We start from the raw sequence: 144,179 nt of genomic DNA, 5'->3' as shown, positions 1-144,179 counted from the left end.
GATGTTAGCTGTGGGCTTTTCATAAATGGCTTTTCTGATCTTTAAGTATGTTCCTTCTATCCCGACTTTCTCAAGGGTTTTTATTAAGAAAGGGTGCTGGATTTTGTCAAAGGCCTTTTCTGCATCAATTGACAGGATCATATGGTTCTTACCTTTTCTTTTATTAATGTGATGTTTCACATTGATATGATTTGTGAATGTTGAACCAGCCCTGCATCCCAGGAATGAATCCCACTTGATCATGGTGAATAATTCTTTTCATATGCTGTTGAATTCGATTTGCTAGTATCTTATTGAGAATTTTTGCATCCATATTCATCAGGGATATTGGCCTGTAGTTCTCTTTTTTTACTGGGTCTCTGTCTGGTTTAGGAATCAAAGTAATGCTGGCTTCATAGAATGAGTCTGGAAGTTTTCCTTCCCTTTCTATTTTTTGGAATAGCTTGAGAAGGATAGGTATTATCTCTACTTTAAACGTCTGGTAGAACTCCCCTGGGAAGCCATCTGGTCCTAGACTCTTATTTGTTGGGAGATTTTTGATGACTGATTCAATTTCTTCTCTCGTTATGGGTCTGTTCAAGCTTTCTATTTCCTCCTGATTGAGTTTTGGAAGAGTGTGGGTGTTTAGGAATTTGTCCATTTCTTCCAGGTTGTCCAATTTGTTGGCATATAATTTTTCATAGTATTCCCTGATAATTGCTTGTATCTCTGAGGGATTGGTTGTAATCATTCCACTTTCATTCATGATTTTATCTATTTGGGTCATCTCCCTTTTCTTTTTGAGAAGCCTGGCTAGAGATTTGTCATATTTGTTTATCTTTTCAAAAAACCAACTCTTGGTTTCATTGATCTATCTGCTCTACAGTTTTTTTAGATTCTATATTGTTTATTTCTGCTCTGATCTTTATTATTTCTCCTCTTCTGCTGGGTTTGGGGTGTCTTTGCTGTTCTGCTTCTAGTTCCTTTAAGTGTGCTGTTAGATTTTGTATTTGGGATTTTTCTTGTTTCTTGAGATAGGCCTGGCTTGCAATGTATTTTCCTCTCAGGACTGCCTTCGCTGCATCCCAAAGCATTTGGATTGTTGTATTTTCATTTTCGTTTGTTTCCATATATTTTTTAATTTCTTCTCTAATTGCCTGGTTGACCCACTCATTCTTTAGTAGGGTGTTCTTTAACCTCCATGCTTTTGGAGGTTTTCCAGACTTTTTCCTGTGGTTGATTTCAAGCTTCATAGCATTGTGGTCTGAAAGTATGCATGGTATGATCTCAATTCTTGTATACTTATGAAGGGCTGTTTTGTGACCCAGTATGTGATCTATCTTGGAGAAGGTTCCATGTGCACTCGAGAAGAAAGTATATTCTGTTGCTTTGGGATGCAGAGTTCTAAATATATCTGTCAAGTCCATCTGATCCAATGTCTCATTCAGGGCCCTTGTTTCTTTATTGATCCTGTGTCTAGATGATCTATCCATTTCTCTAAGTGGAGTGTTAAAGTCCCCTGCCATTACCACATTCTTATCAGTAAGGTTGCTTATGTTTGTGAGTAATTGTTTTATATATTTGGGGGCTCCCGTATTCGGCACATAGACATTTATAATTGTTAGCTCTTCTTGATGGATAGACCCTGTGACTCTTATATAATGCCCTTCTTCATCTCTTGTTACAGCCTTTAATTTAAAGTTTAGTTTGTCTGATATAAGTATGGCTACTCCAGCTTTCTTTTGACTTCCAGTAGTATGATAAATAGTTCTCCATCCCCTCACTCTCAATCTGAAGGTGTCCTCAGGCCTAAAATGAGTCTCTCGTAGACAGCAAATAGATGGGTCTTGTTTCTTTATCCATTCTGATACCCTATGTCTTTTGGTTGGCGCATTTAGTCCATTTACATTCAGTGTTATTATAGAAAGATACGGGTTTAGAGTCATTGTGATGTCCATAGGTTTCATGCTTGTAGCAATATCTCTGGTACCTTGTCTCACAGGATCCCCCTTAGGATCGCTAGTAGGGCTGGTTTAGTGGTTTTTGTTTGGGAAGACCTTTATTTCTCCTTCTATTCTAAATGACAGACTTGCTGGTTAAAGGATTCTCAGCTGCATATTTTTTCTGTTCATCACATTGAAGATCTCCTGCCTTTCCTTTCTGGCTTGCAAAGTTTCAGTGGAGAGATCCGTCACGAGTCTTATAGGTCTCCCTTTATATGTTAGAGTACGTTTATCTCTAGCTGCTTTCAGAATTTTCTCTTTATCCTTGTATTTTGCCAGTTTCACTCTGATATGTCGTGCAGAAGATCGATTCAAGTTACATCTGAAGGGAGTTCTCTGTGCCTCTTGGATTTCAATGCCTTTTTCCTTCCCAGATCCAGAAAGTTCTCAGCTATTATTTCTTCAAGTACACCTTCAGCACCTTTCCCTCTCTCTTCCTCCTCTGGAATACCAATTATGCGTATATTATTTCTCTTTAGTGCATCACTTAGTTCTCTAATTTTCTGCTCATACTCCTGGATTTTTTTATCTCTCTTTTTCTCAGCTTCTTCCTTTTCCATAATTTTATCTTCTAGTTCACCTGTTCTCTCCTCTGCCTCTTCAACCCGAGCCGTAGTTGTCTCCATTTTATTTTGCAGTTCACTGATAGCATTTTATAGCTCCTCCTGGCTGCTCCTCAGTCCCTTGATCTCTGTAGCAAGAGATTCTCTACTGTCCTTTATACTGTTTTCAAGCCCAGCGATTAATTTTATGACTATTATTCTAAATTCACTTTCTGTTATATTGTTTAAATCCTTTTTGATCAGTTTGTTAGCTGTTGTTATTTCCTGGATGTTTTTCTGAGAAGAATTCTTCCGTTTCGTCATTTTGGCTAGTCCCTGGCGTGGTGAGGACCTGCAGGGCACTTCCCCTGTGCTGTGGTGTATAACTGGAGCTGGTGGGCGGGGCCGCAGTCAGACCTGATGTCTGCCCCCAGCCCACCGCTGGGGCCACAGTCAGACTGGTGGGTGCCTTCTCTTCCCCTCTCCTAGGGGCGGGATTCACTGTGGGGTGACGTCACCCATCTGGGCTACTTGCACACCGCCAGGCTTGTGGTGCTGGGGATCTGGCGTATTAGCTGGGGTGGATCAGCAAGTTGCACAGGGGCGGGAGGGGCAGGCTCATCTTGCTTTTACTTCGGAGATCTGCACTGGGATTTTGTTAATTTGATTTTCAGACCCAGTCAAGGACCCTAAGAGGTTCAAAAGATTTTTTTGCCTCCCCTGTAGCTTCTTAGAGGACACATGATAGAATACAAAGAACACCTGAGATCTATTCTTACCTAGGCATTTATCTTTTTTGGTCTTCAAGTTTTTCATCTATAAAGGAGGCAAGATTAAAGAGCAATAGTGTTGGGGTGCCTGGGTGGCTCAGTCAGTTGAGCGTCTGACTTCAGCTCAGGTCATGATTTCCTGGTTTGTGAGTTCAAGCCCCACATGGGGCCCTGTGCTGACAGCTCAGAGCCTGGATCCTGCTTCAGATTCTGTGTCTATCTCTTTCTCAGCCTCTCCTCCGCTCACACTCTGTCTCTCTCCGTCTCTCAAAAATGAATAAATGTTAAGAAAAATTTAAAAAGAGCAATAGTGTCTTTCTAAATTTACAGAATTATTTTTCCATTTTAATAAGATAATATTTGTGAAAGCATTTTAACAAAATTCAAACACCATGGAAATGGGTGTAATTTTTAATGGTTAATTATGTAGAAATGGAAAGAAAACTAAGGGAAATTGTATTTCTACTGATCTCCAGGTGTGGGAATATAAAGAGATAAAGTAAGACAAGGGCAGTGCGTGCTGAACACAGCACATGCTGCACACAATAGCTGCTCAACCAAGGAGAAACCAAGACATACTGAAAACAGCAGAAATGTTTTTCCTTCAAAAATGAAATGCTTAGGTTACTAAGGAATATTGAACCCATGCTTACCCCTTACTTCGCCCCATGCATTCTTCCTGAGTTTCCTAATGTATACATGAGATGGTCATGTAGTTAGAGTCATGGTATGTCTCATATGATTGATTACCTTGTTGTTCTGCTTTCATTTCCACGTACCATTGTTCACTCCGCAAAAAATACAAGAGAGCTACCCAGGTCAGGGCTGCCCCCAGCCCTCTCTTGCTTAAGGGAGCTTTACTTGGTGTAGTCTCTCCCAGCCTCTCATTGTTCCAAACCATTTGGACGCTGAGTAATCCTTTCAGTCTTGCATCACACCCAGCAGCACGTGACACCCAGGTTATGAGTTCCTTGAGGAAAAATACTACATTTTAAAATCATTATACTCTTCACTACCTAGTAGAGTACCTAAACACAAATTATGTATTCTGAGTATTCACGGAAAAATGATCTCATCCATTTAGAATTACTCATTTCGTAAATGAGGTGACACATGAGACAAACCTTAAACACTGGACAGGACTTTGAAAGGCAGAGTTGTTAGTCAAGTCTCTCCAAAGTGAAGGAATAGCATCACAGTAGTAGGAGAAGAGAGACTATGTGGATATGGAACTTAATGAGAAATTCCCCAGGAGGCTCTGAGATATTTCCTAACCATTTATTTCTTCATTATTTCTAGAGTCAATATAAGCAGGTCTAAGGGTGTATGGAAATCTTCATGACAAATCTCCACAGAATATTTAGATTTTATCCCCACCGAGGTCCCCTTATCCAGGAGTCAGTTCTCCCTGAATTTTTAATCTTTCCTTAGAATGCAGAGCATACAAAAAGTCAAGACTGTTGAACAAGTTTCAACCTTTTAGTTAATGAAACGAATATAAATTAAATCAACAAGCATATCCTTTTTTGGGGGAGGCTATCAGATTGACAAAGATAAAAGGAATTATAATACATGAAGCCTAAAGTTGATGAGGGCATTGAGAAATAGATATTTTCAAAGTGTTGCTAGTGAGAGCAATATTGCAGTCTTTGAACAAATAGTGCAGTTTGGAGATGCCTGGGTGGCTCAGTGGGCTGAGCATCTGACTCTTGATTTTGGCTCAGGTCATGATGCCAGGGTTGTGGGCTGAATCACTACATGGGGCTCTGCTGAGCATGGAGCCTGCTTAGGATTCTCTCTCTCTCTCTCTCTCTCTCTCTCTCTCTCTGTCCCTCTACCATGCTCACCCTCTCTCTCTCTCTCTCTTTCTATGTCTCTCTAATAAAATATGTGTATGTATATATATATATATATATATATATATGTGTGTGTGTGTGGATATATACATATACATATACATATACATATACATATACATATATATACATATACAAATACATATACATATACATATACATATACATATACATATACATATCAGTTTAGCAGTGTTTATCCAGAGCTTTTAAATTTTGCATACATTTAAGAATTTATCATAAAAGACTATGTGTGTAAATTAAAAATAGTGATCACAGGGGCACCTGGGTGCTCAGTCAGTTGAGTCACTAACTCTTGATTTCATGATCTCACAGTCATGAGATGGAGCCCCACATTGGACTCCACACTCAGCATGGAGTCTGCGTGAGACTCTCTTTCTCCCTCTTCCTCTGCCTCTCCCCTGCTTGCACATGCGATCTCTCTCTCTCAAAACAAACAAACAAACAAAAAAAAAACTGATCACATAATTATGTATAACACTGGAAATTTGGAAGCAATGTTACTACCTCAAAAAAGGAGATTGATCAAATAAATTGCCACATTCATAAAATATAATACTACACAGGTATCAATGTGATTATGAAAACAATTATTCTATATAGTACAAAAAGAAAAAAAATATTACCAAGGTTTAAATGGTTTAAAAAATTCAAGTATTTTATTTGTCACATTTCTTTACGTGGTTGTGGAGAGAGTAACCAAAATCTTGAGTGGTATTCTCTGGGAAGTGAGAATATTTGCATTTCTAAAATTTCTTATAATAAAAAAGGTATTATTATATAATAAAATAAGGTTTTTTTAAGTATGTTGCATAACCATGTAGGTGACAAAGATTCTTTGTTTGGCCACACTTTTGTCAGTTTTCTGAGCTTTTGCCACTTCCATGTAAGGTCTAATTTTAGAAAGAACCCTACCAAGTCAGTTTAATCAGGACCCTTCGCCCTTGACATCACCCTCAATATGTGACCAGGTTCCTCATCCTCTACCATCATACCGGTGATGTGTCATCACCCTGGGCTGTTTTCAGCAAAAATTCTTTTAGGTAGGTTCAGATAGAATTCCCGTCACCCATGATGTTGCCTCTTAGTAATTTTCCACCTACTGACTCCCACCCTACAAGTTGGTTATAAATTCCCAGTCACCCCTGCTATATATTTGGAGTTGAGCCCAGTTTCTCTCTTCCACTGTAAAATGCCTTTGCAGTATTCCCTATATCTGTTGCAGCCATCCTGAATAAAGTATATCTTATCATCTTAACAAGTGTCATTGAATATTTTTTTCTTTAACGTAGTTACCCTTCTCTTTTCTTCCCAATTCTCAGTTTATACTGTCTCTAATAATAAGCAATGTCAAGAAGTTAAGAGATCACAGTTTTGATAAAGAATGAGATTCTTGAGGAAGATCAATAGTGATAAGGGTGGAAAAGTAGGTGAAGGAGTCTAAACAATAAGCTGGCAAGTTAGAGTAGACTGGCTCTATTGATTGGTGAGTGAGAAATTGTCTTCAAATAAAATGGGTACATTTTATTCTAAGAACAAGAGACAGAAGATTGAGAGCACTGAGTTTTGCCTTGTAATGGCTTTTCACATATTTCCTCTGTTTGGCTTTACAGAGAACAAGCAGTAGGATATTTCAAGGTCTCTCCAGATGGGATGCTGTTAACACTCAGCTATCAGTAGCCAGAGTTGGATAAGATAGTAAGGTCAGCCATACAATGACAAAGTATGCCAGTCTATGAAGAACATTAAAACAAGAGAGCAGTAACAACAGTGTATTTAGGGCTTCCTGGAGAATTCTAGTTGTAACATGGAAACATGTAATTCAATTCTTCACCTGCCAAAGTGGAAATGACTATAATGTTTCTTAATAGTATTATGGTTTTGATTTATAAAACTTCTTTTTAAATACTATCTCCTTATTAAATAAATATGAAAGAATTAATACAAATAGCATATTATATATACAAAATAATTTTTCAGCCTAAGGCAGTCTTGGTTATAGTCTATTCTTTCATCCAATTATAGATCATAAAAGGGGATTTGACATGATTCTAACTGGAAGAGAGTAGGGAAGTTCAATGACAACTCATGATTCCATTAGAAAATACCAGGTCTAAAAATGAGAAAACAACCAAAATGTTTGGACTTATAGCAGTTTTTATAGACCAAGATAAAGGGAATATCATACAACACTGAACCAATGCAGACTTCTTAAATGACCTATCAGAGAAACTAAAAGAAATTTTTAGATACTCTTTGGTAGATTTTTTTTAAAGCATGTTCTCTATAAAAGAGGGGTAGGAAGTAAAAAAAAAGAATATGAGATTCAAAGGGAATGTATTAGCTAGAGAAAAATTATAGCATGGTTAAATATGTAATTTTAATGACAGTAATTAAAATCCATATTGGATATAGAAAAGAGCGAAATTAATAATTCATAGAATAGAAGCAACAAATGTGATAAACCATTCCAGAATGCAGGAAAAAAGTTAAATAGTACAAAACATGAAAGCTATCAAAGAGAAGATGTTAGCTGTGAGAAAAAGAAAAGAGACATATCTCATGATTTACAGGTATTTCTGAAGAAGAATCAAGTCAGAAAACTTGAAACAGGAACAATAATCAAGTATATAATTTAAGAAAAATTCACTTTCAGGGAGCCTGGGTGGCCCAGTCAGTTAAGCGTCCAACTTTGACTTAGGTCATGATCTCATGGTCTGTGAGTTCAAGCCCCCCGTCGGTTTCTGTGCTGACATCTCAGAGCCTGGAGCCTGCTTTGGATTCTGTATCTCCCTCTCTCTTTGCCCCTCCCCTACTCACACTCAGTCTCTCGTGCGCTGTCTCAAATATAAATAAACATTTAAAAGAAAAAGAAAATATTTTTCTTGAAAAAAATTATCGATTGAAATAGCATTCATATGTTATTGAAAAGGAGACCTACTTCCTAATTAAATACTTAAATGATGAGGATTTAAAATAATCAAGTCCAATCCTTTAGACTCAAAGGAATAAATTCAGGCCAGTCTCAGTTTTATTTGAATGTTAAAAGCTAGAAGAATTTTTATGCATTTTTGAAAGCTACAATCTTCAGAAATCTGCCTGTTCTGTTTACTCCTGTAACCTTAAAAAACTGGAACAGAGTCTAGCACATAGTAGACACTCAGTAAATATTTTAACAAGTGACTGAATGAATAAATAAAAGTTAGTTGCCCATGATGCATGAAGGCAAAACATTGTTAAAAATTTAATTTTACAATCATGCATCCTTCTTGGACAACAAAAGAAACCTTTTAACATGGTACTTTAGCAGATGAAAATATGTACTGTGATTAATATTTTGAGCATTGAGAAGTCATAATATCAAGTCAACCATCAGTGCAGATAGTGGCATGAGGGTTGGGCAAAATCACCACTATAGACAGCCACACTAGTGAAACCAGAAGTTGGTGGACAGGTTGCTTTCTTCTAGTTGAAATATTGAAGGGAATAATCTGTGAGTTTCTTTCACTTTTTATAAACCTAAACTGTAATTGCCACACACACACACACACACACGCACACACACACACACACAAATTCTCTTGAACTGACTCAATTGATTTCTTAAAGGAGTCAATTCTGCTATTCCTGGAGAGATGCCACACCCTTTACCCCCTACACACAGAATGGGAACGTACCAAATTGTTCTTGCATATAAAATATTTGGGGTGAATTATTTGTATTTTTTGTCTATGTTTTCTGATTTTATTTTATCATGCATTTATATTGAATGATTTTTTTTGGAAAAATAAATTTATTTGGAAAAATAAATACAAAATTACCATCGTGGTATGTTGGCCCCTGGTGGTTAAACATCAATGGAATGTGTAAATGAAAATAAGAATTCAGTTTTTGTACTGTTGAAAAAGAATAGACTCTTCATTTGAGAGTCCAGTAAAATACTGAGAAGACAAACGTCTTCTCTTTTGTACATGTTATGTTTGATTTTCACAACTGTCTAGTCATAAAAGCTCTGAACAAATTTTCTCTAAGTTGACTATTAAACTCCTCATCATATCTTTCTGCCAAATCAGCAACTCAAATTAGATCTTGACCCTGCATATTAGCTCCTGGTTCCCTGTTTCTTCCTCATGCCTGAAAAAGCCATCACTGACTTTCATAATTCAGGCCACTTTCTAGAGTCTTAACTCGATTCAGCAGATTTGCCTGAGAGGGAATGAAGCGTGGAGATTTAGATGGAACTGTCTAACACAAGAACATGTTATTCTATCATTAATGAGAAAAACTAAGTCATTGGTTCTGCTGTTCCCTGGGTTTCAAAGTCAATTTGGTTTTTCTGAAGGTAACTGGCAAAAGTGAGGAGTCAAATTATTAATTCACAACAGGAGACAGCATGTTATTTGTTACACAATCAGCCTTCGGTGTTCTAAATGATGCACTCAATGAAGATGAACCAAAAGAGGTCACCTTCAGATATATTATTATAATGAAAATTATTGATCTGGGATCAGTGGAACAAGATTATACCAAAGACCCCTTTCTTTTGTGAAATACAATTTTTCAAATATGACAAGAACTACAAAATAAGATTAATGTTTTCTAGAGGAAAGCAGATTCTTCTGATCCACTATTTTGGATTGTTTACCTCTGCATCCATAGGCAGAGTTTTAGCTCTATGTAACAGCAGAAGGACTGAGAGGGCTCTAGGATGTTATTGTAACTAAGTAGTTACTATAGGGGACAGGAAGAAATTCTTTAGCTAGCAGAAAATAATTAGCCACCCAGAGTTTGCATCCAGGTAACAGAGTTATCTGCAAATTTGTTCCAGTACAGAAAAGCTAAAAGAATACAACCAACACCCATAAAGATGGCTACCTATTATGAGAATAATATTGCAAGTTAAAAATAGTTTGGATAGAAGAGAAAATGGTTTCAGAAGTGGTTCATCAACCTCAATGCAAAATTTGCACAAAGAGGAGTGCACTGTGAATCCATCCTACTCCACTATTGCCTTTCACTAGACTTTGTTTCACCTTGTCAAGGAAATAGTTAAAAAACATGAAAGACCTTGACTAGGATGCCAGGCTATTAAAGCCATTTTAAAATTATCAAGTTTCCATCGAGTGATTATCAGAGTGAGTGGAAATGGGCCCTTGAGGAACCACATTTCAGTGTCAAATAGTAAAATTCAGTGTTGTGTCCTAATAACCCATTTAAAACCTTTAATAACTTAATGTGATCATTAAGCAGATGAATACATGCTTTTATAGTGTAGAAATTAGAAAAAGTGGCCTCTGCTTTGTTGATAATATAGTTCATCTATTTGTTCAATATATATTTGAGTACGTATTAAATGCATTGTAAAGTTACCGAGGCACAATGTGACATTTACTTAAGGTCAGATATTAATTAATTAGTTATTAAAGTTTATTTATTTTTGAGAGAGAAAGCACGAGTGCAAGTGGGGTAGGGGCAGAGAGAGAGGGAGCGAAAGAAAATCCCAAGCAGGCCCTGCACTGTCAGTGTTGATCCCGACATGGGGCTCAAACTCACCAACCATGAGATCACGACCTAAGCCAAAGTCAGACACTTAACCGACTGAGCCACCCAGGTGCCCCTTAAGGTCAAATATTTTAATCAAATGTTGATTTTGTTACTCAGCAATTTTATTTAATGTTATTATCTCTAGTAATTTGTTGATAAATTATTTTGGGTTTTCTTTGCATAAAATCATAAAATGTGCAAATAATGACAATTTCATTTCTTTATTTCCAATCATTTATTTTACTACTATTCATTGTTTCATTTTACTATAATTTACTTATGAAAATTGACAGAGATTTCTTTGGCATCAATTTATTCCTTCACTTTTCTTTCTTTTCATTTTTGATATTTTTAATGAAGTATAATACACACATAGAAATGCATGGAACAATGTGTATAACTCAAATTACCACAAATAAAGTATCTGTGTAGCCGTCACCCTGATTAAGAAGTAGAACTTTACAAGAATACTGGAAGCTCCCAATAGGCCCTCTCAATTACAACCTCTTCTTTCTCCCAAAAGAGTAATTGATAATCTGACTTTGAACATCATAGTTTTGTTTTCTTGTTTTGAATATTTTGTAAGTGAAGTCAATAGTATGTTTGTCTTCTATTGCTCCATATTATATTCATTATTTATTCTTGTTTTCATTTCTAAGTAATTTTTTCATTTTAAATACTGTTGTATATAATATTAATATAACATAATATATATATATATTTCTGCTGATGGACATTTGGATTGTTTCCAATTTTTACTTATATAAGAAAGACAGCTATATACATGATCACATGTGTCTTTTAGTGCACATGTGCATATATATATATATATACATATATATGTGTGTGTGTATATATATATATATATATATCTTAGCATATATCTGTAAGTGGAATGAATGGCATTAACAAATACTGATACTCCATTTTCCAAAATGGTTGTATCAATTCATATTTCCATCAGCAGTGTAAAAGAATTCCTATTGCTTCATATTCATGCCAGAACTTGGTATCATCAGTTTTTAAAATTTGGCCATTTTAAAATTTGTATAGTTGTATCTAATTGTTTTAAAAAATTGTTTTCCTGAATATTAATGGGGTTGGTCATCTTTTTGTATCTTCATATGTCAATTAGATATCTTAAAGCTTTATTTTGCCTTTCACATTTAGATCTATAATCCACCTGTAATAGATTTTTATATATAACGTGAAGTAGGGGCAAGATTCTAATTGTTTCAGCACTACATACTTCAGTTCTATCTTTATGTAAATCAAGAATTAATACCATTAAAGTTATCTTACTATGTTCTGGACTTTTTACATTTCTATATAAGTTTCATAGTCATATGCCATGTAAAAAAATCTTGCTGAGAATCTTGAGATTGCATTGACTCTCTAGGTCAATCTGCAGTGAATTAACAACTTCAAATTTTGATTCTTCCAATCCGTGAATATAGTATATTTATCTACTTACTTTATTTTTCTCTTATTTCTCTGAACATTTTGCTTTCTATTTTTTTATTTTCTAAGTATTTTCTTGCACATATTTTTTTCCAATCCGTTAAGTCCCTGATAGTTTTCAAATATTGTTAATTTTTAAAATAATTTTCTGTATATGGAAATCATTTTCTGTATATGGAATTAAAAACTGATTTTTGTACATTCATTGACTAATTCATTTTCAGTGTTTCATTCTAATTTTTTTTTAATGTTTATTTATTTTTGAGAGAGAGAGACAGTGTAAGCAGGGGAGGGGCAAAGAGAAAGGGAGACAGAATCAGAAGTAATCTCCAGGCTCTGAGCTGTCAGCACAGAGCCTGACACAGGGCTCAGACTCACAGACTGAGAGATCATGACCTAAACTGAAGTTGGACACTTAACGACTGAGCCAACCAGGCGACCCTTTAGAGTTTCATTCTAATTTACATTAGAAATTCATAACTTTCTCTCCAGTTGTGTCTAATTGACTGTTAACCCATCCATTGAGTTCCTAATTTTAGTTATTGTATTTTTTAGTTCCTGAATTTGTCCCTAGTCATTTCTTTTATAATTCTAGTTCTTTGCCAAAATTCTCCACACACACACACATATATATATATATGCGTATGTGTACATATATATGTACGCATACATATATATGTGTATTTATATACACACATATATATATAATCTATGAACATATTAAGGATAATTATTTGAAAGTACATTTGCTAATTCAATTATCTGAATTCACTGAGTTTAATTCTTCTTTTTAAAAATTCTGTTAATGTTTATTTTTTTATTTTTTTATTTTTTTTTTATTTTTGGGACAGAGAGAGACAGAGCATGAACGGGCGAGGGGCAGAGAGAGAGGGAGACACAGAATCGGAAACAGGCTCCAGGCTCCCAGCCATCAGCCCAGAGCCTGATGCGGGGCTCGAACCCACGGACCGCGAGATCGTGACCTGGCTGAAGTTGGACGCTTAACCGACTGCGCCACCCAGGCGCCCCTAATTTATATTTTATATTTAATACCAAATATTTTAAGTAAAGAAAATTATAAAAATATTAGAAGACTTAGAATGAGAACTTAATGTTATCTTCCTCCAGATGTTAACTTCCTCCAGAAATTATCTGTAGTTGTTTTTTCCCCAGGAGGCTAGAACCAATCTCAGACTACCTCAGACCAATTCTGGAACTGAAATTATTATCCTTACCCCTGGAGCTGAACGCTTTTGGATGTATACCAAAACTTGTGAATTTCGTAGTACCATTCTCCCACTGGCAGGCTCTGAACATCAATTGTTTTTAGCCTCAGTCCATTGAAGATGTTGATTTCTTCAGTTTCTCATCCTCTCAGTTTTCTTTCCCAGGATCTGCATATATCCCTAAGGAAAAATTGGCTGCAATGCCACATTTACTTGGATGCATTTCCTTCTTTCTCCTTCCAGATCTTATTTCCACAATTTCTCATTGTTTCTTTTGTTGCTGTTGTTGTTTCAGTGTTTTCTTTTTATTTTTGGGTTTTTTTGTTTTTTTAGTTCTGCCAATGGCTTCAAATGTGTTTCTTGTGTTGGTCTACTTTATCCAGTTATTTTCAGTTTAAGTGTGGAGCTTAATTATTTAATGTTACTCTGCTGAAATTTAATATTCTTTCTTTCATTCCTTATTTCTATTCTAGCTCTGAAAGAAAATTATGAGAAATGTTCAACAAAAGGGAATATATAGGAACATCTACTGAGTGTCTGTTATGTGCCTCACTATCAGTTTATATTTTCATTAATCATCTCCAAATTCTGTGAAATCATTACTTTTTATCTATTTTTCAAGTTTAACAAAGCAAGAAAAACAAAATAACCCCAGGAAACAGTGGCTAGAAATTCAACCCCATGAGTGCTTGTCATATATTAACGGGGATAGGGTTAAATGCGGTGCTTAATTCAGGAGGTCTGGGATATGTCTTGAGACTGTATTTCTTATAAACTTCCGGGCAAGGTTGTTGTTGCAGTTCCATAGATAATTCACTAAGAAGCAAGGGGCACCATCATACCACCAGAATGGTTTTTCATCTTTGCCTATAGAGCCTTGTAATTCTTATTAGCCCTCCCCATCTTCCAGAAAGTGTATCATCTCTTTTCCTCTCCAATACTCTCCTCCTTTGTATCCTAAAATGACTGCTCCTTCCCTATACAGTTGACCCTTGAACAATTCAGGGGGTCGAGTCACAGCCCCTGCACAGTCAAAATCCATGTATAACTTCGACTCCCCAAAACTTAACTACCAAAAGCATACTGTTAACTAGAAGCCTTACTGATAACATAAACAGTCAACACATTTTTATGTTCTTTTTTTTTTTTTTTAATTTTTTTTTTTTCAACGTTTATTTATTTTTGGGACAGAGAGAGACAGAGCATGAACAGGGGAGGGGCAGAGAGAGAGGGAGACAAGATTGGAAACAGGCTCCAGGCTCTGAGCCATCAGCCCAGAGCCCGACGCGGGGCTCGAACTCACAGACCGCGAGATCGTGACCTGGCTGAAGTCGGACGCTTAACCGACTGCGCCACCCAGGCTCCCCTATGTTCTATGCATCATGTACTGTATTCCTACAATAATCCCTAACTTTCTCTTAAATTTTTTGGTATTTCTAGGCTATACACTTCATTTGCAAATTTCTTCAAATTGTCACAAATCTGAAAAAAATTTCCAGTGTATTTATTGAAAAATACCCACACAGGACGCCTGGGTAGTTCAGTCGGTTAAGCATCCAACTCTTAATTTTGGCTCAGATCATGATCTCACAGTTCATTAGTTTGAGCCTTGATTGGGGTTTGGCTCTGACAGTTTGGCTCTGACAGTGCGGAACCTGCTTGGGACTTCTCTCTCTCTCCATCTCTCTCTTTCTGCCTCCTCCACTCATGTGCGCGCTCTCTCTCTCTCTCTCTCTCTGTCTTCAAAATAAATAAACTTAAAAAGGTAAATAAAAAAAGAAAAGAAAATTACCCACGTAAAAGTGGACCCGCACAGTTCAAACTGTATTGTTCAAAGGTCAACTGTATTTACCTGCAGTCATATTCTAACTAGGTTCCCTCATTCCTCATTTTAAAAATCATCATTTGAACTTACCCATTCCTGAATCCCACTTCTCACTTCCTGCTGTTCAACCGTTAATCTGTTTCCTTCCCTGCCACACTCTCATTTTTATTCAAAATTTTCATCAGCTGGAATGATTGCAGCCTTACATATAACTTAGTCAACAGCTTTTTAGCTTCATGCTTTCCGGCCTTCAGTTTTTACTTGTGTCTTTCTCTTCATTATTTATTGCTGTCCAGTAAATGGAGATTGAGTATTAACATGCAAAACATAAAAGAGGAAGAGCAGTAGTCTTTCTAAGTACAGAAACCAAATAGAAGGAATTCTAAATAGTATTTTCCAAAGTGAGGCTCATAAACTTCTGTGCTCACCCAGATAGGCTCTTGGTAATAGGGGGAATATTGAAATAGTTGTGCCTATCATAGAAAAAGCCTAAGGAGACTGAACACAGAGAGTAGAAAAAAGGACTACTAGATATTTATTGTAGGGAAGAGTCACTAAATGGGGTTTGTGATAAGGGAAATTACTTATATTACCATCACCTTTAGATTAAGCATGATTTCTTAGTCTTCTTTCTGTCCTATGCTTCCCAACTAAACTCATTCTAAAATGTCTGTTTATTTGAGTCATACAGTAGTAATAAGTGAAAGGAAGAAAACTGTATCAGAGGAAAAATTAACTTTATATGATCTCATAGAAAATGCTTTCAACATGTAATATCTAACCTTCTCTTCATTAAGCATATAAATAATGGCAAGCTCACTCTCCTGGGGGAAAATAAGATCGTGCTATTATTATGTAATATTAAGAATACTCACCGTTTTATTTTACATAAATTTTAGTTTGAATATTGATTAAATATTTAAGTGATTGTTAAATTTGATGCTAACTTTGCAGGGCTTCAATCATTCCGAGACTTCTAAGACTTGTATGGTGGTTTCTGAAACAAAAGAAACAAATTACCACTGAGTTTACTTGAGAATCTTATCAAAGAACACAAAATCTTTATTAACAAAATTTCTAGCCCACTCAGTTAAAAATACCATATGTCACTCTTGAAGAGATATATGGGAAGACTGACAGGATAAATGTGTTAAGGATAGAAAGGATAAAAGATAAAGATTAAAAGATTAATTTTTTTTTAAGTTTATTTACTTATTGAGAGAGAGAGAGAGAGCGGAATAAGGGAAGAGAGAGAGGAGAGAGAAAATCCCAAGCAGGCTCCACAGTGTCAGGGCTCAAACTCAGGAACCATACAGAGATTAACAAACACTTAACTGACTGAGTGACCCAGGTGCCCCAAGGTTAAAAAGTTTTAACCTTTACTTCAGTCCATGTTTTTGTGTAATCCATTTCTACTAGAAAACTTAGATCTCAGTCAAATGCTACCTAACAAGTTATATATTAGCAACCAGGTCAATTTTACTTTAAAAGCAGTTAATTTTTACTTTATTTTGATTCTATTTTCTGAATTCATACTAATAATATCTGTACTATAAACAGTTGTGTGAGCTTAAATATTTTAGTTGCCTTTCCTTGATTAAAAAATAATGGTGTGGGAGAGGGATAATAAAGAATGCAATTTAGGAGACAATCAGCCAAACAAATTTAAATATACAGTCACTGACTTTTATTTCTGACTCTAATCTTTATTCAAATTAATTTTCATTGCTTCCAAATGGCACTGCAACTTTTCTAGTAGAGTAGATTTCTCAGTTTTTAAATGTTTCTCAAATATAGATTCTGATGGCTACTTCTGATTTAAAAAGCATTAAGAGTAGTCATTGGTTTCCTTTGGGCATATGTAGCCCATGATAACAAATGGTCTATTCATTTATTAGTTGGAAAATGTAGATGTACCTACATCTTAAAAAGGCAATACATACTAAATGTGTGTATAATACATATATATAATAGGATAGGCTGTATATATAGGATAAGAAATAAATTATAAAGTAATAAAATATAAAACCTGTCCACATAAACAAAATGAATAAGCATAGTGTTTTACAGCCATCTAAATATATATATATATATATATATATATATATATATATATATATATATACACACACATATATATATATTGCTACTGGCCTACCCAAACTGGAACTTTATGTATCTTCCAACCAGCAGTGTTTCAGTGCATTTAAAGGGGATCAAGTGAGAATGTGTTTGGTATAGCAAAGCCACTCCAATGAAAGGGAAAACTAGCCAAATAAGCATCTTTATGATGGCATGTGGTCAAAACCTAGTAATTTAGGAAACCCAGCTAGGCAGTGGGAGTAGTAGAAGCATCATAGGCAGTGCTGAGTGCTTAGAAGGAATAAGTTAGCAGGGAAATACCAGGAAATTCCATGTCGCTGACTCTAAAAAGAAGTGAGTTAGTAGAGATATAAGTCTATCTTCCTCTGTGCTTTTCTCTCCTTCCTTCTTTTGACAGAGTATGAATAAAAATTGGATGGCAGTTTGGACTAAATTCAGAAAAAGACCACGGTTAGCACCCAAACTAGCTGACTTCCAGAGCTCTCCAGAAAGCTCCCAGGCATTTTCAGAGTGCAAGAGCTGCTGATTTGGCAGGTTAGCTGAATTTCCTGGTTTTGTGACCGTCCCTCATCCTTTTCTGAGTCCCTCTCCAAATTGCCCCTTTGAGCCCTTTTACCTCCTCCTGTTTCTTTTCCAGACAGCCAAAGATCAAAAACCACAAAGCCTGCTTTTTCCCTGTTAAATCACCTTTTTTTCAGCAAACAAAATCACAATTAAATGTGAATATAAGGATTTTCAGTATGGTTAAAATTCGTCCATTCCTGCCATCCTCAAAGCATATAATCTCTACTCCGCTCCTGTTTCTTCCCACTTGCCTAGTTAACAAGAGATAAATCACCATCAAAGCCAAATAATTTCATTGCTTGTTTTTCTCACTCTTGATAGTTGCAGATCTAAGAATTAAAGCATCGTTAGTCAACTAATTTGGAATTTTTTTGGCAATTGTTGTTATATAATATGAAAAGTAAAAAAGAAGATTAGAGCACTCCTAAGAATCTGGGTAGATGAAAAATGCTGCCTGAATCTCTAGAGCATATTTATTTTAACCAAGGCAGTATTTGCATCATTGTGGCTGTTGGACAATGTCCTGAGTGTTATCAGATATTAGTGACTGCTAAGTCATTCTCTATATGAATGTTAAGACAGGTACTCCAACACTAAATCATACAATACTGTCAAGATAATGTAATTTAAATAATATACCAAACTTGAATGGCATCAGAATGACATTATTATTTGAATAAATTTGAGTCACTATAACCAAGAAGAGATTTTATCCAAGAGAGGTGAAGTCTAGCTGTAGAATGTTGGAAAACAGGTGGATGATCAATAATAATAATAATAATAATAATAATAATAATATCTGGTTTATTTATTCAGGTGTCACTTTACAAAATAAAAAAAATAGGGTGAAAATGTTGATGGGTCCAAGTAATAAACATTATTGACTCAATTGCAAAAAGCATTTCTTAGGTATCTTAGGTTGGAAAAGTTTGCTGGTCACATATTGTACCCTTTTGCCAGGCTCACACAACATTTTTATGACTATATGTATTAATCTAGGATGATTTTGGAGTAATTAAAAAAAATGAAGTTGGTTATAACGGTAGGAATAGGTATTGGTTAATAGAATTGAAAATCCAAAAAGAAGCAGGCTTTCAGCTTGGCTTTTCTGGCACTTTTAGAAGGTCATCAAGTCCCAGATTCTTTCTATGTCTCTGCTGGGACCTCCACTGTCATCTTTTTTCCTGAGATTGATCCCTTACAGGGTCTTAAAATGGCTAACAGTTATATATGAAGATACTTGAACATTTGTTCATGGCAAATGTAAGAGAGATAGTAGCCTCCAGAAGGTCTTCCAGAACAGTGAAGAAAAAATCTCCCATAAACTCCCTGTTAGCATCTCAATATTGTGAATGCTGCTGATACCCGTCTCTGAGCTAAAAACTAAAACTGGGCATGTGGCTAGCATTGGAACTACCAGGCCCACTCCTAGAGCTTCCTAGGAGGCACTTAAGCTACACAGCTGAGATGTAGTTAACTAAATAATATTGGAATTCACTTTGGAAGGAGATAGGAGATAATGGATTCTGAGTAGTGAACAGCATGTCCATGATAACATCCCAAAAGGGAAAATGTTCATATATTTTTAATGTCAGTGCACATAAGAAAGAAAAAAAGTATTAGCCAGGGGCTCCTGGGTGGCTTAGTCGATTAAGCATCCAACTTGGGCTCAGGCCATTATCTCATGGTTCACAAGTTCGAGCCCTGCGTCATGCTCTGTGCTGACAGCTCAGAGCCTGGAGCCTGCTTCGGATTCTGTGTCTCCCTCTCCCTCTGCCACCGCTCCCCCCCCACTTGTGCTTTGTCTCTCTCTCAAAAATAAATAAAAATATTTTAAAAAGTATTAGCAAAAGGATAATTTCCACTAACATAATTGATTTTCAGAAGTTGTTGCTGAGGAGTAGATAAGATTCAAGTTCAAAGATATGCTTGTAAATGGGAATTTCCTGCCTTGCACACCTCAGGGAGACAATCAGAACCTCATTAGCTGTCCTTCAAGTTAGGCCTTCTTTGCCCTCTTGTTCTACAAGAGCCCTGCCCCTTTTTTCAAAGCAGAGTTCTCTCTCTGATGGCATGGCCCAGACAGACTCAAACTTTTAAGTGATTGAATCTTTGAACCAGAAAGCATGTTGTCCCTTTAGCTGGACTCAAGCTCTATAGGTAATTCAATTTTAAAGGAGTTTCACTTTTAGAACATAGTTACAAAGTTCAGATATCATTGATCAAATCCAATTCAGTTATAGTGCTTATTATGTATATCACTCTAATATGTTTACACATTAAGCAGAAAGTCCTCAAGTTGTATACCTGTATTGTCTGTACATCTTGTTCATAGTGATAAAATGTCTTTTCCTAAAAGACATTGGATCTTGCTTATTTATAACCAACACTCATAAGTACATAAAGTATAAGCCTTCCCCAACTTAATCACTTAAATCATATCTATTTCTAGGAATAAAAAATATCCTACTCTAGGGGAAAAATGCCTCAAATGGATTTATATTAGGTTTCCATTTGTATTAGTTTATGGTGAAGACTACAGCAAAGAGGTCCAAAAATGCAATGGCTCACATGGAGATAGAAGGTTCTCTCTCACATATAAAACTCCAGAGAGGGTAGCTGGACATGACTGCGTGACATCACCCAGAGACCCTGGCAAGTAGGGCTGCTCTACCATCCTCTGGGGCATTGTCCTCATCTGCACATTGAAGTCTGGTCACCTCCATGTACAGTTTCTCCCAGCGGGAAGGAGGAGGAGTAGAATGGTGCACTCATGTAGTGTGATAACGCATGGCCTGAAGGTGGCATGAATCCTTTCTGCTTGCATATTCCATCAGTGAGAATTCAGTCACATGTTTACTCTGGCTACAAGAGTGGGAGAGAGAGTAGCTCTGGCTGAGTGATCAACTATGGTTTTAATTCTTTGTTCCTATGACAGAACTGATTCCAAAAGACAATAGTTTCTGACCCTATTCATACATATTGGTATTTTGCATTCATTGTGTCATATATTCGAATGTGAGTAATCAATCTAACTTGAACTTTATAAGTTTGAAAGGAAAAAATTGACATCGGATGATTGTTCATTAATTTATTGATCTTTTCCTTCTTAGCCCTGATAATATTCTTTCATGAACAAAAGTGATTTCTGAGGAAGGACAATAATAATATTTATTAAGAAATGATTCAAGGTTTCCTTTAAGCTGAAAAATGAAATCAGCCGAGTTATAAGCAGAGTGGAATGAGTAAGCTGTTTAACCGCTCAGATACGCACCGCTACTCCTACCATGAGTGTGGATCCAGTCAGGTGCAGTGATACCTTCAAGGCAAATACTTTGGATGCACAAACCATTTCAATGTTCCTGTTTCTCCCAACAGGAGAATTGCTTTATAATTCCCCGTTCCTCATATATAATTTGGTTTAGAAGTTTAAATTATTGCCCCTGTGAAAAACACATTCTTATTGAATTTATAATTCAAAAGTAAACCATAGCAGATGCTTTTGCTCCACTAAGAAGTGAAACAGAAAGGATGAAATAATAACAAAAGTATACTGAATGGAAAATTCTGAAGAAAAATTTCATTTGAATTCAATTTGATTGGAAGAAGGGACACGTGAGAGAGAGAGAGAGAGGAGGAGAGGGTTAGTAGAATCAAGGTGGGTGACAACCACACCCCCTCAAGGTGAATAAGAATATCTTTCTAAGCTATAGCAAATTGATATTCAGCCACTACAATAGCTAGCTGAAACCTTTTCAAACTTAGGGCAAAACTATGTGTGTTTAGAGGGAAGAGTGATAGGAACTCTCTCGCACAGAATTTCCAGAGTTATGTAAATCCAGAGATGATCTCAGGGTATATAGGACTTGTATCAGCAACACTATCTTTTTATATGTAGCTTAAAGCTGTGGAAAAACTAAACACACGTGCATACTATATACTTTTTTCATAATCCTTTACCTCACTAAACTTTGCTAGATGTGCCTGGGTGGCTCGGTCACTTGAGCGTCGGACTTTAATACGGGTCATGATCTGGACCACCTGGGTGGCTCAGTTGGTTAAGTGTCCACTTCAGCTCAGGTCTTGCAGTCCAGGAGTTCGAGCCCTGCTTGGGGCTGTGTGCTGACAGCTCAGAGCCTGGAGCCTGCTTTGGATTCTGTGTCGCCCTCTCTCTTTGCCCCTCCCTCACTCACACTCAGTCTCTCTCTCTCTCTCTTCCTCAAAAATAAATAAACATTAAAAAGTTTTTTTTTTTAAAGTACGGGTCATGATCTCACAGTTCGTAGGTTTTTGCATTGGCAGCGTGGAGCCTGCTACGATTCTCTGTCTCTGTCCGCCCCTCCCCGACTTGTGCGTGCTCTCTTTCCCTCTCTCTCAAAGATAAATAAACATTTTAAAAAATAAAAATAAAAGTTAGGGAACTACCCTTCGAGAGGAAGATGACTCCTTATCTTCCTTCTAAGTCATACATTGTTGAATCACAAGGGAAGGAAGCCTAGCCATTCTCTACCACTAGAGAAATGTTTACATTTCACACCATTCCTATACTGTGAATCCATCTCTTTGTGTTGTAACCACAGTGATGATAATGGTTAGCTGCTGTTTTTCACCTTTATGATACCATCTAAGTACCAAGTCACTGTTCTTAAGCTACCCAGCTTTCTTCAAGAGGAACAACCTCCTTTCATCATGTGATCTCTTACTGTCTAACTCATATGAGTGCATTTGTGGCCACATATATACTAAGCTGTGTGAAGGATATAAGAACCTACAGTATCTTAACTGGCCTTCAAAGAGTACATATTTATTTCAATGATCTATTTAGAAGAGAAATATGATATAGCGCCTTTGGACTGGATCCTCAGCAAAGGGAAAAGAGGGCAGTTGCTCCTGGTCTGGCATGGCTTCTGCAAATTCAAGATCTTCCCGGCTGGAAACCTACATCATATGTGCAAGACCAACTTTCAAGTTCCACACAAAACCATAAATCTTGATTGTGCTCCCAGCTGTTCCAGAAACCCTGGGAAACACAGATAGTCCTAAGCCAAGTTTCAAAGTACAAATTGGTATGGCATTTTTTTCTTTCCCCACGCATCTCATTGTCTCTTCCATCATATTTTATACCCCCAGAAACCCTATGTTCCCATCTTAGTTGTCATTTACTCCCCTCATACTATGTCACCTGTCAGAGGCTACTTTGAGTTATCGTATTGTAAAAGGAGTAACAAAGATAGCTAATTTCAAGGACTATCATTTGCTCTTACATATTCTAAGGCATATTCATGCTCTTACATATTCTAAATGAACACAGATCTATTGTTTACCTAAAAATGATCAAATTTAGAGGCTGGATTTTAAGTAGAAGTACAAGCAGGTAAAGAAACATCCCAGAGAAGGAGTCCTTTTTCTAATTTCTAAAATCCAGCCTCATAGAAGGATTCTGACTTCATCTAGGCATGTATTTGACCCTGTTGGGAAAGCTACCTGACTTATGGAAGGTGTGCTTCCTATCTCATGCCATCACATGTTATCTAATTTAAGCAAGCTGCAGGCACACAGGAATTCCATTAACCTCTGAAACATCTTCCTGAAACTCTGGTCAGAGAAAGGATCCTGTTCCTCAAGAGAAAGCTTTTGGTAAGCCTATGGGAATTTTGACTTAGGGTCATGTTGAAATAGGTAGTGGCCAAGGCGGCCAAATCAACTGCATATTTATGGCTTTATGATTAAGGCACATATTTAGGCGAGTGCTTGAATCATAGATGCATATTCAGGCACCACTCTGAGCATAGAAGGATGTGAATAGATGGCCTGCTTGTAAAGAAAATAAAAAGGTGTTTTACAGATCAAATTCAGAAACAAATAGCTGTAACAAAAACGTTCAGGAGACATGGCTTGTCCAAGAAAAAGTAATTTATTAAGTATTTAATAACACTGGACCCCAAATCACTAAGGGGAGGTTTATATTAAATAGTAGATATGGTCACTATCTGTAAGATAGAAATTTGTAAAATAAGATATATAATAATGTGATGCAAAGACACATGTAAAGCCAATCATAGCGAGATTTAAACTGAAAAGTTCCCAAGAATGACTTCTAAAAAGTTGCATGAAGTTCATTTCACTATAAGAAATGATGTGATGGATGACAGGTGACTGATAGAGAGAGGGTATCCTGTTTTTAAAAATACCACACTGACATCTGACAATTCAAGTAGCCTAACAGAGACGGTGTGATAACTCCTGTCACTATTTAACTTTCCATGTTGTCAAAATTCCAAGTGTGGCATAACGAAATGGACATGGAAATAGGAACGGGGACTTTTACACTGTAAAGTTATGGCAATTCGCAGTCTCTCTGAATCTCAAGCACAGGACTAGTGCGTGTAAGAACGTTTCAGCTCGTTAATTGTGTGATTTTGTGAATATGATATACAGGAAAGCATCCCAAAAATACACCAGCGTAAAATCATAGAATTTTTTTTTAAATTTTTTTTTTCAACGTTTATTTATTTTGGGGACAGAGAGAGACAGAGCATGAACGGGGGAGGGGCCGAGAGAGAGGGAGACACAGAATCGGAAACAGGCTCCAGGTTCTGAGCCATCAGCCCAGAACCTGACGCGGGGCTCGAACTCACGGACTGCGAGATCGTGACCTGGCTGAAGTCGGACGCTTAACCGACTGCGCCACCCAGGCGCCCCAAATCATAGAATTTTAAATGAGTGTTTTATGATAGTATGGTGAAAGTGTAAATTTAAAAACGTGTTTTATTTGTAAGTTTTATTTTCAACTGATAATAATTAGGTAATAATAATAATAATTAGGTATTTCTTATGATAATTAGGTATTTCTCCTGATATTTTCACTTTCTATCCTTTGTCAAAAGAAAACCAAATATATATTGCTACAAAACTAAGAGACGTTGTGAATAGATATTTGAGGCAATCTGAGTCTTCAGCCCATTCTGGGGGTTGAGTTGCCTACCAGGGACCTAAATCTCTGACATCAGACAGGATAACGTCTTTATCTGTATGAGCATAAATCCCATGTCAGGAGTCTTGGAATACACGGAAGAAACACAGACATAGTGTCCATTTTTCTACATAGAGATAGATGTCTGTCTTGTTGGGCCTCACCTGGTTCACTCTTCCTAGAATAGAAAGAGCTTTGAGGCTGGAGATCTCAAGCAGCTCAAGAGAACCACTGTAGCCCCTAAAGGATAGAAATGAGTGGAGGAGATGATAGCTGTCATGAGAGCAAACCTTGCCTATCCCCTTAGCATGTTATGACCATATTAGCAACAACAGGAAGGAACTGGCAGACAACTTGGGGATGAAGTGACTTGACACATGCTTAACATAATTCCAAGATCATCATTTTTACAAATACCATTGAGTTTTTAAAGAGCTCTTTTGGATCTTTTTAAAGATAATGTTTATCAACGTAGTATAGCTTTTTCGATGAGAGTTCAACTCTGATTTCGAGTCACATTGCCTACTGCCTGGCCTCAAAGTGCACTTTACCATTTACCTTGAGCAAATTATTTAACCTCTCTGTGTGCCGGTTTCCTTATTGGTAAAATGCTGATAAAAACAATATGTACCTCATTGGATGGTGGGATAAAAGGAGTACTTAGCGAGTGCCTATTCACAGAATAACTAACATTTATTAATCATTATTGTTATTATTATACTTTATGTAAAACCAACTCTTTGCTATAGATTTCTATAACTAAAACCTCAGGCATCTGGTAAATGTGTTCTTAAAATCTGAATTACACTAACATTTCTTCCTTTCTTTTTTTTTTTTTCCATTTCCTTCCTTGATAGTCAGAGTAGTTCGGACATACTATTCCCAAAGTCTTTCAAGATTATGATTTCTCTCAGGGCATTCATCTTGTGCTTGTCATTCAATTTCCTGTAATTTCCACTTTCTCTCTCCTACCAGCATTATGCAAAGTTGTGAAATGGGTGAAGTTAGTAGATACTAACACTAACCCTATGATCTCATATTCCAGTGTTAAGTGTTTGTCCTTGCTGTTTTTGTTGTCTGTGAAGTATCCCACCCATGAACTTTCTAGTGGGTTTGTGTGGACTTTTCATTTTATTCTCTCAATTATCATAAGCATTTAGCTAGTAAGTATCATAGAAACCTGGAACTATAATGTTCAAAATTTCAACCACTTTATTTTATAGATGACCAATTAAAGTTCCCAAAGAATCGAGACTGTCTTTCAAATTCTTACATATTTTCTAGCTAGTGCTATTATGATATAAACTTCAAATTCTGTGATTTTGTTCATTTCTCTTTTTAATGCACAACCTGTCTTTTGTTCTCTTTCTTGCAGAGTTCTTAGCGGCATTCTCAAGTGAGAAATGATGACATTCGAGTTATGTCTCTTAATAGATACAACATTAGCCTAAAATAATGCATGCTGACTTCAACATGTTGGTAGGCAGAGGAAATAACAGGTTTAGATGCTAGAAGTGTCTCAGGACCATACAAATTATTAAATGTAGGCACCACTTTTTCTATCAATGTCTCCAAGCATATTACCTCTGAGTATAAAATATGTTCCTTATTGAGGTCAATTTCGCCTGGCATGGTATTTTACACACACTTTACAATGACTCTGCTAAGATAAGCTAGTTTTAACCTGCCATATGTTTTCACTGTAACTAACTCTTATGAATGATGTTGCTAACAAATACTGTGTTGATAACAAATCATTTCTTTAAATCATTTTAGAATCACTTACACTTTTACATAAGCTTCTATAAAAACAGTACCTGGATTCTTATTTCTCTTTTGCTTAATATCCAGCTAACAGTAAGCAATTACCTGAAAGGAGCAAAAAATGGAATGAGAAATACAATCACTCCTCTGTTCTTCAGAAAGAAGACAAGTATTTTAATAAAACATTTCTCCAGGAACTGTGGTTGGAACTAATGATATACTTTTTGATAAATTATCCTCCTTGTTTTGAGGTAGTATTTTTTTAAGCGTTTATTTATTTATTTGTGTGTGTGGGGGGGGGAGGGCAGAGAGAGAGAGGGAGAGAGAGAATCCCAAGCAGGTTCCATGCCCAGCTGAGTGCCTGACACGGGACTCAATCTCACAATCGTGAGAGATCACAACTTGAGCCAAAATCAGGAGTTGGATGCTCAACTGACTGAGCCACCCAGGTGCCTCTGTGAAGTAGTTTATAAACTATTAGAAGAAAATGGAAAAATCAAAAAATACACATAACCATATGTTGAAAGTACATAAAATCATGTAAGAATAAAAGTGCATCCAAGGTACCAGAAGAGTTCAAATAAGGGGTATTGATTCCAGAGTATAGGAACCACAGAAGTTTTCCAGAGCAGGTGACTTTCATTTAATTTGTGTTAGAAATTAGGTAGGCACAAAAAGTGGGATCTTATTCCAGGAGCAGGAAAACAAAACATGAGCACTATCCATGAGGGAAAAAAAATGAGCCCAATGATTCCAGTATCCCGTTAGATGCTCTAAGATGGTTGGAAGATGAAGAGAGTAGAATGGGGACCAAAGATTCATCAAGCATTCATAGGTCCATGGACTGACCGTGTAATAATGAAAAATGAAAGGAGTTGAGCTATGGATCCTTTACACCATCATTGCTGTTCCCTGCCCCCCACTCTGCCTCACTTGCCTCCACCTCCATGAGCCTGATAATCTCTCCACAGCTCTTCACTTACTTAAATGTCATCTCTGGTAAAATGTCCTTTAACACTATTAATGGTAGGTACTTTGGAATTATCTCAAGCTATGAAAAGAACCATAATTGACTGATAGGTGATGTAAATTCCCAAGATTTTTACCATATTTTCATTCTCTGCACTGTGCAGAGAATGTTTCCCTAAATGTTTTTTTTTAAGTACATTTTATTTTAGTTTTATTTTAGAAAGAGAGAGAGAGAGCACTAGCAAGGTGGAGGGCCAGAGGGAGAGAGAAAGAGAGAGAGAGAGAGAGAGAGAGAGAGAGAGAGAGAGAGAATCTTAAGCAGGCCAGACATGGGCTTCAATACTACAACCCTGGGATCACGGCCTGAGCCGATCGAGAGTCAGATGCTGAACTGACTGAGCCACCATGGCACCCTGGCTCTCCCTAACGTTAAATATTAGTGAAAAGAGATGAAATAGTACAAGAACAAGACAGTAATTAAAACAGATCCAAACTGGGGTGCCAGGGTAGCTCAGTTGGTTGAGCGTGGGACTCTTGATCTCGGCTCAGGTAGTGATTTTGTGGTTTGTGGGTTCAAGCACCACGTCGGGCTTCTGCACTGACAGCACGGAACCTGCCTGGGATTCTGTCTCTCTTTCTCTGTCTCTCTCTCTCTCTGCCCCCTACCCCCCCCCCCCCCCCGCTTGTTTTCTCTCTCTCTGTCTCTCTCTCTCAAAATAAATAAATAAACTTTAAAAAATAAAACAAAATAGATCCCAACTGCTTCCACCTTCATTAGAAACATAAGGGCAAAAAGTGAACACTTCTTAAAATATAAAACAGAAAATATTTCTTGGAAAGCATGGGCTATTTAAAGTCATCAGACACTTTTGAACTGAAATTCCTTTATATACAACAAAAAAGTAGTTTCTGGATGTCCTTACATTCATAATAAGAATCTAAAATATGTTTACCATGTAATTTGGATTTTTAAACATTTTCTCCACAATTCCATTAAAGTACGAAGTTTCGCTCCTCATTGTTTTAGATAATCATTTAGTCAGGTAATGAATATCACATGGTACAGGAAAAACTATATACATATATACATTTTAATTTTAGCTTCTCTGAAACCCCATTGTTCCCTTCAGGCTGCCTTTCTGAGAGTCCTTGCACTAAACGCCTCTGGTTACATTCCATACAAGACAAAGGCATATTTTAGGGATGTACCTCTTACAAAGAGGTATTGATGGACCAGGAATCAGAGTTTGGACAAATGAACATTTCATTATAACACAGCCTAATTGTTAAAGCTCTTCTTTTTGAAAAGAATAAAAATTTCATTAGTCATCACAGTAGCTCAGCACAAACTCCTCCTCCTTTTCCGCACAATGCACAGAAAGAATGGCAGTTCTAAGCTTAAACATCTTGGAACCTTTGGTTCTTCCTTACTTTGGCTCCAAGTGTACTAAGAAGTATTTTACTAACAACGATGAAATAACTCAGTAATATTTTAAGCTAAATTTTAGAGATGGAATTGTTTAAAAAAGAAAGAAATCTCAATGATCCCATGCAAATGTAGTTCAAGTTAAGAGCTGCCTGGAGGGCCTGCTCTTCCATTTGTAGGGCCCCAGAGTGATTTTATGAGACTATTAAGGATTCATAGGGTCATCCTGAGGGTTAAATAAGATAAAGGTAGAAGTGCTTTATAAATTATAACGGTTTTGTAGCTATAAGGAAATAAAATTTGCGTTGGTAATCCTTATCTCCACATAGCTTTTAATTTTAGTATCTTTTCAGCCTCTCCAGGAAAGATATGTATTGATTATTGCCCTAAGCATAAAAACTGCCACAGGGAAGGGCCAAGATACAATGAAAATCACTAATTTAGAATCAAAAGCCCTGCCATTAATCAGACAATAATATTGAATAAGTCACATATATGTTGGAAGCTCTGTGTCCCAGTGGTGAAAATGTGAAGGTTAGACTAGATGAGGACCACAAAGCATATGGCACCAGTAGTCCCGCATCTGAGAATTGCCAGTTAATGACAGAAGGGTTTCTGGCTCAGAATCTTTGCCAACATAGCACCTCAGTTAAAGTTGGCTCTCTGAGTTTAAACCTACTTAACCAGTTGGGACTAGATAGTCTTTTTTTTTTTTTTTTTTTTTTTTTAAGTTTATTTTAAGAGAAGAGTAGGAGCACTTGGGTGGCTCGGTTGGTTAAGTGTCTGACTCTTGGTCTCAGCTCAGGTCTCTTTTTAAATTTTTTTAAACATAATTTATTGTCAAGTTAGCTAACATACAGTGTATACAGTGTGCTCTTGCCTTCAGGAGTAGATTCCCATGATTCATAGCTTACATACAACACCCAGTGCTTGTCCCAACAAGTGCCAACAATGCCCATCACCCATTTCCCCCCCATCAACCCTCAGTTTGTTCTCTGTATTTAAGAGTCTCTTATGGTTTGCCTCCCTCTCTGTTTGTAACTTATTTTTCCTTCCCTTCCCCCATGGTCTTCTGTTAAGTTTCTCAAATTCCACATATGAATGAAAACATGTGATATCTGTCTTTCTCTGACTGACTTACTTCACTTAGCATAATACCCTCCAGTTCCATCCACATTATTGCAAATGATCTCAGGGTTGTGAGTTCAAGCCTGCATTGAGCTCCACACTAAGTGTGTGAAGCCTACTTTAAAATAAAATAAAATAAAATAAAATAAAATAAAATAAAATTAAATTAAATGAAAAATAAACTGTAATGGAGAGAGAGAGAGCAGGGGAGGGATAGAGAGCAAGGAGAGAGAGAATCCACACTGTTAGCAAACCAGACTGGACTCAGGGCTTGATCTCATGAACTGTGAGATCATGACTTGAGTCAAAATCTAGAGTCAGAGGTTTAACCAACTGAGCCACCCACGGGCCCCAGGACTAGATAATCTTGTAAGTTTTCTTTCTTCTAGGTCTGAGAAGCTGTAATTGTCATCTATGATTGTGGATAAATCACATTCTCTGCTCAAAATTTTCCAGTAGCTCAAATTTGCATTGAGGGTAAAAGCCAAAGTACTTAAATGAGCTACTATTCAATCTGACCTTTATTGCCTCTTCCCCTTCATCTCCCACCTCTTTCTCTCTCTCTCTTACACAACCTGGTCCCATCACACTGGCCTACTGCTTGTTTCTAGAACATACCAGGCATTCTCTTACCTCAGAAACTTTGGAGTGACTGTTCCCTCTGCCTAGAATACTCCTGAATATCCATGTGCTCACTCCCTTATCTTCCCCAAGTCTTTACTAATTTCAGCCTTTCATCTGTCTACATAGGAGTTGGCAAACACATTGGCCAAATCTTGTCCCTGCCTGTTTTTGCAAAGTCCACAAGGTAAGAATTGAATTTACATTTTTGGTTGAAAATATATAAATCAAAATTGTACACTGTGACACGTGAAAATTATATGAAATTCAGATTTTGATTTATGAATATAAATAAAATTTTATTGAAATGCAGGCTGCTTTTGTAATAAAATGGCAGAGTTAAATAGTTACAGTAGGGACTTTATGGTCCACAAAGTCTAAAATATTTATTATTTGGCCCTTTAAAGAAAAAAGTTTGCTGAACCCTAAGAAAGATTTAGCAATTTGTTAAAAATTGCCAGAGGCACTGGTAATCATGATTCCTTCTCTTTCTTAATTTTTAAAAATGAAATTAATCAAATTATACCATATTACACAAGTTCCTTATATATTATGTATATTTATTGTCTATTCAGAAGAACACGAATTCCATGTAGTTAAAGAATTTTATTGTTTTGTTCCCTGATATATTCTCAATACCCTGAAAGGTGCTTGCACATAGTAGGTATTCAATAAATACATTTTCAGAATGAATAAATTCTATGGAAGATACCTACATAAAGTACAAATAGATTAGACAGGGAAATCAGGGGAAGATGATATTTGAGGGTTAACAGGTACTAAGGACTCATTTTTCCTAGAAACAGTACTAAACAAAGAAAATTTGTGTAGGGTAGTCTGAAGTAGAGTCCATGAGGTGGAGAAAAGTAGGTTGAACCCAGGTTGTAGATGGCCTGGAATGTCTGATGAAGATGCTTGAGTTCTAATCCTATAAAGTTGTATATTTTAGAAAGATTTGTATGATAATGATACAATATATAGTATGGGATGGAATGGGTAAAACCATCATATAGCTGAGCTGAATCTTCTTTTCAGGAAGAAAGTCCAAAAGAATAAGGGTCATCAACTACATTGTTCCACAATGGTCTGGGAGATTGCCAAGTCTATGGATCACCAGGCATCCCAGTGCCCACAAGCCCAGTAAACCAAGAAGTGATGTTAAGGAAATGGACACTGGCTGATTTGTATGAACTTGTTTAATCTGTTCTCAATAGGTAACATGATTACATCAGATAATCTATTTAAGATACACCTGGATTCAGAAATGAAGTCATTAGGTTATGAATTATCTATTCATCTATTTATTTGTCCAATCAACCTTACCCATTAGCCCATTTATGACATAGTCTTCCTAAACTTTACCACCTATCTCTGTTATTCTTCCTCAACAGTTTATAAATCCTGTTTCATAAAGTTAACCTGTGTTTCCTCTTTTATAGGTCAGATTTCTGGTGGATTCTTATTGCAACGTTTTAGTTTGGGTAATGTGAGATCAAACAGCTGATAAGGACTTAACCTGCTGATCCCTGAAGGACAGGGTGTGGTTGAGGATAGCTCAACCAGTAGATTGATAGCTGAAGATAAAATAAAAGTGCCAGTAGATAAGATAGCTGAAGACAGATCAAGATCATAACAGAGCACTTATAATAGTACACCAAGTAAGCACTCCTTCAGATGTTTCCATTTACACAACTTGCAGTCTTCTACCCTCTTGCACTTGTCAGGCACCATATATCAAATAATTAATACAAATGGGGTTGATATTTGGGTAAATTGGACCAGAGAAACATTAGAAGATTTAATCTTTTGGAGGCAGTAGTAAAGGGCAGGATGTTTCATGAACATTAAAATGTTCCCTATAATTGTCTTTGATTCGGTCAGTGACAGAAATATTCTGTCATTTACTGATCAAAGGAATGTTTGTTGACGACCTACTCTAATAGCCAATGTGTTGTTGTTATGGATCCAATGTGAAGAAAACAGAGTCCCTGTATCATTGAACTAGGAAAGTTGTACAAGTATAATACAAGTGATAGGAAAACTGTAAAGGACAGAGAAGTACCAAACCCAGGCTTTGGGTTTCAGAGCTGGTGTCATGGAAGAAATATCATCATATAGGCTGAGACACAGATCAAGAAGTAGTAGTGAGTTGATGCAGAAGGAAGAGTCCTCCCACAAAAAAACTTTTTTCAGGAAAGCTGTGGCAGGAGTGTCAGGATTGGGGTCCCTGGATCACTTTCTAATACTTTTTCAATGTGCCCTCTACTTTCCTTACATAGCACTTAACACAATGTGTAATTCTATATTTATGTGATTTAAAAAATGTCCTATCTTTCCATTGCCTGTTTTGTTCTCCCAGATTTTTGGTACATATTAGGCACTCAGTCGATATTTGTTGAATTAACAAATGTCTGGGAGGTGAAGGGAGGAATAGCAGAAAAGACACTAGATGGGTAGCCAGGAGTCAAACTAAGCAAGACTTTCTTGACCATATTAAGGAGTTCTTACTTCATTCTAAAGATAGTAAGAGAGAAAGTGCTGTGAGCTACATTTTGCATTTTAGAAAGTTAATTTTGACTATAATGTAAAGGAATAGATTGGAAAAGAGCAGAAGTCTGTTTGTGACTTACCTGAGCAAACTGGAATTATGCCATTGGGAGTGGACTTGTAGGATAGTTAGGAAGATAGATAAGGCTGGTTTGGTTAAATAAGGAGGGAAGAGTAAAGGAGTTCTCCAAGATGATTCATAGGTTTTGCATTGGGCAACTAAGTGAATCATGTAGAAAAACTATGTTTTGTCTTTGTTTTGGGTGATGAAGGGACACATGAGAGGTTCATTTTTGAGCATATTAAGTTTAAAATGCCTGTGTTGTCATCTAAGAGATGTCCAGGAGGAAGTTGGATAAATATCTCTGACACTAATCAGAGAAATCTTGGCTGCATATAGAGATTTGTAAGCCAGCAAAATACAGATAATTAAAGTTGTCTTTCGTTGATGTAGCTAAGGACTCGTGTAAAACCTCCTTCCATTGACAAGCTCTTGAAGGTGTCTCTTCAAAGCCGACTCCAACCAGTTCATAAACTGGTAAATAAATCACAGAAGAAGGTTTATAACTTTGGAGAATATCACGTGGTCTCTGTCAGTATTGTAAAGGCCAAAATGATGCGACAGCCAACAAAGTGACAGCTGGACTCTATAGGCCTCTACTCCCCAGTTCAGAATTTACTCCTTCAGCTCCCTACTGGGTAATAATTCTGGGTTGCTAGTTTATTTTGAAGCTTTTTGAGAAGGGACACACGTACCAGGGGATCGTCTGGGCATTATTACACTACAATATTGAGTTAATCATGTCATTACACTGTTTACACATACAATTGCCTTTCAACTGAAATTTAAATCGCTTTTCTTATTTGCTACTTCTCAACACTGACCTCTCATTTCAGTTATGCTGTGATCCATGTAGCAGGAGAGGATGGTATGTGCCTTGGATGTATTTTGTTTGATTCTTTTGTTATACTGACATTTTTAAAGACAGTTTAACTAGTAGGTGTTATACTTAGTTACAACACAAACACCTAAGCATGCATTGTCTTTCATCCTATTTATCTGGCATTTATATTAAATGTACACCATCTGCGGTATTTGGTTCATGCCCCTTACCGTACAGTTTTAACATCAACAACAAAAGCATGTGTATAGCATAAAAGTAGAAGAGTAGAGGAGAAGATGAACTAACATGTGTGTCAGGCATTGGTAGGAGGAATACTCTGCAAAAAAACTTCCTTAAGAAGTTTTACAAAAATGGATTTGCTGTTTTTCCAGGTAGACTTGGCAGAGGGAACCACATAATCAAAAGCAAAACATGAACAAATGTTTTCACGAATGTATAGGCAGTATGGTGTTGATGGTTTGTAATATTTGCAGGCAATAATGGGCCTCAAATGCCATTCAAAGGGTTTTGGAATTACCTTAGACAGTGGGGAGTTAGGAAGGTGTTTGACACAGAGAAGTATAATCCAGCTTTCACTTAAAAAAAGAGCACCTTGGCAGCATTACTGATCATGGACTTGAAGGAAGTAAAGAGCGGTTATGTCACTTTTCATGGCATTCATATCTACACAAATTCAGAATCCACTATACTACTGAAACCTTGATCTCTGAAATCTTCTTTTAAAAAATTTTTTTTTCAACGTTTATTTATTTTGGGGACAGAGAGAGACAGAGCATGAACGGGGGAGGGGCAGAGAGAGAGGGAGACACAGAATCGGAAACGGGCTCCAGGCTCTGAGCCATCAGCCCAGAGCCTGACGCGGGGCTCGAACTCCCGGACCGCGAGATCGTGACCTGGCTGAAGTCGGACGCTTAACCGACTGCGCCACCCAGGTGCCCCGATCTCTGAAATCTTCTAATATAACCTCCTGCTCTTTTAAGTCTCCCAGTAAACACAATCCTCATTATTTTTAAGGACCAATAGCTCCTTAATCTATCTTCCTTGCCCAAGCCTAGTGTTCCTTCTTGGCTTCACTTCTGTATCCCTATTCAGCCTGCAATGCATGGATCAGCATTTCAACTGCATACTCACAAACACCTCAGATTCCTTTGCCCTTGACCTGAGCCGGTTCAACCTTTTTGCGAATCCTTAGTTCAAGGTACACTCAACCAAATACACTTGTCCTTTGTCTATGAATAATGTTCATGAAAACATATGATTAGATTATCTTTATGCGGAATCCTCACTGTTATCTTCTAATCCTTTTACTCTTTGTTAACTCCTTATCTCTTGTGTTTTCCAGTTTCTGACACCTGGAAGTTATATAAATCTCTCAAGAGCCTTGTTCAAAATTTTGGAACCCCAACTCAGATTGAGAGAAACAGAATCTCCAAGGAAATCTGTATTTTAAATATTTTTAAAAATATTTTCTAATGCTTATTTATTTTGAGAAAGAGAGGGAGAGAGAGAGGCAGAGAGGGAATCCTGGGCAGGCTCTGTGTTGTCAGCTTAGAGCCTGATGTGAGGCTTGATCGCATAAACCATGAGATAATGACTTGAGTGGGAATCAAGGGTTGGATGCTCAACCAACTGAGCCACCCAGGTGCCCTGGAAATCGGCATTTTAAAATAATATTCTGGTTGATCCTTATAATATGATAAATTTAAGAAGCAATGCATAGATAATTTCATATTTACATAGCAACTCCTCTGAATATATTTCACAAGTGTAAAGCTGTAGCTCAACTCGTCTTACGATTTTGCCTAAGTTAAACACTGAAATAATGAAACAACTTCATTATTCTTAATTCTCTTACAACATTCCTTTACTCATTTTGTCTTCTAGTCCATCTTCCTTTCAAAGTCTGACCCATCTATGTGTGTTCTCTCCCCTACACTCGTATGTTGGAGCCTAAGCCCCAATTTGACGGTATTTGGAGACAGGACCTTTACAGAAGTAATTAATGTTAAGTGAGGTATTTATAAATAGAGACAACAGATCTCTCTCTCTCTCCAATTTTTCTGTGACCTGACATACTTTTCCACCTCCATCTCACATGGGAAAGAAACTCTTTCAAACCTACAAGACCAATCTGACAAATCACCCTTTTTGAGAAGCCTTATCTGGCACTCCCATAGCTTATATCCTCTTGAGTCTCCAAAACACTAGGAATAATTGTAATGATGTGTTTATATGTGTTTATATGTTACTAGACAAGTAGTACTCCTGTTTTTTATATTCCAATGCCAGGTACTTACTTAATATTCACTAAATATGTATTGAATAAATTAATGAAAACAAACTATCTTTTTAATTCAATCTTGTACCATATAATTCTGTGTCCCATTTGGATCAAACTAGCATGAACATTTCTTTCTTAATACTTCTCTTCATGCTCCTTTCCTCAACCTGAAACATACTGACCATCTCTAACATGCTTGCCTAACTCCAAAGACAGCACCTTCTTTACCCATTAAATTAAATACAGATATATATATATATTTTTAATGTGTATTTATTTTTGACAGAAAGAGAAAGCACGCAAGCAGGCGAGGGGCAGAGAGAGAGACACAGAATCCAAAGCAGGCTCCAGGCTCTGAGCTGTCAGCACAAAGCCTGACACAGGGCTTGAACTCACGAACCACAAGATCATGACCTAAGCCAAAGTGGGATGCTTAACCGACTGAGCTGCCCAGGCACCCTAAACACAGGTATTTTTGATGTGACAGATAATGCTGTTTTACTGAACCTAAATCACTTAGGTTCACTTAGTATAATCACTATTCTAAGTGTTCTTCATGTCACTAATTTAATTTTCACAACAACCCTATGAAGTAGAAATTAATTATTATCATCATCATTTTACAGATCAGGAAAATAAGAGACAAATGGCCAGTAACTTGTCTAGTAAAATGATCCAGACTCTCAAGAACTAAGATTTGGATCAAGGCATCCTAACTCTAGAACCTGGGCTTCTGACCAGAATGGTTTACTTCATCATTGTTTGCTAAGTCTGTGTAATCAAATCTCATACTCAGTCAAACTGACCTGAAGTAATACATCAATGATAGTTTAATGAGATATCACTTGATAACTTTATAAGCTCTTATTCATTTAAAGAGAAGTATCAAGATAATTATGAAATCTGTTGGAATGGAGTATCTTATCCAATGATTGCTGAAAGAGGGAACATAAAAATTATTTTTAGCCATATTTATTACTTCATTTATAGGTGTAGTAATTCTGCAAGATGGCTGCATAACACGATAGAGGAAAATTATAGGTAAGATTTCCTGGAATGAGCTATTGTGCTACCATTTAAACTATTTTAAGTTGTTTTGCACACAGAAGTGGATCCCAACCAACAAAATATCAAACTATTGTCAATATGTAGTCTGACTGCTGTGGAGTCTGTCCTACCATGTATTCTACAATGAATCAATTACCCTCCTATTTTCTGTTACTTGAACTACTGCCAAACTTTTCTTGCTGTCGCATCCTGGGCTGATATTTGGCCTTGAATTGATGGGAACACATTTGTGTTTGTGTTCATAGGTTGTCTTCCAAAAGATATAGAATGCACTAAAATTAATTTTAATTTCTCATAGAGTACTCTAGTATACCAAAGAACACATAGCAGCTGAAAAATTGTTGGCTAGATAAAAAAAAACAGGCCACTCTTAGAAACACATACTCTGTTCATGAGGTCCTAACATCACAGAGCCTATGGCAGAAGTGAGATATGCAGGAAAAGGAAACAGGGTCAAAAAGAAAGTAAAATGTCTTTATTTTTTTTATTTTAAATTTAGTGTAGTTAACATACAGTTTAATGTGAAATCTCCTTATTAAAGGTTACAGCACAGCTTAATAAGTTGCTCAAATCTTTTTCTTTCTGACTCAGGCCACACAAGACTTAAGGGAATGGAAAGATAGAAAAGCTATTCAAAGGACACAACAGGAAGACTTTTAACTCTTCCAAATCACAACAAAAGCTCCATCCACTTACACAGTATTAGGTTTGGTTTTTTACATCTTAGAAGTGAATGAGGAGGGCTTAGGCCCCCTTAAATTACTACAGTTTAGAGTATTCAATAACAAGTAGCCTAAAGACGGGTGGCTTGAAGAGAAGACAAACAGTATGGGTTTTTTGTTTGTTTGTTTTGTTTTTTTAAGAGTCCTGGGCTGAGAGTCAGGAAGCATGGAAATCAGGTATTAACCCACTGTGAGACTTGAGGCAAATCGGTGCCATTTATTTGTTCATCAGTTTCCTTTACTTTCAAACAAAACAGTTGGACCAGGACAGAAGTCTCTGTTGTCCAGTTCAGACTTTAGGCCTTATGATCTCTGAGGTGATTGCAGAACATGATGGAGGATATCATAGTTAAGATTTCCTGGAATCAAGCCACGGTGCTATGCTAGTATCTGTGTTGTGGGATATCATTAAGATATTTTAGCAAGTAACATTCTATCCTCTTGGATAGGGTTTAAGACATAACCTGTCTGTTCTGCTGTATTCAATGGAACGTACATTGTGTTCCAGTCTGTGCTTTTTGGAAGGTGGAGTGGAACTTTTTCTTCTTGGGAACAAGTTACTCCACTCTGACTTTTAAAGGACTTGATGAAGATGGATTATACATTTAAACCAGGGAAAGCAATTTTAACACTACACCTTAAAAATCATCTATCAGGGAAGTATTATTTCATTACATTAGTAAAGTAGCAGTAAGTCTTTTTAAGGTGGTAACTTGTCATCTGTGTGTTTAATCTGTATTTCATAAGAGTACAAATCTACAATGTACATGTATGCATAATCATGTGTATATTTAATGCAGTTGATGGTGACACAAGCATAAACAATGTAAGAATCATCAATCCCAACTAAAGAGAAACCTACTTTTTTGCACCATGTATTATGAAGTTAGTCAAATGTAGATAGTTCTTTCTTTAAATAACCCAAATAGCTCCTTGTATATCACATGTAATAACTTCCAAGCTTTGTGTTCAAAAGAATTACCTGGAGCTGTTGCTAAAAAATACTGATTCTTGGTCACCACCCCTGACTTCCAGAATCAGTCTCTAGCACAGTCACTCAAACTTTGGTTGCATGCTGAAATCACAGAGCTTTAAAAAAAGCACTCACATTCATGAAGTAAGTCAGACAGAGAAAGATAAATACTGTATGCTTTCATAAGTATGTGGAATCTAAAAAACAAACCAAAACAACACAACAACCACCCCAGAACAAAAAACATCTATAAAACAGATGGGTGCATGTCAGAGGTGTGCATGGGGATGGGAGAGATAGGTGGCAAGTGGTGGGCAAAATGAGTAAAGGTGGTCACAAGGTACAAGCTTCCACTTATAAAGTAAATATGGGCATGCAATGTGATGTACAGGGTGATGACTATAGTTTATAATACTATATTGTGTATTTGGAAGTTGCTAAGCCAATAAATCTTAAGTTTGTATCACAAGAAAAAAAATTGTAACCATGTGTGGTGACAGACGTTAACTAGATTTATTGTGGTGATCATTTTGCAATATATACAAATACTGAATCATGTTGTACACCTGAAACTAATATACTGTTATATATCAATTATATCTTGAGAAAAAATTAAAACAAAATGAGTTCATGCCCCAGTTGAGCCCTAGAAATTTTGATTCAGTCTGTGGTATGGCTTGGATATCTGGATTTTTCAATGTTCCCTAAGTGATTCTGTGGGGCAGATGAAATTGGGGACCACTGCTCTAGGGAATAAAATCAAGAATGAACTGCTTTACAAAGGTTCCCAGGTGATTCCAATCACCAGGAAAGTTCAGAGAACAATGATCTTCAGATGATCATCTTCAGGGACAATGATCATCTTTCCAAGATGTCTTCGGAACCCATATAGATTTAATTTACACTGTGTTTTAGATCCTAACTCCATATCACACCTGTATTCTGATTCACTCTCACTCTGGTGCACGTAGCTAATCTTCAAAGCAATGATTCTGTTGCATTAGAACTTCTCAACCAGTAGTTGCTTTTGAAAGCACAAATTTTTAAGCCACACCCCAGACCTGAAGGTGGAGTTCAGAGATGTGCAATTCTAACAAGCCTCCTGAGTGATTCCTGGCTGGAGCAAAGGTTGCAATCTATAGCATTAAAACTTACCTGGAATGGAGAGCAAGAGAAGACAATGAATGGTAGAAGCTCAAGAGGCAGATATTAATATCCTGCTCTCATTTCCTCCCAATTACAGCACCTTTCATAAAGTCAACTAAGCCATTGTGTATTAATACTGAAGAAACCTTTTGAAAGTATTCAATTTGTGGATTGAGAGAGCTGTACTTATGAAGGGTGGATATGACTTATGAGTCAGTGAATAATGCCCTGGTACTTCAAAAATACAGTTGGCTACCTACAGACATTAAAGTTTCGGGGCATGGGCTAAAATCAGGGAAAGTAAGGTTATCAGCAGATAGTCACTTTGTAGCTCTTTGATCTTGCTGAGTTTTCCATGTAACTCATGAATTTGAGATAATGAATTCATTTTCCAGAAAAGAAAATCTTAAAATTTTGATTACTATAATCCAGGTGTATATTAAGAGGTTTTTTCTTATTTTCATCAAGATCTCCCAACATCTCAGAAATAAATGGCCTAAAATTAAAGATTAAATACTTTTTTATAAAATACCCATTTGCTTAACATATATTTAACATGCTAGACTGTAGAGCAGTGCCGGAACTGGATATTCTGTCTTGTTAGCCACTGCATAACTAGTACTTGGTTCTGTACCTAGCATATAAGTGATTAAAAAAATATTTTATGATCAAATTAAGGCCATGTCTGTTGTTAAAAATTCTCCAAATATGGGGGGGCCCGGGGATGGCTCAGTCGGTTAAGCGTCTGACTTTAGTCATGATCTCACGGTTCGCGAGTTTGAACCCCACATCAGGCTGTCTGCTGTCAGCATGGAGCCCACTTCAGATCTTCTGTTCCCCTTTCTCTCTGCTCCTCTCCTGCTCAGGCTCTCTCTCTCTCTAATAAACAAACAAACAAACAAACAAGCAAACATTAAAAAATTCTCCAAATATGAAAAGTTGGAGAAAAAACTCACTTATAGTTAGAATCATGTGGAGAACAACAAGAACAGCAGGAGAAACAATCTAGTAACTTCAATCATGGAAATATACAATAAACTTACAGTTCCTATGGCATTTATTCTGTATAGGAAAAATACAGACATTCTAATCATCCATTTTAGATGTGAAAAGTCATGATTCTTGACCCCTTCGTCCAATACCTGAAAGCCCAAATTAGATGCTGGACTAGTTAGTGCTTTTTAGCCTTATGTAAGTTATGTAGTTAATATTAGCTACATAATATAACTCTATCTAGATGGGTTCGTAGATGGTAATCCAGCTAGCAAAATATATGTCTATCTATGGCTGTATTAGAAATGAAGATTATTTAAAGACCATGTGATTGCATGACCAACAGATTCCAATATGACAGTTTCTAAGCTTTAAACGTAATCTGATTTTTGTTAATTTATTTCTTTGCTCTTCTTTTATTATTATTATTTGGAAAATGATGACAAGTTAATGAAATTTCATATAGGTTAGCCTGATGATATGAGTATTTCACAGTAGATAAGAGCCGTGCCTGGTAGACTGGCCAACTCTGGTTCTTAATTATCACTTAATAGCTGTATGTATGACTTTATATGGGTCAAAATCCAGTCAGGAGAGAGAATACCAGTAGCTTGAATGTTACCTAAGTATAAAGTTGTTATTTAGGTAAATGAAGTAGAATTCTAGATTTCTCAGAAGTTGCAAGTGCAGGAAGCAACCCTCATCTCCAATACTGGGAGAACTGAGCTACAGAGTTACTGAAATTTAGAAACTTAGGGGAAAGACCCCGTGGGCAAGGGACCCTCATGCCCCCAGGAGAGGAGCTTAATGAGGCACACTTGATTCTCCTGCATCTAGAGAAAGGACTTCTGCTACTGGAGTAAGGAAACATGCAAGGCTAATTGCCCAGAGCACACAGAAGCAGACACGAAGCCTACTGGGAGCCTGCAGGAAGCAGCCAGGAAAGAGCACACCCCCATCTTCCTCCTCCAGCCTTGCAGTTGCCTTTTCATGTCCCCTCTTGGCAGAGCCTTACATAGGCCCAGCTCGAGAAGCAGAAATGGGGCTTCTCAGCCTCAGAATCAAAATCACAGCAAAGAAAGGTGGTTTGAAGCTTAGAGATAAGGTAAGGACTGGGGCAGGGAACACAGTGATAAGTGTAGCATGGCAGATAAGATCTGGGACTGGTAGGTTGTTGCCCTTATTTAGTTTCTGACCCCATCACTTAATAGCTATGTGACCTTTGGTTACTTATCCTTGATCAAATTAATTTGCCTTAGGTATAAAATGGCAACAGTGTTAACATCTTGAAGTTTTGGAAAGTAAATTTAATATAAAGTAAACTGCTTAGGATATAGCCTGAGATAAATGTATGACAAATGTTAGGTATTAAACGTTTTATTTGTATTATATAGCAAGATAGTACCCTGATTTCTTTTAAGTAAGACTTCTGACTATATTACTGAACAGTGGTTTTCAACTTACATGTCTCCAGTACCAAGGGACACTTAAACTTATAGTCACATACCTGTAAATTAATATGCACATTTCAACCAACAGAATTCTGAAAGTATATCTACTATTATTCTTTGATTCACATTTTTCCCATTATGTACCATGCCCCTGGAATTATAGAACTTATGGTTTAACGGAGGATAGAGGCAACTAAAGAATTCAATAAAATATTATAAAGACCAGAATAGGAATATAGCAGAGATGGGCAACTAAACTCAACAAGGTCTCAGAAGATGTCTTCCAAGGAGTAGAAACTTAAGACCTGAGTAGGCTAGCCAGGCAAAGTTTGCAGGGAAGACAGGCACTCCACATACTTCATAAACTTAAAATTAAAAAATTATAAGCAAAAGGTGTGACAACTTTTTAGTGACAATATGAAAGCTAACATTCAAGGAACATATTAAAGATCTTCAGATTGCACAGTGAGAACGTTTAGTCTTATTTCTTGAAAGAGGACAATGTCATCTGTGTTTTTTTGTTGTTGTTGTTTTCAATCCTAGAGAACTCAGTGGAGTTCTGAGTAGATCGTCAAAGCTCAATATAGACTTGTCGGAAAGTAGAGTTCTATAGTTTTATATTATAATAGCTCAGGGTATGCCTGGTTAAGATTAGTATCTATCACATATTATGGCCCTGAATAATCATGGAGATTATTTACAATTTTTATATCTTCTTGTTGAACTGTTCGCTTTATTATTATGTAGTCTTCTTCTTTATCTCTTGTTATGGTCTTTGTTTCAATGTCTATTTTGTCCAGTATAAGTATTGCTTAGGTGGCAACCTAGTCCATGCATAAGTATCATCCATAGATCTAACCATTTTTTCCTTCCATCTTGCAGGTTTCTTTTGACATCCATTTGCCTGATAAATATTTCTCCACCCCTCACTCTCAATCTACAGATGTCTTCAGGTCTGAAGTGAGTCTCTTGTGGGCTGAAGGTAGATGGGTCTTATTTTCTTATCCATTCTGTCATGCTGTGTCTTTTGATTGGAGCATTTAGTCCATTTACATTCAAAGTAATTATTGATAGATATGTATTTATTGCCATTTTGTAACTTGTTTTGTGGCATGGAGATTACAAAATGTGAAAGGAATTGAACTGCATTCTATTAATCCAGTTAATAACAAATTAGTTTATTTATTTGTATCTATCTCTACATACATATGATATACTTTCAGAATCCTGTATATGAATAGCTGAGCATTCCTGCACACAACAGTTATAGAGTGATGCTTCAAAGGCAGTTGTATCACATTTTTTTTCCCTCTTGGGCCTTTGTTTTGACTGCTGGAGAGATCAAAGAACTATTGCTGTGAATGTCTTGGCAGAGTTATCATCGTAGTGTGAAATGACTGTAGACATCCCTGATTTCTTCTTACAATTAAAATAACAATTATAAGGGATAAATTTAATTTTTGTATTTAGTTTTCATAAATGGTATTATTTGTTGTATAGAATACCATTGGCCAGGACACCTAGATCTCTTCATTCAATTCCAGACCTGCTTTTAATGATCTCTTATCCTCTGACCTAATAAATCATACTTTGTCCTAGACCCTGATTACTTTATAAAATACATATGGTGTTAACAACCACAAAACAAATAACAAAATGGCATTAAATACATATCTATCAATAATTACTTTGAATGTAAATGGACTAAATGCTCCAATCAAAAGACACAGCATGACAGAATGGATAAGAAATTAAGACCCATCTACCTTCAGCCCACAAGAGACTCATTTCAGACCTGAAGACATCTGTAGATTGAGAGTGAGGGGTGGAGAAATATTTATCAGACAAATGGATGTCAAAAGAAAACTGGAGAAGCAATACTTATACTGGACAAAATAGACATTAAAACAAAGACCATAACAAGAGATAAAGAAGAACACTACATAATAATAAAAGGAACAATTTAACAAGAAGATATAAAAATTGTAAATATTTATGCACCCAAAATGGAAGCACCCAATACATAAAACAGTTAGTAACAAGCATAAAAGAAATAATCAATAGTAATACAATAGAAGGGGACTTTAACACCTCATATTTTATATCAACAGACAGATCATTCAGTCAGAAAATCAACAAGGAAACAGTGACTTTGAGTGACACACAAGACCAGATGGATCTAACAGAACATTCCACCCTAAAACAGAATACACATTCTTTTAACATTCTTTTATTTTCTTTTTTTTTAAACTGTATTTATTTATTTTGAGAGAGAGAGAGAAAGAGAACACCTGTGAAAGAGGCAGAGAGAGAAGGGGGGGGGGGGGTAATACAGGGGTTAGAGAGAGAATCCTAAACAGGCTCCACATGGTAAACATAGAGCCCAATGGGGGTCTTGAACATGAATTGTGAGATCAAGACCTGAGCTGAAATCAAGAGTCAGAAGTTTAACTGACTGAGCCACACAGGTGCCCTACATTCTTTTCAAGTGAACATGGAACATTCTCCAGAATAGATCACATATTAGGCTACAAAACAAATCTCAACACATTCAGAAAGATCAAAGTCATACTATGCATCTTTTCTGACCACAACACTATGAAACTAGAAATAAACCACAAGAAAAATCTGGAAAGACCACAAATACACGGAGGTTAAATAACATATAACAAACAATGAATGGGTCAACCAAAAAATTAAAGAAGAAATCAAAAAGTACATGGAATCAAATGAAAATGAAAACACAGTGATTCAAAAACTTTGGGATGCAGCAAAAGTAGCTCTAAGAGGGAAGTTTATAGCAATACAGGCCTACCTTCAAAGCAAGAAAAAACTCAAATAAATAACAACCTTACACCTAAAGGAGATAGGAAAAAACCCTACAAATAAAATCCAAAACCAGCAGAAGGAAGAAAATAATAATTAGAGCAGAAAGAAACTAAAAAAAAACAAAAAACAAAAAACAAAAACAAAAACACCCAAAAATCAAAAACCAAAAAACAATAGAGCAGATCAATGAAACCAAAAGCTGGTTTTTAAAAAAGATTTAAAAAAATTGATAAATCTGTAGCCAACTCATCCAGAGAAAAAGAGAAAAGACTCAAACAAAATCACAAAAGAAAGAGGAAAAATAAAAACTAATAGTACAGAAATACAAACAATTGTAAGAGAATATTATGAAAATTACATGCCAACAAATTAGACTACCTAGAAGAAATGGATAAATTCCTAGAAAAATAGAATCTACCAAAACTGAAGAAGGAAGAAATAGAAAATTTGAACAAATTCCCTGCAAAGGGATTGAATCAATAATCAAAAAACTCCCAACACACAAAAGTCCAGGACCAGATGGCTTCACAGGAGAATTCTACCAAACATTTAAAGAAGAGTTAATACCTATTCTTCTCAAACTATTCCAAAAAAAACATAAGAGGAAGGAAACTTCCAAATTCATTCTAAGAGGCCACTATCACCTTGATACCAAAACCAGGTAAAAACACCACACACACACACACACACACACACACACACGAGCTTTATAGACCAATATCACTGATGAACATAAATGCAAAAATCCTTAACAAAATACTAGCAAACACAATGCAACATTACATTAAAAAAATCATTAACTGGGGCGCCTGAGTGGCTTAGTCAGTTAAGCGTCCGACTTCGGCTCAGGTCATGATCTCACAGTTTGTGAGTTCGAGCCCCACATTGGGCTCTGTGCTTACAGCTCAGAGCCTGGAGCCTGCTTCGGATTCTGTGTCTCATTCTCTCTCTACCCCTCCCCCACATCTGTTCTGTCTCTGTCTCTCAAGAATAAATAAAAATGTAAAAAAAATAAAAATAAAATCATTCACTGGAGTGCCTGGATGACTTAGTTGGTTAAGATCCAACTTGAGCTCAGGTCATGATCTCCTGGGTCACAAGTTCGAGCCCCACGTCAGGCTCTCTGCTGTCAGCGCACACTTGTTCAGGGGTCAGTTTTTGTGCTTCTGCTAAATGCATCAGGTTATAGTTTTCTTTTGGCACTCACCAAACATTTATGTTTATATGTGTGTGAGGGGAAGTTAGAAGATATGGGGTCAAATAAAAGAATGAAAGATATAGTTCATGTGCACAAGGAACACACATTCTAATAGAAATCTGACATGTATATAAATAATCACAGACCATATCGTCAAGGTAAAATTTGACCAAAGAGCTATGGTACATGAAAGAAGGAGAGCATTCAGGAATGCTCACAATGGAGTTTAAATTTCATGATAGGATTTTTTTTAAATGGAAATGCAGAAGACTATGTTCCATAACTCTCTGTATTTATAATATATTTTCTCCTGGAAAGCATACATCCCTAGCTTGGAGACTGACTGGTTTTACTCGAGTCATGATCTTACAATGGGATGTAGTCAGTTTGGGCTGTATCTTGAAGGACATAATTGAGCATCTGTAACCAGTTTTCATTTTTCTTCATTCTGTTTTTTTTTCAACTGACCCAATAAGTTGTTTTATGTGAGTTTTTGTCATATGATATATCTTTTGCTGAATTTAGGTCCAACCTAGCAGACCATGTAAATGTATGTGTTTGTGGGGGAATTTTAGTGGAAGAAGTGAGCCTACTTTTCTCTTTCTTATCATCAGGCTATTTTGGGGAAGTTATTTGTTCTTCGTATCAGACCTTTTCTATTTCCTAAAATTCTTCATGTTCCCCTCCCCTGGAAATTTCAAATCCAAGACTGGAGTCACGTACTTAATCAGCTTGACTCTAGCTGTATTTGAAATTATGTGAACACCAGTGGTGTCACGAGCTGTCACATATATTTAGCTATGGTTCAGCTGCCTAGGGAGTAAATATTTTCATTCAGGGGCTTCTGGTACTAAGCAGCCATTCACTTATTTATTGATTTAACACAAGCATACCTTTTAGCATACCTTGAAACAGGTAGTGTTCTAGGTCCTGAAGATGTAACAGTGAATTTAAAAACCAAAGTCCTTCTTCTCATGGAGATTAAATTCTAATGTAGCTCTGATTAGCTTGAAAACAAACTAGCTATCAAATTCTGCTCAAATGTCATTTTCTCAAGAGAGACTTCTCAGACATTTTTTAGATTCTGTTCCCATATTACTCTGTTAGCTCTACTGTTTTTTTCTCCCTCATAGCGATGATTTGCTCTTCCCTTTGTCTGTCTATCCTTATTTCTCTTCTCCCTGGTCCCCTCAATAAGCTGTGAACTAGAGGGCAAAGACCAATATCTCACCATCTTTGTATTAAAAGAAAATATATTCAGTAGATCTTTATAAGTGAATGAATGAATGCAGTTAATATTTGGTAATCACTGTTTGTGAAAACATTAGGGGCAACCTCACCAAAATGTCTCTCTCGATATGTCATGGAAATTCAGTGTGTATGGATTTCTAACCACATGAACCAAACTTGATATTCCATACACTCCATTCCATGGAGTTTGATGGTACATGTTTAATTAACAATCCAGCAGTTTAAAAAAATGTCATATCTTGAACTTCTGGGCTATAAAACATGTGTCTTTTAAAATACCATTGTAGAGAAATGTAGGGAATGGCTTCAAATGTTTTGGAAGATCAGATCACTAAGCTGAGAATTTCCAGAACTTGATGTTAATATGTATTAGCTAACTCTGGTCATGCAACATCATACTTTTCTTTTATTCTACTTTGATACCGTATTCTGCAGAAATGTATACAAGGAAGCTGCTTCCCAGAAATGACATTAAAATTGAGTTGTGGGGTGCCTGGGTGGCTTAGTCTGTTGAGCATCTGACTCTTGATTTTGGCTCAGATCATGATCCCAGGGTTGTGGGATCAAGCCCCCTGTCAGAAGCGTGGAGACTGCTTAAGATTTTCTCTTTCTCTCTGCCCCTCTTCCCCATTCACATATGCACACTCTCTCAAATACCTCAAATCTCTCAAATACCAAAAAAAAGTGAGTTGTAAAGAAAACTGGTAGTTGAACAATCTACTTCACTTTCACCATGTCTAATATATTGGGGGAAAATAACTATTAGAACTTTAGCAACAACCTACAAGACCAGTACTGGCCTCACTTAGAGTCAACTGTACCCAAGTTCACTGTGTCAAGGCTGTAGTCAGTCTAGGGAAAACTGATTTGACTGCTGAAGATACATGAAAAGTGAACACATTTTGCTTCCATGTTGTATATATATAGGGCTTCCTTAGAAAGTGGAAAGTATTACCAAAAATGTCATTTGGTGACTTATACAATACTGGAGACTTTAGAAAATTCTCTTACATCTTACCTCATTTAATCTCTACGACTCTCTAAAAGGTATTTTATTGACATTTTGCAAGTTGGAAAATGATGCATCAATAAGTTGTGTGATATACTTAAGTTCACATGCACCTAGTAAGTGGCAGTACCAGAGTGAAAGTCCAAAGTTCCAAGGTTGCCTCAGCGAGGTCATTTAATATAAAGGGAGGCATTTTTTAGAGGCCATAGTAAATACCAAATCAGTTCTGACAGTATACTATGCTGATAAACATGCTGGTTGAGACTGTAACTTTTTTGTGTGGAGGTGATTTTCTTCTATGAAACTACCAGCAAGTGGGTGTGAAGAAAGGTAGACTGCTTTAAGGAAATAGTTAAGGGGAGGGGATTAAAGAGAAAAGAGGAAGCAAGAAAGAATTTCCTATTCTTTGAGCAATGTAAGCTTCTCATTAACTTTAGATACACTGTATTAGTGCTGGCATGGTGCAGAAAAATATTTCAGCAACGAATCTTAATACTATTTAATATTCATGGGGTATTGCAATCCACTCCATTTCTCATTACCATTTCAAGGGTTTTAAAATAAACATTTGTTGTAATTAATATACAATTATTATATTGCTATTGTTCAGTTATAAGTCCAGAATCCAAATCAGGGTGAATTCTAAGATATTTCAAAGAAAATTTTTTAAAGTAGGCTTCATGCCCTACACTTGAATTCATAACCCTCAGATCAAGACCTGAAATGAGAGCAAGAGTTGCATGCTTAACACACTGAGCCACCCAGGTGCCTCTACTTCAAAGAAATTTGTATCCACAATTTACAATAATCATAATTTAATAACTTCCTTCTATTATCTCTAAAAATTATTAGAGCTAGACAAATGCTTACCATCAAAGTGCCTCAAGTTTTCTCATCTATAACATGAAGGAGTGAAAGAAATAATTCTGAAGTCTGGCTGACGATTAAAATAAAATTGGGAGCTTTTGGGGCGCCTGGGTGGCTCAGTCGGTTAAGTGTCCGACTTCAGCTCAGGTCATGATCTCATGATCCATGAGTTCGAGCCCCACATCGGGCTCTGTGCTGACAGCTCAGAGCCTGGAGCCCGTTTCAGATTCTGTGTCTCCCTCTCTCTCTGTCCCTTCCCTGCTCATGAAAAAAATAAATAAACATTAAAAAAGATCATTTACAAAGAATTCAGGCTTCGGGCCTATGGTTTTAGTTTGCTTTTCTTTTTTTTTTTTTTTTTTTTAATTTTTTTTTTCAACGTTTTTTATTTATTTTTGGGACAGAGAGACAGAGCATGAACGGGGGAGGGGCAGAGAGAGAGGGAGACACAGAATCGGAAACAGGCTCCAGGCTCCGAGCCATCAGCCCAGAGCCTGACTCGGGGCTCGAACTCACGGACCGCGAGATCGTGACCTGGCTGAAGTCGGACGCTTAACCGACTGTGTCACCCAGGCACCCCTAGTTTGCTTTTCTTAACATTAGAGTTTTTTGTGTGTCTTTGGATTTTAGGATACATTTTATTTTAACTGGAGAGGACTTTTTTTCTTGCCTAGTTGTTTTCAGTACCTTTAATTGCCTTCACCTGGCACTCCTAAGCCACCAATCCAGAACCAAGTTTAGTAACAGCATTTTAAGGCTCCTGCTGTAGGTAAATATTGGGGATATCAAAAGTCCAGCCACTAAAATCAGCTAGCAACTTGATTGGATTCCTAGTTTTGAGTTTTCAGACATCCATACAGCGACTGTTTTCTATGTAGCCAGGTTTCCAGCCTTTTTATTCAGACTTTGTTCACGTGTGTGGGAGTCCTGGCCCACTCCTGGTTTCAAGGAGTAAATCTGGCTGATTATCCTCTTCCTGTACAGAGCAATGAATTAGTTACCAATTGCCGTATAATACAGTACCCCAAACTTAGTAGGCTAAAACAACACACATTTACCATCTCACCATTTTGTGGATAACAAGCCTGAATATGGGTTGCCTGGGTCCTGTGACCAGGGGTTTCTCAAGGCTACATTCTAGGTGTTGGCCAGGCTGCCTTCTGACTGGACAAGTATATACTTTAAAGCTCATTCAGTTGTTGGCAGAATTCAATTTTCAGCAGCTATATGACTGAAGACCACAACTCCTTGAGGACTTTTGGTTCAAAGCCACTCTCAGGTCCTAGAAGCTGCCCATATTTCTTTGCCATGAGGACTTCCTCAACATGGCTGCTCATTTCATCACGCCTGTAAGGAGAGTCTCTCTTCGTAGGGAGGGCCCAGCTCCTCTTTTAAGGGCTTTCACCTGATATTCTTAAAGTCACACCTACCCAGGATAATCTCCCTTTTGATTAACTCAACATCCCTGAGATTTGGGGTCCTAACATATGAAAATTCTCTTTACCTTTGTCATATTCTAATGGCTAGAAGCAAGACAAAGTCCTACACACACACAAATGGGAGGATATTATAGGAAGCAGGATGCCAGGAGGTGAGAATGATGGGGTTACCCTGGGGTCTGTCTGTTACAAGCACTTTTAGTCCAAAGACCACTAACTGTGTCCAGTTCCAGAAGTCGCAACCCTTGGCCCCAGCTTGGATCTCTGCTTTGCATTTCTGTCATATTTCTAGTTCAAGAGGATGTTTACCTTGTTTCTTAATTCCTCTATGTCTAATTGGTATGTTTTTCCCTTCTGTATTGTATCAGTCATCAATTTTTGTATGAAACAGAGGTTATGTGAAAGTATAAATTTAGAAAGCTATTTTACTCTATCCATGTTTTGTAAAAATTTCTACTTGATCAGGGTTAGAACAGGTTTCTGAAGCTCTAGATGTGTTTTAATGGTAAGGAAGTATTTAACCAAATGTTTTTGGGAAGAAGGTCTGGTAGACAGGATTATTTATGGTATGAAAGGATAAGTAATTGGTAAATAAAACTAGGCTCATCTAGCCATCACATTAAAAAAAATTAAAGTAGTTTGTGTCTGTTTTACAGTAAGAACCTCAACTTCTAATGATACCCTGGAAAGACCCATGCAATCTTGATATCCTCACATTATAGAAATATGCTGTCACTGAAGTAGTTTTTTTTCTACCTGGACTGCCCTTTTTATGGGATGTTCCTTCAGACAGTTTATTTTACAGCATAGCTCTTTGCTACACAAAAGTAAGGGATACAGTGAATGAAAAGCAAGGCAAGAGTAGAGATACTCGAAACAGGATTCCAAATATAAAGTAAAATACACACAGGTAACATGGTAAGACTGAACACTAGGGCCAAAGTCCTTGGTTTTATTGTTTTTCATTGACATAGAAATCTACTTTCTCTGTAGACCTTGGGACGGTCAGGCTTAGCATTGACACTTATAGACAAGCATATGCCTAACAGTTTTATTTGGGAGCCAAAGTCTGAGAAAGTGACTATTGAAGCACTATAATCTCAAGAGAACCACATGAAATGAGTCACGAATAATTGCTTATACCAATCTGCCAAGGCAAGTCCCTTATATCTTTTCTGAAAACAATACAGCTAGTTTTTTATGTTAAGAGGCAGAGGATATAATCCTAAAAAAATAATAATGGATTCTGGGGGTATTTAAGCTTCCTAATAAATGCAAGTTGATTCTGCAGGTTAATTCATGTTTACTTTGGGAAGCACACAGACCATGACACCAGGATGATGGAATATAGGTTAGGAAATTTTGATATTTTAGAATTATGTACGATGGATCTGAGAGCTGCTATAGACAAGTGATAATAAAAAGATATGGATGAAGATTAGCATCTATAAAAGTATAAAGCGGATATGGTAAACATGACCACATTCACCCAGTTCTGGAATATTAGAACTGGTTGGTATTGCATGGAGCTTGCAATGTATTTAGGTCAAATAAATTACGTGCTATAATTGCAATATATTATAAAACTCTTTAGTTCCGGGAGGCATTACAGGCTAAATATAGAAAGGCTGTCATAAGTAACACCTGCAAAATGGGTGGGAAAGGAAGCTGTTGTGGACACAGCCTTACCTTTGATGTCATGCAGCACCACCTTCCTCTCCTTTAAAATCTTGGCTGGATCACTGAAACTCAATATAGGGCTATATAAGAATCCAGTATGGCAAAGTTCCCAGTTCTGAAAGGCCAAAGGCCAAAAAATTTGCTACATCCCTAAGTTTTCTACAACTGACTCTGAACAGGGTTCATCATGAAGTTCTGGAAATTAATTTATAAGATTTAACTTACAGGGTACTAGATTAGATAGCAAAGTTTCACTGATGCCATTTTCTAAGCATGCAAATAAATATTTCTTTAGAAGGACATATAGAATAAGCTAATGATGTCTACTATCATGTAATCAAAATTAAAAGTATAAGCTTTTTTGGCTTGCCTTTTATATGAGAGTCTTTTAGACAATTAAAAAAAATATTTTGATGAGAATCTGGAAGTTGTCAGGTGATCTAGACATCTCCGTGATTTCTACAGTTCCAGAAATCCCTCTTTGTTCCTCTGAGCCTTCTTCTGTTACAATTTGAGCCATAGGTTAAGATTTTCTAACATAGTCTATAATGCATAATAAAATCAAATTATGATGAAAATGAAAAAAATATTTTGCACACATTAAAATTATGGAAAATGGAAGAAATTAATTTGCACATATAAAAACATGAAGTATGGCACATAAGTATAGAGCGTTTAATTGAAACTGAAAGCCGGGTGTTTGGAAGGTAATCAGAGATGGACAAAAAGGAAAAAGTGAAGAAGTGATGGTGTGCCTGTTTTTATCTTACGGACTTTGTGCATGATCTTCATTCTCTGTGCTCTCAGGTTTAGTGTTCCTATAAATACAGCAAGTCAGAGTCCACAGGAAACAGGAATTAAAAAAATGGCAATAATTTTAAATTGGATATATGGAAAATTACATCCCTCTTATCACAAAGCATCTTTGTACTGTGCTTGCTTATTCCACACACAATCTAGTAATGCATTTTCTTTCCAAAAGTCTGGCAAAAATCTCACCTGATGTTCAGCTTATATGCTTTTATTAAGCAAAGGAATGTGACACAAATTTTAGAAAGTTTTTCATAAATAAAAGTTATAGTTGTTGCTTAATTTCTAAAGAGTTTTGTTTTTTTTTTTTACCAAGAGTTTACATGTGTAAGATCAAAACAAAGGCTTGCAATTGCTTGAACAATAGCTTGAAGCTTGACACTTGAGGGAACAGAGCTTTTAAAGTAATGCTTAAGTTCTCTCATGTCAGATTATTATCTGTTATGTCTAATGTTTATTATTTTTAGGTTCTTAAAATGCAAGTTAAATAAAAAGCAAATATAGAGGACGGTAATCTCCTTAGGCCAGGTACAAAGACTGAGAACATATTTCTAGTGTTTTTCACAAAATTTCAAATTTCTAGTCTGCAAAGAAAACAAGTGCATTTTTTTTTTTTTTTTTTTTTTTTTTTTTGGAAATCGGCATTTGAAAAGTCTACATCAGTGAACATTCTTTAGAATATGGACTTTAAATCCTGGACTTATTAAATAGGAACATTAATAAAACGAGAACAATTATGTTCATTAGCGTTTTTCCCCATTTATCATTAAGTAATAACATACAAAATAAAACAATTTCCGGTTTCTTATCTAAGTGCAGTGTTCCAACCTATTTCTGAAATTCGGTTCGGAGGAAGGAAAGAATGTCCTGACATGGCATTTTTTTTTATTTTCAGTGTTTAAACGTGTAACGTTTGTGCGCAGTGGCAGCGTTTTAGCTTCTGGAGTTTATGCCCAACATGATTTTTGCTATTCTGAAAGCTGTAACATAAACAACTCTGCTCACGTCGTATATGTATTTATTGAGTACAATGCCAATCAGGCTTAGAGAAAAATCGAACAACACTGTTAGATTTTCCTGATTCCCAGGAAGCTCACAATCTACCATCAGACTCTTAAAGGTGCTTGGCCTTTCGGGTCTGAGGCGCCGCAGGAAGGCTGCTCCAGTAGGCCTGGGTACGCAAAGTTGCTTCCTGGCCTGAACGCCAACTTGGCAAATATCTGCTCCTGGCAAACACAGATTAGTAAGGATAAAGTCTTCACAGACTCAACCAAGCAAAGCATAAATGGCCCTTTCAGCTCGAGCCTGCAAGGAGGGATGTTACTGAGCCCAGAACCCAAATTACTTTTTCCGGGCTCCCCAAACTCCAGTGTTTGTTTTAACGCTTTCGGATTCACGAGGCAGGTGCCTAACTCTCCTCCCTCGACTTCTTTCCCTTATCTCCTCTACCTCCTTGCCCAAGTTCAACTTTTTAATGGGTGCCGAAGCGCAGTGAGCTAGGAGGATGGGAAGATGAGAGAAGTGGCGCTATCACCACGTAGATTCGTGCTGAGCTAGCGTGATGGGGGGAAGAAAAAGGCGGGCACCGAGAGCAGAGGGGTGGTGGCAGAAAGGGCACAAGGCACGCCTTGCAGGGGGAACAGGAGGCGGGGCCACGTGCCAGTCCCAGGGTTCCCAGCTCGAGCTCGAGCGGAGGGTTCCCGAGCGTTCCAGCTTGCCAGCCGACCGCCACTCCGCAGGCGAGCATCCCTATCCCAGGACCTGCCCCTCGCCCAGCCCGCGAGCGCGTGGCAATAAGGCGCGTCCGCATCCATGCCCCAGCCCGGGGAGCACAAGGCGTTCGCAGACCCAGGCGTGTGACGAGAGGCTGAGCGCGTGGCACCCGCGTCGTGCCCCGCTGAGCCAGACGCGGGAGGAGAGGGGCGCGCTCCAGCTCTTCCAGCAGTGCGCTGGGCGGGGCGCGGCTGGGTGGGTTGGGGGGGGGGCGGCCACCCGCGGGGAGCAGCGGAGGAGCAGGCGCGCTGCGGCCCCGAGGGAGGGCACCGTTAAAGCTTTGCCATCAATTGTGAGCCCAGTGAGTCCGTCCTAAGCTAACACACTAACGCTACAGCCTCCCTCACGCCCCCAAACCACCGAAGGCGGCGACACCTGATCTAGCGCACAAACACGGGTCCCTTCTGTCCCCGGATACAATTACGCGGCAGACACACTCAAACTCACGCGCAGCAGCCAAGAGCCGAGGTAAGTAGAGTGAGCACGCTGTTCCAGCCGGCGGAAGGGGGGCGGGCTAGGAGGAGGAGATGGGCGTCGTTTGCTCCCAGAGGTGAGTGCTGAGCGAATGGCTACGATCCAGGGGAGGGGGGGAGGGGGGAGGGTAGGGATTGGAAAGTGCAGATGGGGTTGGGCTGCACAAGATAGGAAATGGGGGAGTGGGGTTGGGGGGTAGGGAGAAAGGTCAAGGTTGTGGGGCTGTGAAAGAGATTGTTCCCAGCTACCCTCGATCGCTCCCCTAGTCTTTTCCTCTCCCATATGGCACCGGTTTGAGGGTCTTTTCGAATTCGTGTGTGAACTCGGAGAGAGGAGGAAATAACTCGGCGCGGATCTGTTCGAGGACCTTGCACTTGACCCTGGAGGGATGGGCATCGGGGAGTCCCAAGGCCCGAGTCGCTGAGGGCAGCGATGGGGTCCAGGAGGTTTCGGACCTCTCCCAACAGTCTTCTACTTTGTCCTCTCCCTAAAGGGGAACTGGATGTGTTGGGGGTGGGGAGTGTCTCGGAGCTGCGCGCGCGCGCGCGGACACAAGCTCACACGCTCACTCACACTCTCTTTGGACCTTTGAGCTTCTGCGGGATCCCGCGCGACCCCCTAGGAAAGTACAGTGGTGGCAGGGTCGCGCGCGGTTTCCCGCGCAGTTGGGGAAACCGTGCGGCGTGCCCTCGCAGTAGAGAAGCCTGTGCTGGCTGCTAAGGTTAGAGAGGAGTTGAGAGGAGGACGCGCTGCAGGAAGTAGGGCGCCTTCCTCGGGCTGGAGGAGCGGTGAGGGGGCCTGGGATGCGTGATTTGGGTTTGTACGAGGCAAACCGCATCGGCAGGCGCAAATATGTGCAGTGCGACGAGGCAAAAGGACAGGCAGAGGTGGCGAAGGGCGTACCCAATCTGTATGTGTAAATTTACTGGTTTAATTTTAGGTGTATAAAGTTGTGTACGGTGAATGTACTACTCTGCAGCACTTCCTTGGGGAAAGAACCGCGTCTGTACATGTACCGCTGCTTCCCATCACCTTAAAGCATACCAGGGCACGGGGGAGGGAGATGGGGGAGAACTGGATGTCCTGAAGACTGACTCTTCCGAAGTCTAGGTCTTGTTAAGTAGCCTTTCTTAAGGAGAGAGAGACTCAGAAGAGGACGGTGGTGGGCGGCGTTCTCAGCCAGGAGTGACCCCGTGTCACCTCTGTACGAGTCAGTGTTAGTAATAGGGACAGCCTTTTATTTCAGGTGGGTTCCACCTAGAAAAGATCAAACAACAAACAAACAACAAACAACACTACACCAAAAAGCCTCAGCCCCCTCAGGCTGTCACCTTGTATGATGAATTTTTGCGTGAAGGTGTGGCTGTTTGGCTATATGCCAAACTTTACTTTTTCTGCTAATTTCATGTTCCAAAAAAGGTCTCCACTCAGAATTGCTGTGCTTTATATCTTTGGTGGAGGGGAGGGGGGGAAATGACTGCCGTTAGTAGGAAGGATAGAAAGTCCTGGTTTTCTAATTATATTAGGATTAATCACACTTTGTTCTCTGGAGATTTTTAAATTAATTGAAGAGTCATGCACCTCAATGTTATATGATAAAGGAATCCAGAACTTTGTTCACTGAGTAAAATCATAAGTCAGCATTTTTTTTTTTCCAGTCCCAAAGTGGATTTAGTTTTCTCCTATCTCCTGATGGATAGTTTAAGGTTTTGCTTTAGGAATGGAATTCTGTTCAGCAACTATTCTAGATAATTCCAGTGATAAATACTCTAGTATTGTTTGATTTGCCTGCCACCCGCAAAATAAAATTGACATCTAGCGTTGTGTGATTTATTGCTATAGGATTGTTTAACAACTACAGTGAAGTGTATTGCCTTGACATTTGGTAAAAGCTTAATAGTGTATAAGTACCTGGGCATAACTTAGTAGAAACAATACTTCTGACTTGATCTGGCTAATACTACTGAAGACATTTAAACTCTTCTTAAATCTACACTTCCCAGAGCTTTATGCTTGTTATGTTAATACTTGGTGCATTTATTAGGATAAGTAAACCAGTGGAGTAAAGAAAGATATTTACAACAAAATTTATTTTTTGTAAAATCTATTGTTTGTGTAAAGAGTTTGACAGTTAACATTTAATTTGAATTACTTAAAACATTTCAAGGTACCTTATCAGCTTAATTACCACTTAAATATTGATAACAAAGGAAGAAAACAACCATATTCCCAATTCTCAAACTCCTTTTCAAAGTTATTTATTTATCAAATAATATTGATTTGATGTTGCTTAATTCACACTAGATTTTCAGAATATACCAGGAGAATAAGAACTTTTTATTGCTCTTGTAATATATAATAATACTTAATTTATTGATATTGTTACCATCTGGGATATTGCTTATTTAGATAAGCGCATTTTCTCCGTAGCTGACCTCTCACGTGATTAATTACTGAAACTTAAAAATTAAACTATTAAAACAAAAAAATAATTTCTAAATCTTACACTCTTAGTTGCTTCCTTGGATTTAAGTTAATTTTTCTGTTGGGTTGTCTTTATGAGCATGAATTCATAAAGAATTGAATAGTGCTATTCGTTGAGGTGTATAGAGCTGTTTTTGTTTATAGTAAATGGTCTTAGTCTGCCCAGTTGAAAAACTAGATTGAAGACAGAAGTACTATTCTTCCTTTTATGGTTTTTCTGGGTCCTCTTTCTGTTATCAGCTATCAACTTTCTACTGTCAGGCTGTGAGCAAGTCTTGCTGCTATATTATCTGTTGTCTCTTTTTCTGTGAAATGATGTGGGCTATTGCCTGAGTATAAAGCCTGTGGACTTTGTGACAGATACTTGCTGTTCTCATGCTTTATTTCTGGGCTCAATCACAAGCTATATGGTGCTGTTCCTAAAAGGATGACTTCTACATAAATGGTTTTAATGTTGTTTTATAGAATATTTTGTGTGTGAGATCTTAAGAAGAAGAGTGACTTAGTTTCAGACAGTTCAGTCTTGTGAAAAATCTTCGCTTTTCTGAGAAATTGAAGTAGCCCTTAAAAAAGTCGGTTGAATGTCTGACTCTTGGATTTGGCTCAGGTCATGATATCACGGTTTGTGGGATTGAGCCCCGCCTCAGGTTGTACACTGGCAATGCAGAGCCTACTTGGGATTCTCTCTCTCTGCCCTTCCCTCTTTCTCTGTCAAAATAAATAAATAAACTTTAAAAAAAAGTTTACTTTACACTAGGCCCAGAGTGTCTTTCTTTGAGAATATGAACACAGTGATATTTTCCATACCACTTCCTGCCACTGAAACCAGCTAGCCATATATAATATCGTGAATATTTTCCTATTCTGGAAGCCACGAGTAAGAAGTGTGGTTTGATAATCTTGTTAACCATACTGGAAGGTAGGTCAATCATTTCAATATTATTTTGCATACCTACCTATGGAGGAACTAATCAAATGAGTTTGAATAAATTAGTTTAATTTAGTCTTGAAAACAGTAGCAATCAATATCTTCCCAATATAAAGCATTTCACAAACATTCATTCTTCTGTTCAACAAATATTTATTAAAACCACACTGTGCTCTTGTGCTCTGGGGATATACAAACACATAAGAGCCTGGAAGGGCTCTGGGTGTAAGAGGGTTAGTTAGATAGAAAACAAACTAGTTTCAGTATGTGCAAAATAGTGCCATAAGGTCTATGAGTGCTGTGATGAGGATATGCAGAGTGCCCTGAACAGGTATTGGAAGTGATCAAAAGACTAGAGAGGCTTCATAGAGAAGGTGACATAAAAGGCAGGGGCAAGGTCATGAGGGGCTGTTTGCCATCATAAGGAATATGGACCATTTTCTGTTCAAGTCTGTTTCAAACAAAGGAGTGATTTGATGAAAAGACAGCTCTCACAGCCATCTAGAAGGGTGGATCTGAGGAATATGAGATAAGAACAGCAGTTTAGAAGGTACTGGAGTGATCTTGTTGAGGACCTTATACCATAGTGGTAGCAGTGAGATGAAGAAAAGTGTTTGGTCACATAGATGTTAAGGTAGGAGAATCTAGGATTAGGTGAGCGATTAGGTGAGCAATTACATGATGGGTGACATAGGAGGATGGAATAGGTACTTTAAAAGGTTGGAGGGGCAAAGATGATAGAGTTCAGTTTTGGACATGAAGAATATGAACTACCTATAGAAAATCTAGTTCTGGGCAGAGAGGTCTTGGCTGGATAGATCAGGTAGATAAATGGATGGATGGAAGGATGGGTGGATAGGTAGGTAGATAAATGCACGGATAGATGGATGGATGAATGCACTGATTTAACAGTTTTCAGTATATGGGTGGTTGTACGAAAAAAAAAAAAAAAGGAGTCGATAGGTCTTCCAGGGCAGGTACAAAGACTAAGATGGAGATAGAGACCTAGGGAGATCTTAAAGTTTAACAGTTGGGTGAGAATCAGGGAGCCAGAAAAAATGAAAGGTACAGAGTGGAAGGCAGGAGGACAATTAGGAGAGAACAGCTTTTTAGGAGCTGAAGAAAGAAATAAGTTCAAGAAGTAAGATCAGGTACTTAAATGGGGGTATCAGACAGTCCTGGTTCTGCCCCTGACTAACTCTGTGACCTTAAACTTAGAATTTAGTTCTCACCTACAAAAAGAGAACCAAAGTGCCTACACCATATGGCTACTGTGAGGATCAAATGAGATGAAGTCTAGCAAGCTCCGTGCCTAGAAGCTTACTGGTTTGTGTTCAATAAATGGCTAGCTGTTTTTATGAAAAGCTGAACCTGGATTTGGTGATGGTTTGTAGGGACTATTGCTTTCAGCAGTACTTGCTCTCAGGGTTTCAGGAGGGTGATTGAAGGTATATTTCAGATGAAAACTTGATCAGATTTACAGCCTTTGGGGAGGAAGCCGGTAGAATAGGGGTAATTGGAAATTTTGAAGGGAGCAGAAAGAGCAGTTTGAAAGCATTGCCTAAGGAGAGGGTGGGAATTGCATCAAGAGCTCTGGGAAAGCCCCTGGGATCCTCTGGACAAGCCACGCTCTACCAGCCTGAGGGTCTTGTGCCACACAGGTTTGTTTGTTTTTTGTTGTTGTTGTTGTTGTTGTTGTTGTTGTTGTTTTAAGTTTATTTATTTTGAGAGACAGAGCAGAGGAGGGGCAGAGAAAGAGAGGGAGAGAGAGAATCCCAGGCAGGCTCCATGCTGTCAGAGCAGAGCCCGATGTGGGGCTTGAACTCACAAACTGTGAGATCATGACCTGAGCCGAAACCAAGAGTCAGACGCTTAACCATCTGAGCCACCCAGGCACCCCGCACACAGGTTGTTTTTTAAAAGCCTCTAGTAATCAAATCATAGACATTTTAAATGTTTTGTTAAACTATTTTTGGTACCATAAGTGAGTTCTAGTTTCTTAGATAATCTAATAAGGATATGGATTATACATTTTGAAAGAGTCTGAACAAAAACAACAAAAAAGACCAGTGATATTAAAATTCAACAAAATATTTAATATTTGATGATTCAGAAAGCACTTCTATATCTTATGGAGTCTGAAAAGTCAACACTATGGGAAGCAATTATTAAACTTGTATAATGGACTGATTCATTATTTTTTTAAAAAATTAGATCTACTGTAATCATATTTAAAAATACCTACTTTTTTTCTTTAGGATTTTCTCTATTTGGATGAAGTAATGCTTTGTATTAGTGATAAATATCTAAAATTAGATTTCTACTTTAATATGTGTGTACAATTTCTACCCTGTAATTAGTGGACATTTTGAGGAAATGTTTGCATGTATAAACTGGTTTGGGAACGATTCAACAATTGAACATAATGCATATTATTTACTAATTGGTTGTAAGGTATATTGGTAATAATTGGTTGTAAGTAATACTGATTTTTCTTTTTTAGTTCAAATTAGTATATATGTTTCAATACTTACTGTTTCTCATTTGTCATTTGTTTATATACCATTTAGAGTACACATAGTTTTCCAAATTTCTAATAAGTGTTTTTGAGTGAAATTAAATTAGATGATCAGCATGTTTTAATTTTTTATCCTTATCCTTATCCTTATCCTTATCCTTATCCTTATTCTTATTCTTATTCTTACTCTTATTCTTATTCTTATTTTTTTGAGAGGGGAAGAGGGCAGAGATAGAGAGAGAATCCTAAGCAGGCTCCACACGTGGAGCCCCATGCAGGACTCCATCTCATCACTGTGAGATCATGACCTGAGCTGAAATCAAAAGTCTGACGCTCAATCCACTAAGCTCCCAAGGCGCCCATAAAGTCAATATTTTTAAGGTGACTCATTATGTGTGTAGTTTTCATGTGTTTTATGTGTGCAGTTTTTAATCTCTGATGATGTTCTTTACTTGAAATTCTCTAGTCACACTTTTTTTTTTTTACCAGGATCTCTGTATTTTGGAGTTGAATTTTGGTGCTTTTTGTTCACTGCACTAACTTCCTCACAGTGTATGATCTCGTTCTCGCAAAGCATAGTAGTCTGTGTAGTCCCATGTTGTGTATTCACCAACTCAGTTTTAGACTATGTACTGCCCTGCTCAACACTGCCTTAAGATATGACAGATGCCAAGTTGAAATTGATTTGGACATGCGTGCCATGCTTAGGTCAGCATTTCCGAGTGCAGAGCCAGAGAAAAATGGAACCTTTGGATTCATGAATGGCGGGTATCTAGGACAGCATAGGTCAGTTCGTACTCTTTGGCTAGAAATTTGTACAAGTATTAAAACATTTGGAAAGCATGTGTAATTAGGAACATTTCAGAGATACTGTGTGTTTTGCTCTTAGCCTTGTGCTATTTATTTGTATTGTTAATAATCAAAATAATCACTATATTTATTATATTTGCCTTGACTTGAGTTAGATAATAGAAATACATCTGTAGGTGATTCCAATTTACTGACAATTTTACATTATAACTGATTTGGTAAATATTTGCTTGATTTTGGAATATTATTCATACAAAATATGTGTAAAATTATTGTGCACTTTTCAGTCTGTTTTTAAAAGAATTAATTGAAATATTTTCAAGATGCTGAGTCATAATTTTTTAGCTATCTCATTGGCTATAACTAATTTTAATAAATAATAACTGTAATAACCGTAGGGCTGATTTTCCCCAAAGTGAGGTGTTTTAGTTTAATAATATGTCCTCATGAATTTTTAAAAACTTTTTTAATGTTTATTTATTTTTGAGAGAGAGGCAGCGTGCAAGTGAGGGAGGGGCAGAGGGAGAGAGGGAGACACAGAACCTGAAGGCTCCAGGCTCTGAGCTGTCAGCACAGAGCCCTATGAGGGGCTCAATCTCATGAGCTGTGAGATCGTGACCTGAGCTGAAGTGGGACGCTTAACCGATTGAGCCACCCAGGTGCCCCCTCATGAATTTTTTTTAATGTTTTCCTGTTTGTTTGTTTGTTTGTTTGTTTGTTTGTTTTTCTTAAGTTTATTTATTTTGAGAGAGACAGAGAGCGAGTGTGAGCGGGGACAGAGAGAGAAGGTAGAGAATCCCAGGCAGGCTCTGGGCTGTCAGCAATGTGGGGGCTCAGTCCCATGAACCATGAGATCATGATCTGAGCCAAAACCAACAGTCGGCACTCGACTGATTAAGTCACCCAGGTACCCCTGTCCTTGTGTATTTTTAAATTATTTTTTAAAAATGAAGTAGAATCCAGTGTATTTTTTGTATGTTCCTGAAAAGTTGTGTAAAAATCCAATTTTTATAAACTGACTCATATTTATAGAATTTAAAATAAAGGTGATGGGTATACAGATGTTTGTTAGTCTTTATACTTTTCTGTATGTTTGAAATATTTTACAGTAAAAAATGTGGACAAACGTGGACACTAAGCACATCAGTGTACCCAGAGACTTTGTTATTTAAAGCAAAATTTTATTTTCCATAAAAAGAATCCTATTTTGATTAATCTGTTTTGCAAATTCAAATTCTCCTAATCTACTTAAGGAAACACACACCACCACCACTCTGCCACTAACGTAGGCATTCTTCTGTACCACATTTTTGAATGTAGTCATAGCCACCAGAATTTCTTAAATTTCTAAATTAAGATAAAGGCTTAATGTAATCCTCATCATAAAATCCCTTATTCTTTTTTTTTTTTTTTTCGAAGTTTATTTATTTATTTTGAGAGAGACCAAGACCGCAAAAGTCGGGGAGGGGCAGAGAGAGACCGAGAGTGTGAGAGAACCCCAAGTAGGCTCTGTGCTGCCAGCTCAGAGCCCGACATGGACTTGAACTCAGGAGACCTTGAGATCATGACTTGAGCTGAAACCAACAGTCCGATGCTTAGCTGACTGAGCCACCCAGGTGCCCCATTATATCTCTTATTCTAAAGGGGAGGCATCAACAGAAGGATGTTTCCTTTTTTTTACACTAGCAGTGGAATGAATGATTCAGCAGTGTTGCCTTCCTGCTTTGAGAGAGTTGTTCTAAGACTGGGCAGTTAGTGCAGGACCTGCAGGCCCTTCCCTGTGGGTTCTCATACAGAAAGGCCCTTGTGCTTTACATAGCTTTTGCATTTGTGCTGTTGTGCCTGTTGTTCATTTGTACTCAACCAGCCAATCAGGAGAGCAGGGCTTAGAGGAAAACTAGTCAAACAGGTTTTCCCCGTCTATTTAAATGGGGGGAAAAGCAGTGAAATTTGTGGATAAGGTCAAGGGTGAAACTATTTTTTAAGGAGTATTAATGCTAATCACTGACTCTTATTTTCTCCTGGGTTTTGAAAATACTTTGGGGGCGTATGTGAGAATATATCTTAATGGAGCTAGAGTGAGCGTAAGGGAAACAGAAAGAAGTAAATAAGAAATAGGGAATTAGAACAAGGTAGAGAGAGGGAAAGGGAAAACAATAGTGGAGGGGAAAAAAAAAAACCCAAGAGGAAGAGGACAAGTGTTTCCACGTCCTATCTAGCCTTTGTGTAAGCTTTGATCTGAGAATGAGTTTAATTAAAACAAGCAAACACCTGCAGTCTTCAATATCCAAAATAGGGAACATTCTACTGGGTCAGGGCTGAGGCTTGGTAGGAATATTCGTGGGAAAATGTTGTAGTTACTATCTCTTAACACTGACTTTATCTTGCAAGTACACAGTTCCTTGAACAATAGTAAAATGTTATATTCGTACAGCATTTTTGTAGTTTGCAAATCCCTTACTCATACACTCTATTGTTTTATCCTCATTCCTCTCCTGAGCATCCAGTAGATAGTCATGTTTTATTTTTTTTTATTTTTATTTTTTTTATTTTTAAAAAAACATTTTTTTTTCAACGTTTATTTATTTTTGGGACAGAGAGAGACAGAGCATGAACGGGGGAGGGGCAGAGAGAGAGGGAGACACAGAATCGGAAACAGGCTCCAGGCTCTGAGCCATCAGCCCAGAGCCTGACGCGGGGCTCAAACTCACAGACCGCGAGATCGTGACCTGGCTGAAGTCGGACGCTTAACCGACTGCGCCACCCAGGCACCCCATATAGTCATGTTTTACAAACCATGATCTGGGCTTGCAGAACTCTTAAGTAACTGCTGGTGGTCACTAGGAGAGGCTGTGAGGATTTGGTGTTGGAACACAGGCTTCTTTCCTAGAGCTGTGCCCTGGAACCACAGCTGACCACCTGCTGAAACCTGGACCCTATTGAAATGACCTCTAAGTAAGTCTTTCTTTAGACCTCACCAGAGTCTTTTTACCCACCTACTGAGATTTTCTTCCCCTTTACCCTCTGGAATGGTGAGCTAGTCATGCTCATGGATTGGGGTTTTATTACGAATAAATGATTCACAGATTTGCAAGTCTAGTTCGGACTCCTTAGGTACTCTCTCTTTGTAGAGTCTCCGGGTCTGACACCCTCACTTGCCTGTCTTCAGGCATAGATTTTGGTGTTATTTTGGAGTCCAACCTCTCCTTTTCCCCTTATATCTAGCCTGGTCCCTAATTCCATCACTGTCTTCACAAAGATCTTTCACACATTGATACTTTCCATTCACTTTCTGCTGTCCCTGTCGCTTCCTGACCACATCAGTGCCTCCTTCTCACCATACCCTGGACCTTGTTTTCTCCACTCTCCATTCCTCACTGGGTTGCATTTGCCTTCCACGAGTGCTGTTTGACTGTGCCATTCGTTTTCACATGAGAAATTCCAGCTTTCAGGGTTCTTACTGTCCAGCTGCATTCTGATCATCCTCCAACAGTTTTCCATTTATCAGGTTCCATTTATTCCTGGAGGTATAAATGGATATTCCTCCACCTGATTCTTCTGCTTTTGTTTCTCTCTGTACTTAGCAAAGTTTCATTCTTCACCATGTTGACCCTCAAGTTCCATCTCAGATACTGCTTCCCAGTCTCTTGTGCTTTTCTTTGGATTTCTTTTTTACCTGTGCTGATGATCCTTTAACACTTAATTAGATTAATTCTCCAAGGAGAGTATGAGCTCTTAGAAGGTGGGCTCTCATTCATAGTTGCCTCGTAATGCCTTGGACAAACATACTGATGACAGGATATTCAAATATAATTGAATGGCATCTTTAGTGACTCATAAGGCAGCAAAGAAGGTCCATTCTCCAATTTTCTATATGTATATATTGCTGCTTTTGCCCTTTTGTTCTTTCCCAACTGCATTATTCAAACTTGAAATGTTCCATTATTTTATTTTTAAATGAAATATTCTATTCTGCAGAGACCACTGTACCACTTAGTCACAACAGACAAAATAAAGTCTGATCTGTTATTATCTGCTACCTCTATATTATAGGTCCTTTGAACTCTTTATTATAATATAATATTTATTATAGTTTAGTAGGTTTTTCTTTTTGAGTTTACCTGGGGCTTCTAATGGATGGAAGTACATTCACAGCCAGCTCTAGGTAAGGCTAATAAAAGGATATAAGGACAGAGATAACTAAGTGTATTTAGTTTTTGTTTTGTGTTTATATTTGAATGTAAACACACCTGATATCATGAAACAGTAGGTGGAGAAAAAAAATGATTACACACATGGGAAAGATCTGACTTCAGAGTCATTTGAATGGCTCCCTTCCTCCCCACCCCCCAGATAAGACATTAGATACTAATTAATTCAAAGCACCAGTTCAGGCCAAGTTCTTTTTTCCCTCTTCTGTGGTTATTTCCTCCTTTGGCAATCAGCAGAATTCTCTGGCTTGAAACGTCTCCTTTCTATCTCTTTCTGGGTAGGGCAGTAGGAGTGGGAATAGGAATAAGAACATATTTTAAGGAATCTCTTCACTAAAAGAAAAAGAAAATAAGCAGGTTTGGTAATACTATTAATAAGAAATGATGCCTGACTCTGTTATTTGCCCGTTTTAATTTTTTTTTTAATTCTCCAGAGCTATGTTATTTTGATCAATTAGACTTTATCTGAGCATATGCTTTGGAATATTGTTTTTCTTCAAATTTTACAACTATGCAAAAATATACGGATACAGCCTCCTCTGGCTGTCCTGCTCCCTCCTTTTGCTATCTCCCTCTCTTTCTTTCTTCACCAGCCTGCCCTTCTGGAGATAATGTCCCTGTCTTTGATGGGGAATTCAGAAGAGGGATCCTAGTGATTGGGTTACAAATTGGAGGGAGGGATATTGGAGCTGGGGCATAGGGTTCTGCCCATCACTAACATAGGAGGTGGTCATTTTGTTCAAATCACCCTGTATAGGGGTGCCTGGATGGCTCAGTTGGTTAAACATCCCACTTTGGCTCAGGTCATGATCTTGTGGCCCCGTGTCAGGTCCTGTGCTGACAGCTGAGGGCCTGGAGGCTGCTTCAAATTCTGTGTCTCCCTCTCTCTCTGCCTCTCCCCTGCTCTCTCCCTTGCTTGCTCTCTCTCTCTCTCTCTCTCCCTCCCTCAAAAATAAATACACAGTAAAAAATCTTAAATTTTTTTTAATTAAAAAAAAATCACCCTGTATAGTAGTTATCTAGCCTCTGTATGGGTCCTAAGTGCTTTTTGCTTTCTCATCATTTTTTTTACCGGTAAAAATACACAGCTTACAAATTTGATACTGCTTAAATGCATTTCTATTCCTTCTCATACACTTCTGCCCAAAGGGTATGACATAGGAGATGTTTTGAATCAGACACGCTGGAGGACTGTATGGTGAGTATCTGTAACATACACAAATTCATTCACCCATTCATTCAACAATCAGTCTATTATATGATAGAACTCTTCCACCTTAGAGCCAAAATACATGGTGTTTTTTTAAAAATCTAGTATAAAATTTAAAAGTTTTATGTAGAAAGGTTTAAAAAGGTCTTTATTAAGGCTTCTCAGAAACTGCTTTTGATTTGTATATCTCAGAATTTAAGAAAAAGTTGATCGATTATCTGACATATGACAGTGGCAACTTTTGAGAGTCTTTGTAAAGGGTCCTGGATTAGGACTCAAGAAACCTGAGTGCTAGTTCCAACTCAGCCAGTGAGTAACTACAAACTTAGCCAGGGGATGCTAGGCGACCGCCCCCTGGAGACCTTGTCCCTTTCTCTACAGATGAGAGGATTTGAACTTGGTTATCTTTAGTCTTTAAATTGGGACTTTGACATTTTTTAAAGTGAAAATGCATACTTTAAGAATATTTGGTATCATTTCATAACAAATATATTAAGTACCAGTGTTTAAGTATATTTATATTATGTTTGCAAGCCTAATAACAATAGCAATGCTATACAAAAGACTTCTCTGGACTTGATTCATCATGCTGAATATCAGTTACCATTCTGGATGCTAAGAAGGCACAAAATTATGTTTTCACCTGTTAGTAAGAAAGCATCAGAGAAATAAGTTTTGTCTTTTTACAGAACCTACCAAAATCTTCCTCTTCTGGGGAATAATGTAATTTTGCTGTTTTATCTAATACCCTGTAATAACCTGCTCTTAGTGATTATGCTGGCATTTTATAGGACATCATTGGGAAAATTTGTTGTTAGTTCATTCTTCTGGACTTCCAAGGAATTGAACAGGGAAGTATCCAGAAGTTGTTTTTTGTTCTGATTTGGTTTTGGTTATATTTGTACAGGCATTTTTGGTTCTAAAACATGTTTAAGATATCACTTGGGAATTTATTCTGTGACTCTTAATCTTAATGTAGATAATGTTAAAATCTGCTTAAACTATTGATAGTAGCAAAAGGATATTATTAATAAAAAAGAGAAACACTCTTGTGATATTTTGTGATCCTGGTACATTTCTGCAGCCTTAAGAATGTCTGTATAATGATGTGTTGAAAACCTGTTTCCCTGGGGGGGTGCCTGGCTGCCTTGATGGTAGAATACGTGACTCTTGATCTCCGGGCTTTGAGTTTGAGCCCCATGTTGGGTATAGAAATTACTTAAAAAAATAATAAAATATTTTTTAAAAACCTGTTTCTCCACACGTGAATAAACCTTGAGGTGGGAGAGGATGAAAATTTAATCTAGATTTCCTCCACATTCACTGTGGTGTTCTAAGACTTAAAATCCCAATGAAAGAGAGTTATAAAAATTCCTAACGAAACATTTTAAAACATTAATCAGGCATCAGTTTTCTTTTAAGAAACCATATACCTATAAGAACTTAAAGTCTTATGCAGTCTTCTTTATGAAACTTTTCTCATTTGCTTAAAGATGAGATCAGAATACAAACAAAGAATTTCCTTTTTGTTCGCTGAATGTTGATCACATGATGCAGTTGCCTGGAGATAACTGGTACCGAGCTGGTCTTGAGGAGATGAAGAAAAAGAAACCCACACTTATTCCTGTATGATTTATGTATATGTATATCATACATACATATTTTTTTAAACTGGTTACATGATAAAGATCGAAAGTGTCTTTTTTAAAAAAATATTTATTGATTTAGAAAGAGAGAGAGCATGAGCGTGTGAGCTGAGGAGGGACAGAAAGAGAATCCCAAGCAGGTTCTATGCTGTCAACATAGAGCTCAGCTCAACGTGGGGCTCAATCTCACAAACTGTGAGATCATGACTTGGGCCGAAATCAAGAGTCAGACACTTAACTGACTGAGCCACCCAGGTGCCCCAAGATCGAAAGTCTCTTAATGCCACTGTTTTCTTTATTAAAAAAGAATTGCCTTTGTTAAAATTCCAGACTTTTATCTCTGTCAGTGATCCTTAAAATGGTGCCTGAACCAGCAGCATCAGCATCACCTGGGAATTTGTTGGAAATGCAAATTTGGGGCTCATCCCAGATCTATGGAATCAGAAACTGTGAGGACAGGGCCAATAGTCTTTGTTTTACTAGCTCTCCAGGTGGTTCTGATGCATGCCAAGGTTGGAGAACCACTGATCTCTGATACTAAATATAATCAATTCAGGTTTTCTGATCATTTTAGGGACAAAAGAAAAATTAGGTAAATTTCAAAATGCTTTCCTGTTACTAATTCCCTGGTTAGTTTTTATAACCTAAACTTAAGCTGTTGTGTTTTATTTACAAATTGCTTATTTACGCATATTCAAGTATTCATAGTGCATTTAAAACACACACACACACACACACACACACACACACACATTCTCTCTCTCTCTCTCTCTCTCTCTCTCCTCTGTTTATTAAAAACAACAAACAAAATGGGTTGGATTAGTTGTTTACTTTTGTATATTTTGCTATGATTTTGTGTAAGGGCAGTCCAGTGGTTCTCAATATTATAATTACTTGGAGAACATTAAATAAAAGCAAAAAAATAAATGCTAAGACCTATGAGGTCTTATCTCCAGAAATTCTGATTTAATTGATAAGTTTAGGGGTAGTAGGCTTTCAGGCATCTCTAGCTTTTCCAAACATCCCAGGTGATTATAACGTATGGTCAGGGTTGAGAGACACTGGCATGTAGCCATATGTTCAAAGATTGGCTTACCTACCACATAACGGTCCCTTAAAAAATTGTATACATAAATTAGTTCCTTTCCTTATTATAAGCAGATTGTCTTTTGTTTTCCGGTAGGTTACTGTATTGTTGACTGGTTGACCATGTTATTAATCAGGTTTTATTGCTCTTAATTCTAACTCTTGGCTTTACCCCAAATCCTTTCTTACCAAAGTACAGTACATGTACCTGCGTCTTTGGATAGCACCAGAGACCTTGTCAGAAGTAAATAATTTGGCACACTAGATATACTGAGTCAGAATTTGCATTCTAACAGTATCCCTGTAAAATTTGTCTTCACACTACAGATTCTTTGTAACATAAAGCTTAAGATTCATTTTCTCCATTTTTTTTTTCCTTAGCATCTGTTTGGCCTTAACTACTTTTATGAACCAACTCATACCAATGCCATTACACCTATTTTTAAAATTGTTTTTAAGTTTATTTATTTATTTTGAGAGAGACAGAGACAGCACGAGTTGAGGAGGGGCAGTGAGAGAGGGAGAGAGAGAGGTTCCACACTGCTAGCACAGAGCCTGATTTGGGACTCAAACCCAGAAAGCCAAGAGTCAGACACTTAACCAACTGAGCCACCCACGACCTTTTAAACCTATTTTTACATCTATTTTTTTAGTAAGGTCTTTTAATTGTAAGAGATCTCCAGGACCGTCTAATTTCATAGTCTTAATTGGCAGATGAAGAAAATTAGGCACCAAGAAATTAAATGACTTGGCCCAAATTACAAAGGCTGCTGATTTGGGGATCTATAGACACATGCCATACCTATTTTTATTTTTTCTTGCATCATAGAGACTTCACTGTAGAGTCACCTAAAATGATGTTATTTTCATAGTATAAGCAACTGGAAATATGAGCTTCCCAAAAAGATAGTCTTAGGTTACCCAAGTATGACACACAGCCAAAACCCAACATTTTAAATACACATTGACATTTGTTTAAATTATCTATCTAGTGTGAGATTGATTAATACTTTACTAATACTTTAATATTTCAAGTTATCTTATTATAATTTGTGGGATTAAATGATCATGGGAAAGTTGAATATGTAGTATTAAACTGAATGAAAATGAAAAGCTACTGCCGTGTTCTTATAAATTTCCAAAACTGTATTTGTGTGCCTGAGATATTATAGGTACTTTATAACAGTACGTTAAAAACATACACTTTGGGGTTGCTTGTTTGTTTATTCTGAGTTCCTCAAGATCCTGGGCTGGGCATTGTGACTTTTCTGAATATCCAGAACAAGTGAAATTTAACTCGGGTCTTTATATTTCAGATCCACATGCCCTTTGAATCACTTACGTATCTCTTAATGCACATAAGGATTGAGTAGTAGATCCTTGTCTCTCAATCCGGTGGTTGAACTGCATCAAAATCTCCAAATCCTTATTAGAAATGTAGATTTTGGGGGTTCTTTCTCCCCAGACTTCCTAACAGCCTGTGTGATGAAGAAACCATGGAATCTGCATTTTTAATAAGCACCACAAGTGATTGTTTAGGACAGGAACGTTGGAGAACCATTTCATGAGATTAAATATGTGTGTTTAAAATAATTAAATTTAATCACTTATCAAGCATTAATTTGACCCATATTATATCCAAGGTACTAAGTTGCAATGTCTGTTGGTATCCATATTATCCTATTTTTCTTTCCCTTTTTTTTTCTTGTTTTTATCTTACTTCCCCCCACCTGATGATCAGAGAAGGGCCCCAAGAGGGCCTGGGCCAGCTATCACTGATAAGGGAAGAGCATTGGGTTTCTCCTGACAGCTTCACCATCTGTACTAGATGTCTGAATAGATACTGGTAGTGTAGGCAAGTGTTAAGTGCGGCTAACTCGGAGTGCGGGACGACAACAAAGGACAACAAAAACATTCTTCATGACCTCTCCTGCACGAGGAGGTTTTCGTGCAGTCCTTGGCACTAGTCTAAGTCCCAGGTGCAGGATTAAAAATTTTGAATGGTCTTACTACTGGTTTATAACTTTCAGTATTTTGTGTGTATGAAGAAAGATCTGCCTGTGTGTTTCTTTTACAAATTTATATTCATCTTGTTTTCTTTAAGGTGACATGAGAGTGTTAGGAATGTGGTGTGAATAATAGGCTATTTTCTGTTGTGCCTTTTGATATTATTAGACACAAATAGTATCCAAAAAAGCAAAAATGTGTTAGAAATTTTGGCTAAAAGCTTTTGATAAGTAGCTTTGATTTGTTTTTTGTTTGTTTGTTTTGTATTTTTGAGAGAGAGAGAGTGCACAACAAGCAGGAGAGGAGCAGAGGGAGAGGGAGAGGGAGAGGGAGAGGGAGAGGGAGAGGGAGAGGGAGAATCCTAAGCAGGCTCCATGCTGTCAGCTCAGAGCCCTATGTGGAGCTCAATCCCACAAAGTGAGATGATGACCTGAGCGGAAATCAAGAGTCAGGCGCTTAACAGACTGAGCCACCTAGGTGCCCCTGGATTTATTTGTTTTTTTAATTTGTGAAATGGAGCCCCATTTCTTTCTTTGCATTTAGCATATTCCAGTTGAATTTTTGTAGTTAAATCGTGCACCTCCATACATATATGTAAGTATCTGTGATTTTTCTCAATGAGTAAAAACCATTAATTTGGGAAAGTGGTAGTTTCGAAAATCTAAGTTATCTATCTTTATTAACGACTGACAGACAACCTGAGTGGTTCTGTTGCCAGTGTAGGGTTTTTGTTGTTGTTGTTGTTTTCCTTTCCTTTCCTTTCCTTTCCTTTCCTTTCCTTTCCTTTCCTTTCCTTTTCTCTTTTCTTTTCTTCTCTTTTCTTTAACTTTCTTTCCTTTCCTATTTTCCTATTTTCTTTTCTTTTCTTTTTTCTTTCTTTCTTTTCTTTTTTTTTTTTTTTAACCCAGATTGCACCCTTACTTGATTAAAAATGCCTATTGCCAGATCAACAGTTTTTGTGAGGTGGGAAGGACTATTAACCAACAATGGGTGGCCTTAATTTTCTAAATTATCTCTCCTCACCCTCCCACACCCAGTCAAGGTGTTCCCATTTCATAGTGTGATTTTAGGGGACTCCTTCCTTTTAGTAGTTTACTTGCAAGAAGACAGTCCTAATTAATTTCAGAACTCAAGATATTGCCTGCATATGAAAGATGAATGCTTAAACCTGGGCTGTTGAATAACTCTATAGCAATAAAATGGAGCCATCCCCGAGTTAGCCCACAGTTACAGTTTTCTTCAGCTTTATTTTCTTCCTCCCTTCCTATGGTGGGATAAAAAGTAGGTTAAAAATGGATATGAACCTCTGCAGTATGCTACATGTAGATCCTGCTCAAGCTCTTATCCTACTCAGTCTGACTATCCTTGTCTGTAAAATGGGAACAACACTTTTTCTTTGGTATGGTCTCTCAGTGTAAAATGAGATCATGCTCATAAAGCCTGTAATGCAGGGAAGGTACATAGTACAGTGGAGCTCTTTATAAGATATGCTATTTATTGATAGTTTTACATTAGGATATAAGTCACAAACCATAGAGGGACCAGCTCGTTCCATGTTGTCCAGATAGAACACTGAAAGTTCCACATCCTGGAAATCTCCTCAGTTCTGGGCAAAGCAGGATGGTTAGTCATCCTAGTATGGGAAACAGAGACTCAAAATAAAGTGCCTTTAAGAAGGTAGTTTAGTTGTGTCACAGAGAATGGCCGTAATGAGCATAAGCAAGGAAGAGGGCTGGTATTCTGCTTCCACAGTGTGGATTCAAGTATCTTTGTTGTTGCACTATTCCTGGTTTATACTTCTGCCTACGTGATCAGTCCAGGATGTTAATCATTACCCTGTGCTCATTCCTGCTAGCAGGAAGGTGAAAATTGAAACCTCTCAAGGCATAACTTAGAAACTGCACATATCACTTTTGCTTCTGTCCCATGCACATGTACCAGAACTTACTTATATGGCCCAAACTAGCTCCTAGAGAGGCTAGGAAATGTCTTAGGTCTTTCTGGCTGTGAGCCCAGTAGAAGTAGAGGATTCCATTACTAGAAAAGAAAACTATATGCCACAGCAGTCTCTTGTATGCCTATTATGGCATCCAACAAATTCCAGCTTCTTGTCACATTCTTTTGTTATTTAATATAATGGTCACTTGCAAATTGAATGTGTAAGAAGTTAACAAATAAGATGAAAAAAGACCCCTAGACTTAAGTAAAAACTGAAATGGAACCTATACTTTGATACTTTCTTCCTCCAACTGCAATATCCATTATCCTAGAAACTTTCTCCATTATTGGGACGTGTAACTAATGTCAGTACCTCAGGCAAAAAGCTTTTGATTTAGAATTTTGTTTAGAAATAAGACAATTGATAAAATTACATTTCATTCATTTAAGATTAAAGAAAAAAAAATGGGACCATTAGTGGCTGTGCCTGTGGTCCAACTACATAGTACCCTGGCTCAAAATCACAATTGCAGTCAATTCATTCAGTAACTATTTATTGAGCACTTACTGCATGGTTAACAATGGAAATAAAATAGTTACCTACTTTTACTAAAATTTCAACCTTTTTGGACCTTAAATTGTGCTAGAGGATACAGAAATTAGATTTTTTTTTTTTGGCTTTTTTAAATTGGAGTAAAATTAGCATTCAGTGTTATATTAGTTTTAGGTGTACAATAATTAGTTTTAGGTATAAAATAGTGACTGGACAATCCTGTACATTACTCAGTGCTCACCACGATAAGTGTCACTATTTGTCACTGTACACTGTAATTACAATATTATTGACTGTATTCCCTGTGTTGTACATTTCAGTTTCATGACTTGTTTTACAACTTTTGTACCTCTTACTTTATAGATTGTACCTTTTAATCCCCCTTTTATCTATTTCACCCACACCCTCCTCCCCCACTTCCTTCCCTTTGGCGACTGCCAGTTTGTTCTCTGTATTTAAGAGTCTGTTTTTTGTTTGTTCATGTTTATTTTTTAGATTCCATATAAAGGGAAATGATACAGTATTTGTCTTTCTCTGACTTGTTTCACTTAGGATAACACCCTCTAGGTCCATCCATGTTGTTGCAAATGGCAAGAACTCATTCCTTTTTATGGCTGAGTAATACATTGTGCATATACACTACCTCTTTATCCATTTATCTATCGATGGGCACTTTGGTTGCTTCCATGTCTTGGCTATTGTAAACAATGCTGCAATAAACATAAAGGTGCAGGTATCTTTTCAAATTAAGTGTTTTCATTTTCTCTGGGTAAACACCCAATAGTGGAATTATTTTTGGATCATATGATATTTCTGTTTTTAATTTTTGAAGAATCTCTATACTGTTTTCCACTTTGCCTTGCACTAATTTACCTTTCATTAACAGTGCACAAGGTTCCCTTTTCTCTACTCCAGGACACTTATTATCTCTTGTCTTTTTGATACTAGCCATTCTGACTCGCGTGAGGTGATATCCCACTGTGGTTTTAATTTGCATTTCCTTGATGATTAGTGATGTTTGTGGTGCCTAAATGGGATGTTTCTGAATTGGATGGGAGCCCCTGAGGTGAGGATCTATGGAAGCCCAAGACAAAGGAGGTGAAAGAATTCACCTGAAGCAGAACAAAGGAGCTAAAAATTTATTGAATAAACCACTAGGCAGTAGAGGGCAGGACCTCAGAGAGGCTATCTGCTAGGAGGCAGGAGGGGGCTTCTTTTACTGAGGGAAAGTGAGGAGTATGGGGATCTATGGAATTTTCCCTTTTTTGGTAACTGTGCCTAGTTGTAAGTAGCCCATTGTTTGGTTAGGGCCTGTGGATATTTTGAGATATGGGTGCCTGATGGGCCTGTGTGTATTCAGCCAGGTGGTCTCTGTGGGCCCTTTTTATATTCCGTTGCTCAAGCCTATTTGCCTGAAAGTGGCCTCCAAAATGTTGAACATCTTTCTGTGGGTCTGTTGATCATCTGTATGTCTTTTTTTGGAAAAAAATGTTTATTAAGGTCCTTTGCCTAATTTTTAAGCAGATTTTTGGGGGGCTTTTCTTTTGGTATTGAGTTGTATAAGGTCTTCTTATATTTTGCAAATAAACCCCTTATTGGGTATATCCTTTGCAAATATCTTCTTCCATTCACCAGGTTGCCCTTTTGTTTTGTTTATAGTTCCCTTTGCTGTGCAAAAACTTTGTATTTTTGTGTAGTCCCAGTAGTTTATTTTTTGCTTTTGTTTCCCTTGCCTAAGGAGACATATCTAAAAAAATGTTGTTAAGGCTGATTTCCAAGAGATTACTGACCATATTTTCTTTTAGGAGTTTTATGGTTTAAGGTCTCACATTTAGGTCTTTAATCCATTTTTACTGTATTTTTGTTGATGGTGTAAGAAAGTGGTCCAGTTTCTTTTGCATGTGGCTGTTCAGTTTTCCCAACACCATTTATTGAAAAGACCATCTTTTCCCCATTGTATGTTCTTGCCTCCTTTGTTGTAGGTTACTTGACCACTTGGGTGTGAGTTTATTTCTGGACTCTCTATCCTGTTCTCTTGGTCTATCTCTATGTTTTTGTGTTGGTACCATACTGTTTGATTACTATGACTTGTAGTATATCTTGAAATCTGGGATTGTGGTACCTTCAGCTTTGTTCTTCTTTCTCAAGATTGCTTCACTATTTGGGTCTTTTATGGATCCATACAGATTTTGGGATTCTTTGTTCCATTTCTATGAAAAATGCTATTGGCATTTATTTAAAAGCACTAGTAATGATGTCTAATTAGTCTTTATTTTGATGGATTTGATTTTTGTTTATTTTTGTTTATTTTTTCTGGATGGCATTTTCCTAGGTTTACTTATAAAAGGTGCTTTGAAGACAGATGAAATTATTCTAATATTTCATGTAGTACCAAGGTTGACTTCTGGTGGCAGTTATGATTGACATGTTGTTTTCATGTTATTGCAGTCATTATAATTAAATGCCAGAGAAACTTAAAAAGTACTGAGAATTTTAGCTGTTCATTTACCAGACTACATAATCTATTTTTTCTAAATAGTTCAATTCGCCACATACAGACATGATTTTAAATGTCCCATTAGCCTTTTTTTTTTCCTTTAATGCGAAAACACTTTGATTCTTATTTAAAATGACAGTCTATTTTTTTTTAAGTTTTTATCAAAATACCACTTAGTTGGGATGCCTTGGGTGGCTCAGTCAGTTAGGCGTCCAGCTTCGGCTCAGGTCATGATCTCGGGGTCAGTGAGTTCGAGCCCCAAGTCGGTCCCTGTGCTGACAGCTCAGAGCCTGGAGCCTGCTTCAGATTCTGTGTCTCCCTCTCTGTCTGCCCCTCCCCTGCTCACTCTCTGTCTCTGTCTCTGTCTCTGTCTCTGTCTCTGTCTCTCTCAAAAATAAACAAACCTTAAAAAATATATAAAAAAAAGAAATAAATACCACTTAGTTAACATACAGTGTAATATTAGTTTCAGGTGTACAAGATAGCGATTCAGCACTTCCATACATCACCTGGTTCTTATCACAAGTGCACTCCTTAATCCTCATCACCTATGTCACCCATACCTCCAACCACTTCACCTCTGGTTACCATCAGTTCTCTAGAGTTAAGAGTCTGTGTTTGGTTTGCCTCTCTCTCTCTCTCTCTCTCTCATTCTCTCACTCTCTTGTTTTCTCCCTTTGCTCCTGAATTGCTAAGCTGCTAGGCTGGTTGGCTGTCAAAATTTAACTTCTTTCCTGTAGTTTATGTGCTTGCCATTTTTTTTTATATATATAGTTCATCCTCATGTATGCTTTCCAGCTCAGTATTATTCACGGTTTAATCTCAAATAGCAAAAACCAGAGAAATGATTCTTTCATGTGGTAGCCAAAGACCATTCCCCATCTGTCTTTCTTTCTTTCTTTCTTTCTTTCTTTCTTTCTTTCTTTCTTTCTTTTTTTTAATAAGTAGATGGAAAGAACACTTTATAGAGGTCTAGTAAGGTATGAGACTCTGGTATTTTTAGACTCCTGTTTGAGAAAATAAGAAAAATCAGGGGTTAATGAAGCCTATTTTTTTTTTATCTTTAAAAAAGTCTCAGTAGAGTAATGGGGTGTTCTGGTGTCAGATTTCAGCTGAAGTGAACCATTGAGGCTTAGGAACAGGAAAAATATAGCTAATCTATTTTTTTCTGGTGTTCTAAGGGTTTGGTCTTAGAGGGATCACTTTTGCAAATGAGTGTTTTGGATTTGCAGCGTTCAAGTAAAGTGCCACTCTGATATCCTTGTTTTGCTGAATCCATTTACCCCTAAATGTTAAACGGCTTCCCTATGCCCTGAGGTGGGTCCTTTGATTAAAATTGGCATTGTTTCTTGTCTCAAATGCAAGTATATAGATAATTTTTAATTTAAGAAGAAAGGGAGAGCTGAAATGCAAAAGGAAATTTGTTTAGAGTCTTTGAATTCTGGATTTTCTTCAATATTGTGACAGTGGAGTACAAGTAGCAGTGGCATCTCAGAGCCAAGAGAGAATTTGGAGGGGAGAAGGGATTGATCATCAATGTATAGAGTTAGAGAGAAGTCCAATCAGGGAAGTGTTGGGGGAACAAAAGGGCATTTGTGTGAATATTAAGAGGTATTTGGTGCCCTCAACAATGAGTGTTTGGGCAGAGTGGTGGTGGAGACCATGCCAAGCTGTAATCATTTGGGGAGTAAGTGGAGCCCAGCAAATAGACACGGATATTTTTAGACTTTGGACTCCAAGAGGAGAGTGGGAGTAAGGCTGCAGCTAAAGAGGCATGGAAATGGAATGAGTGTGTTATAAATATTATCTAGTTTTGGTAGAAAACTTCAAAAGCCTGGAAATAAAAATAGGAGGAGAAAACAAAATTCCTCAATTTGACAATCCAGATTTCTGATTTCTGTTTGTTTGCAGATTTCTGATAAGTTTGTTATCAGATAAGTTACTTTGTCATCGATATAATCATTTAGTGTATATACATAATGCATATAATTTTATTTCTTTATGTTATGAGCATTTTCTCAGGTTAAAAATGTTTAAAACTCAGTTTTGATGGTTCTATAATACTCCATCGTAAAATGTACTATGATGTGATTAATCCTCTATTGCTGAATTCCTGGTAGTTTCTGGCTGTTTGCTGTTAGAAGTGAATACAGGAACATCTTTGTACATATATGTTGATATACCTGATTTATAGTACTTACATAAATAACTATAAAATGATGGGCCAGTTGTTTTTCAAAACATTTGCACCGATTTATATTTTTACCAACTGCCTAAAACTGTGTTGTCATTCAAAATGATGTACTTGCTAATTTTCACGAAAGTAAAATCTAGTTTGTTTTGTTCAGTCATTCAGCAAATTTAAGCTCCTAGCCTCTAACTGGGAAGTTGAGTTCAAACTGTGTGTATGGATGCGGCATGTTCAGTGACCAGTACTTTCTCTAGGGTGACAGGTAAGGGGCTAAAAGCCACCTCCTGTAAACCAGCATTAAGAGGTTTTACCCTGAGTTATCAGTTCTCATCACTCTTCGGGCCGCCGATCTGTTCATCTAGGGAACCGCTATGCATTTTTACTTTGGGCAGTACATGCGGCTGCGGCTGCTTTGCGCCCATGGGAGTGAAGAGAAGATGTGATAGGTGGGGGAAACAACTCTGTCTCCTCTTTAGAGAGCTCTTCCCCTTGGTTTCTTGCTGCTCCCACCACTCTTGCTCCCAGACTTGTCCACTGAAGCTCTCGGCCATTCTGGAAGCAGTTTTCACCTCTGCTACAGGCTTCTCTGTGTGTTCTGGGTCATGACTTCTTCCATTCACTTTTATTCCTCAATAAGCTATTCTTGGCATTTGTTTTCTTTTTTTTTTTTTTTAATTTTTTTTTTCAACGTTTTTTTTTTTTTTTTTTTTTTTGGGACAGAGAGAGACAAAGCATGAACGGGGGAGGGGCAGAGAGAGAGAGAGGGAGACACAGAATCGGAAACAGGCTCCAGGCTCCGAGCCATCAGCCCAGAGCCTGACGCGGGGCTCGAACTCACGGACCGCGAGATCGTGACCTGGCTGAAGTCGGACGCTTAACCGACTGCGCCACCCAGGCGCCCCGGCATTTGTTTTCTAGAAATCCATTTCACTGATGAGTGTAGCCCTGCCCACACCTCATTTCCTCATAACAATTTTCAGAGATATTAGGTATTCCCTATTATATTCTTGGCTGTCATTTCTAAAGAAGCTTTAGAAGAAAGGAGTAGAAACACTTATGTTCAGTTAGCCATCTCAGGCTGGAAACCTCTGCTCCAGATGTCTTTTTTTTTTTAATTTTTTTTTTTTTTTTTAACATTTATTTGTTTTTGAGACAGGGAGAGACAGAGCATGAACGGGGGAGGGGCAGAGAGAGAGGGAGACACAGAATCCGAAGCAGGCTCCAGGCTCTGAGCCATCAGCCCAGAGCCCGACGCGGGGCTTGAACTCATGGACTGCGAGATCATGACCTGACCCGAAGTCGGCCGCTCAACCGACTGAGCCACCCAGGCGCCCCAGCCAGATGTCTTAAACATTCCCAAAATATTTAATGATTATGTAGTCGAATCTAATAATATCTGTAATGAGGATTTCTTTCTTTGCTTTATGCTCATTTTCCACCTCTTTCCAGTGATCATTTAAAGTGCAACACTTTTATTGGATGCATTAAAAAAAATTAACACTAGTCTGATTTATCAATTTATAATATGGGAACGATTGACTTTTCTCAAATACCACCTTTCATTAAAGTAGTAGAGTATTTCTAAATACTTAGTATTATTTCCATGTGTATGCCTTTGGAGAAAGGCTTGCCATACTTAGGATAGCAAACAAATATCCTTTTTAGTTAATTTCAAGGCATTTTATGTACTTTATTATTATAAATGAGATTTTTATCACATATTATTTAAAAGCAATGCTTATTATTTTTATTAAGAGAAGAGTAACACCTACATGTCCATTGTAGAAAATGTTAAATTAAAATCCTTTGTTATTTACACTATTATATGCATATTATAAGTAATATACATTTCACTTAGTAATATGCATTTAAGTTTCTTTCCTTTTAATGGCTTATAGTCCATATTCTTTTTAGCATTGAGTAACATTCCATTCTACTTTATTTATCCATTTACCTACTAGAAGACATCTTGGTTCCTTCCAAGTTTTGGCAATTATGAATCAGGCTGCCATACACATCCATGTGCAGGCTTTTGTGTGCACATAAGCTTTTAGCTCCTTTGGATGAATACCAAGTAGCACAAATGCTGGATCATATGGTAAATGTATATTTAGTTTTGTAAGCGGCCACCAGCCTGTCTCCCAAAGTGGCTGTATACATTCCCACCAGCAACAAATGAGGGTTCCTGTTGCCCTGTATTCTCTTCAGCATTTAGCGTTGTCACTGTTCTGGATTTTGGCCATTCTGACAGGTGTGTAGTAGTATCTCATTGTGCTTTTAATTTGCATTTGCTTGATATATGACGTGGAGTGTCTTCTCATGTGCTCATTTGCCATCTGTAGATTTTCTTTGTGAGTTGTCTATTAAGGTCTTTGGCCCTTTTTGAAATCTGGTTGGTTGCTTTCTTCTTGTTGAATTTTAAGAGTTCTTTGTGTATTTTGGAGAACAGTCCTTTATCAGCTGTGTCTTTCGCAATTATTTCCTCCCAGTCTGTGGCTTATCTTCTTATTGTCTTGGCATTATCTTTCTCAGAGCAGAAGTTTTTACTATTAGTGAACTCCAGCTTATCAGTAGACACATCCCGATAAGTCTGGACTAGCAATAGCCTCACCATTTGTTGGTAGTCGTGTTGCTCATTCTGTTACCCGCCACAACGATGTTTATCAGAGTAAAATGCTGTTGTAGTACTTCATAATTAATTTTGTATTTGAACAATTTTATATCTGTAGAAATGATGCTTCTTTGTTGGTCATTAATTTTTTTTCACAAAGCATCAGTAGACATTGTTTTTAGAAGATATTTTTTCCCACAAATATTGGTATGTTTACATAACTACTTTTAAAATCTATATGTACAGAATGTATGCACTTTTTCTAACCTTATATTAGTACTGTAGCCACTGGTACTAAATTAATTAAGCCACATGTTAAAATTTAAAATTCAGTTCCTCGATCACACTAACTACACTTCAGCTGCTCCATATTGGATAGTCGTGATAGAGCACATTTTCATCTTCACAGAAAACTCTTTTGAACAATGCTGTTCTTGAACATAAGCACTTGTGCGTTAAAAAAGCAACCATTTTCCTCAGTCGATTGGGCATCCGACTTGAGCTGAGGTCATGGTCTCCTGATTCCTGAGTTCGAGCCTGGTGTTGGGCTCTGTACTAACAGCTCAGAACCTGGAGCCTGCTTCGGATTCTGTGTCTCCCTCTCTTTCTGCCCCTTCCTCGCCTGTTATCTTTCCCTCTCTCTCTCTCTGTCTCAAAACTGAATTAACATTAAAAAAAAATCACAGAAAATTATGTCATTTTACTTTGTAGTAATTTCTGAAATAAAATATTAAAATAAAAAAGTAAGACGAGTAAAAAGCTCAGGGAAAGGATTTGTTTCCCTACTATTATTTTTTGTGTTTTGTTTTGTGTCTTATGTGTCTATGATAGATAAAGCAGTGGTTTTAACTGTAGCTGAATGAACTGTGTGTTCACTGCTCAGCTAGATGCAAAACACAGTAGACAAAGCCGTTCCTGCCATTAGTCCATCCGTTGGTATGTCTTTTTGAACATGCAAACCATGACAGGTAGCATTAATCACAGCAGTGGACACTAGCTGCTGAAATAACTGCTTTTGCATAAATCTCATCCCTCGAATTGAGAACGTGTCCACTGAAAATCCTTAATTTTTTTTTAAATTTTTTTTAACGTTTATTTATTTTTGAGACAGAGAGAGACAGAGCATGAATGGGGGAGGGGCAGAGAGAGGCAGACACAGAATCTGAAACAGGCTCCAGGCTGTGAGAGCCTGACGCGGTACTTGAACTCATGGACCACAAGATCATGACCTGAGCTGAAGTCGGCCGCTTAACCGACCGAGCCACCCAGGCGCCCCCTTAATTTTTAATTCCTTGGAATTGGGAGCCTGCACCAGAGAGATACATTAGAGAGATGGTACAGAGGAATGAAGGCCTGGAAAGTTTCCTCCAGAATTGGCTATTTAATTTTTTTTCTTCATTGACCTTGTAATTATAGAATAAACTTACTTCATTGCTATAGAAATAGTGTTTTCTCTAAATTTGTTTTTTTAAAGCCCTCATTAATTCAAGCAGTAGTTAACACAGGCTCTTCTATGCTTATAATGGGCATTACTTCAATTTACTCTTAATGGTATAGTATCAACTCATCTAGAAATAGTTTGAAAATTTCCTTGGAGGGAGAGAAGAGGCACCTGGAATTATAACATATTTTGTAGTTTAATCCTTTTTTTATTTAAAAAAAAATAGTTTTTATTTTTTCTTGAGAGGGAAAGAGAGAGAGAGTGAGCAGGGGAGGGGCAGAGAGAGAGGGAGACACAGAATCCGAAGCAGGCTCCAGGCTCTGAGCTGTCAGCACAGAGCCCGACGCGGGGCTCGAACCCATGAACTGTGAGATCATGATCTGAGCTGAAATCGGACGCTCAACCAACCGGGCCACCCAGGCTCCCCTATAGTTTAAATCTTGATATGAGAAGAATCTATCATTTGCCCGCTATTGATTTCTTTTTTGTTTTTTGCAGCGTGTTTGAATGTTGAGAAGGTATAGTTGCTAAAACTTCATTTAGATGGTGGGAATTTGTACAAGTAGGGTAGTTAATATATGATAATGAATGAAAATGGTTATTGATTTGGTGATGTGCATATAAATCTATTCTAAGTTGTTCCTTGAAGTAAAAATATCCAGTTTGCATGGGTAATTATTATTTAGATGGGTTTTGTTTGTTTGTGTGTTTGTTTGTTTGTTTTCAGTTTGGAGGCTAATTTAAAGTCTAAGTAAAAATTATATTGGGTCGGGTAGGAGGAGTTTGCACACTATATAGACCCCACAGGTAGAACACTTATTTCTAAAAACTGATTGAGGACAACTCTAACTATTGTACATAATCCACTAACATGAAAAGGTAGAAGTGATAGGTATCACCCGTACAACCATGATCTAACTTGCCATTTGCACCTGACTTACAAGTACAACACAGGAAGTGTGGTCTGGCACACACTTGTTAATCAATCACTTCTATAAACATTTACATAGATCTGGTTAACTCCCTTGAACTTTTCTGTTAAAAGTTTTTCTTTTAATGTCCGGAAATGAATTAGCAAATTGCTATAAATTACATAGAGACTGCCAGGATACATAAGTGTATTTAGATAGAGGGGAAATTCACACTGAATGTAATCTTTCCTGTAGAAAAATGTCCTTTATATAGAACTGTTACTTGAAAGGATTATTTTTTAAAACAATCTTTCTTTGGTATGCTTTGGTCATAATTGGGAAAGTAACTGCTGTGATAAAATGATTTAAAGAGACACATACATGCTGATGAACCCAGAAATAAAAAATCTTGGCCCTTCTTCCTGGGATTAACATTAATGTTCAATTAAAAGATAAACAGTGTTGGGGCACCTGGGTAGCTCAGTTGGTTAAGCACCAGCTTCGGCGCAGGTCATGATCTCGCCGTTTGTGGGTTCGAGCCCTGGTTGGTCTCTGTGCTGACAGCTCAAACAGAGCCTGGAGCCTGCATTGGATTCTGTGTCTCCATCTCTCTCTCCCCATCCCCCACTCCTGCTCTGTCTCTCTCTCAAAAAATAAATAAACATCAAAAAAAATTTAAAGGAAGATAAACAATGTTTCATAGATATTGCATTGTGATTATTCGAAGAAGAGAGATCTTTCATTCAATCTTATAGAAGTTTTATTTCAGATTTCTGAAATCTAGTTCTCAGTAAGTATCTAGTTCTCTATTACTGATGGAGTTATGTGCTCTGCAACGGATGTATTTTAAATGTATTTCAGTTTCAGTCAGCTTTGCTGTCATTTCTGTACTTTACAAAAATTATCTTTTAAAAATAGGGAGGTAATTAGAACAAATATCAGGATACTTTTAAACAGTGATCCTTAGACAAAATATTGGATCATCAAATACTTTGAAAGAAGTCTTTGTGATTGTTTGTTTTGAATGGTAAGGACTATACTTTGTTTTAAGTCTTTTTCTGGTTGTCATTTCAGCGATGAAGTCTTACACTCCGTATTTCGTGCTCCTGTGGAGTGCGGTTGGGATAGCGAAGGCTGCCAAAATCATCATCGTGCCGCCAATTATGTTTGAAAGCCATATGTACATTTTCAAGACACTAGCCTCAGCCTTGCACGAGAGAGGCCACCGTACAGTGTTTCTTCTCTCTGAAGGCAGAGACATCGCGCCATCTAATCATTACAGCCTCCAGCGCTACCCAGGGATTTTTAACAGTACCACCTCGGATGCTTTCCTGCAGTCCAAAATGCGGAATATTTTCTCTGGGAGATTGACAGCAATCGAACTGTTTGACATACTGGATCACTATACTAAGAACTGTGATATGATGGTTGGCAACCGTGCCCTGATTCAGGGTCTAAAAAAGGAAAAGTTTGACCTGCTGCTGGTGGACCCTAATGACATGTGTGGATTTGTGATAGCTCATCTTTTAGGGGTTAAATATGCTGTATTTTCAACTGGCCTTTGGTATCCTGCTGAAGTGGGTGCTCCTGCCCCATTAGCTTACGTCCCAGAGTTTAACTCACTCCTCACAGACCACATGAACTTGCTGCAAAGGATGAAAAATACCGGCGTTTACCTCATTTCCAGATTAGGGGTCAGCTTTCTGGTTCTTCCCAAGTATGAAAGGATAATGCAGAAGTACAACCTGCTGCCGGAGAAGTCCATGTATGACTTGGTCCATGGGTCCAGTCTGTGGATGCTGTGTACAGATGTAGCACTGGAGTTCCCGAGACCCACTCTGCCTAATGTTGTGTATGTAGGAGGAATCCTAACCAAACCGGCCAGCCCACTACCAGAAGTAAGGTTTGCTGAACTCCTTGGTAATCTTTTCTAAATACAGAGGTGAATTTAATTGGTTTTGAGTTTCGGAAGAGATAGGATTGGTTATTGTTGGCTAACCGATGCTGCTCTAAAAAGTAGTTAAGACGATAGATCCCTACCAGGGTCCCTTCTTTTGTGGATGCCATTCCCCTGGAACACGTTCCTGCTTTGATGGAGCATTTCTACACTGCTGAGGGGCCATTCTATATGGTCAATAGAGTGGCTGAGAAATCTATTTTTGATTAAGTAATAATGATAGTGTGTGAGGAGAATGTAGTTATTAGATAGTTAGCTTTAATGAATGTGAGTTTTTTTTGCTTTTAATTAAACAGAGTTCCCTCTGTTCTTTGCCAGAAGCACGATTACAGGTCTCCACATCTAGATTAGGTTCAGTGAACTCAAATAAATAGGAGACCATGTAAATAGAGGTTCTCCTTTCAGCAATCACAACCACAAGAAAGTCCAACAATGAAAACGAGGTAGTAACTTCCATCAAACTAGGGAGCCAACTAATTTTTAGTAAGCAACTATAACTCTTTTAAAGAAATCCTGTCCCATTGCAATTTCATTTCAGAGATGGAACTGATTGAACTTGAACAAAGCCTGTCTCATATCTAAGTCAGACCTAAATTCTTTTTTCCTGGTTGAGCTGTCAGTAAATCCCTTGTGTTCTCTTCTCCATCACAGTGTGTTTTCTTAGGTATCTCAAACGTGCAGGAACCATGCTCACATATCTGTTGTTGTAGGGTTTCCTAACCCCAGATTGGTTCTCTGTATTTAATCTCAGCATCTGATGTCATTTACCAGGAAGCAACGAGTTGTTCTAGGATTTTGTTCTCTACTGAAACTATTTCTATTCTTGAAAATCTGAAAAGAGCCACTCACAACAACTCTGCTAAATTACTCATTTCTAGCTCTCGTCACTACGTATCAAAAAAAATTTGTTAAGGACTTGATGAAGAGCAAATCCAGACATTTTTATATATGCATCAGATAAGGACAATCACTGGGCAGCATTTTCTCATGGAGAAAGAATGTGATTGGAATATACGCCAGCCTATAGGCTTTTCTAATCCATTTATTAGAAGTATATTTAATAAATAACACCTTGATATATTTCGTGTAACATGAAAAAAATAGAACTTGCCAGATTTGTGGCCCATACCACCCTAGCATTTCAATCAGATGTCGCCAATGGAGGCTGTGAGGGCACAATTGTTCTCTCTGCATCAAATATAAAGGATAGGAATTAACCTCAGCTTTTCTCAGCCATTCACAAATTTATCCAAGCTGATTTCGAATCCTTAAGTATTCTCTGCCAGAGTCACTGTGTTATATATTAACTCCTCTTCCTAAAGGTAGCTAAAATCAGATTTAGAAGTAGCTTCTACAAGACTTGATAAGCAAGTCTGTTTTTACTCTGAGTCATTCATAATATTACACAGATGAGCCCTGTTCCTTCCCGGTGTTCATTTTTTTTTTCTCAACCAGAGCACTGTCGTTCTGCCTGCTCTATTTGGTTTCTGTTTTGGTGCTGTCTCCCTTCGGACTGAAAAAGAAATGCATGATGAAAAGGAATGTTCTGATGAATCTTCAGTCCCTGTACATCTGTCTTGAGTTGCAGCAACTTGAGCTACATAAGCACAGAATAATATTTTATGTTTTGTTTTATATCCACTACCCTTCATTAAGATACATACATAGCATGTGAGAATGTTTCTTTTTTTCCTATAACCCAAGCTTATCTTTTCCCCCATGGGTCCCTCTGCCCATTAGTTTCACTATTTTATTTTACTTTTAAAGCATCTTTTGAGTGGGTTTGGAGCCTTATATACGATTATTACTCCAAATGTTTTCTGATTTGCATAATTTCTAGGGTGATGCTGGTTTGACCTACTTTGGGGGCTTCCCTGTTCTTTTTTTCTCTTTGGGTGTTTTGTAATGATTCTTTTAAGGGTGTGCTTTTTATTTGCAATGGACACTTTGGCTGTGCCAGTTATGGTATGTGCATGTGTTATGTAGATCTAGGTAAATGTATTATTCCCATTGAAAGTGTCTTACTTAGTTCGTAAGTGTGAAGGGCCGTTTTCAGTTCAGTATGCCACTTACAAAGTTTTTCACCAGGGAATATTTTGAAGAATGATGTGTCTTACACTTTCAGATATTTCTTACTCTGGTGAGGTTTTATATGCTTAGGAACACATATGTTCCTACTGGGATTTCTCTAGTAGATTTCTCTGATATGATAAACTGCACCTTGGGGTTCTACAAGCTAATGAGTTTCTCAAATGCCTGTATTATTTTCAGGTCATGGTTGTGACACTAAAATAATAGGGCCCAGCAAGTGGCCGTTTAGAACACATGATTCACTAATAACAGCTTAATTGTTAACTGCCTTGGTATCTTACACTGGGGATGGATTAGGTGTTCCAGATGTCTGGAAATGATTTGACAGTGGGATTTCATTTCAAAACCTGGGATGAAAGGCTACAGAAAATTTCTAAAAGACACTTTTTAGAAGCTTTCATAATGTTTGAGCCTAGAGAAACTCTAGAGAGCATCTAGTTCAGTTCCATTAATTTAGTTTATTTTTCTCCCCTCAAAATACAGAGAATAGTCCATTCATTTGTCACATAGGAGATTCAGTGAATTTGAGTGTCCCATCCAAGGCCATACAGCTGGTTTGTGGCACAGCCAAGTAAAATGTGGATTATTTCGCTGTGATTAGATGTTTTGTCAAGATGCCTACATCTCTTGGTACTCATTTTACTCATTTACACATTTGTAGTGTACACAAAACTGTGCAGAGACGAATATTTCTCCACTATTTGATATCTCAAAGATTGTGAGGACTTAATACGAGAGTCAAATTTTAAGTCATGCATACTCTTACTTATGCTTTAGAGATTTAATAGTAGCAATCAGCCCCGTCCAAATGCTTTTGATTGCAAGGTGTTTTATTAGCACAGAGTGAAGCAGTTGAGTTCCTTGATAATACAGTTATTTAACAATGCACATTAGCTATGTGCCTAACTTGCAGTATTATTTACTACCTGACTCCCTAGAGTATGGGTCCTTAAAATGTGTCAATGAAGGAGAAGAGGTCCAGATTGGATTATATCTTACTCTATCATTGCAGGGTGGTAGAGAACATGAATACAGATTTTTTTTAAAAAAGATTTGCCTTGGGCAGGAAAGGGGTGTGGAAATAGATCCCTACTTGATTAGGTCCTTTAAGTTTTAAATGTGAATGAAATAATATCTAACAGAGAGTGATTAAAGCTTTTAGCAGTTTTATTAGTGGGAAATAATAATGCTACTAAGGAATCATACATTTACTTAAAGAGTCTATTAATTTTTAATTTTTTTCAACATTTATTCATTTTTTGAGAGAGACAGAGCATGAGTGGGGGAGGGGCAGAGAGAGAGGGAGACACAGAAGCACAGGCTTCAGGCTCTGAACTGTCAGCACAGAGTCCAACACAGGGCTCGAACCCATGAACCATGATGAGATCATGACCTGAGCCGAAGTCAGATGCTTAACCCACTGAGCCACCTAGGTGCACCCTAGTTTTTAAAATTAACATATTTCAAGTGATAATTTTTAAATGATTTCTCATTGATGAAATGATCTGACCCTGCCGGGCAGCTGATCTCTGCCACTGTTCTGCTTCTACAGTCCCAAACTGTTTTTGCAATTAATAGATTGTACTTTAAACATTGGTTTTTCACATGGCTTTCTTCGTAACTAGAGTGTGGATGCCTCAAAGGGGCTGGATCCTCTACTTAATTCATCTTTCTCCCCTGAGTACCCAGAAAATGGTAGGCATTCGGTGAATGTTTAAGATTAAATGAACTGCATCAAATAGAAATAGTTGCCAAAAGAAATAGGTTTCAGCTAGTCCAACAATGTTGTTAATAGTATAGGCATTATCTGTTTCTTTCTAATTTATGTCCACATACCATCCCAGCCATTAAGCAAGCAAACATTCCAAGCTAAGTTATTTTAATGAATTAGAATTGCTACATAATGTTATTGATATTGACAAAAGATCATTATACATTACTCAGTTGGTGAACTAAATGGCCTCTACTGTGTTCCAAATATGCACGGGAACAGGGTTAGTAGAGCGAATCAGCCCAGCTCTTGCTGTCTTGAAAGATGTTTTGGGGTGGGTAAGGTACTCATTTGGTATGCCTCAGAGGTGCTTTATTGACAGGCGAGAAGTATTAAGGGCATCTTCAATTCACCAGTTGTAGAAACATTTTTAATTTAGGGAAACATAGTTCTGGGGAGAGATACAGATAAGAGATAAGCAGAGATAAGAAAGAGCATGAGACCAAGGACAGGGTCGTGAAATACTCACTGCTTGTCATTTTGTTATTTGCCAGAACTCTCTCACAGAGAAACGTTTTGGGGAAAATGAGATATTGAACAACAGATTCATTAGATTAACCACTTGTGAGCAGATCAGGTTATAAGAAGAAGAATAAAACTGAGAAGCAAAACATTGGCTTTCCATTTTCAGTTTCCATTGATTCACCTGTAAGCCATTCCTTACTATTACATATAGTAATGGAAAGCTGACTTCCCGAATAATGAATGAAGTGTCTAGGCTGAGAAATGGGACCACAGTTGCTGGTGCTAACAAATTTGATCCAAGAGTACAGCAGTTGTGGGAAAACTCCTGCCATTTTAATACTGTGTTACATATAAATTATATTATCATGAAATATAAAGCTACAGATGGGATTATAACCATTGTACCACATTGATTAAAATGCCCACTTAAAAAAATTTTGTTAATGTTTATTTTATTTTTGAGAGAGAGAGCATTCAAGGGAGAGGCAGAGAGAGAGGGAGACAGAATCTGAAGCAGGCTTCAGGCTCTGAGCTGTCAGCACAGAGCCCAACGAGGGGCTCGAACTCATGAACCGTGAGATCATGACCTCAGCTGAAGTTGGATGCTTAACTGACTGAGCCACCCAGGTGCCCCTAAAATGCCCACTTTTAAATAAGTATCATTTAATCAAATTATATATCCTTTGTTACAGGTTCCTCATTTTGAATGCCATCACTCACAAATGACTTAGTAAAATGTCTTCATCTATATAGTACTATTGTGCTGTTAGCAGCTGTGCGGGGATCAGAAATTGACAAGTGTAATGTTGGAAAGAGACTAATGAGGTAGTTCCAATGACTAATTCTGAGCTTAAATATTCACTACCACAGGATAGTTGGGCAGAAGTGATAGATTCGCTTTGGGAACTTATTTATGTAAAATGTTGTTGGAGATATTTACTGCAAAAGTTTTATAGGTTGATCATATATTTTGTCTTTATTTTGTGGTAAGAAACCAGATTACCTTGCTCAATGAATCTATCCAGGAAGTATATCAGGCACTGTTAGAACCATCAGTAACTTATTGTTCAGTTTACTGATATGGTAATTTTCTAAGCTGCACTGTAGTTTTAAATAGCTTATCAGTTGCTTCTGTAAGCATTATGGGTTTACAAAGATTTCCTGATATGATACAAGATCCAAATATAATTGAAGGTACACAGTCTGATAGGATTTTTAAACACCTTCCTTCTTCTGCTATTAGGTATTTAAGCTTTAGGATGCCCGATAGAATTGTTTATGTAGATATTAATTCAAACACTGGCCGTGTTAAGGGAAATCTTTTTAACTGATCATCTTTACAAATTCCAGTTTTCGCAATTAAATTGCTGTTGGTACCAAGTTTTTGGTATGATATTCATGTCATTGTAAGCCAAACAGTTCTATTTTTGAAATTAAAATCTCTACTGTCAGTTGAGTTTGCCAGACCTATTCCTGAGTGCAGATTTTGACGGAGAGGATGGAGTGAGCATGAGCTTCTGAAGATTCAGTGTCACTGGAGACAAACTACCTAATTCATACTTTTGTTTATGGAATTTTTTGTACCAACTTTACTGGAGCTTGTGGCAGAAGTAGCAAAGTGGAAAAACATGGGCTTTTTCAGCCAAATGGCCCTGACTTTTAATCTTGGCCTTCACAGGACTCTTGGATGAGCGATTCAGCCTCATTAAAGTGAGGACGGCAGTGCTTACCTTGGAGGGATTGGTGTGCGAGAGCCATGGCAAAGCTGGTGGTGGCAGTTGTTGCATCTATTATTGTTTTAGTAGCTCCTATTAAGTAGCTCCTATTAAGATGAGCTATAATTGCTGAATCATTATCACTTACTATTTTCCACATGGCAAATAGAATGGTTTCAGGGGCCAAGGGGGGGCGTGGAGGAAGTCTCCACATCTTCCCCTCTACTTATTTTAGGGGTTGGCACGTGGTCCTTCTGCTCCTGTCCTGGGGATCTTTATTTCTCTTTCTTTCATCCTCTTTTCTCATCCTCATTCTCACAGAAATAGAAGGAAAATGACAAGTGAGATAATGTGACATTAGCCCATTTGAGTGTTGTGAGAAATTAGTAGAAGCAGATGGGTACATTTCTCAAGGGTAAGAGAATTAAGGGTGTAGCTTCATGGTACTTGGGAATGCCAGCTTCCTTAGGCTCAATGATACTGTCTGTGGCTTTTCAGACCTTTACATGGAGCAATTGGGACTCTAACCCCTGTCCTGCTGGCTCTACCCCTGTTCATTTCCTATGTCTGTGCTTCCCATTCCTAAAAGAGCTTAGGGCGAATAAATGACTGCCTGCCTTCTAACCAGAGACTCTCCCCAGATTCTCCTCCACACTCAGACCCCGTAAACTAGATTATTAGATTGGATAGCCTAGAAACCTAAAAACATAAATAAATTCTAGATTTTCTTCTAAGATCTAGAATGCAGACTCAGCAACAAACCCCAGTCTTTATCCTGGTTTCTTGCAATATCTCTGTATCCTGCCCCAGTTCCTCAGTATTGTTTGGATCAGAATGCCATGACATTCTTGTCAAAACATAGATTGACTGGCCAGTTAGTAGGTCTGGGATGGGCATACTAATTTCTGACAAATTCCTAGCTGATGCTGATGCTTGCTGGTCTGAGGACTAACCATACTTTGCAGACAAGCTGTGTGATCTATACATTTTAATTGTATTATGTAATATATTTGGCATGAGAATGGAATTTTTTTTGTGATCATTATAGGTTTTCTCCCTTCTAGACACTTGTTTTCAGCATAAATTGTGTAATGTGTATGTGTGTATTTCAATAACTAGAAGAGCCCTGGTTTCTGTTATACACATGGGGAGCTTATTATCTTACACCTCTGCATTGTGAAATTAAGATGATGCTATTGAATTATCAACCATTGCTTTAAGACACAGTCCTAAACAGAATGTCCGTGTGCAACCATGTTAATAATAGTTAGTTATGCTTTTCAGAATGAATACCATCAACTATTTTCCCTATTTCTTCATTCATCTCCACTATTTTCTTTTTCTGTTTTTACAACATTCTGAAAGTATTTTATCCCAGGTTAACGTATAGTATTTGATCAAAGCAGACTATGATTTTATTTTTCTAAGTTTTTCTTTATTTATTTTGAGAGAGAGAGAGAGGGAGTGCACAGGCAGGGTAGGGGCAGAGAGAGAGAATCCCTATCAGGTTATGCACTGACAGCACAGAGCCTGATGTGGGGCTTGAACTCATGAAGCATGAGATCATGAGCTGAGCCAAAACCAAGAGTTGGACGCTTAACTGACTGAGTTCCCCAGGAGCCCCAAAGCAGGCTATGATTTTAAAGTCACATTATGAAAATGCCTGTTTTCTAAAATTCTAAGAAGTTATATGCTGAAATCACGTTTTTTCTTATCTACAGTCTTATATCCAAAATTTAGTAGTGAACAGAATGCCATATATTTTATGTAGCATTCTATAAATGCCAGCTACCCATTATTGGCATACTATAAATAAAAAATATGAGAAAGGATTTATTTTTTAGTGTGCAGTCTTTATGTCAGCTTGCTTGCTCAGGAAATATTTTTATGCCATGAGAACCACTTTATTTTTTTAACTTTGAAGGCATCTCTCATAAGTTTGCAAATCCTGAACATGTACTTAAGGAAAATACTGGTTCCTGTCTGATATGCCCAGAGTCAACTTGGGGCAGAGGGTTACTTTGTAATGGGTACTTATAGCAAGAAAATTGGATAAACAGCCAAAGAGAAATAGGCACTGAAGTAATGGGACAGAGTTTTTCAGGCACTTCTTAATCCTGAATGTGTTCTAATTCCATCTGGAATCAGAGAGGTATAGAAACTCCTCCTAGCACAATGCCAAAGAAAGATCATTTCACAAAGCACAGGGGAGAGGCAGCAAGGTGCTCGCAGTGCCTGCGATTTGCCTGTACTCAGCAACAGGAACTGGGTGCCAAAATAAAAATGACAAAGCTATGCAGACCAGAACCCTGGGCATTTGTGGAAGGAGGCGTATTCTTTAAACGTTGGACACAAAGCAGTCACAGCCCAAGAGACCCTCCATACAATCAGAAGCAATTGTGCTACCAAATGAGGCACAGAATGGGCCAGAATGGGAAACATGTACCTCCACCATTTTCCTTTGGCTTTCTGTCAAGATATTTTTTGCAAAGCAGCACTTACTGCTGTTACAGGGGACCACTTTTAGGAGAAGACTCAAAAGTTGTGATTCTACCAATATAATTAGACTGTTAACAGGCATTCGTTATAGAAAGTGCTGTAAGATAAAAGTGCTATGGGATATGAAAGAGAGAGAAGAAAAGAAAGAGGGTCACAGAGAGGCCTGTGTTCCTTTTTCCTGAAAAGTTTGCTTCAGAGAAGAGTGCTTATTAAAATGGGCATTTACATATAATTAAGATTATTTCATACGGTAGCTTTTTGACAGGATAGCTTCTCGGGACAATTGTCTTCTGATACAAGAGAGGAAACCTTTATGCTATGTTGAGGATGTTATTTCCCTTGATTTGCTTCTGCTTTTTAGATCAAAAAATGTCAAATATATGATATAGTAAAGATAAACTTACCAAGTAAGCTGACCGGATTTTACACTTCTTTGACTATCACAACCACTTAATAAATGCCTGTTAAATTGTTCTATCCCTAATTCGAGTTAGAGAAAAGTTCTTTTAATCTCAGTTGAAAATATTTAATTTGTGTAGCGCTTTAAGAAGAGCGCTAGGTTCTGGGTTGTTTGGGTGACTCAGTCAGTTGAGCTCAGAGTCTTGATTTCAGCTCAGGTCATGATTCCAGGGTTGTGGTATCGAGCCCTACATCAGGCTCCACACTGAGCTTGGTTCCTACTTAGGATTCTCTCTTTCCCTCTCCCTCAGCCCTCTCCCCTGCTCACATGCATGCTCTCTCTCCAAAATAAAATAAAAATAGAAATAAGAACACTAGGTTTTAAAAAACTGAACATTTTCAGAAAGAGTAATGGAGGAAGCAAAACTCTTTGAGAGCAGAGGTCCTGGCTCATCTTTTATATCCCACCCACTTCCATACCTCATGCCACAGCACTCTGCATGTATAGGCCTTAATATATATTTTTTGAATTAATGTAATTTCCAGCTGTAAAAGCCTATGTATTTGCCCAATTTATTTTGCAAAAAATGAGATGAAATTATTTTTAAGCTATAGATTTCCAGAGCTTTTATCAGTGCAAAGCAGCTCAAGTAGCGGGACAAATTATTACTAAAACTTTGAAGCTAAATAAATTCCCTGACTACCAGTTCCAGGCCATCATGAGGAGCAGTGAAACCAGCTTGACATTTTCTTTTTCACTGCAAGGTCCTTTGAGAACTTTTTTTGTGTTGGGGGCAGTGAGAAGCTTTTGCATATCACAAAGGGATGGCCGTTCAGAAAAGGAATAGATAGCCATTTTGTTATGCATTCGGTATGTACTTACTGAGAGCCTAAAATGTACCAGGCACTGAACTAGCAATATTAAGTGCAAGTCCGGTTTCTTTGTTTGTGCCACTTAGAGTCTCATGGGAGAAATGATTAATAAAGATGTAAATAAATTAATAAGATCCATAATTTCAGCACTAAAGTGTTGTGGAGGAAACCCATCAGGGTGCATTGATGGAGACGAAGAAGTCTTCTCAGGAGATAAAGTAGGGCTTCATGAGAGGTTGGAGCCAGCCACGGGAGGGGAACATTCCTGTCAGTGAACACATCATCCCAAGGTGCATTTTGAAGACCTGAGAAAGTTCAGTGAGGCTGAAGAGGAGGAGGCAAGTGGCTAGGGCAAAGTGGCTCAGGTAAACATTGACAGCTGAGCAGAGATCATCTCACAGAAGCCCTTATACACTGTAAGGGGTTCGGATTTTATTCAGTGAGTTAAAAGTGATTGGATTTTCTTTTAGAAAGAATTGCTCTGGTTACTTTGTGGGGAAATCTTGTTAGAAGGAGAGAGAGAAGACATGAGGTCCAATTGAGTGAATGTTGCCATAACTCATGGAAGTGGTGGGCTGGTGAGAAGAGGGATGTTTCCAAGTATATTTGGGAGGTAGAATTAACTGGGGTGGAGTTGGGTGAAGGGGATTCTAAGAAAACAGCAGGTTTCCTGCAAGAGTAACCAGTCAAAGGCATTTCGTTAAAGGGAAAGATTGAAGGATGAGCGGGTTTTTGAGAGAAAAGACATCGTTCAGTTTGGACATATTAAATCTGAGAAACCAGGGATCTATGAGCACAAATGTCAGACTGACCTTTGAAGATATGAGCATAGAGCTGAGAGGAAAAGTCAGGGCTGGGTATTCAAATGTGGGGGTCATCTTCCAAGAGACTGGACTAAAGCATTAGGAATACATGAAATTACTTACAGAGAGGTGTGGAAAGAAAGGAGGACTTTGGTTTGAGCCAACAATACTCAACCATGTACAAGCTTTGTAAAGGAAGACGAGACTTCAAGAACTCGGGGAGGTGAGGAAAATCCAGGAAAGAATGGTGTTTTAGAATCTAAGAAATGAGTGTTTCAAGAATGGAAAGTCCACCAGTTATCACTACTGCTGAATTGGGTGTTTCCACATGTTAGTTGGGGACATATGCAGGGGTCCTACATCACTGGACAATTTTAGTTGTTTACTGAGTAGATAAGTAGCAACAAAAAACTAAATTTATGCTCTCCTTTAACATTTTCTTATGTCTGCTGCATCGGTCCATTGGTAAAGTTGAAAGAGTGCTCACTGGGAACCAGGAAATTATATATATTCAAGGTCTCAAGGAGGTTCTCAGGAAGATCACTTTACCTTTCTGGGTCCCCATTTCTTTATCATTAAATTGCGGGCAGGTCAGTGGGCAGGATTGGATTAGTTTTTAAGTTTCCTCCACTTCAGTGATGATATGGAATAGAACATTTTAGGCACCATACATAATTAAAATGTAGATTTATATCTTTAAAACATTTTGATCTCTGGTGTAGTTATGTTGACAGAACTGAAGTCAAGCAGACTTTCTGTGTAGATATAGTCTCAGTAATAGTTCATGAAGGTGGAGGCTCACAGAGGATGGGCAAGGGATAGCTATAGCAAAGGAATTTTACAATTTATATGTAGCAAAGCTTTGATTTTTCTAGTAAATCATAAGCTATCATTAGAAATAGTATTAAGGGGGCGCCTGGGTGGCGCAGTCGGTTAAGCGTCCGACTTCAGCCAGGTCACGATCTCGCGGTCCGTGAGTTCGAGCCCCGCGTCAGGCTCTGGGCTGATGGCTCGGAGCCTGGAGCCTGTTTCCGATTCTGTGTCTCCCTCTCTCTCTGCCCCTCCCCCGTTCATGCTCTGTCTCTCTCTGTCCCAAAAATAAATAAACGTTGAAAAAAAAATTAAAAAAAAAAAGAAATAGTATTAAGGTGAGTAGTTTTGGTCTTATAAGAATTTATGATTAAAAATTCAGGGGCGCCTGGGTGGCTTAGTTGGTTAAGCATCTGACTTGGGCTCAGGTCACAATCTCGTGGTCCCTGAGTTCGAGCCCCACGTCGGGCTTTGTGCTGACAGCACAGAGCCTGGAGCCTGTTTCAGATTCTGTGTCTCCCTCTCTCTCTGCCTCTCCCCCGTTCATGCTCTGTCTCTCTCTGTCTCAAAAATAAATAAACATTAAATTTTTTTTTTAATTCACACCATCATTTGGTTTTATTTTGCACAATACAGACAATTCATTTTCTTCCAGAGAATATAATTGTCAATTTTGTTTATTTTTTCAAAAAACCAACTCTTGGTTTCATTGATCTGCTTTACCGTTTTTTTAGATTCTATATTGTTTATTTCTGCTCTGATCTTTATTATTTCTCTTCTTCTGCTGGGTTTAGGCTGCCTTTGCTGTTCTGCTTCTATTTCCTTTAGGTGTGCTGTTAGATTTTGTATTTGGGATTTTTCTTGTTTCTTGAGATAGGCCTGGATTGTGATGTATTTTCCTCTCAGGACTGCCTTCGCTGCATCCCAAAGCGTTTGGATTGTTGTATTTTCATTTTCGTTTGTTTCCATATATTTTTTAATTTCTTCTCTAATTGCCTGGTTGACCCACTCATTCTTTAGTAGGGTGTTCTTTAACCTCCATGCTTTTGGAGGTTCCAGACTTTTTCCTGTGGTTGGTTTCAAGCTTCATAGCATTGTGGTCTGAAAGTATGCATGGTATAATTTCAATTCTTGTATACTTATGAAGGGCTGTTTTGTGACCCAGTATATGATCTATCTTGGAGAATGTTCCATGTGCACTCAAGAAGAAAGTATATTCTGTTGCTTTGGGATGCAGAGTTCTAAATATATCTGTCAAGTCCATCCGATCCAATGTATCATTCAGGGCCCTTGTTTCTTTATTGACTGTGTGTCTAGATGATCTATCCATTTCTGTAAGTGGGGTGTTAAAGTCCCCTGCAATTACCACATTCTTATCAATAAGCTTGCTTATGTTTATGAGTAATTGTTTTATATATTTGGGGGCTCCGGTATTCAGTGCATAGACATTTATAATTGTTAGCTCTTCCTGATGGATAGACCCTGTAATTATTATATAATGGCCTTCTTCATCTCTTGTTACAGCCTTTAATTTAAAGTCTAGTTTGTCTGATATAAGTATGGCTACTCCAGCTTTCTTTTGGCTTCCAGTAGCATGATAGATAGTTCCCAGAGAATATAATTGAATTACTACTTTTATTGAACAAGTTTTATTTTTCTTCTTGAACTGTAATCTCAAAGAGAATTTTAGGACACAAGCCATATATATATATACATTGGTTTCTTCTCACTTGAAAAATTCTGGTCTTTCAGCTTTTTATGGTAGATAATTTGTGAATAGATTTTGCAAAATGTGTTTCTTCTGAAAGGCAAAAATTGAAATAAGAAAATGCTTAAGGCCTTTGCAGATTTAATTTCATTTTGGTAAAGTACATACTTAGTTGAATATTATATAGAGAAGTTAGAAGGAGGGATCTTGTCCTCTATGCTGCCAAAGCTTAGGGAAGGGCATAAAAACTTGGCTTAGTCAGAAATACCTATGATTCAGAATAAGCAATCATCTGAGGCACTTAGTACTAACCTGTTTTATATTACTGTGCCTACCAAACAGTGAATTTGGTTTTCTTTTTGCAACTTACAGTTCTTTCATTTAAGCCTTAGGTAATTTGCTTCATAAATAAAACTTCAAATGAGATCTGTTTACAGGATCTTTACCATTTAAAGGGTAGAAATTTATACTGACGCATGTAATTTGGGTCACTTCTGTTATGGAGATAGAAAAATCTCCACTGTTTTTTAGCTATTTATAGATGTTGGATGTTACCAGAAGAAAGTTAGGAAAGAGTGACGTTATTTATGTGCTAGATATGTACAACTTTTTTTCAGGTGCATACAGAAAAGTTCCTTTTTTTCAAAAAGTATATGGGTTTTCTTTAATAATGTTTCAGAGTAGATAGCTTATCTCTCTAGACTTACTTAGTAATAAGGTCTTTTTTAAAAATTACGATGATTTAATGGAGATCCATATGTAATGTGTCATAACGTGAGCTCAACCAAGTAAGTTCCTTCGGCTTGGCTTATTTTCTTTTAGTCCAAACAGCTTTTCTACAGAGTTGACAAATACTACATCTCTTAGCTTTATCGACATGTTATATATAACTCCTGTTTATATTTATAACTTTGCTTCTTTCAGCTGAATAAGGCCTCGAAAGTTTTGTATCCAGTATTTGAGTACTTTTGTTTTTCTCTTTTAAAAAGTCAGTATTAGGCACTACTGGTTACTACCAGCTGAAGCCTCACACAGCTGTGTATTTAGCATTTAATCATGCTAAGAATTGCTAATTAGAACATCAAACTGGACAAAGCGTACCCAGTGGAGTTGATACAATACCATTTTTGTTTGAAAACCATAAATAAATAATCTTTGCACATTACTGGTTTCATTAATACGCATTTGTGTTGAGTACGTAAAGCAGGCAATCTTTAACAAAATGTTTTAACCTGCTAGGAATAATTTAGCAATATCATCCCTTCACCAAATTTCATAATTTCTCTAAAATGTGGCCAGCCTTAGTAAAAAATTGCCATAGTTAACATGTGACCTTTTGATTTCTCTTTCTATTCTTCACTTTCTTTATTCGCTCCATTTCAGCAATGGCCCCCACCGGCCTGACTGGCCCCAAGCCCCCACCACCCAGAATCTTTCTAAGGCTCTCTTCCCCTCTGCTTTGCTTTCCCCCTAATCGGAACCCTGGCGCCAGCAACACCTCTGTAGCACCTCAGTCAGCCTTAACTGTGGCTCAGACTGCCTTATGTTCCCAAATCCCCATCTCCTATTCTTTTACTAAAACCACCTTGTTTCAGATGCAGTTAGCAGTAGCAAAGATCAAGTCTAAGAAATTTGTTTAGTGCTGTGTTAATGGCCGACAGCAATTTAATGTATTACCTTTCTAGAAGTAGTGAATATTTTATACTGAAATTGGAGGTCTAGTGACAGTAAGACATAAGTCAGAAGAATCAATAGCAGTAGCATTATTAGTCTGGTTAGTAAAAGGCAGAGGTAATGGTTCCCGGGGATGAAGGGCACACTGTGTATCCTTAATATCAGTTCTTAGTGCTCACTCATATGGGTGGTTATACTCTTAATTTTTTAATTTATTTTTTATTTTTTAAGTTTATTTTTTATTTATTTTGAAAGAGAGAGAGAAGGAGAGAACCAGTGTGGGAGGGTCAGAGAGAGAGAAGAGGACAGAGGATCCGAAGCAGGCTCTGTGCTGACAGCAGAGAGCTGGATACAGAGCTCGAACACATGAACTGTGAGATCATGGCCTGAGCAGAAGTCAGAGACTTAACCAAGTGAGCCAACCAGGTGACCCTGGGTGGTTATACTCCTAAGGGTTCAAACTTTTTCTAGGGAGGAGGAAATGCAGCATTTTTAGCTTTGTCAGCACTGGATCTCACAGTCATTGTGAGTTCAGAGAGAACAGGAATGTTCCCAGGCCTGACATGGTGGTCATAAAATGTGTGCCTACCGCTCTTGTAGACTGGACTTTGCCTTTTTGCTTTGAGGATTAAATGGGCCAGACAGGTAACAATACTACATTGAGAAGCCGAGGTGTGCAGAAAATACTTAAATACATTTTGAGTGTTTAAATGGCACAGATTTTGTTGAAAATGTTTTTTCCTTCAGGAATATGCATTTGGAGAAGTAATAAGGTAATGATTCTCTGAAATTCAACAAGTGCACACTTCTTAGTAGTGTGGTGTTGCTATTAGTAACCTTTGTAGACCACCTCTGCTCCACTAATTCATATAGTCAAACCTGTGTCACTGCAGTGGCAGAAGTGTCCTGGAAGTCAGGAGACTGGAGTGTGAGTCCCCTCTCTGCCACTTACTAGCTTTGTCTTCGTGAGGCTTGTCCATAAGAATTTCTCAAGTGCAGTTTTCTTAGTTATAAAAGGAGAAGAAGATTTTTGTCTGTATCAAAAATGTTCACTGAAGATCAGTTTAAATAACATTTATAGGTATGTATCAATTATAGAGGATTATATAAAAGCAAAGGATTATTGAGGCATTATGTAAGAACTATAGGTGATGAATTTTGAAAGATATATCATTTACCTAAGACAGGCTGCACTTTTAAGAGAACATTTAGTGGAGATCTGAGTTCGGATGCCATTTCTTTCTAACTCCAATTACTGACAGGCTCTTTCTGGCAGTCTTATTCATCTGGATGACAACCAAGAGCTAAAAAAGCAAGTCAAAAGGACATTTGAGAAGCCAAAATCAATGCCAAAATGTCCAGGAACTAAAGTTCATTTACTTGACTCCCAATGGATACCTTTAGGTCTTCTTGACTCAGAGTTCATTCACTCTTAATTATGTACCTTCAAAACAGCTTGGTTATTTTCTTCTCAAGCCCACTAAAAGAAGAAGATTAAGAGATAAATAAGATTAAAAGAGCAAATAAGTTTTGAGATAGGCATGCTGAAAACAGTGAAATGTGACAATCTGGTAACTTGAGACCCTTCCAGAATAACTGTAGGAAGACTTTAAGTCATTCATACAGCATAACCCTCTTGGGCCATTTAGTGTTGTAGACCCTCAGGATATCTCTCTGTTATAGTGACACAAAGATAGAACTGGGTTCGTATGTTATATATTTTTTGTGTAATCAGGGACAGAAATGTGTAACGTGCTTTATAAGTATGATACAGTTCACAATAGGCTTCAGGTAGTTGTATCTGTACTGAGGCCAAGGATCTAGAAATCCTTCATCAAGATAGGCCAAGTTTATTCATTCACAAAACAAAGAGTTTGGGCCATACTAACCTTTAGAACCATAAACCAAAATATGTAACCTCACATATGCCTTCTACCAGATTAATATTATATGTTTCAAAACTCTGCCAGATTTCTTGCAACCAATTTTCCAATAGAATGTAAATGATGTAGGTTTAGAATGACATGTGGTACTTGCTTTATTCGCGTGAAAACATCAAAATGCTTTTATCATTATGATCTGACCGTAAAATAACACTTAGAAATATTTAGGTCATTTTTCATTTTCTTAACAAATATGCATAGAGCCCTTTCCTAAATCCAGAGACTACATTAGCTCCTGGGACCACAGAGTTTAGCAAAAGCAGTCTTGTGTCCTCAAGGAATTTAAGTCTGGTGGGAAGGACAGATATGAAACTTGTAATCACACTAAATGACATTTGGAAGTACTCCGGAAATGCCAGGCATCTGGAGAGTTTGGCATTAGAACCTAGGGATAAGGAACAGGGTCCAGTAAGTGCTTTTTCCCTTAGAGTCCTAAGGATGTTCCACTGTAGTCTTCCTGGATCTGGGTTATGGAAATGCTTTTTGAGTAAGACCACTGCCTTAGAGCAAGACCCTTTGGAGCATGCCCAGAACCAAAGCTCCATGAGAGGAATTGGAAGGAAACACCCCAGATTAGGCACATTTTGAGGGACAGTCATCTGTTTTTCTCTCCCCACTTTGCTCCCCTCCATCTCTCTTTTCTTTTCCTTTGTATCATTTCCATAATTTGTTGATAGTCACCATGCATGAGGCACTGTGCGTTCTCCCATTTTAAAACTCATCTCTTTGACAGGGAGCGAGGTCCACCTTCTGCTACCACTGAGGCTCACATTTCAGGTCGTTCTGATCTTTGGTTCATGCTGAATGTTCTCTACTTATTGGAAAGTACTTATTCCCTCCCACAAGCTGTTTATTTGAGCAATGAATTCTCTTTTGCATTTCACGATTTCACTAAATTTTATAGATCGTCTGTCACCAGCACCTCCGTACTCAGGTTCAGCTGTCATTCTTAGATATCGCTTAAACTGCAGAGGATTTTTTTAGCTTCCTTCCCATGCTCACTGATGATTTCTAGGTCTCTCAGACTTTTCTAGTCTTATGAGGATCTTGACTGAGAACAGTACTTCATACTTATAAAAGAAAATGCCCAGTCTGCTTCATACCTATATCTTTGGTTTATTTATTCATTCATTCACTTATTGAGCAATCTGTTGAGTGCCTGCCATGTGCCAGGTACTCCATTATGTGCTGGGAATGCAGGATAAAACATCATAGTCCATAAAACTGTAAAGGATCTTAAATGCAATCTGTTAGGTATATAGCCTGGTGGGATCTAGTGCTAGTTCCAGCTGTGAAAGAAAACTCCCAAGTGGAAATAAAGACCAGCAGTCTCCGGAGCTCTGTCACCCTCTTTATCAGACTCCGTTCACTCATTTCATCCATTCATCAATTCTGTCACCGAATAGTTATTGAGGGTTAGGTATTGTTCTTAATGCCATGACCAAATGGAATATTACCCATACCCTCCATTCAAAAACTGGAAGGGCTTGCCATCCCCAAACCTGGTCTTGTGGACATTCTGGTGTCCCTGGATCTTCTGTTTAACTTTCGTTTTCCCGTTATGCCTAGACACACAGTTAAGGCAGAGTCTGAGTGCTCCGAAAGTGGTGCCAGGAAAGGCAGTCTTGCTGGGCTCTAAGTAATTTGGAATAAAGAATCTAAACCCTGTAATCTTCTCCACTTCTTTGCTTTACCTTTTCTTCGTTAATCATTCCTTGACTTTTCCTTTTGGAAACCATCTTTGTTGGAACTGACCTAACTAAGGAGGCCTCCTGGAACAGGAATGGGCACAGACTTTAACACAAGGCAAACCTGTGTTTTAATTACTAGTTTTAGGTTATAGGAGAAGTTATTTAATTTCTCTGAATCTCAACTTCTTTATCCATGAAATAAGAAAAGCAATTTTGTTGTAAAACTAAATGAGGTAGGGACACCGGGGTGGCCTAGTTGATTGAGCATCTGACTTTGGCTCAGGTCATGATTTCATGGTTCGTGAGTTTGAGCCCCGTGTTGGGTTCTGTGCTGCCAGCACAGCGCCTGCTTCAGATCCCCTGCCCCCCCCCACTCTTTCTAACCCCCCACTTATGCTCTCTCTCAAAACTAATAAAAATAAAACTTTAAAATATAAAATAGGAGCACCTGGGTGGTTCAGTCAGTTGAGCACCTGACTTTGGCTCAGGTCATGATCTCATGGTTCATGAGTTCGAGCCCCACATCAGGGTCACTGCTGCCATCACAGAGCCCACTTCAGATCCTCTGACCCTCTCTCTCTGCCTCTCCCCCACTCATGCTCTTTCTCTCTCTCTCAAAAAATAAATAATAAATAAATAAATAAATAAATAATAAAATTAAATTTAAAAATGAAAATAAAAACTAAATAAAGTAAATTGTAAGTGCATGGCACATGTAGACTTAGTTTCCCTTGGTTGCCTAGTGTTATCTCCCAGAAATAGCTATTGAGAGGAAAAGTGGCTCACAGGTAAACATTGAACTGGAACGGAGATAATGGATGCTTTATTGGATGCATAAAACACAAATTGTTGACTTTCCTTTTGTGTGACCTTCAGTACGTTTTCCCTTTCACTATGATGATCTCATAGATGGATAATTTTCATGTAGAGAGATACTAGAAGAGAAAAGTTCCTAAGAATTTTTCTTAGAAGAGAACATTTACTCAGGTTCCCAGTTCTGTAATATTTTTCAAGAAGAATAAAGTTATAGTTGTTGACTCCAGTAAATATTAGCAGCCATCCAAAATAAAAGAGTATTTTAAAAAATAGTATTAGAGTAAAACAAGTATACATGGGTCACATAGTTAAGTAATCTCTAACCCCAACATGGGACTCGAACTCACAATCCCAAGACTAAGAGTCACATGTTCAACCAACTGAGCCAGGCAGGCACTCCTGTATTGCTGGATTTTATTCATTTTAAAGATCTGTCCTAGAAAATATCACCAAAAGGACAGGATAGCCTCGTCTTAAAATTGTGAAGCCTTGGTTTTCATGACACTTTAATTATTGTTGCCAATCTTAGAGGGATTTCTGTGGAGAAATTCTGGTAAGCTTTTGATGTTGCTGTGTTCAAAAACTGACAGGCAAAATCTAAATTCATTACCTAAAATTAATAGCCTTTAGAAAGGCTAAGGATGAAGTTTTAATTAATAATTTGTAATTAATCTTTGTCAGCTAATAATCAATTGCTGAAAAAGAACCACACAAGGCCTACTGTTGGTAGAATTGCTATCTTCATAGATAATAATGTTATCTTAAAATACAGTATCATTATTAACTTGTTCCTTCCCTTTCCTCCATCCTTCTAAGAGATATGTCCCTCTTTGCTTAATCTCACTTTGTTTTTATTTCCACAAACAAAGCAATACTTGAATTGGATTATATTAAATTTTGGTCTGGTAACTGTCCTATGACATAATCATAGGTTGCAGTTCATACAAGTGGTGAGAAAGTTATCTTAGTCATTTATAAAATATTAGGTCTATAAATTTGTCAAAATATAATGTTAGAAAGAAAAGGGGTGCCTACATGGCTCAGTCGGTTAAGCATCCAACTCTTGATTTCATCTCAGGTCATGATCCCATGGTCCTGAGACAGAGCCCTGCATCGGACTCCATGCTGAGTGTGGAGCCTGCCACAGATTCTCTCTCTCTCTCTCTCTCTCTCTCTCTCTCTGCCCTTCCCCTGCTCATGTGTGTGCTCTCTCTCTCAATCTCTTGGGAGGGAGGGAGGAAGGGAGGGAGGGAGGGAAGGAAGGAAGGAAGGAAGGAAGGAAAGAAGGAGGGAAGGAGGGAAGGAGGGAGGGAGAGACAGAGAGAGAAAAGAAAAGGAAAAGGAAAAGAAAAGAAAAGAAAAGAAAAAAGAAAAGAAAAGAGAAAAGAAAAGAAAAGTTAGTTTGATGTCTACAGATTTTGATGGTTGTTAGACATAGGTTTGTTCATACACATTAACTGGGGTTACAATGAAATAAGACCCAAGTATATTGATAGTATTTACTGATTCATAAAAGGAGGGACTAACCATTGAAGTATATTGATAGAAAAATGAGAGAAGGGGGGAGAAAATGATTGTAAAAAATTATTTTAAAAGACTTATTTTTTTAGAGCTGTTGTATATTCCACTGCAAAACTGAGTCAAAGGTGCAGAGAATGCCCATAGATGCCCTGCCCCTACACATGCATAGCCTCCCCGACTATCAGCATCCCCCACCAGAGTAGTATGTTTGTTACAATTAATGAACTTACATTGATACATTATAATTACACAAAGTCCATAATTTACAGCAGGGTTCATTCTTGGTGTTGCACTTGCTTTGGGTTTGGACAAATGTATAATGATATGCATCCATCATTATAGTATCATGCAGAATAGTTTCACTGCCCTAAAAACTCTCTGTGCTCTGCCTGTTCATCCCTTCCCCCCAATCCCTGGCAATCACTGATCTATCTATAGTTTTGCCTTTTCCACAATGTCAAATAGTTGGAATTATATTGTATGTAGCTTGTTCAGATTAATGTCTCTGCCTTAGTAATATGCTTTTAAAGTTCTGTGTCTTTTCATAGCTCAGGAGCTCATTTCATTTTAGTGTTGAAAAATATTTAATTGACTATATGTACCACAGTTCATTTATTCACTTACCTACTCAAGGACATGCTAGTTGCTTCCAAGTTTAGCAATTACGAATAAAGCTGCTGTAAACATCCATATGTGTGTTTTTGTGTGGACATAAGTTTTCATTCTCTTGGATCAATGCTAAGCAGTGTGATTGTTGGGTCATATTTTACAAATATGTTTATTTTTGTAAGAAACCATGAGGTTGTTTGTCTTCCAGAGTGCCTGTGCTACTTTGCTCTCCCACCAGCATTAAATAAGTGTTCCTGCTGCTCCAAATCCTTGCTAACATTTGGTGTTGTCATTGTTCCAGATTTTGGCCATTATGATAGGTTGTAGTAGTACCTTCTTGTTATTTAAATTTGTTTTTTTCCCTGATGAAATATGATGTGGAACATTTTTTCATATGCTTATTTGTCACCTGTGTATCTTCTTTGGTGAGGTGTTGGGTCAGGTCTTTGGCCCATTTTAAAATCAGGATATTTGTTTTCTTGTTGTTGAGTTTTCAAGAGGTCTTTGTATATTTTGGACAACAGTTCTTTTCAGATGTGTCTTTTGCAAATATTTTCTCCTATACTGTGGCTTGTCTTTTCATTCTCTTGAAATTGTCTTTCACAGAAGCTTCAATTTTAATGAAGTCTAGTTTATCCATTCTTTCTTTCATGGATTGTGCTCTTGTCATTGTATCTAAAAAGGCATCACCATCCCAAAGATCATCTAGGTTTTCCCCTCTGTTATCTTCTAGGAGCTTACTGGGTTTGTGTTTTACATTTAGATCTGTGATCCATTTTGAGTTCATTTTTGTGAATGGTCTAATTCTCTATCTAGATTCTTTTTTTTTGCCTGTGGATGTCCAACTGGTCCAGCACCATTTGTTGAAAAGGCCATCTTTGCTCCATTGTACTGCCTTTGCTCCTTTGTTCTTCAACAAATTGACTAAATGGAGATCTACTTCTGGGCTCTCTTTTCTGTTCTATTGACCTATTTGTTCTTTTGTCAGTACCACACTGACTTGATTACTACAGCTTTACAGTAAGTTTTGAAGTCAGATAGGATCTTCCAGCTTTGTTCCCCTCCTTCAAGATTATGCTGACTAGTCTGGGTCTTTTGACTCTCCATATAAATTTTAAAATCATTTGTTGATATCCACAAAATAACTTTCTGGGAATTTGATAAAGTTGGAGAAAAACTGATATCTTGACAATCTTGGTTCTTTTTGCCCATGAACATGGAATATCTCTTTATTTATTTAGCATTTCTTTGATTTCATTCATCCAGAGCTGTGTAGTTGTTCTCATGTAGATCCTATACATATTTTGTTATATTTATACCTAAGCATTTCATTTTTGGAGATACAAATTTAAATGGTACTTTAATTACACTTTTTTTTTTTTTGAGAGAGTGTCTGCATGTGGGTGGGTGGTGGGGGGAAGAGGGAGAGGGACAGAGAGAATCTTAAGCTGGTTTCACACAAAGCATGCAGCCTGATGCTGGGCTTGATCTCACAACTGTGAGATCATGACCAGACCTGAAATCTAGAGTTGGATGTTTAACTGACCGAGCCACTCAGGTGCTCCTAGTACTCTCTTTTTAACTTCAAATTCCACTTGTTCATTGCTAGTGTATAGGAAAGTGATTGACTTTGTATATTAACCTTGTATCTTGAAACCTTGATATCACTTAGTTCTAGGAGTTAGTTTGTTGATTATTTTGGATTTTCAGCAGAGATAATTATGTCATCTATGAATAAAGACAGTTTCTTCCTTCCAAATCTATATATTTAAATTTCCTTTTCTTGCCTTGTTGCATTAACTAGGACTTGCAGTGCAGTATTGAAAAAGAGTAGTGAGAGGGACATCCTTGACTTGTACCTGATTTAAGTCGGAAACCTTCTAGTCTCTCACCATTATGTCTGATTTTAGTTGTAGGTTTTTTGTAAAAATTGTTTATCAAGTTGAGGTTATACTTCTCGAGTCCTAGTTTACTAAGAGTTTTTATCATGAATGTGTGTTAGATTTTGTCAAGTATTTTCTCTGCATCTGTGATATGATCGTGTGATTTTTCTATTTTAGCTTATTAATGTAATAGATTATAATAATGTATTTTTGCATGGTAAACCAGCACTGCATGCCTGGGATTTTATTAGATATTTAGAACCTAAAACAGATGCAGTTAAACTTGAAGGAATTATAGATTCTAAATTTCTCCATTGCCTGAATTAGTCATCTCATCTTTACTTACAATTTGACAGAAAAACAAAAATTTATAATCATTATATTTTTTTCATTTACCTGTGTACTGAAAGATATTACAACATAACTGATAATCTAAAAAGTGAATTTGAAATGTTATAACAAAAGGAAACTTCATAGTTGAAAAAAATTTTTAATGTTTACTTATTTTTGAGAGAGACAGAAAGCCAGTGGGGGAGGGGCAGAGAGAGAGGGAGGCACAGAATCCAAAGCAGTTTCCAGGCTCCAAGATGTCAGCACAGAGCCCTTTGCGGGGCTCAAACTCACAATCAGCGAGATCATGACCTGAGCCGAAGTCGGACACTTAACTGACTGAGCCACCCAGGTGCCCCGCCCCTATAGTTTTTAAGTGTATAGAAATTCCTATTAAGGAAAAATAAATAAACATCAATAAGAGGAGGAAGTGGGCTCATTATGGTTTGTAAGATAGTAGATATGGGAGTTAGTGCTATCTATATTCTGGGTAATAGTCTCCTCTTGAAGTTGTTAACATGGGCATCACATATTTAATACAATTGTAATGTCTGATGCAGCAATGACTGGCAGGAAGATGATGGAGGTTTTTCAACTTACATTAACCTTGGTGAAGTTTTTTTGTTTTTCTTTTGTTATTGCATTTTGTTTGTTTGTTTGTCATTTCTGTCTTTGAAATATTAGGACTCTGAGCCTGCAGTTTTCTCATCTATGTATGGGAAAACTGTCTTATGGTGATGTTTTGCCTTCTAAATGGGATGGTAGAGTGATTAAAGCACATTATTTAATGCCATGACCATATTCTAGATGCTCAGTAATCAGTAGTTATTAGCTTTATCAAGAGAACATGATGTTACAATTTTTTTTAGTTAGAATTTTATTGATATGTTCTTTGAAGTAGGAGATTCTTTAGATGTTCTTTTTACCAACTCGTTAGGCTCTGACTGTTTTGCTTCCTGAATTCTATTCCTATATTTTCACTTGAATGAGCAGCTGTATAATAAATCACCCAGCCTAGACAGCTGAATAAACTAGCACTCAACAATTCAGTAAATAAAACTTCATTTATGTCACCTTTCTCTTTCATAGCTATTTTAGTTTGTAAGCAATGGGATTTAAGTTTGCTGTTTGACAAATTTGGTTAGTTTATGAGAAAAATGTATTTATTTCAAAAAACATGTAGTTTTAAAGGCCCATAGATAAGTCATAGAAAAATAAGTAGGGGTGTGGAATTACCTGATTAAAGACACTCTCCTCTTGCATTTTAGGTAATTTTTTTAATGCAAAATATGGTGCTTTTCTTTTGGGAAATATTATCTGTAGGTCTCTTCTTTTTTTCTAAAATGGGAAATCACCATTGGGAGTTTTGAAAGAAAAACAAAAAAACCTTTTAGGTTCTTATTATTTTAATAGTATTTTAGTTTGTATAATTTTGGTTGAAGGGCCCAGGACTCAAGATGCATGGTCACACTTTCTCTGATAGTTTTATATATATTAAGTTGTAAAAACAATGTCTGGATGCAAGGTAATGGCAGTGACATCAAATGCAGTTCTTAGGTGATGGAGCACTTGTGTTCAGGAGGACAGAAAGAAATACGGTCAACCTAAGTTTAAATTTTAATAGTTACAGAGTATTGGTGAATGATAAAGCACCTAAGTAAGCCACTTGAATTATATTTGGGGCAATTAGTCAGAAAAATCCTTGGGGAAAAAAAAATCGTGCTAAGTCATATGATATCAGGGAGTAGTAGTTTGTGGTATTCCACTTGGCGCTGATAAAAAGGAGCTTGTGGGGCGCCTGGGTGGCGCAGTCGGTTAAGCGTCCGACTTCAGCCAGGTCACGATCTCGCGGTCCGGGAGTTCGAGCCCCGCGTCAGGCTCTGGGCTGATGGCTCAGAGCCTGGAGCCTGTTTCCGATTCTGTGTCTCCCTCTCTCTCTGCCCCTCCCCTGTTCATGCTCTGTCTCTCTCTGTCCCAAAAATAAATAAACGTTGAAAAAAAAATTTAAAAAAAAAAAAAAAAGGAGCTTGTGGGGTTTAGAAAAGATGTTACCATGTTTTCCTGAGTGAGTTACTAATACTCGGCCTTTAAATAGCTTCTTCAGGGCATTATTTTAGAGTAAGGTACTATTTCACAAACAAAATAAATCACTCAAGCTTAATTTCCTTCTGGTGGTACTGAGCTCATTATTTGGCATGTATGTAGCAGGTAGTCTGTGAATCTCTGTTGGATGCATGTTAGTTTTTATGTTAGCTTTTTTTAATGTTAGTTTCTCAGATGGAAACTAACTCTGCATAATATATAGCAGAGCTATAGAAAGGGAATCTGTTTGGCAAACTTAGACATTCTTTTTTAATGTTGTGTTGAAAACTCTTGGAAGCCATGGCACATTAAAAATTAAATACATATTTCTTAAACTGTTTAAATGTATCTGTCTTTCTGGCTTCAGCAAATACTGATGGTTCTTCTTTGGAGATGATATTTATCCCTTTATGTTTCATTTTATTTCCACTCCCACTTTTTGCAATTCATAATGACGTCACGTGTGAACATTGACGGAGCCTGTTGACTTGTTTCCCAGGCTTCACCCTTCAGTCATAATGCCCTTTTCCTGACTCTAATCTACCCTAAAAGCAATGATGGATTAATTTTCACGTATTATAGCACCATGAAATTGTTTCTCTTATGACAAATTCTCTGATTCCCTTACATAAATGACCAAGTTCAAAAACCTGAAACTTGTAGTCAGGCCTACCTACTTGCTTGTATCTAATATTATTTCTTACGGTTTACTCACACTGCATCTGCTACCCATTTTTTAAAATAATTTTTTAAGTTTATTTATGTACTTTAAGGGAGAGAGAGAGAGAGGGAGGAAGGGTGCGGGGGTGGGGCAGAGAGAGAGAGGGAGACAGAGAATTGCAAGCAGGCTCTGTGCTGTCAACGCAGAACCCAATGTAGGGCTTTCACCTCAGGAGCACAGCGCAAACCATGAGACCATGACCTGAGCTGAAGTCAGAAGCTTAACCAGATGAGCCACTCAGGTGCCTCTCTGCTCTCTATTGTTAACATCGCTTCATCTGAGAGGCTTCCCAGACCCTCTTTTTGAATTCCGTAATCGATTTCGGCACATTATGTTGCATTGTAATTATTCGCCTGTCTTCCCCTATGAGCCTCTTGAGGTAGGCTCCTTATTTCATCTCCGTTGTATCCCTGGAGGTGTAATATTGTAGGTCTTCTATACATATGCACCAAATTAATAAGTGCATGCAACTTATAATTTGTGGTCTATACATTTTTAAGTCTTTACCTCCCTAAAATGTCTTATCCTACTTTATTAAAATCCTTGATCTACCTCTTTGTTTTGTTCAGTTAAAGCTTATTGAGTGCTGAGTATCTGCAGGACATTGTACTGGGTGATTAATAGGTCGTGGTGAGTATACTTCTGTGCGTGGTCCTTCTATAGCTAACAGTGGTGTGTTTGCCTCTTATGTTATCATTCTGATGGACTGTTTTTCTGGGACTCATCACATTGCTAGTAATTCATTTAGGTCTAGTTATTTATTTATTTATTTATTTAGAGAAGGAGAGAGAGTGAGAGGGAAGGGGCAGAGAGAAAGAAGAGAGAGCCTGACATGGGTCTGGATCCCATGACCCTGAGATCATGACCTGAACTGAAATCAAGAGTCTGATATTACTGACTGAGCCACCCAGGTGCCCCTCATTTAGGTCTTTATGTGTTAATATTCCTGACCTGGATTATTAGCTCATTAAAGTCATGTTCAGTTTCTACTATAATTAAACATGTGTAAAATACCCAGTACATACTACACCAGAGAAAACAGGCATCCTCATCATCTTCAAGACTGAAAATAAGGAAACTTTGTGAGAAGGATTAAAGCTGTATTTACAGAGGAGAAAATTTATTGAGCAAATAAATGAACCAGTCTAGAAATTAGTCAAACATTGTTAGGAATGTCATTGTAGATTTTCTTGAATAGGAATAAGGGTTCAAGGGTCCTTGAAAATTGTATCAGTGGCTGTCATTTGGTGTGGACTTATCATGGAGAGGCATGGTGTTGAGTGCTTTACAGGCAGGATTTCATTTTATATAAACTCCTGCTTGTTAATTAACGGAACTGTGGAATACCTGTTGTGAACACAGGCAGAGGTTCCAGTTTATGCATAATGTAGTGTTCTTGCTTACAGTTAAGGTATGTCAATTCAGTGTCTTTTATTTACTAATTGAGGGGGTTGGTTTCTGCCCTGAAGAAACTAAAATTTAATGAATTTGGCCTTTCTTCTAAAGACCTTTGCCTCCGGTGCCTGAGTGGCTCAGTTGGTTGACTCTTGATTTCAGCTCTGGTCATGATCTTGTAGTTTGTGAGTTTGAGCCCCTGGGGGCTCTGCACGGAGCCTGATTGGGATTCTGTCTCGTCTCTCTCTCTCTGCCCCTCCCCTGCTCTCTCTGTCTCTCTGTCTCTCTCTCTCAAAATAAATAAACATTAAAAAAAACAACAACAACAACTTTGCCTAGTCAGTACCTGGATGTATATAAGGAAAGATTCCTTGTTTCGACTCATCTTCATTGTATAAGGCAGAATGCCGTTCCAGCATTTTGAGTGTAGTCTGAGTTGGTCAGTAAGTGATACCATTTATGTGCTTTATTAATACTCAAAATACATGAGGAATGAAGAGTATGCACTTCTTGCCTATGGTAGGGAAGGAGGATTGTGTCATGAACATGCCACATAATATCATTTATATGTAACCTCAGACACAGCCTATTTTTTATTCGTTTTGTTTGTTTGTTTGTTTGTTTTAAGTCAAATCCAGGGTATTTAAGGGCTGCTATTTAGGCTGTCCGTAGAGAGTTGGGGGAAAGCCATTTTTTTAAATCTGGCCCTATGATACAAGAATGAGATTTGAGATATATGTACTTTTCATTCAATTTTATCACAAATCATAATTAAATGAAAATATATTTATGAGGGAGGAGCAGTTGGCACATTGTTTAAAACTCTATTAGCACAGATTCAGGTGGATTAATACCTATGCACTTAAGAAAGAAAAAAAAATTAAAGGAAATAAAATAACTAAATGAGAAAATAGGAAACACAAAATATTTAACAGTTGCAAAATTGGTTAATGTTTCTTTATGCATGTCATTGTTTTTCTTTTCCCTCCAAAGCACAGCAAAGAGGAAAGTAAAATGTAGTCTTTGAGAATATAATACAACATCGTATCTTTTCACTGAGCAAGTAAAAAAAAAAAAAAGCATTTTGTGAACTACTTGGATTAATACCCTCAATTTACGTAACATTATCCTTCTGAGGCACTTCACATAGTTTTTGCATTATCTCCTGTCCATAAATGGCTGGCTTTAGTTTCTTCAGCTGTAGACTAAAGTAGTCGGACAACATGAACTTTAGCTCTTCTTCAAACTTGATGACACTGGGATAATGTTTGATTTTCAGGTGCAACTCCTGGTTACCGGGATTGATCATATAGTACGGGTAGAGTATTCTAGTTTCAGAGCAACCCAAGTGACCCGGAAATTAGTATTATATTAATAATTTGCATTGTTGTACCTGCATGCCACAAAATAATGAATGTGCTCACCTGTGTGATACTGGGATAGCAGTGCACAGTCAACCGTGAGTAATGGACATTTATTGGAAGCCTCCTGTTTTGCATTCTTCATGATTTCATCACTTAGGATTACGTTTTAATGGGAATCACATAAAACAAATAAGAAGCTATACACAATGGCAGTGTAGGCAGTGTATTTTTGCATCACATAAGGGAAGTACTAAGATGGGCAGTCGGGACAAGTCAGCAGGGATCCAGCCCTCTGTTCCACTGTCCTGGAATGCAGCTCTCATCCTCACGGTCAAGAAGACTGCTGCATTTCAGCCACTGGCAAGTCCACTTCTGCTCACTCATTGTCCAGAGCATTGGCTAGTCACATGTTCGTGCTCAGCTTCCCCTAAGGCCGGCACATGTTGTCTTTACTGGAGCTGCAGTGCGCCCGGCTAAAAGTTGGGGATTGTTCTTCAGGAAGTGGAGGAACCGGGTATTGCTAGGTAACGAACAAGTTGCTCCTACAATGATATATCTTCATTTGTTTTATTATAAAAAATAATATAAACGTTATTCACGAATTGAAATGGGTTAAAGTTAACATTCCAGGATGATATATTTTATGGCTTTATGGTGTCGTTCCTGGCACACTTGCGTGTTTTCCCACTGAGATACACAGATTTACACGTGATTGTTTAAATTCAGTAAACACTGACCGAAATGGTATGTGAACTGTTAATTAAAAGCAGTGTTTTGGACCAGTGGGTTTTCTTTGTTTCATTTGTCTGTTTTGTTTTGTTTTTTAACTACATTGGATTGGTATGCAGAGATTTTTTCCTAATTGAGCTCCTGAGGAGATTCTGCATTTGCCCTGAGGACCTGGTGTCAGGATCACTGAGTTCCCTCTTCCCAGGTGTTAAATTCTTTGCAGTGATTCCAGCCTGGTAGTCACACGGTTGCCTTTAGGGTTGTGTTATTTCAAAATGACTGGCAATTGGCCAGCCCTGAAACCCTTTTTCTTACAATCTTACCTGTGTATTCTCTTCCTGGAGTATATCACAGTATTACAAATAGTACTTGTTGGATAATTTTCCCACATTCACATACCTCTTGTGTATGAACTATTTAAAAAAAAATTTTTTTTAACATTTATTTATTTTTGAGACAGAGAGAGACAGAGCATGAACGGGGGAGGGTCAGAGAGAGAGGGAGACACAGAATCTGAAACAGGCTCCAGGCTCTGAGCAGTCAGCACAGAGCCTGACGCGGGGCTCGAACTCACGGACCATGAGATCATGACCTGAGCCGAAGTCAGACGCTCAACCGACTGAGCCACCCAGGTGCCCCTGAACTATTTTTTAAAGGTTCATATGCTTTGAAGCAGGGTGTGTACTACTACTCCATACAAATATATTAAAATTAATTTGTCTATTTTTACTTTAAAATGATCTACATACGTTCTTACATTTTTATGAAATACTTAGTCCAATATTGTGACTATGACATTTTTATGAAATACTTAGTCCAATATTGTGACTATGATTGCTAGTTCCATTAAAAGAATTTATTTCTTGGTGATGTCTTTGATGGTTGGTTGTTGGTTTTTAATCTATTTTAAGTATTATTCAGTTTGTCAGAATCAACTGCCGGGTAAAAGGGATCCAGGACGATCTCATACACTCAGGAGATTTTTACTCCTTTTTTGTAGTCTTTGAGCTCTCTGCTATCTACTCTTTAATTGAGTACTTTTCCATAGAAAATATGTTTTTCTTCTGTAAATGTGTGAGTTCTCATTCTATTCTGCAACATCTTTCTTATTGCTTTTTTTCCATTGAACATGCCCTTCTCTTTGCCCAAAAAGTCCTTTTTTACTCTTCCATTTCCTGCCTCTAATATAAACTTTTCTACCTGAAACTCATCTCTTCCTTACTTTATTGATCCTGAAATATCTGATCTCTGCTTTACTTAGTGTGTCTTCTGTACTTTTGTTCACACTCTGCCCTGTGTTAGATTCAGATCTTCTGAGCTAAATGAGATATTTGAGATACTTGCTGCAAACATTTTCCTTATAACTGTTAAGGGGGTGAGGGTGGGGAGTGTTATGTATCTAGTTTTCTAGTTTTTCATACTAGTGGACGATTGTCATGCAAACTTCCCTTTGGAGTCCTAGAGTACAATAAATCACATATATCCAGAAAACATGTCAAAGAAAAAAGGAATATATATCAACAGTTTGACTTAAAAGATTTGGCAAGCCTTGATTCTTTCCTTTTCTCCTCAGTTGGGAATAGCTGAAGAATCCTCTTCTTAGAAGTAATACTTAAACCTTTTTCTTCAGCCATGTTTCTTTTTACAATATAAAATTCTCACATATTTTAATTATGTGTGAAATTTAAGACAGTTTTAAGATTTAAAACAAATACTGGTTGGTTTTCCATATATGCATCATTTTTGTTCTCATTCTTACATGCTCTGATAAGGGTTTCCTTCATGCCCCTCTGCTACCAACTGTGTTATGAAACACAGTTTCATAAACTTTTCAGGGTATTTACTGTTAAACCCATACAGAGAGGTGATTTTTTCGAATAGGTGCAGAAAGTCTGTCAGTCACTGCCCAGAAATGGGAATAGAGAATGTGAATTTGTTGTCTCAAAGTTCCCATCGGAACAGTGTTATTATGCATCACAGCTAGGTTCTTAAGGCCTCTTCCAAATGTCTCTTAATTAATAATTGATCCAAATATACTGAAGTCCCAAAGTGCGACTTCAATTATCCCAAATACTGTGTATAACAATAACATTTTGTGAAAATGCACATAGATTTCAGAAAAAGATTTAGAAATGAACCTTTGGAATAAATCCATTTATAAGTTGATGGATGTTTGCATGTGTTTTAGCAAAACAATAATGAAAATTTAATGTAAGTTATTAGATAGACATATATTCAGTGAATGTTTGAGTGTACGTGAATTATGGGCAATACAATGTTTTGGGTGCTTTAATATTCAAGGAATTTGTAGTCTGCTAAAGGAGATAACATATGTATACAAATCATTTTATATTAAGTTCAAATATGAACACTACCATAAAAGAGATATAAAGTACTATCAAAAGAGAAATAAGTAATAATTCCTTAAAATTGGCAAGATCAAAGATTGGTGTAGAAGGTGGCATTTGACCTGACCTTGAAGGTGCTATTTGATTTGGATAGATGGAAGTACCATGATGCAAAGGAAGCCAGAGTGAACAAAATCACCAGTGTGGACAGGGATGGGACAGGCTATGAGAATGTATAATGATACAGTGTGGTTCAGTGTAGAAAGTGAGAAACAGATTGGCCTTGGATTATTAATGAAAATCAGAAGGTTTTTTTATGGATGAAGTTAAATGGAATTAAGAACTTGAGCATTGGGGCACCTGGGTGGCTCAGTCGGTTAAGCATCCAACTTCTGCTTAGGTCATGATCTCACGGTTGGTGAGTTCGAGCTCCGTATCAGGCTCTATGCTGACAGCTCAGAGCCTGGAACCTGCTTCGGATTCTGTGTGTGTCTCTCTCTCTGCCCCTCCCTGCTCATACACTGAGCAAAAATAAAAAATAAACATTAAAAAAAAATTTAAGAAGTTGAGCATTGAGTGGAGAGTACTTGAATAAGTCATTTTTAATATACTGATTTGGATTGGGCAATAAACTTTTTTGAGAGACACTAGGAATTAGAATAAAAAGAAATTAGTGAGAAAGTAAATTTTAGGTGGCTTATTCAAAGATAGACTTCTATTACAGACTTCTTTAGGAGCATAGTGGTTAATTGTATTAATGGAAGAAAGTCATGGTATTGGCGAATTAGAAAGAGCAAATAAATCCAAATTTTAATTCCACAGAGTTGACATGAGAGTGAATAGTTTGATGGAGTGCTCCTGTAAGAACAGTACCAGGAGGGGGACTGAGAGACAGGACAACCCCAAACAGTTTTATGATGTTTATCCTTCATTTATGTAGCCTTTACTGGGACCAGCTAGGATTTTTACCTTTTTCTGTCTTCCTGTTTTCTCTGTCCAAGCTGTGGGTGAGATTTGTTTTGTAAATTGTCTTCATATAGGTTAGTAGATGAAAGATTACACCATCTGGCAGCACTGTTACCATGGCTCCGCATGTTTCTGCCCCAGGTAGAAATGCTTTCTCTGAGATGACACAGCTCCTCATGCCAGGATCAATGCACCATTGCCCAGACCCTTCTGGGTCATTGGCTTTGTTGCATAGGAGGCATTGTACTTCCTGAATAGTTGTGGAAAGAGATTATATAAAGGGAGAGTGAGGTTGAGGGGAAAGGGTAGATCAGTTCCTAGTTTTTTAGTCTATATTGTCATTCACCCCAAGAAGCAGCAGACGTAAACCAAACACATCTCCTGCCTTCTTCCTGTCCATGTACAGTATTCATGCTCAGCGTGGAAAGACACTAGAGTTAATGGAAATATCTGTGAAGTCATAGGATCTGATCTTATTGCATATTTAACTTTGTCTAACTTCATACACATTTCTTTAGACATTTGGGAGAAACTGACTCAGGTGCACTCTTATGCTATTATTGACCTGGAAGAATCTAATTGAGGGATTTACCCTGTAATTGACTGGTCTTAACCAATTTCTGCATTTATTAGTCTTCTCTTTATAGGTTTATAATCTAGAAACACCAAATACCAGTATTACAATATCAGAAAAGAGATTTTCTTTACTTTATGAAGGGATTCTTCAGCTGCCAAATAATTTTTGACATTGTATTTAATTGAACTATTAATGTGTTTCTAACTGATTTTGGAACCATTTGCAGACAACTTTTAATTGCTAGTTGCCATACTATGGCACTGGGAATTCAACTCTGAAATCAAGAGAAAACTGAACTATAATTTACATTAATGTAAATGTGTTTTTTGAAGTTATATTATTTATTTCCAGGTCTCCATTTCCCCAGCACAGAGGGAAGAAATAGGACAAAGGTAGTATTAATGTGCTGCCAGTAGTGAAGCGTGAACTGGACTATGAACCGTTATCTTACTCTTTTGTATTCTTGGCACCTAGTGCCTGGCACATAGATATTGACCAATAAAAGTTTAACTGTTATTGAATTATTGAAGAAATGAATATGTCTGCAGATTAATTAAGGAAAGTGTACTCAGTCCTTGGTAGTATCAGTATACTTCAGAAGGGAACAGGGCTATAAGAATTATTTTGGAAAAATACCAGGTAAATATTGCATTTTATCTATTGAAATATTGAGGAGAACCAAAGGTCCATTGCTAAGAATTAGATTCTTTAGGCCTCAAATTTATTCATTACCTTATTTTCTTAGAAGAAGCAATTTAGAATAGTTTAAAGTCACAAAGTGAGTATTCAGTGCCTGTAGTTACTTCCTATTCTCTCAGTCTTTTCTGAAAACAAAACAAAACAAAAAAATCTAGGACTTCATGTGGGTCTCTTAGCCTTGTTTTTAAAAATCTGTCTGTGACTCTTAAGAAAGGTACCAAATAAAGGTCCATTGGGATGTTTCAGTTACCGGAGCTGTAAAAACAATCTCAGTGGCATGTAAACAATTTCTTATGTCTATAGAATCTGTAGCTGTAGCTGAGGGATTGAGGTAGCATCCAGCAGAAATGACTTGCCTCTGCTTCTCACATGGTCTGAGGCCTCAGCTGAAGACTTGAGAAGTAAAAGAATCATCTTCAGGCTCATTCAGTCAGATGTTTGACTGTTGATATAAACTATCAGCTGAGACCTTAGTTGTTGTTAGCTAGAACTCTGTGTGTGTGTGTGTGTGTGTGTGTGTGTGTGTTTGAGAGAGAGAGAGCGAGAGAGAGCATATGTGCACTTGTGCAAGTGAGGGAGGGGCAGAGGAGGAGAGAGAGAGAGAGGGAGAGAGAATCTTAAGCAGGCTCCTTGCTCAGCACAGAGCCCGACACAGGGTTCCATCTCATGACCATGAGATCATGACCTGAGCCAAAATCAAGAATCAGACAATCAACTGAGCCTCCCAAGCGCCCCAGGTTAGCTAGAACTATTATTTGTGGCTTCTCCATGTGGCATGTATTTGCTCAGAGCTCATAACATGGTGATTGGGCATGAAGGGTGCATGTTCCAAGAGAGAAACAAGTGGCATCTCTATCCTTTCTGATGACCTAGCTTTTAATGTCACGTAGCATTACTTCTACTATATTGATCAAAGAAGACACAAGCCTGCCCAGATTCAAGGGGTGTGGATACAAACAACCTCATTGGTGGGAAGTAGCAAGGTTCTGAAAACACATGTGGGACTGCAGTCATTGCTTTATTGTACACAGTTTCCATGTCTTTTGCTAAAATTTTCACATATGATTAATAATTTATAGCTATCTTGAGTACTTTTACCAAAGAGACTATCTACCAGTTCCTTGTATCTACTTAAAAAAACATCTACAGTTGGGGCGCCTGGGTGGCTCAGTCAGTTAAGTGTCCGATTTTGGCTCAGTTCATGATCTCACCATTCCTGAGTTCTAGCCCTGTGTCAGGCTCTGTGCTGACAGCTCAGGGCCTGGAGCCCGCTTCAGATTCTGCGTCTCCCTCTCTCTCGGCCCCTCCCCTGCTCACACTGTGTCTCTCTCTCTCTCAAAAATAAACATTAAAAAAAATCTATAGTTAAATGTGTCAAACAGATGCTGAAATTGATGGAGGGAAGTTTAAATTTAAAAGTGAAAATTCATAGCTTTATTTGTGTTTCTCAGTGAGGCGTTACACATTTGTTAATATTTTGGAGAGTGAATACTGAGGATTTATAATAAAATGAGATGGTAAAAGGAGTAAGAAGACTACATTCTTCTCTTACACAAGTAAATAATGAATACTCGGCTTCTAGGTAATTTTTTCCAGTTTCTTTTTGCTATATGCTATTTACTTTTTCTATTGCATTTAATTTTCTTTTTTTCTTTTTTTTTTTAAATTTTTTTTTTCAACGTTTATTTATTTTTGGGACAGAGAGAGACAGAGCATGAACGGGGGTGGGGCAGAGAGAGAGGGAGACACAGAATCGGAAGCAGGCTCCAGGCTCTGAGACATCAGCCCAGAGCCTGACGCGGGGCTCGAACTCACGGACCGCGAGATCGTGACCTGGCTGAAGTCGGACGCTTAACCGACTGCGCCACCCAGGCGCCCCAATTGCATTTAATTTTAATCTAAGGCATCTTAGTTAACGCAAATAGCAATGGCATACTTTATAGTTCTAAACTATAATATGTGATTGAACAGGAAGTTACAGGAGATATTTTATACAGGAATTGTTGAATTCTAAGAAATACCAAAATTGATATGACTTCCCTTCCCCAAACTTCCTTTTTTGTTGTTTTTTATTCTCTTCTTTTGGGCTAGGTGCTGATTTTGCTTGTCAGGAAGTTCGTTTCTGTCTGAACAGTGCTGAATTTTCAGGGCTATGCTCAGGCACTTCTGCTCAGCTCGAAGGTGGTCTGGAGAATCCTAGCATGGGACTTCCATGCAGATTAAGTTGGACTAGTTCTGGAATTAGGGCAGTGGTCATTTTGATACTTTGATTTTGTTTGGGATCCTCCCTAAAGGAACCAGATTGAATAGGGGATGCAATAGATCTTCTGGACCAGAGCTGTATGCATGTACCATCAATTCTTACATTCCAACTAACTGAACTAGTGGATCATGTTTTCAATGGTGCTGGAACAGAAATATAACTAATTTATCCTGCTAATTATTCTAGACCCCGAGCCTCCTTTTTCTCACTCCTCCTTAACAATTAAGGTAATTCCTTTGTCATATTCTCTTTGGAAGAAAGATAATAAAGAGACCACTCATTGCCTGTTGTCCAAAACACTTATGTGTTTCCTCTTGATGTAGTTGAGGCACAAAGCTATATCTGTCGCTCACTTTTCCCTCCCAAGTTTCCTATTTCCCACTGCTTTCTAGATAGTTCCACTTAGAACAGAAGTGGAAATCTCAAATTCGTTATGTTTAGCTATAAACTCTTCTTACCCCCCTCAGATCCACTTCTTGGTTAATTCTATAATTATTCCAAGCCAGAAGTCTGACTATCATGCTAACCACCCCCTCTTCTCAAGTTCTCACTAAGTCTTTGGTTCTAATAAACACTTAAAACATACTCATTCCTTACTCTTCTGACCAGCACATTCTGGTTTAGACCCTCATCTTGTCCTCTATCTCCTCATCTCTTCTAAACATCCCATGATAATTTCTCCTTGTATGAATTTCGCTTTAGTACAGCCTCAATCTGCCTCACTCATCTGCCTCAATCCCAGACATGGATTGTGCCTTGTTCATTGTGTCTCTGTGGCATAACAATGTGATTGTCACAACGCAAGTTTTTCCTGGGAGGGAAGAAGACAGACAGATAAACTGGCTGGCACACCTACCTTTATTTTTTTCCAAGCAAGTTACGTAAGTTAGTAGCTAAATTTGAATTTAAAAAATGAGACTTTTTTTTTTAAGTTTATTTATTTATTTTGAGAGAGAGCATAAACTGGGTAGAGGCAGAGGGAGGCGGCAGGGGGAGAAAGAGAATCTGCACTAACAGTGCAGAGCTAACGTGGGGCTCAAACTCACAAACTGAGATCATGACCTGAGCTGAAACCAAGATCAGATCCTGAACTGACTGAGCCACCCAGGTGCCCCAAAAATGAGACATTTCTTTAAATACTCACCATTCTCTGTGTTGGCTCAAATTCTAGGGAAAACACAGTCTTATTTACTTAATTACCTGAAAGAAAAAAAATAAAGCAATGTATTTATCTTTTTAGATGTAGATTACTGTTAGCTTTCTTGATTTCTTAAAATAAGTAGTGAGCACCAAAAAGAAAGGAAGTCTTGTATGTAAATTCACAAGTGAGGTGGATTAGTGTCCTGGGAGAGAGCATGTCTCACAGAGGAGATCAACAGAGATCAAAGATATTTACCAAATATATATTTGGTGTTTATATATATGCCATCATAGATATTTACCAAAGTCCTGACAAAGGATCACCTTTATCAGGTAAATATCTGTGATGTAAAGAGGAAATCTCAAGCCCCACAAGGTAGGCTATATGTGGAAAAATGAAGAGCAGAGAAGGCAACAACACCTGAAGAGAGGTAAGGATAGAAATATGGCCATATTGTTAAGAATGTAAACTCTCTGAAGACAGAAATTTCTGTCCATATATTCTTTGAAATGTCTCGAGTACCAAAAGAATATCAGGTATGGTGCATAGCAGGTGTTCAGTAGTATTTGCAAAATTAATGAATGGACTTTGAAACCCAGCTAACTTATTGGGATACTGTCCGATAGCCATGACTTTTTTTTTTCCCTAACAAAACTTAGAACAGGTAGCTGACAACAGCTTGTTGAGGAAAGAATGTTCCGGAATCACATCTCTATGCTCAGATGCGTAGCGTACTCAGAAAACATATGCCTCCTCTTTCTGGATCTTCATTCCTCTCCTCCAATCTCATTCTCTGTTGCAAATAAGCATACTTAAATCTCTCTCATTCTCCCTAAATCTCTGGATTTTTAATTTCCTTTTGTAACAAAGAAAGATATCGATGTCACTTTTTTTGGGGGGGCGGATTTTTTTTTTCTAGTGAGATTTTCATTGTTTTATACCCAGTGGTTACTTGATTTCAAGGTCTTAAGAACCTTGAAAGCTTAACTTTCTTCAAAGTCAAATCAGGGTTTCAAATTTTGCCTACTTTTCATTATAACTGTAATGGCAAAAATTTAAAGCCTTATGAGAAAGAAAAAAAGATACTGTAGAATCTCAGTGGAAATGAATATGCCTTTCTATAGGTTGTGCATTCTCCTGAATATTGTGTGTTAATAAAAAAATCATCTGCCAAGGTTTTTAAAAATTCGAACCATCACCTTGACACTTCTCTCCTCACTGTATTGCTTTAGGTTAGCTGTGGCTTAAGCCTCTTGGATAATCTTGGAAATCATTTGAATATTCTGAAAAACTGACAGCTGGATTTGATACTGCATGTAAAACATTTTTTGTGTGTGTTACTTCTCATTTGTTTGTACCAGCTTTATCCTGAAGAATCGAAAACATGGTGAATAGAGTATAATGGAGAGGAAATTTCTTGGTGCAGAATGACTTTTTTCTTTCCTTGTCTCAACGTGGCCATTATTTCAGTCCCTAGTCAGTCTACTGCTTATCAGACACCCTGTCTGGGGGAAAATAGCGGTAATTTTTATTTAACAAAGCACTTTTATATATTTGATCTCATTTAATCTTTGCAATGTCCTTGTGAACATTATCAGCACTTTTAAAGATGAGAAATCTGGGCTTGAGAGAGAATAGGCAACTTGATTGAGAGCACACAGATAACTGAACAACTGAGGTTTGAACCAAATCCCTGGCTGATCAAATCAGTGAAGACAATGGTTGGGACGTGGCACTGTGAATGGTAGGTAACTTCTGTATTTTCAGTGGTATTTTTTGTTGTCATTTAGTAAGTTTTGGCTAACTATTTTAGCAGAAGCCAACAATCAAGTATGATGCCCCACAATGTTTTTTAAGCATTTTATATCAAACTGTTCATTATTATCTTAACTACCGAGTTTTGCAAAATGAGTATTGCAATTCTCTGCAGCCCACCTGACCAAAGCGGAACATTCTTTATGTCAGATACTTTAAAATGGGAAAAGAGGCCTATTGATGTTGGTGTTGGAAACAAGAAAAAAGGTCTCTCTTCTCCCGTCGTCATCTCTGTGTAGGATTCTCTCACAGCCCAGGCATTCTTCATCTCAGAATGGACGAGGCTGACAAAGGATGCAGTGTTACTGCTTTCTCAACAGCGCTGGGCCCCACTCAAGGCTCTTATTTTGTGGGGAGAGAAGAGAGTAGGTTTGGGTCACAGGCTGCCATCAGGACAGATGTAATGTTAATTAACCACAGCAGCACAGTCTGTCCCCAGGTCTCTGAGAGCAGTGAAAGGTCTCCCTCAGGGTCTCCAGATTCTGGTGCCTCAGAATGAAGCCTAGACAGGACAGAGGTGGGCCTGCACTAGCCAGCTTTTAATTAGTTATTCTTCCATTGATTCTGAAGTGATTATCTTTTTAAAATCTGCTTTTAGGGGCGCCTGGGTGGCTCAGTTGGCTGAGCATCTGACTTCGGCTCAGATCAGGATCTCGTGTTTCCTGAGTTCGAGTGCCGCACAGGCTCTGTGCTGACAGCTCAGAGCCTGGAGCCTGCTTCTGATTCTGTGTCTCCCTCTCTCTCTGACCCTCCCCTGCTCACGCTGTGTCTCTCTCTCTGATATAAAATAAAAACATGAAAAAAATCTGCTTTTACATATCTGGAATTGGGCTGTGTTTTACATTGGCCACAACTAATAGGAAGTTTGCTGTTTGTTTTTGGATAGGGGGCTAAGTATATTAAAAAATGATTGTTTTCTCCAAATGTCTCAAGATCTTCCTTTTTTCTTACTCCTTTTACTATTTTTCTTCTTACTCCTTCTTTTATTTTTTTTCACATCCTTCATTTCTTGGTATTTGTCATGTCAAAGTATTATGTACAATTATTGAAAATGTCACACTGTGGGAGTACTTGCTCCCCCAGCCAAACTCTGGGAGTTCTCTTGGTTCCAGTTCCAGCCCATGTCCAGTGTCACAGAGCCAGGCTCCTTCACCCTGGCTTGTCCTGAACAGCTCTCCAGGGAGGGAACAGGGGACAGTGCCTTATTCTCCCTACCACCAAGTCAAGGCACCTGGGGAAACGAAATCAGGCAGTACTAGAAAACAAATCTTTGTGTGTCCAGGTCAGGATTATAAAAGATAAAGAAAGGAAATACATTAACATGCAGCATTTGATTTTGATAAATATATTATCCATATTTCCTTATTCCACCTTTTCTCATAAAGGACTTAAGACCATTTAACCCTGAAAAAAGATAAAGTGATTATTTTTATTGTGACGTTCTCTTCTCAAAAGCTATATGTGTGTGTGTGTGTGTGTGTGTATATGTATATATATAAATATAATTATTTTATAGCAAAATCATAAGTATGTAAATGATTATTTTAATTGTATAGGGATGGAAATATTCATAGTAATATAGTGAGGGAAGCACCTGTGTGTACTACTGATTCCCTGCTTAATGTTTGATCCATTATTGTGATAATTTTGATTTCATTTGCATTTGGAAAATGATAGAGTTCTACCCCTAGACAAGGAGCAGGAAATACCATAGTGATAGACTGTGGGTTTGACCTGTCATGACGGTTGGAAGCCTGCGGAATACTCTTCGGAGACCAGACATCCGTGCTCCGTTCTCGCTATGCCATCTAGTGGAGCAGTGTGCTTGCTACCCGTGTGCGGGCAGAGGACTGAATGCGATTTTTTAACTTACATGGTATGTTTATTCTGTAACATGTATGCACAAATACTGGCAACATACATAAGAAGTGGTACTGCTAGTAAGTGGCAGGTAATGTGTTCAAAGAGTCCTTAAAAAAGCTGCTACATACAAGAATAACTAGTAACATCCCCAGGATGAAAATTAACGAGAGAAACCTAACACTGCAGATACGAACATGTATTATAAAATAACAATAAATAAATCTCGTTGGCACTGGCACAGGATCAATAGGACAGGATAGAATTCAGAAATCCACTGAGCAGGTGGCATTTTATGTAAATGAGGACAAGAATAGCTATCCATTGGGTTATAAATAAAGATGGATCCCAGCCTCATTCTTTCCTCCAAAAAGAGAGTCTAGATGATGAAGGGTTGAAAATTCAAGAAATGAAGCTATCAAACTAAAAGAAACTATGGGTATTTAAAAGATAATCTTAATGTGGGAAAACTTTTCTAAATGTGTCAATAGGCCCAGAAGCCATTTAGGAAAAGATGTTTTATCCTTAGAGCAAAACAAAAAAGTTGACAGAAAATTATAAAATAATAATACTTAAAGGTAAATACTGTATTCAATTCTTTAAGTCAAAATAAATTAATATGTTGACATCATCTAACAGAGTGCTGTGTAAAGAAGAGAGAGAATAAGAGGTAAAAGCAATTTGAATTTGTGTTTCTCTGGCTAGCATGTGAGGCTAGGCATCTTTCCATGTGAATGCCATTTGTTTTCCTTCCATGAAATGGGTGTTTCCTGACATTGTTCCTGGAAGTTCTTTTTTTCATTATTTTGTTTTGGATATCAATCTTTTATTATGTATATTGAAACTATTTCTGCATATTATTATTATTATTATGCTTTTTTAAAGTGTCCTTTACTCTCTGGAAGTTTTATTGTTCTGTATTCAGATCTGTCAGTATTTTCTTTATGACTTCTGGGATTTGTGACTGGACCAGGAAGGCCTTCCTTGCCCAGAATAAAATTATCTAATTGGGGGAGTTTTTTTCAAGTGCTTCATATATTTTCTTTTTTTTTTTTAATTTTTTTTTTTCCAATGTTTATTTATTTTGGGACAGAGAGAGACAGAGCATGAACGGGGGAGGGGCAGAGAGAGAGGGAGACACAGAATCGGAAGCAGGCTCCAGGCTCTGAGCCATCAGCCCAGAGCCCGACGCGGGCTCGAACTCACGGACCGCGAGATCGTGACCTGGCTGAAGTCGGACGCTTAACCGACTGCGCCACCCAGGCGCCCCTCAAGTGCTTCATATATTTTCATTCAAAATGGCTTTTTAATTCTTCTCTAATTTATATTAGTGGAGAGATCTAAACTCATTTTGTCTAAGTCAGCGGTAGATGACTCTTTTCTGAGGAAACTGCTCAGTCTCTGAGTGCACAGCAGTCTGGCACTGCCTGCCACCCTCATTCCTCGCTCTTCTCCTTAAACCGGACATTTCATCGAGATGGCTCTAAATTCTAGAGTGCATTTTAATATCTACAAGGAAAATTTTCTTTTCCTGTTCTTTTTCAAAACCTTCTTGGCCTTTCTTATACATTTTCTTTTCCAGAATAATTTTGGATTCAGCTCTAGTTTCATAGCAGTCCTCTTGAAATGTAGGCTGGGAATGCAGTGAACTTAAAAAATATCATTTCCCTAATATTGATGTTTCCTTCTTGGCGCATGTCACATCTCTCCACCTATTCAGTTTTTCTCTTTTGTCCTTCAGTAAACTGTTCTTCATGCACGTCTTGTGCATTTTGTTAGGTTTACTCTACTCTTATGTATGATTTTTGTTGATACAGTAAATGAAGTGTTTTTTATTTTTATTTTTTTACTCTAAGTTTTTAACTTCAGGGGAACATTCTAAAGTACCTTTATTTTAACTGTTAAATTTCTGAAATTGTTTTTTTTTTTTTGCATTGAACACATTTATTGTAAAGGTTATTATTTTTTAAAAGAGTTGTTATAAAATCGATTTGCACTTTATAAGTGATGGGGTCTTAAATTCCAGAAAATACTGTATATGTCTATAGAGGCAAGATGCCACCTGGGAACTCTCATCCCTTGGAGAGCCAGGCATACCTTTCATGAAGTTCCAGTTCCAAAGTCTTCACCATGAGCTCAGCAAATTCGGGATCTCTGCAGACGCTGGCTCCTTCAGCTCTTCATGCAGCCTGAATATCACCCTCATTAGCCACACCCAAAACTCAGTTGGTGTTTTGTGGGAACATTTTATGTTTTAGGTTCCCACAAAATATCAGTCACACCAAACGTTCTGTGAATTTAGGCTGAGGATGGGAGATCAAGGGAGGAGCTGGTTATGTCCAGGAGACCAGTGTCAGGCTCACTGTCTCTTGACCTCTGACCTTTCGCTTCCCCTCTTCCTTCAGTCCCCAAGAATAGCAGTTTAGAAGTCACCTTGAGGCCTCAATTTTAAGCCAAGTGGAGTATTATCTTCCAAAAATACTGAGTGCTTTTCCTGCAGGGAACTCGAATAAGTAAAATTTTCTCTGCTCCCTTTCATATCAGTGAAAGCTATTTACTTGAATTGTAAATGTATTGTAAATGGTTAATGCGTATGGTTAGAAAAAATCTGGAAAATACATTAATGGATTTTATTTTATATCACATAGAACAAAGAACAAATAACTGAAGTATTTATTGCATAGAGTCCATTGAAACTCAAAGACCTTTTAAGTCCTTGGGAAACAAATTTTAAATAACATTATTACTGTAAGGCTTAGTATATCTGAATGTAAGCTTTTTTTTTTTTAAATGGCATTGACCCTGAAATATTAATCTTTAGAGAATTGGGTAGTAGGTGATAAAGTGCTTGAAGACGAACCATAGGGATAAAACATAGTATTCAAGTCATTCTACCGTGCAGCATTTATATTTGTTTTAAGTACATCCGGCTTAGGACTGAATCTAAAATGAAAATTTTAAATCAGTTTGCTCTTGTTTCTTACTTTGAATCCACAGATAACACTGTTATATTTTCAGCACATGTGCTGTTCTTGGTAAATGGAGTAGAATACAAATTGAAAACTTTAATAATTACAGCTTGTTTTAATCAGGAGCTAGAAGGGTGTGCCCCCTTCTGTCTTCATCCCAGTTATCTGGTGACACTATTCACTAACTCATTTTGGGCATAAAATGTGGTCCCCTCTTCCCTGTTAAGAATGAGTACTATAGAGCTGTTAATACAGATATCATTAAGTGATTTTACAAAAAGGGGGGAAAAAAGAAAACAAAGAAAAGGAAGACATGTTGGGGCCTGATGTGCCATATAGATATTTTGTTTTGAGCTATGCAGTGATGTCATTGTGATGATACTTCTTCCCTTGCAGTTAACTCCCAGCCGCAAATCAGGGTATACCAGAAAGTGATGTGAAATGCAAAAGGCATGGGCTACACTGTAGTAATTCATTCATCCTGAACGAGAGACCCGCAGGGTCTGGAGATGGAACTGTGATGGCTCACTCTGCACATTATGAATTCAGAGTGGGTCTGGCCTTTTGTCATGCCTGTATTATGGCAAAGGTGTTGTGTATGGACAACACATTTGTTTTCCTCGTAGTGGAATTATGTGTTCCTCTCAGTGCTGTGGCTCTATTAGTTTTCATATGGGAAAGTGATGCTCGATGTCTTTGACAAAGACTTATTCAAAGGGATAACTTACCATAAAAACAAGTTTGTGCCTACAGAGCAAAACAAAGCAAGGATAGTATCCCTTAAAACTGACTGCTTTCATTTTCAGTGTAAATCAACCATACTGGCAAAACTCTGTTAATGTGTCCTCCTCCAAAATGAGTGAGTCCTACAATGTTAGAATTGTCCCTCCTTAACATTGGATCTGCTATGGCCCAGCATGTGTTGGGTGTTGAAGGACAGGTTTGAGAATTTAGCATTTTCCCACACAACGAGGGAGAATAGCAACCACTGGACATCTCCAGAACCCCTGGATGCCTCACGATAGCACATGTATGATCTGTGTTCTGTATGAGTTAGAGAGATATTTAGAGAAATGATAAAATTCATTAGGCCTATGGATCTTTGGAACTATTAGCAGATTCCTTCTCTTTCTTATCATAATACAGTATGAGTCCACAGATGAAAATTACCAAGTGTAGACCAAATGGAGTAGAATATAAATTGAAAGCTTTAATAATTCTTTTACAGTTATTTTACAGCCCACTCCTTTTATTTTTAATGTTAATTTATTTTTGAGAGAGAGAGAAAGCATGAGCAGGGGAGGGGCAGAGAGAGAGGAGGCAGGGGATCCTCAGTGGGCTCTGTGCTGACAGCAGAGAGCACGATGTGGGGCTCGAAATCACAAACCGTGAGATGATGACCTGAGCCGAAGTCAACTGACCAAGCCACCCAGGTGCCCCGAAGTCAGCCCATTCCTAAAATAAAATCTTCCTGGATGGGGGTGGTCATTCATGTTTTTGTTGTATGTCCAGTCCACATCTTTCACTTGTATCCTTATGCAGATTTATCCCTGACCATGTTTTAAACATTAGTTTTAATTTTTTGACTGAGATCTGAGGCCATTAGCTGCTGATTTGTTGTTGTTATTTGTCTGTCTTATCAAAGTAACTGTGTGCCCTCTTTATTTCTGTTAGCGTTGTCAGATGAAATATCTTAAACAAAAACAGTTATTTAAAGGAAAGCTTTGTATCCTCTACTTACTAATCGTTTAAGATTACCTGAAGGCTTTTTAAAAACTGGGCTGTTGATGATGCTGATTACGAAATATATTGGCCTTTCATAAAATTAACTGCTGCATTTTGATTTACAGGATCTGCAAATGTGGGTAAATGGTGCTAATGAACATGGCTTTGTCCTCGTGTCTTTCGGAGCTGGTGTCAAGTATCTTTCAGAAGACATTGCTAACAAACTGGCTGGAGCTCTGGGGAGATTGCCCCAAAAAGTGATTTGGAGGTAAGGTAATAGCATCAACTGTTTCTTCACTGTGTATTTTTGTTATCCCCTTGCTTAACTTGCAGGGCCCTGTAAAGCTAGCACATTGGTTCCCCAGCAAGATTAGCAGGAGCTTCTCCTAACTTTTCATTTTTGTTTCTTAGTGTATCGAAATCTAGCGACTAATTTATAAGACTCTGTGATGGATAAAGAAAGAGACATCAAGCCTTGGAGCATAGGAAGAAAATATGATGCAAGGGCGCCTGGGTGGCTCAGGGGGTTAAGTGTCCGACTCCATTTTGGCTCAGGTCACCATCTCACAGTTTGTGAGAGTGAGCCCCCCATTGGGCCCTGTGCTGACAGCGTGGAGCCTGCTTGGAATTCTCTCTCCTCCCCATCTCTCTGCCTCTCTCTCTCTCTCTCTCAAAATAAAATTTAAAAACATTAAAAAATCTTCAAGAAAAAAAGAAAATATGATGCAGAATGATTTATCCTTGTGTCAGATGCATTTTTTATGTTATCCTAAGCTTTATATCCTTATTTACCCTTCTGTTAGTGTCATTTAAAAAGTTGTTTTAATTACATGCATTTCTATATACTTTCTACATACCTGCAAATCAGTGTTGGAATGAGGTAGAAAATGATAGATGAATGCATAAATAGGCAAAATATTTCATGGAACCTTTTGTCCTCTATAAATGCTTTTTATTTCTTTTACCCCCCCCCCAAAAAAAAATATAGGCCTTAAAACCACAATAACTTGCCAGTTAATGCTGGTTAAAACAGATCCTTAGATTACCCCACTTCCCAACAAGTGTCTGTGTCAGTCCACCATGTAAAAATCCGACGTGAACACTATTTACCATGTATTTATTTAGTACCTACCAGTGCCGCTGGGATCTGGGGATACAGCAGTGAACATCACCCCCCCAAGTCTCAAGCTGTTACAAGTAGGGTCTGAGTAATATGTCTTTTTCCTTTATAACAATGGTGTAAGGATTAGCTCCCACTTTTCCTGCCTGAGCTATGAAATGGATACATATTTTATTCCAACTGTTTAGGACTTCTTCCTTTGGATGCCAGATCTATTGCATTTCCTCTAAGGGCTTAACCCAGAAAGCACCCTTCTGCTTCATTTAGGACAGTTTGTGTCTGCTCAGTTCAGACTCGTGTCGTTCTCTCAGTTGTGAAGTATGTTCATGGTTTATCTTTCATAGATCAAGGCACTAAATGACTTAATTATAAACTCTGCCCCACGGAGTGCCTGTCACTGGGGCCAAGCTGGAGGAGAGTGCTTTCTGGTTTCTTTCAATTCTCACACCTTCCCGTAGGCTCCACGTGTCGAAGATCGGAGCTATAGACTGCTTAGTGGTGGCCCTCCCAGCTTTTTCATGTTTCTCTTTCTGGGTTCTGCTGGAGAGTGACTTTCTAGCCCAGGCTTATTTACATGCTTCTCACCTCCAGCCCCCATCTCTGTGATGGGGTGAGAAGAGCCGAAAGAAAATAGATCTCAGTATGAGAGTGTTTTTTATTTCTCTCACAATCAATGAAAATGTGAAAAAGAAACATAATTAAAATTTTGTTGTTAGTAAAGCCTGGTTTCCTTCTTAAGATAGCAATAAAAGATCATTTAACATTTATTTTAAATCTAATAATTTAAGCACAGAGTCCATACTGAGAGTAAAGTTCGGTTTTTGAAAGATTCATTGTCTGATGTACATTTTAGGTTTTCTGGAACCAAACCAAAGAATCTAGGAAACAACACTAAGCTCATAGAATGGTTACCACAAAATGACTTGCTTGGTAAGTCAGTGACACGTGGGTACTTACTTGGCATTTAGATTTTAACTGAGTAAATGTGATTTTTGTATTTGAGCAGTTTATACAATATGTGTGTAGTTTATGGTAGAGTCACTAGAATACCTAGTATCTCATGTTAGATTTCAAACCAACAAGTCAGATCTTTCTTTGTTGGAAAATGATTTGTAAAATATAATCATTTTATGGCTGTAAATTAAGGTTTTTAGACCAGTCAGCAATTTTAATTTTCTGGAAAATATGCTTAATAAGGTATATAAACCAGCAGTGGATAAAGTTATACCTGATTAGACTAATCAGCTAAAGGTAGTAAAATTAAAACAGTGAAAATGTAGATTTGTGTTATAATTGTATTACAGATGTATCTGACTAACCTGAGAAGTTCAAAGTTACTCATATGATTGAAACTAAAAAGGTCAAGAAAACATTTAATTCATCTTACCTTTATTTGTTTCATCTGTTCATTTCCCCTTAAGTCATCAGAAATTTTTGAAACACACATTTATTTATTTATTTATTTATTTGAATTCTGATCCTTAACTAAAAATTAAAATAACAGTTATATGAATTTATTTTAAGATATTTGATCGAATAAATTTAACTCATTTTGTTGTCTTCAATAAGCATTGATAGTAAAACCGTAAAGTAATTTCATTAATTTCTAGCAAAACATGATGCTGTATTAACCTTTAAGATATTAAGGAAATTTTAAAAATGTTATTGATTTGGCAATATTGACATCATTTGTTCAACAATACTAAAATCTAACAGCTATATAAGCTTCTTTAAATTTTAAATTACATTATTAAAAATAGGCTTTGAAAAGTATTTTTTAGAAGCTAAAATGGCCATCCTAAAAACCAGCAAATTGAATTTTGCAACTAAAAAACAGTGAGGAATTTTCTTTATATAATTCCTTTTCATCTAGTTCTTCATATATGTTATTCTATAAATGACAAAATTGAATAAGAAACAGGGCAATTTACCTTCTTAATATTTGTATTTTTTTTTATGTCTTTACTATTATGACTTCAGATTCCATAGAAGGTAGGAAGAAGCAGAGAATTTAAATAAGATAACCTGGACTATCAGCTGTTTCAGTGCAACAGTGTGATGCTGCTCTCTGGGAACATTGAAACTGTTAGCATGGTTTTCTTCTGAGAGCCTCTACAGCAAGGTGTAGCTACTCAGTGGTGCACACCCAATGGCCCTCCCTAAGTTCAGAGCTCTTCTGTGTTCCTCAGAACCTCAGTTCTCTGCCTTTGCCAAGATCAGTGTCCTTTTTTATCATTAGGCATGACTTTATGAGTCCACTGCTGGCTTCTAACAATGATCAGAAGATTCCTCCAGGATGAGAAGTAGGAACCCAATCATTATCTTTCCCCTTTCTTCTTTCCATACTATCCCTTGCCCTCCACACACCAGCACTGTCTTATTTTTCACTGCTGGGCTTTGTGGTAAGGTTTTGTTCAGAGAAAAGGTTTTGCTGCAAAAAAAAAAAAAAGTTTGAAATGCACTGAGAGAGCAGATCCATTAGGTGGGCCGAGTTGAGAAGCCACTTGTAGGCAAAGGTGACACTGAGTAATTCTAATAGACATGGAGTGGGAGAGTCCCTGCACCCTACTGAGACCAAGGTTCTACATACCATTTTATACCTGGTGTGTGTATATTTAAAAGACTTCTATTTCTGCAAGCTGTAATTCCTTTCTGGCCATAGCATACATTTCCTAAGTGCAATGTTTCCTTGTCCTACACTTATACAGGGTTTTCAGTTTCAGTACCTTTTATGAAATATTGGCTGCTCACGAGGGGATCTGTGTTTTGAAATACCTCATTAACTTTGATAAATTGTCTTCCTTTATCCCCATGACAACTCGATGTTACATGATGTTCCATCTCTTACAACTAATTTTTATGTGTCAGTCCCTACTTGTTTATATACCTACTGTGAAATTGGACCCTAAAATTGTGAAGCCAGAAGCTGACATGACTTGAATGTTGTAAATACTTTGTACCATACAGTGTTCCTCCTTGGATAAGCACATAAACTCTTCCTGAACTTTAGGAATCTAGCCCCACATTTTAACATGGTTTTTTTTTTTGTTTTGTTTTCTTAAAAAATGTGTTTTACTTTAAGATAAATGCCTGGGGATCCAGAAGTGGATGTCTGTAGCAGAATGTGGTTGCACCCTGGTATTTTTGGCATTTCTTGCTTTTGTTGACTTCCTATTTAGTATTGGCCTTTTAAATAGATGTTGCTAGCCAGTTGATATTTATGTTTGAGGGAAAGTTGTAATATGCTCTAAAAAGCTATAGATTTTAAATTTATAAATTTAAAAATGACTCTTAATTGATATATACATCAATTCACTATTTATATAACAAGCATTTTAATTGATATAGGGCAGGAATCAGTGAAATTATGCCTTTAAAAATTCTGTATCTAAAATATATATTTAGTATAGTGTTGACTTTTAAGAGATTTCTGGAAAATCTCTTTTTTAGAGTAATATACAATACCCTAAGTTGTTTTCTTTTTTAATCCTTCTTTAGGGCATTCCAATATTAAAGCCTTCCTGAGCCATGGTGGTTTGAATAGTATTTTTGAAACTATGTATCATGGTGTACCTGTAGTGGGAATCCCACTCTTTGGAGACCACTATGATACTATGACCCGGGTCCAGGCAAAAGGCATGGGGATATTGCTAGAATGGAAGACAGTTACTGAAGGAGAGCTATATGAAGCACTGGTGAAAGTTATCAATAATCCCAGGTGAGTTTACAATGAACATGAAAGCAGATGAAATATATATACCATAGCATATTGTCAATAACCAAGTATTGCCAAGAAGTTGTCAATAAACCAATTATAGGAATATCCTTTACATTCCTGTGTCTAAATCCTTGTGCATGTTTTCTATAATTTTAAAAATAAAAATGGCAAGTATATATATATATATATATAGCCAGCCATGTATGACCTTGAATAATACTCTACCAGGATTTGCCAAATTGAGGGAGAAATTACAGTGGGAACAATCATCAGATCCCTAAAATGTGTCAAATTTTATTTGTTCTTTGTCTCATTTTAATACTCGTAATATCTGCATATCACTATTTTCACTATTCACATTGTAAAGATGAGGCACTTGAAACTCAGAGGGCTTAAGTAATTTGCCCATAGTTGCACTAAGCTATTAGAGTAGATATTTGAACCAGGAATGTCTGATTCCAAAGCTGGTGCTCTTTGTATTGACTGGTGCTAGGTTTCCCTAGGACTGAGTATCACTGAAACACAGAGATTTGTTTTCATAGTTGCAGAACTAGTCTGAATCTTTAGCTTTTTTAATTTTTATTTCTTGAATGTCCCCAGTTAACCACTAAGTTTCAAATAGTCTAGAGAGCTGGCCTGTGTAGTTTTATTTATTTTATTTATTTTTATTTTTTTTTTTAACGTTTATTTTATTTTTGGGACAGAGAGAGACAGAGCATGAACGGGGGAGGGGCAGAGAGAGAGGGAGACACAGAATCAGAAGCAGGCTCCAGGCTCTGAGCCATCAGCCCAGAGCCTGACGCGGGGCTCAAACTCACGGACCGCGAGATCGTGACCTGAGCTAAAGTCGGAGGCTTAACCGACTGAGCCACCCAGGCGCCCCTGGCCTGTGTAGTTTTAAAACAAAGCAGTAGTTTTCCCTATTTTTTCATGACATTTAATTGATCTTGCATTTCAAATGGCAGTAATATTTGGAGGACAATAAGCTTTTTCTATTTTTACCTGGGCATATGGCTTAACACTTGGATTGGGAAACATTGAGATGTTCTAAGAAACAACCAATAATAGGAAAAATTCTCTCATTTAAAATGATGCAGCTTTCATATAAAAGGCTGGGTTCAAGTGCACTGAGGTTCATTGTGCTGCCTTACATGGGCTCAGAGGCAGCCATCATGCTCTGATCTCTTAAAGGATCCAGTGTCTCTTGGTCGCAACTCTGGCATTTGGAGCAATATGTTCTCTAAGACGTGGGGTGCTTGAGTATGGGGATCCCTTTGTCTGTGTTTTATAGCTCTTCTTTTAAAGTTGAGTGTTTTTCAAGTCATGATGTTTTTATGGAAAATGATATATGTCTTTCAGGACTTTTTAGAAAGGTTTGTAGAATGCAGCCCTAAAGCAGAGTTTATGGGGGGATAGTTACAGAGCTACTAAGACTGGATTTGTTCCACAGAGAAAAAGCAAAAGGCTGGATTATCCACATACCGTCATTCTGTCAGTGTTCTTTGAGGTATAAACAGGGCGACACTATAGTCGTAGGTCACATTGCAATGAAATCCCAGTTATGCAATCTTCATGTATCCATAAGTACTCTGATTTCAGAATATTGACTATTTTAGAGGGTATTTTCATTATACATATATACATACATGCATATATATATGTATATATATATGGCTTCATGGTGTTGTTTTTCAACTCCTTGTCCTCTGTTTAATAAGTATAATATTCTCACACCATCCCTTAAACTTATTTTAAATCAGAGGCAGAATTAAATTTTATTGCTAAAAAAAAGGTATTGAGACAAAGTGCTGCATTTTTCTTCATCTCTCCCTTTTAGAATCTAATAAATGTACTCCTCTTCCTGGTTGAGATTCATTGGTTAATGGAATTTAAAAGCATATGGAGAGAAGAAGTATATGTGGGCAAGAGGTGTGGCATAGTATAAAAAAGAGCTGGGGTTCAGAGACAGAAAAACTGGAATCTGAATCTCAACTTTATAATCATAATCAGGTTGCCTAGTCTGTCTAATTTTCATTTCCCTCTTTCAAATTTATTTTATTGCCTTAACATAAGACAGTGTGTTTAAAGCATTTACCACAGTGCTTGGCACATATTAGGTACTTAATAAAGAAAAGTGGCTTTTATTATTTTCCTCATTTTAGAGTGAGAAGGTCTAAAATATAATGAACCTTGTATCTCCATGATCATTCTGTGTTCTCCCTCCACTCCATAGCTACCGTCAGAGGGCCCAGAAGCTTTCAGAAATCCACAAGGATCAACCTGGTCACCCTGTCAATCGGACTGTCTATTGGATAGATTACATTCTTCGTCACAATGGAGCCCATCACCTACGTGCCGCTGTCCATCAAATCTCTTTCTGTCAGTATTTTTTACTGGATATTGCCTTTGTGCTTTTGCTTGGTGCTGCCTTGTTCTATTTCTTCTTGTCCTGGGTGACAAAATTGATCTACAGAAAAATCAAAAGTTTGTGGTCTAGAAATAAGCATAGCACAGTTAATGGACATTACCATAATGGAATCCTCAATGGCAAGTACAAAAGAAATGGCCATATTAAACATGAAAAGAAGGTGAAATGAGCCAACAGCCCACATGATAGTAACCAACCTGTTCAGTCACTGGATTTTTACTGCTATAATTTAGTCTAACAACTACTAAAAGTAAAATGTCAGTAAACAATTCTAACACTCCCTTATTGGATCTTACTAACAGAATTCTGTGGAATTAAGATGGCTGTAAAAAGCACAAACCTAAAATGCAAAAATGTATTTTATTTGAATACTGATATAGAGAGTTTGGGCACTGAACCTTTTAGAAGCCTTAATTATTTAAATCAATTAAGTGACCATGTCAGACCTTAGTTTTGAATCTTGATATGTGTGTGTCCCAGAAGAGGAATGGTTTCTTTTCTCTTAAAAAGATTTGTTTGTGTGCATGTGTGTATGGGTGTATGTTTCCTAATTAAGGGAATTTTTAGCTGGCTGCTTGATATATTTGTTGAAGGTACAACACACTCAAGAATGAAATAGACAGGATCCAAATGTTTCTTTTCTAGAATTTAATATATGTGAACTCAGAACACTACCATGAAAGAACACTTTTCCCTCAAAACTGAATGCAGTAGGAGAAAATGAAAAGATAAATGGCACCTTTTTTGTACTTCTTGGTTCGTTTGTGATAGTTTTTTTTGTTTTGTTTTGCTTTTTATTTTTGTTTTCCTTTTCTTACAGACCGTGGGCACGTCTGGGGGAAAAATACATGCAATTAAGTACATGTATAAGTTGGTTGTCCCATTTTACTTTTATTTTCCCCTTACCAATAATTTGTCTCTAGAAGAATTTTATAGTCCTTTCTATTTCATTTTAGTGAATAACATTATGTTAAATGCATAATTCAGACAAAGCAACAAAGCTCTGACTTTTGTTCAAAGTACTGAAGACTATTGCTTTTATGGCATCTTTAAACAGGGCCGTTTGAATGTTTTTGTAACCGATGGCTTTTTTTATAATGTACCTTTTGAATGTTCAGGTGTTAAGATTTCCAAAGTTTTAACTTTAAAAAACGATCTTCTTCATCCCTTTTGTTGTCTGGGCCACACAATCTATATTTAACATAGGTGCCAACAGTTAATTAAGTGGAGCATTTACAGCTCTCTATACTGGTACCTACTTTGTCTGAGAAGTTTGAGATCTCGTTAACAAATCAAACTTTACATATTACGCAGAAGTGACAGAGAAATTGTATCACTTGTTTATGAAAATGAGTTTCTGTTTCCCTCTTCACTTCTTCACCACCCCACCTCACCCCACCTCAGTAGTGTTTTCCAGTCATTGTGGCTGACATGGAACAGTGACAGTATTCATTTGAGGATAGGGATGCAAGTCACACACATAAAATCAGGACCTCCTGGCTGACCATTCACTAGTTGGCAACTATGAGTTTATTCCATGTCATTCTGTTTACCTAGCATTTGCACTACACATGTTGAGTGTATGCTTTATTTATTCGTAGCTTGAAATCCCATGGCTGACAGCTGAGAGTAGAAATATACATTTACCTAATGACATTCACTAACATGGGAAGAGTTGTGAAAATTCTAGAATGCTGTAAATCCTTGTCATACACTATGACATACAACTTCATTGCACTCCCACCAGGAGCCACTCTCCTGTACTTAGAAATAATGTCACAAGTAGTTTTCTAATGTACAATGCAGACAAACGTACTGCTCTCTGAATACTTGAAGAAATGGTATTATACATATAAGCCTATTAGTTATACCTTTTCACAATCTTATCATTATGTTGCCGTTAAAAGGGAAAAAAGGCACAGGCGATGAATGGTGGGATGGCAACAGGCTTAGAGTGTATGAATGAGTTGATTTTACTTTTTTGGAATTGGATGAAGTTGACAGTAGGCACTCACTGGATGATTAAGCATAAATTAATCTCCACTGTGATAAAAACTTAATAAACATGATTTAAAAATAGAGAAATGTTGTTGGAATAAAATTTTTATTCAGATTTTATTTCACAATGTTATGTATATCCATTATAAACATGTTTCTAAGACATGTCTCCCAACTTTTATATGTGTATATGCGTGTAAAAAACAGTATGTTACCTGTGGGAATATTTTTATTATTATTAAACAGAGGGATTTACCTTATAAGTACATCAACATGGATCTTAAAATTATCCCAGAATTAAAAATGTTAAGTGTAGGTATTTACTGATCACTGTTGTTGGTTTTTTGTTTTTTGTTTTTTTTCTAGAAAGCTTATTGTTAGCCAGTTTTTGGTAAATAGAGTGATTTTAAATTTTCCACATTTGGGCTAGATTCTCTAATAAAGTCAAGTTTTCAAGAAGGTATTTATTCATTTGTTATTTAAAAAGAGCCTCTGCAAATATTTTCATAGCTTGTCATCATCATATCAAATGCAAATGAGACATTGAACCATTTTTCCTCCAGAGCCTTAACTTTTAATATCCCTCCACGTAGACATAGGGGCAGAATTTGGATGCCCAGGATTGGAGGGAGCTAATGTTTGGGTGAAAGCAATGGTTTATGATTGAAGGGGAAGCAAGCTAGAGATTCTTTCCTGGGAATATAGAAACCTTGTGTTACAATATGAAGACCTAGTCTCAGACTCCCAAGTACTGCATAGATCATTTTCTGGTAAGGTCTTGTCTGGTGTTTATCAGCTTAGGCTTGTTGGTACTGTCCTCAAAGAATCACCTCTGAATGTTATACAACCACACATTCACCCCCAACCCCTAGATTTTGATATACAGCACCCCTCTCCAACTGAGCTGGAATCCACCACACTGGGTCCTCAGATGACTGTCCTTCAAAAAAAACCTACTCTGTGATCTGAGATCTATCCCTGCCCTCCTCCTTCCCTAAGTAGTGGTGAGACACTACAGAGTCAAGATGTAGCATTCTGGGTTTTTTTCCCCCACACATTTCCTGCTTCTGCCAAGACTACAAGAATGTGCTTGAATGGTCTGATAGATTCTGATAACCTGCCTCAGAGTCTTGTTTCCAGCTTTGCACTATAATTGGGCATATTAGACATTGTAATTAGATACTATGGAGCATAAAACATGCACTGAAATTAAAAGGAAAGAAATTCACTTTATTGTGAAAACATTTTACGGGCTATTAATATTTATAAATGGTAAGTATCTTCTCTGAAATACACAACTGTAGTGAATTAAAGAATATATATTTCTTCACTAGAAATTAGGAACTGCCATGGCCGAATGGCATTCATTCAACATTCAACGGGTGCCCATCACACCCCAGACAATATACCAGATACCAGGGGAATTTACAGATGAGAAGGTCAGTCTCTCTTTCAAGATGCTCATGATCT

At 37.6% G+C, this 144,179-nt stretch overlaps 1 protein-coding gene across 3 annotated transcripts; it reads left to right on the top strand.

The window, feature by feature from the left end:
• The first annotated feature begins 55,943 nt into the window (after positions 1-55,943).
• UGT8 (UDP glycosyltransferase 8) lies at positions 55,944-143,128 on the top strand. Of its 3 annotated transcripts, none has more exons than XM_047857510.1 (6): positions 55,944-56,185; positions 86,308-87,131; positions 133,571-133,713; positions 135,419-135,495; positions 138,064-138,283; positions 140,517-143,128. In XM_047857510.1, exons 2-6 carry the CDS (start codon positions 86,310-86,312, stop codon positions 140,878-140,880), a joined length of 1,626 nt encoding a protein of 541 aa, XP_047713466.1. In that variant the 5' UTR covers positions 55,944-56,185; positions 86,308-86,309; the 3' UTR covers positions 140,881-143,128. The 3 variants fall into 3 exon arrangements, with proteins under 3 accessions (XP_047713466.1, XP_047713467.1, XP_047713465.1); XM_047857511.1 differs by lacking the exon at positions 55,944-56,185 and adding an exon at positions 56,208-56,267; XM_047857509.1 differs by lacking the exon at positions 55,944-56,185 and adding an exon at positions 57,029-57,101.
• Positions 143,129-144,179: the final 1,051 nt, after the last annotated feature.

Source organism: Prionailurus viverrinus, chromosome B1, assembly GCF_022837055.1.
Source record: "Prionailurus viverrinus isolate Anna chromosome B1, UM_Priviv_1.0, whole genome shotgun sequence".
Lineage (NCBI taxonomy): Eukaryota > Metazoa > Chordata > Mammalia > Carnivora > Felidae > Prionailurus > Prionailurus viverrinus.
This window is presented reverse-complemented; position numbering and strand designations above follow the sequence as displayed.

Excerpts from the sequence above, each read along its gene's own strand:
- UGT8 (XM_047857509.1), top strand. The coding sequence starts at position 57,044 with ATGTGCAGTGCGACGAGGCAAAAGGACAGGCAGAGGTGGCGAAGGGCG. Across the intron at positions 133,714-135,418 it reads CCCCAAAAAGTGATTTGGAG|GTTTTCTGGAACCAAACCAA; the intron begins GTAAGGTAATAG and ends TGTACATTTTAG. Across the intron at positions 138,284-140,516 it reads AAAGTTATCAATAATCCCAG|CTACCGTCAGAGGGCCCAGA; the intron begins GTGAGTTTACAA and ends TCCACTCCATAG.